The sequence below is a fragment of the Phacochoerus africanus genome, chromosome 16 (assembly GCF_016906955.1).
Source record: "Phacochoerus africanus isolate WHEZ1 chromosome 16, ROS_Pafr_v1, whole genome shotgun sequence".
Lineage (NCBI taxonomy): Eukaryota > Metazoa > Chordata > Mammalia > Artiodactyla > Suidae > Phacochoerus > Phacochoerus africanus.
The window spans coordinates 2,453,790-2,597,968 of NC_062559.1; the positions used below are offsets into that span (position 1 = coordinate 2,453,790).

Genomic DNA, 144,179 nt, shown 5'->3' on the forward strand with positions numbered 1-144,179 from the left:
ACACACCTGGGCCCACGCTCCCCACAGGTGGGGCAGGGAGGGCCCTCCTTCTCGCTGTGACCTCTGGTCCCCAGGTTCACTAAAGACCCCCCAGGGCCAAGGCAGAGAGAGGCAGGGCCTGCTGCTTCCCCTTGTAGCCCTGAAAGGTGCGACTGGGGGAGGGGGGTGACCCCAGGGGGGAGGCTGTGACCCTGGGGAGGCTGTGACCCTGGGAGGGGGGTGACCCTGGGGGAGGGGGTGACCCAGAGGCTGGGCAGCAGAGTCCCACCTCAGGTTCTTCCAAGGATGGGGGGACTCAGGCAAGCAGCCCCGAGGAAAGAGGGGTGCCCTCATCACAGACACCCTGGCACCCAGACTGTGAGGCCCAAATCCAGTCCCTTCTCCAGGCCTGCGGGCCCAGGAGATGGGGGCTGGGGACCTGCACCCCTGCTCAGGGGAGGGAGGTGCTCCAGGCCACAAGCACCAGAGCACGGCTGCCCATGTGGCCCTGCAGCCCTGGGCATGCCCCTCGGGCCCTCCCCATCCAGGCAGGGGCTTGGCGGGCTGCGGAATCTTCTCCAAACTTCTGGTCTCCTTCTCCTCTGCCCCCAGCCTCCACCCCAACCTCAGTCCCTTGTTGGGTACCTATGTGGGGGGCCCGGCCCACCCCGCCCATCACCCGGGCCATAGGAGACGAGGATTCTGTGTCCCCAGGACGGCCCCGGCCCACCTTCTCATCCTCCCGCTCCCCTTCATCACCCAGGCCTGTGCGGATGCGGGCCAGGTAAGGACCTGGGAGAAGGGTCTATGTCCCGTGTGGATCTCACCTAAACAGGAGGGAAGGGGCCCGCCTCCTGCCCAGACAACACTGCATGTGCAACAGCAAACGCTACCGTTATTTGTCTTTGGTGGAGCCTGCGGCACACAGAAGTTCCGGGGCCAGGGATTCAACCCGCGTCACCGGTGACCAGAGCCGGAGCAGGGACACTGCCAGTCCTTAATCCACTGAGCCACCAGGGAACTCCAGAACAATTATTTCTGAGCACAAAGCGGAAGGTTGCTGTGCTCCCCGCCGCCTCTTAAGTCTCAGGCTGCAGACTGGTTACTTTCTGTGCTTTGCTCTCCTCGGAGCCACGCCTCGGAAGCGCTATACTCGCCCGGAGAGGCCCTTCGCGACTTGACTAGAGATACTTTCCCTCAAGATAGGGAGCTGCACTTCTGAGGACAAGTGAGGACCCCGGGGACAGCTGCAGCCTCTCCACAGAAGCGACGGGAGCACCCAAAGTGCCACCCGCGCACCTGCTGCACCCACAGCCTTCCTGGCAGGGCGGCACCAGGCCAGGAAGACCCCACCTCCTTTCCGGGAGCCCCATTCGCGTGGAAGCTCCCAGATTCCAAGGAGCCCACGCTCTGCCTGACTCTCCCAGCGTTCGAGGCCCGTCTTTGACAGAGACCCCCTCATACAACACGGAGGCCAGGTTCTAGAAAAAGAAGGTCGTACCCCGGGGATGTGGATGAACGTGAGAGACGAACGGCGTGGCCGCAGGGGCGATTTTCGGGTTCTGACGTGGGTTTAACAACGCCATGACATCAGATCTGAGAAGCCCACCAGACACACCGACCTGCGACACATCACTTCCTTCTCAGCCTGCGGTCCCCCACCCGCCTCGCTTCCCGCCTTCCTCCGTCCTGACTCGAACCCGGACGGAGGCCGCAGCGCTCTCGGCAAAGGGAGAGCAGAGCTAAGATAAGGCCGACCTGCAAAGCCTCGTTTTGGTCCGAGAGGCTCCTCCAAGTACCACCCTCGCCCCTGGCGCCTGCCTGCTCCCCGAGGCAGGTGTCACCAGACCGGAAGTGAAGCGGCGGGGCTGCTGCGCTGCCGCCACACCCGCCTCCATCACCGCCAGTCCAGCCCCTTCTTCCAGGTAAGAGGGGGCGGCTCGGGAGGCGAAGGTGCGGTGCGGCCTGGGTGCCGTCCCCTGGACCCCAGCGGACTGCGGGCCGGGTGGGGCCAGCAGGCCTCTGCCAGGAGTGGGGGGTGGGGGGGATTTCTTTTTGAATGTTTGCACAACAGACCATGATTTCAGAGCCATCTGCAGCAACATGAAGAAGGCTTAGGAAAAGTGGACACGACAGGGTGGGTGCGTGCGTGTGGCTTCCCCCCCCCCCCCACGAGACAGAGACAGGGAGGCACAGGGCGGTGGGCGGCACGGCGACGGGTTCTCTCCACGTGCAGTGACGACCTCAGTGTTGGACTACAAGCTTCCTTGAAATCACCCTTCCAACAAAACCAGACACACGGTGACACCGTCTGCTCGGTCGCAGTGCAGACTCCTGAGACCATGGACTCTGAGGCCAGTCACCCTGACCTCCAAATACACCCATTATTAATCAGACACCTGCTCAAGGCCAAGTGCTGAGCAGAGGGGTGGATCTGGGGGGCCTGGGACAACCCTGTCCCCGGAGGGAGGTTCCCTGTCTCTGGCCAGGCGGGTGAGGGGTGAAACGGACTGGGCCGGAGTGCGAGAGAGAAAAGAAAAAGCTACAGAACACAAGTGGAAACTGTAAGGTATTTTATTCACACATCTTCCAAGTTACAACACGGTTTAAGGCACATTTTCCAGCATGGACTCACACAAATGGTACACACAAGAATACATTGTTTCCAACTATGTCACAACTGTTCTTCACACATGTTCCTGAGAAAGCATCACAGTGATCAGAGCAACGTGAAAAACGGGGTGAGACAAGGCAGCACCACTTCCCGCAAATTGAGTGGAGTGTGTTTGGCAGAAAACATGCAGCAGACCAACCCCGAGGAAAGCAATCCGGTCCTCTCTCGCTTTCTGAACCCCCAACGCGCGCCCCCCTCGCCCCCAAACCGTGACAGCTCCAGACGCCGCCTCGAGCTTACGCCTAAGGTTAGCGAGCGGTAACAAGGTCAAGGCGGCCAGCACCTCCCGGGGAAGAAGAGGTGCTACTACTAACACTGAGCTCATGCAAAAGAGGTCCTGCAAAGGAGAGGGAGAGAAACAGACAAGGGTGAGTAGCCACGGGCGCGGCGCGGCCTCCGCGAAGCCACGGGATCCTGACGCCGCTCTTGCCAACCCAAGACCTGGAGGAACAAACGTTGAGTAAGACCTGTCAAAGCAAAGGTTAGGTGTGACCACGTCGTCGGACGAAGAGCCGCCGGCGCGGAGGCGGGAGGAGAGAAGGACCCCCGGGGAAAGGCGGCGTCGGGAGGTGTGGGCCCCCCGGGGTGGGGGCGGGGGGGCAGCAGGACCCGCGGACGAGGCCCAGACCCGCAGCAGCAAGCAGCAGATGAGACTCGGAACCCAGCAAAGAGAACCAGCTCAAAAATGGGAGGAGGAAAAAAAAAAAATCAGATTCCGGGCTGTGTCGCTGGTGAACCTGAAAACCAAACAGCGGAATTAAAGCCTGAGAGTGAACATCCTCACAGAGGAAAGACAGTCGGGATCCCATGCCTGTGAAAAGCAAAGCTGAGTTATAGAGAGAAACGACCGCGCTCTTCGGCCCAGAGCACAAACACGTGTCGCTTTAAACGTGACTCCCTCGCTCTACGACAGCGCTGCAGAGGGCGCGCGGTTTAAACAGCCCTTTGAAAACGCCCCTAAAAGGAAAAGAGTTTAAAAGAAAATCATGCTAGAAGAAGGTCAGGAGGGCTGCTTTCTAGAGGCTACCAAATTACTAAACACAGGCTACGTGAGAACCGTACATCCGCGCGTCCACTCGGTGGACAATGTTAAAATGCAAGGCCGTGAGGCTTCTTTTTCAAAGGCCTGTATTTTTCCACATACCTTTCAAAATTAGTAAAACAAAACACAACGTGGAGACCTTTTTACACTCCAGTTACCTAGAAGTAAAAGGAAGAAGCAACGTCTCACCAAAAAATACCTGTCCTACCTGCCCGTGTTAACTAATTAGAAGATTTCCTACCAAACGTGGCAGAGTCAAGATTATTTCTACACATTCTCTGGAAAGGGAAGGTCACGGGTGCAAAGCCGGTGACCCTTTCCCACCAGAAGGCATACCTGGGATCCAATATGAATCAGGGGCTTTTGTCTGGTTCCGGGATACAAAACCATGGGTACTTTGAACGAGGAAAATTAAACAGGTTGCAAAAAACCTTACACGAAATCCTTAGGATTTAAGAGTAAGTCAAGGCTAACTGCCTTGGGAGAGTTCATATTTATGAATGTCCAAAACAACACGTCATTCACAAGTTTTAAAAACAGTGGAAAAGGTTCAGGGAATGCTCATTAAATACAATGAAACAGCTCAACTTTCCCTCTGATATAAACTTCCTCCATGGGGGCGCGGGGGGGGGGGTGGTCTCCTGCTCCTATTTTGTAAATCACTCACCCCCCGCCCCCGTTGATGCCCTCCTAGGATACTGTCACTTAAAAACCTGTAAAGAATCAATGGTACCCTCCAAGCGCCCTGCACCCCCAAAGAAAGAAAAAGGTGCGGGGGAGGGGGGTGCAGCGCACAGGACAGGGCGGCTCTACCTGATCAAGGGGAGGAAGGGGAGGAAGGGGAGTCGGGGGCCCTCCCACTCTGCAGTCCGGCAGAGCCAGACCGGCCTCGGCCACTGGCTGGACAGGTGGGAGGCGAGCGGGCCCAAGGGCAGTGACAGGCACAGGACCCCTACCAACCTGACTGTCCCCACAGGGTCCCTGTCAGTCAATGGTCCACAAGCACACTGAGCTTACCTTCGTTTAAACAAGCAAATTTCAAAAACAAAAAAACAACAACAAAAAAAACCAAACAGAACAAAACAAAAACCATAAGCGAAAAGAAAAACCAAAACCAAAAACCACAACCAAAACAAACCAGAGGTGACAGGTTCTCCAAACCCAGCTGGCCTCAGGCCTCATCCACCCTCCAAAGAGCCGGCCAGGCCTCCCCTGGGCCAAGAGCCAGGCGGTCCAGGAGCCCGAGGCGATGCCCTCCGCCAGGGCGTCCAGACACCTACCGAGAGCAGCGCGTGCCCGCCGGCCCGCCCGCTTCCCGACTGGACGGCTGGCCCTCTTACAGGCCGGCGTGTGAGCAGAGGCTGGCTGCTGACACGTGTCCCCACCCCCTCCTTCCTGCCTCTCGCCCCCCACGCCCCTCCTCCTGGCCCGTTACTCAACACACCCTCTCCCAGCCTCCAGTTTGCATAATGAAGCAACATGCTTTTAGAAAAAAAAGACCCCCTGGGTGCAGGACCGAAGCCCTGTCACAATGCAGAAACAGAACCAAGCACAAACAACTGTTTTTCCAGGACCTTTACAAATCGTGCGAAGACCCAAATCAGAAACGGTGGTGATGGAGCCCTCCCCACCGCCGCCCCCAGCCCCAGCCCCAGCCCCAGCCCTGGGGAGCAGGGCACAGGCACCTCCTGAGGACGCCACTTGTCCACCAAGGGAAGGGGGACCCCTCGACATTTCCTCCGGGAAGAAGAGCCGCCATTTCCCCTTCGGAAGACTGGTAGTAAGGATGTAACAACGTGGCCAGACCGACAGCAATGCGAGATTAGGCTCAGGTAAAGCATCTAAGTGAACTTCTATTACAGCATCAAGTCAGAACAAGATAATGCAAAAGAAACGCAGCTCAGCTCCACACAAGTGCCTGCCGCGCTGCCTCGGTGAGAAACGCTGCTATTTCCTGGCTTCTTGAACTTGTGGACAAATAATACACAGATCAGGATAAATGTATTGACTTACTACCATCTTTATAAAAATCGAATATACACACAAACACATCAACAATTATGGAACTGTATCCATTAAACTTTGATAAGACAACACAAAAGAACTAACAAATAGCTAAGATGTTGTTGAATTGAAAGCATTTCCAATAACATTTTAATTTTCCAAGGTCCGTATTTACATAGTATGTTGAATGCTTCTGCATCTCATTTTAAATGCATGATAAATAAGAACAAAGATAATGGTTGCAACAGATCTTCCAAGAGGGTTCAGCTTACGGTGGCCGGATTTCCCGCGAGAAGCGCACCGAAAATAGAAGTAACACTACTTTCTAATTCTGCTTCTTTCCTTGTCCAGTTTCTCTCAAGGAAACTAAGCCTTCGTTCCCGGCTGGCTGGCACCGAGTGTGCCCGTGCCCAGAGCCGTGTGCACTAGGGGTGACTGTGGGGGCCTTTCTAACCGGGGCCTCACACAAAGGGCTCAGCTCGACTCCACCTGACCTATGGCCTCTCGAGAACATTCCATCCGGAAAAGCTGGCTGTGCATGCACGCAGACATCACACACACACACAAACACACATACGCACGCACGCGCGCCCTGGGCTCCCACGCCAACAGCAGGCCCTCAAGGAGCCTCGAGGGCTGCCTTGAACACTGGGCCCAAACGGGATGCGTTTCTTATCACTGACTCGAGAACCGTGCACCTAAGTGGCTACTTTTCAGAGACAACCTGCAGGTGTGTGGTTTCAAGGCCACAGCACACTCCGACGACTTCAGAAACTGCTAAACACTGGTGAGACTCACTGCGCTGCATCACCAAGTCCTGGGGCTACGACAAGCCCAGCTCGGGGAAGCGGCCTGGGTTTCCCCTCGCCCAGCTTGCCATACCCCAGCTCGGCGTTTCAACGCAGCTCACTGGGGACTGAGCCAAAGACACTGCACTCCGAACTCTGTAAACGCACCAGTACCTACGGGTGAAGACGCCCGGGCCGGGCTGGCCACACCACCACCTCCCGAGGGTCAGGCGGGGGTGGGGGGCGTTCTGGAACACGGTGGCCAGGCCCCGCGGTGGGAGGGGTTCTATCGCGTTCTATGAGCGCCTAGTGGTCCTCGGAACCGACAGCTTCTAAAGAGCAGCCGCCATAACTGCCGTCACCTCCCAGACTTAGCCTTGCTCACGGGCCCCTCTGGGCTCAACACTACACAGTCTCAGGGTCTGAAATCCTCTCCTCTGGTTCCTGTAACTCAGTCTGAAAAAAACAACAGAAAATGGCAACTGTGAACATAACACACAGGCGCCCGTGACGCGGGTCCCAGCTCCCACTAGAAGCCGCGACAGAGAGCGCCCTGCTTCAGGGCCTTGCTGCTCCTGCCTGGGCCCGGCTGGGCCGCCAGAGGCAGGGTGTGGGCCAGACTTCCCTGCCCCTTAGTTGCAGGAAGAAAGCCGACAGGAAGTCTCAGGTATAAAAGACAGCTAAAAAATCTGCGTACGCCCAGCAGCATTGGTTCAAATAGCTCAGGCCGTTAGAATAAATCCAAGAAAATGAAACTCCATCATGAGCAGAAATACAGTAAGGCACTTTTGTCAACGTTTGCAGAACGGATCTGACCACAGACGACTGCATGGGGAGGGAGCGTCTCACCTGAGGGTGGGCAGAGCCCCCGGGGCAGGCTCCCCGCCGCCCTGACATCACACGCCGTGTGAGCGACCAGGGCCCGCGTCCCCCTGCTCTCGGGGTCCAGTGAAGGACGGTGCAGCCTCTGCTCAAAAGGCCTTCAAAAGAGGAAGTTAATCACAGCAACAACAGCCAGGTTCGCAAGAATGGGACAGACGTGACAGAGCCGAGGACACCAATATGCCACTTGGGGCTGCATTTAAAAAGAGGAAATACCAAATGGGTCTGTTACACTTGGCGCTGTCCCTGCGCCTCGCCCAGGACGTGCCGTGGGGAGGGCCCCGCGCGAGGGTGTGACCCCTGCTCTGCCTGGGGGCGCCCCGGAGCCCACCGGCCCTGGCCTTCCTCGGGAGAGCGGGACGGGGCGGTCCCTTTGCACCTAGAAGTACACAGTTGGCGCTTTAGACTACTTACAAGAAGCAGAATCTGCCACACAACTGGCACCGCTCCCAACCACCCTCAACCCTGCTCTCCAGGATACGCGACTGTCCGTCATAAGCCCCGCATTTTCATCTACGTTTTGGCAAGAGCCTTTTGAGGGCTTCCTGAGAAGACAACGCAAGTGGGGCTGGTTGAGAGGATGCTTGCCTAGCCAGCACTGAAGATAAGTGCAACCATTATCAAATGTTCTCTGCGTGGGAACACTGAGAGCGTGGGACGTCCCTGTCCTCTCCTCAATCTAAGTCACTGTAGTCGGTCACACAGTAAGGTCACGAAGAACAGTGTCTACATGCATCGTAAGCACTTGGAAAACAAAAGGAGCGGAAACTGTAGTTCTTGGTGGTGACACAGCATGTGGAGCGTCTAACACCTGCTCCGGTCGGCCCGGCCCTGAGTCCAGCTCTTCTGGAACCAACACTGGGCCGTCGGCTGCTCCGGACAACAGCCACGCAGGACTGTGGACGGAGCCTGAGCTCGCGGGGACTCTGCGCCCGCAGCCCCCGCGAGGAAATCCCACAGCACGTGCAGCGTCGCGGTCAGCCTCTCCTGCTGGAAGTCACTCAACGATCAAGGCCACGTTTATGTGGGACAAGTCTATCATGTGCCTGCAGAAACGCAAACAGATGGGAGGTTACGGCAACCGTGCGCGTCCGCAGAAGCAACCCACAGAAGGGCGGGCCCTGGCCAGCGCCAACTCCCCTCCGCAGACACGCAGCCAACAGAGAAGGTGGCCTTGACGCCGAGGGCGACCGCCGGAGTCGCAGGGAGGGGACGTCCCCTCTCTGCACTGGTGCGTCTCCATAATGACAGGCAAAGCCCAGCACGTGGTCCCAGAGGCCGCCCGCCTCCCCCCTCCGCCCTGTAACACCAGGAATCCCCAGCTACCTGTGGAACTTCTGCTGGAACGCTAACGCATGGGCTGGTTCCTTGAACTTGGCTATGGCTTTCCGCTGCTGGGGGAGCATCTGTAAACTCTAGAGGAAGACAACAGAGAAATCCGTTAGTGTCCTGTGACCGTGTGCATCAGCGCCCATTCACACATCAGACTGAATACGAAACGGAGCCCAGGCCGATCCTCAGACTCTAAACAGACAAGTTCTGTCTCCCTGGCGATTTTTCTTACCTACCAATCAAGACAATCCATCCCAAAGCAACACTTCAACAGTCACTGCCCAGCAGCACTGACCTCCACCGAGCCCGGTGGTAAGCCCTCCCCTTACCCGGCCCTCAGCCGGCTACCTGCTCTGGGAGGCTCGGCGGCAGGCCCCCTCCGAGAGCTCCCTTCTGGTCGGGGGTCTTCCTGTCAGGCGATTTTCCACAGGCCCTCGCTACACTTTTAAAAAGAGCAGAACTCATCATACAGGGGGAGACCGCCCGCCGTTCAGGGCCGGGCCAATCTCCTAACTGCCACCGGGGCAGATGAAGATGTCCACACATGTCGCTGGGCAGGGTGAGGGGCAGCGGTGCCCATGGCAGCCGTTGGCACACGCTGGTCCCATTTTATGAGTACTAAGTGGCACCTTGAATCTTCAGGAGCTGAGACAAGCCCATCAAGACAGACCCGTCCAGGGAAGGCCTCAGGCAGGACGGCGCTCACACCAGCCTCGCGTGGCCCTGAGGAGGAGGAGGGCGGCTCGTGCTGCCCCAGGGCCGGGGGCTGCAGGACCCTCGGAGCGAGGAGGGGAGGCTTGGGGGAGAGCTCGGCATTCCCAGCCCCTCTCACTTCTCCAGACCCTGGCCCTTCTCAGGCACTCTGGAGACGCACCAAGGGGGCCAGGGGGGGTCTCCTGGCCTCGGGGGCATGGCCTGAGGCGGCAGCACAGGACAGGGTGGTGGGGACCGCTTCCCGCACCCGGGCTCCCGTCCAGTAAAGTGTGACAGCCAGAAAAGGTAACTCCTGGGACCATGCGACCCTATCAAAGGGTTTATACATGTGGCTCTTCCACTTTACAGCACGCGGAGGCTCCCCGGGCCAGGGGTCAAGTCAGATCCCTAAACGCCGGCCTACACCACAGCCACAGCAACGCCGGATCCGAGCCACGTCTGCAACCTACACCACAGCCCTCATCAACGCCAGGTCCTTAACGCGCTGAGCGAGACCAGGGATCGAACCTGTGTCCTCATGGATACTAGTCGGGTTCATTACAGCCGAGCCACGACTCCCAAGTGCTCCCCATTTTAATAAACCAAACTTCAATGAGGACATATGAGTAGGAGAGATCTAAAAAAAATACCCACTTTCTAAAATCTCGCTTTTCAGTGTTTACGGAGAAATAAGCAGTTTCATGTCTCTAGACCCCACAGCGCTGTTTACACAGACCGCCCCCCCCCCCCCCCCGAGGGGCAGTGGCAGAGTGTTGGGTGCCTCACCAACCGGGCCAGGCCCGGGCCCGGGCCCGCAGGCGGCACCTGGCAGCAGTGAGCCCTGGCCTCCCGGTTTCCTGAAACCAGTTTACCAGATTTAGCCTCTCTTCTCGGACTGAAAACCGGAACCAGAGGGTCTTCCTGATGCTCTCGCTTCTCACTAGGTTATCGGACAAGTGAAGCTCAGCAACTTGGTGGTGAACTCACCCCTCCTGGCTACCCTGCCGACACCCGGCTGTTCTGGCCCTGAAACCGCACCGCTGCTCCTGGACGGAGACCTGCTTTCCCTTCTGAGCTGCCAGCCCAGCTCACGCGACCACTCGGGGCCTTCGTCCTGGAGGGTCTCCGGTTGTTCGGGCAGGAAACGCCTGCCCTCCTGTTTGCAGGCGAGGCCAGAGGAGACGTGGAGGAGAGCCGGCATCCCAGCCCGGGCACAGCCGGTGCACGGCGGCAGGGCGCCCCCTCGCGGCCCGCTCTCCTCGGACGTGCTTTTCTTCCTCTGCTGTGCTTAAGGGCCCAGGGCGCGGGCAAGGCACCCAACAAGCCTGCGACGGTCTCAGGCCGACTGCTGCCAGCACGGTGGCAGCCCTCAGGGCAAGAATCAGAAGAACTTACCCAAACTGACTGCTCAACCGGAACAGACAAGAAAAATGCATCTATGAGGGCATCACCACCCTCAGGGCTTGGCGGCTTAAGGATCTGGCTTGGTCGCTGCTGTGGCACAAGTTCGATCCCGGCCTGGGAACTTTCTCATGCCATGGGCACAGCCAAAGAAAACAAAGCAGAACCAAATAATTCCCCACATTCCTCAATTCGCAGATGGAATCTGGATTTTGAAAATGGTACACTCTTCCTTTGAGAAAAAGCACGTCTAGACGTTATCTCCTCTGGCTGATCTCACAATGAGGAAGGAGGGCCCTCTGAGGCCTCCTATCAGTGCTGCCAGCAACATGCAGACACAGGCTAAGGTGCCCTTGCCCAGGGCCCAGACGTCTCGCTTCTCAGAGACAAGACATCTGCAGACAACTTCTGAGAGTGCCGCGCGACTCTAAGCAGCAAATAGGAGCTAAAACACTCCTGCAGGTGGCAGCTCCCTGCGTTTCTATTCCACGACCGCATTCAGGACCACCTGACCCGGCTGCCACAGACACCGCGTTCACAGGAGAAGGGCTGGGACAGCCCACAACTGCGGGCGGACGGCCGTGCTGCCGAGAAGCTCGGTCTCGTCTCCCTCCTTCGAAAAGTGCCTCCTCTTCCCACAAAGAAAAGGAGCATGTGTGAGCGTCCGTGCACACACGCGTAAGAGTGTGTTACGGGGAGTCTGAAATAACGCTGCAGTCCTGAAAAATCACTCGAACCCCATCCCACCCCCACCAGGTGCTCCCAACACCTTCAGGAATCAACCTAAAGCCAAGATGTCTAAACACGCGGGAGAGTGCTCAGAGCCCCTTTCTACATCATCAGAATGCACTGTCCCAGACCCTGCCCAGACCCGAGCAGATCCCGGGGGCAGGTGCAGGCTGGGAGCCACGGAAGCACCCACACGAGGTGCCCCCCGTCAGGCGAGGGCCCGTGGGCCCCTGGGCAGCAGCCAGACTTCCCCCACCAACCTCTTCTCTCTGGCCTTGCCGTTGCTGCTCGGGAACCGCACGGGGCCCTCCCTCTGGAGGCGGAGCAGCAACGCCAGCACTCCTCCCGCACCTGCTCACGTTTATACCCATCCGCGCAGCGCATGTGTCTTTGGGGACAGCAATTCTGCGTTTTCCTGAACCGCGGGGCTGGGCTGCCTCGCGCCCACGGCGTAGGCGTAAGCGTGGCTCTCTCTGCTCTGAGGGCCTGCCTCTCCCAGGCTGCATCGGTGTCTCGTACAGACCTCCTGCAGACAGACAGACAGACAGACAGACACACACACACACACACACACACACGCTTCAAAGACCGCCTGTGTTACCACACGGTCCCCCTGGAATCCTTTTTTCTTTGGGGCTTATTTACAACAGTGTTTTCCGAACTTTGTGTGGAGCCTCCAATGAACAGTTTTCCCCTTTACGGTTTCAGATCCCGTGGCCAGGCCTGCGTTTTCTTCAAGTTGCTGGCATCAGCTGTAGGAAAGCCTACGTCTGACTGCGCCTCGTGTTTTCCTTCCTGAACGTCCTGAACTTGAAGGTGACTGAAGGGCTTTCACTGACACCCCAGTCAGCAAGGACCAGGCGCAAGGAAAACAAAGCTTCTCATCAGTCTACCTGACCTTCACAGAAGGTCAGACGCTCTCACGAGACCCGACCCTACACACCTGCTCAAAGGGGCTCCCCCCTTCCCTGGGCCACCCAGGAAGCCCCCGGGATGATGGCTTGCAAGTGCCCGGTCCCTGCCAGAACTTCAGCTCTGGGAAGCTGGCAGACTGGGTGGGTCCCAGAGGACCTCCTAGGCCCCCCGCAGCCCTCCCAAGGGACCCCTGTTTGCCTCAACTGCAGGCCGAGGCCTTGGCGTTTCTTTCCCAGCCCCTTCCTTCCAGGTGAGGCCAGGGAACACGAGAACTACCCTTCAGCGGGTCCTGAGAGGCGAATAGAACGCCAGACTCGCCTGCCCACAAGGCGCAGCACACTCACACTCACGCCAGAGCCTCCTCTCAAAGCCTGGCTCCCGCTGCTGCACCCCTGCGTCCCTTCCAGAAGGAGCCTTGGGCCACTCCCTTCACTGGGGCTCGTGCGGCGAACCCGGGCATCAGTGGTCACTGCTGCCCATGGCCGGCGCCCGCCTCTGCATTCGAGGGACAGTTACAACACGGAAACCACTCCTTGTTAAGCCATGGCCTTTCATTTCTTTATAGGGTAACAATTCCTTCTTCACAACAGCTTCAGGCAAAAGCCCACCAACAGGGCCATCAAGATCACTAAGCAAAGGGGTTCAGAAGATGTAACTACCTCACTAGCTAACCCTGAGAGTTAACTGGGCTTCGGTCTTTCAGAAGGCGCAGGAGGCCAGGGCCGCTCCCAGGACAGCACCAGGAGAGCCGCAGCAGAAGTCAGCCTCCCCTTCCCTGAGAGCAGGACCCCTCCGTCCTGGGGGAAACCGTCTTTCCACCCCCCTCCAGGCGACTGGGCGCGAGTGCCTGGTGGGCCAGTCCTCCTGCGCCCTCTCACCTGAAACCCCACCACGCTGGGATGCTTCCTGGGTCCCTTCTGGCTAGACCTCGGTTACACTTCCTACAAAATCCTGCCATTCCTCCTTATTCTGTCAATGAATCTACAGAGCAAAGTCTTTAACAGGCACCCTGCGGAGAGGCTTCGGAGCTGGAGGGGCCAGCACAGCCACCTGGGAGCGAGCGGTGCTGCCATGGCTGACAGCGCAGGGACGGGGCCTTCCTCACCTGGACAGCACCACCTGCTATTACACAGAGTGAACACAAGGTGGTGCCACAGCCCGGCCCACACAGAGGCTCAAACCAGCAGCCCAGCCCTTTCAAGTGTATTTATAGTGAAACCATAATGAACTCTTGCTATAATATAAACAGCTTCTTTAAATGCACACTTATCAATTTCGTTCTTCAGCTATCTAATGCTAGCAGAAGCTTATCCTGTCAGTTTGTTTCAATTAAATGTTTAAATATAGAAACAGCATTTTGTGAATACAGTATTTGAAAATCTGTAGCCTTCCCTCCAAACCATCCCATGGGACAAGGACTGGCAGGAAACGAGCCCACTCTGCTCCTAAGGTGGACAACCGGTCCTACTAAGTGCTAATAAATTCACCCTCCGGGACTTTTTACAGGCGGCACTGGGACCTCACACTCCTCCGTTTTAAGGACACCTAACGTAACGCCAAACACACTACTCTCATTTTTCTCTTTCTAATTAAAACAAGCCCGTAAAAATCCAAGACTGAGAGTTCCCGTTGTGGCTCAGTGGTAATGAACCCGACTAGGATCCATGAAGGTGGGTTAGATCCCTGGCTTTGCTCAGTGGGTTAAGGATCCCACATGGCTGTGGCGTAGGCCAGCGGCTGTAGCTCCGATTCGACCTGTAGCCTGGGAACCTCCACAGGCCGCAGGTGAGCCCCTAAAAAGACCAAAAAATAAAAAACCCCACCCAGCATTTTGTTCAACTTTAACACAATCATCTAATCCTTGGTGGGGGGACGGGGGAGGGGGGGGTGGGCGCGGGGGATGAAGGGCAAGATGGCTCTCAAAACGCAGAAGCCCAAACTTCATTTTTAAGATGGATAAAACCAAGGTGAAGAGGCTCTAGCAAGTGGCTCCAAGCTAACTTCTGCAGCGTCGGCCTGAATCCCACCTGGTGCTGCACAAGGCAAGTGCTCGGCCATTCGCACTCGGGTCTTGAAAATGGAATCACACTCAATGGTGCGCAGGGGGACACAACGCCCAGACACCAGCAGGTCACACGTGGGACGCACAGCGCGACCGCTTCCCGCCCCGACAGACGCCCCGGGCTCCAGGCCTCCAACTCCAGACTCACGGCGGAGCTGTGACGTGGCCCCCACATCCTCAACCACCATTTGTTTGAGAGTCTTACCCTTGGCTCAGGATCCCCAATATTGTCCCATGTTCTCTCGTGCCGGCTCTGTCCGCGCATTCATCCGCACTAGGACTGACTGTCCGAGACCCCTCTGCCTGGACGTAAGCTTCACGCCTCAGACGACCGACAAGCTGCTCCTACTGCGGGGCGACCCGCTCCACTACAAACAGGAGCCTCGCGTTACGGCAGCTGGGCGAAGACTAACCCTGACCAACTCCCTGGGAATGAGCCCAGGAGGAGGGTCGGAGGAGTGGAACCTCCACGAAGAAACCGCCTGGGAAGGGCCTTCGTCTACACCTTCCTCTGGTCAACACGCAACAGGAGATGAAGACGCCACACACGCTGAAAATTACGGCTATCCACTTCCCTTCCTCCTGAAGCCGGAAGAGAGGCTTAAGAGAAAGCACTCTGTCCGCGTGATCCTCAGAAACCCCACACGCGGCGTCAACCGGGCTGCCAAAGAGCTCCTGCTTCAGGCACGGCCCCAGTGGGACAGAAGTGCACTGCTGCCGGCTGCGACTGGGCGCCAGCTGGCAGGAGAGGCGGGAGGTGGGGATGAGAGACACGCTGCTCCAGGGGCCCAGGCCACCCACTCCTCTGCTGGTTGGCCTCCAGAGTTCTGGAAGCCGGAGCGACCCGGGACTCCGGGGAAATTTTTGTTCACCACAGAACAGGAGACCCATCTGCAGTCAGCTCAGCAGAGGTCTTTACGCATTTAGAATGAGCCAGTTCTAAAACGAAGAGACCAAGATACAGCCCAAGTTATTTCGCATTTGTAAAGGCTAAAGCACGTTCCACAGGTGGGGAACATGTGAGGCTGTTCCTAGAAATTAAGGTCCAAAGGCGAAATACTTCAGTATTTCTCAACTGTCATACACGCGTGTGGTAGGACAAAAACACGGTATGTACAGATGCTTGTGAGAACCTTCGGATAATCTGAGGATTTCCAAGGATAGTTTGCTCAGCCGGAATAAACACCTCGAAAAGTTTCTGAGCTCCTGAAAATGTCCCAAGAATCTTAACTCTAAGACAAAAAAGCTCTGGTGTGACGTGTGCACAGAACCCAAGCTGTCCACCTTTCCTCTCACGCGTACGAAGACCGCCACGTGGCCCACCTGGATGGGTCCCACCGACACGAGCAGGCTCTTCAGCTGGGCGTCCGTCGTGGATGAAGAAAGCCCTTCGACAGACACGACGCAGGGCTGAGGCTTGCACTCCACCACCCGCAAGTTCTGCTTGTTGGGCATCAGGCGTCCCCGGCCCACGGCGCCCGCCATTCCTCGGCCTCTCCCGTGCATGATGACCTGGCAACAACAAAAGCGGCCATTTAAGTTTTAAGCTCTAGGCTTTTGTCACAGCTGCCAAGATACAAACGTAAGCCGAGAAGTTAGAATCCATTACAAGAGACATGAGCTACAGGGCTTTTCCGTGGGTTTTATCCACCGTCAGAAAAGGATGTGCTGCCTAACCGAGACCCAGCAAACTGCCGTGGAAGAAAAGGAGGGGAGAGGACGCATCGTGGAGCCAAGCACCGTACCAGGGACACGCTCTGTGCCACCGTCACGCTGGAGACGAGCAGCAGGATCACGGGTTCAGAAACATGTTCCGAAACACGGCGACCTGGGGCCAGGCCCCTTCAATCCCAGACCCCAACGTGCTCCCACGTTCTCAGGCCAGCACAGCCTGGCTTGGCAGGTTGTGGACAGTGCCACCCACGGCCCCTGCCCAGGCGCTGCCAGCCCCGGCACGGTGCGCCCCTCATCGTGAGCGTGTGCCCTTGCCAGCCCGGGAACCTCAACGACAGCTGTGCAGCAAGGGTCTCCCCGAGGTGGCCACTTCTCCGCAGGGCTTTCCAAACAAAACCGACGCTACGACCACTGAGTGCCCCCATCCCCCACCGACATGGCATCACGGGCCTCAGGTAGGGCCTGGACCTTGACAGCTTTTAAAGCTGTCCAGGCTTCAACAACACTGTTCTGGGATCCTTTAAACAAGAGGAAACAGCTGATCGTTCTGGTCTTTTTAAATCAGGTAGTTATAAGGCACCAGGGCCTCCCGGATCAGGACAGCGGTAAAGCACAGACGCAGGAGGGCCCGGGCTCACCACGTCGTCCAGACGTCCTGCCAGAATCCTGCCCCAAAGGACAAAAATGACCCCCTGCTCCATCACAGAAAAGGGCGAGAGGAAGGCAGACAGGAATCAGAACGGAACCTCAGCACAGGAATGGCTGCCACGCAAAGGGAAAGAGAGAAAGCCGCAGCCCTTGGCAAAGTTCCGCAGCGGGTGACACGACTGCCCCTGGGAGGTGAGCTCTCCAAGTGGAAAAGGACGTTTCAAGAGAAGTCACACAGGAGGACACAGGGCAGAAGCTGCAAGGGACACAGGCTGGAAACTTGCAGTAAACAGCTGTGCTGAGGTTCTGACCCTCGCAAGTCAGAACATCAGTAACACCCGCTACCAAAGGCCGGCCTGCACGCCAGGCACCTGCATCTTCCTGGAAAACTCACGAGAGCCCCATGTCAGGAGAGGCCACTGTCCTCACTGCACAGGTAAAAATGAACAACCTCAAGGGCTTAACTCACGCCTACAGCCCCGCAGCACAACGCAACGCTTCTCCTTGCCCCGTGTCCTGAAGCACTGATGAGGTCACACACACCAAGACCCCCATCGACAGCACCCCTGAAGGCCAGCAGCCAGACGAGCAGACAGGACGGACGAGCGCACGACAGAGCTTTCTAGAAACCCTCACGTCATCTCACCAGACAAAAGGCAGCTGGCTTCTGCAGCAAGAGGGGCCCTTTCTGTCTGTGGAAAGGCGGAGGCTTCGGGAAAGCTACAGAGAAGCCCTGTGCTAGCAGCTGGGGGGGGCAGGGGGCAGGGGCAGCTCCAGGACATAACAGGACGAGGCGGACACGCCGGGGAAGGTTGGCTTCAGCAGGGGCACAGACTGGACTCAGAGAGGGATCCAAGGAGGACGAAGGAGGGAGGAGGCCGGGCGGGGACGGCCCTCTTGGGCCGGGTAAACCTGGCCCCGACGGCTTCGCGTCTGCACACTGGGGCTCCGAGGAGGAAGCGGGGGCCCAGGCCCCGTCCTCCAGCCGCGAGTCTCTAGAGAGCAGCAGGCAGAGGAGGAAGGAATGCGGGGCTGGGCTTCTGCAGGGTGGTCCCAGGGCCCTGCTCGGCACTGCAGCAAACTGCACCCTCGGTTGGAGGCAACTCCCAGAATCATGACATCAAAAGCATCAGAAGAAAAGCGCTTGGGAGCTTTCAAAGCCGGGCAAGGACGGGGGCTCAGGACGGGAGCCCCTGTACTGTGCGCCCAGCACTGGGCGGACGGCCCGCAGGCTCCACGTTCCCAGGGGCCCGGGGAACAGGAGGTACCTTCTTGGGCGGGTGAATCCCTTGGATGCTCTTGATGGCTGGAGGGCCGGCCGAGTGCACGTGGGCCGCCACCGGCGGGTGCTGGGGCTGCGGAAGGGCCCCCTTGGTCAGCGTCACCTTGCGGGCAGGCTGCGGTCTCACTTCTGGGGATGGAGGGAGCCGCTGAGGCTGGCCCTCTGGGTGGTAACAGCCATCGCTCTCCCCTCCCTGCTGAAAGCAACAAGGCAGCACACTGGTGAGTCTCTGCACAAGCAGGCGTTCCTCCCCCTGCAGCGGGGCCACCCAGGTTAGTGTGCAACCGAGAAGCAAAGCCACCAAACCTGCCATTTCACCAGAGCCGCCAAGGAAGCGCCTCGTGTGGCAGGCATTTGGGTTTTGGTAATATTTTTGAAATGGGAAACTAAGATCTTTAATTACTTCACCCACTCAAGACGCCTAAAATTACTAAAGTACTGCTTAGTTCAGCGAAGCACTGCTTCCCTTCAACGCCACTGCGGACTCGCATGACACGCCTTGTCCACCTCGTGAGCCTCTCAGTAAAATCTGACAGTCTGCACAAGCAGTGGTGCTAAACTTCTGACTCCCACTCGAACCCGCTGGAAGGGCGTCGTCGCCCCGACCCCTCCCGCTGTCCCACTGGGGCTGGGGTGAAGCCTCGGTGCCTCCCTCCCCGCGGACACAGCCCTGGTCACCCCGCCTCCCGCCCAGCCGCAAGCGCCCACACACACACGGGCCTCTGGGCTCAGGCCTGTCTGGAACGAGGGCGGCCCAGCCAGAGCTCTGGGAAACTCAGTGAGGAAATTCCAGAGACAGAAGTTACCGCAGGCCCAGGCAGGTCCTGCTCGTGCGGCTGACGGGGACGGTGGGCGACCACGGGGAGGAGGAGCTGGGGCTGGGAGGGCTCGGCACCCAGGTGCCACCCCTTCCCAAATGGCTGGCAGACAGACCACTAAGCTCTGCAGCGACGGGGTTGCCTCCCTAAGCAATCAGGTGATGAAAGAAAAATAAGAAGGAAAGCTGAAAAACACTTTGAATGAAAGTGAAAACACAACACATCAAAACCAAGGGGGTGTAACTGAAGTTCTACGGAAAGGAAAAGAGATCTGAAATCAGTCATTTGAACTGTTATCTCAAGAGGCTTTTTAAAAAAAGGGCGGGGGGAGATCAAACCCAAACCACAAGGCAGGAAAGAAGATCACAGTGAAAGGCAATGAAATGGGAAACAGAAAACAGTGGGGGGGGGGGATCAATCCAACCAAAAGCTGGATTTCTGAGACCAACAAAATTGATAACCCTTTAACTGAACTGACCAAGGAAAAAGAGAACACAAATCACTAAAATCAGAAGTAAAAGAGGGATTTATCAAAATTGGCACCAAAGAAATCTAAACGGGTATTATGCTCAACATTTTATACTAGTAAGTCAGACAACTTAGATGAGATGGACAAATTTCATAAACGATGCAAGATCCCAAAACCGAATCAAGAAGAAAGAGAAAACCTGGGAATCTGAGAAGACACTGAATGGACACTGAAAACCTTGCACAAAGAAAAACCCAGACCCAGACTGATTCTCCCAATCATTAAAACAGACAAACCACTCATCTTACACAATCTTGCTCAGAAAACAGAGGCAGAGCCACAATCCACCCCATTCATTCTCCGAGGCTTATGTTACCTGACAGAAAAGGACATCCAAAGAAAACAAAGCCAGAGCTCCCGTTGTGGCACAGCAGAAATGAACCTGACTAGCATCCATGTGGATGCAGGTTCGATCCCTGGCCTCCATCAGTGGGTTAAGAATACAGCGTTGCCGTGAGCTGTAGTGTAGGTCACAGAGTCGGCTCCGATCTGACATTGCTGTGAGCTGTGGTGTAGGTTGCAGACTTGGCTCGGATCCTGAGTTGCTGTGGCTGTGGTGTAGGCCAGCGGCTACAGCTCTGATTTGACCCTAGCCTGGGAACCTCCCTATGCCACAGGAGCGGCCCTAAAAAGCAAAAGACAGCAAGCCACAAAAGAATAACCCTCATAAACATACACATGCAAAAAATCCTTACCAAAATACTGGCAAACTAAATTTAGCGACACAAGAAAAGGACCATACACAACCAAGTAAGATTCATCCCAGGAGTGCAAGGTTGGCTCAACACTCAAAAATCAACTGAAGTTATTAACAGGCCATAGAGGAAAGGACCCCATGACCACCTGTACTAATGCAGGAAAGGCATTCGCAGTAAACATTCTCAACGCTAGGAGCAGAAGGGACTTCTGTCAGCCGGATAAGAGCATCTACCAAACCCACCAGCTCACACCACTCTCCCTGTAAGACTGGTCGGGGATACTCAACCTGCACGGTAACCCCCCTGGGGGCTTTCAGAAGTGCATGAGTCTGGACTTTACTCCAGAACCACCCAGTCAGACTCCCTGGACCTGGAAACCCGGACACTCTTCCAGTGATGCTGTCCAGCCAGGGCTGGGACGGTTGAACCAAGTGGGTCCCCCCATTCTGTGACTCTGTGCCTCTCGCCTGTCAGCTGTAGTTGCCTGAAATGTTATCTTGCTGTGAGTTACGCCAGCCTGAAGGAGGAAAATTCCCCCAAAGGAAAACGGAAGCGCTCTGGAAAGGCAGGCCATTCTGCAGCACCGTGACCCACATAAACAGACTGCTTCCTACGCTTCTTCAGAGGTTCCCACGAGACCGTCTATTCCCAAAGGTGTGAGCAGGTACCCCGGGCAGGCAGGGATGGCCTATTCTCAGCACACAATCGTCGAAGTCTTTATTTTGAAAAACCATGCGAAGCCCCTAGGTTTGTATATGCTTAAAAATTTCTATACTTACTCCTGTCCTGAAGAGCCAGGAATCCATCACTATTATCTACAGTCCTACTGAAATGACACTAGTATAAGAGTCACAAATGCATGTGAGGTCGTACTGTCCTTGCAAACACTGATTTTTACACAGGCGGACACTTCACCTTGGTCCCCAGGCCCCAGGTGAAGGCTGCGTCTTAGATGCGGGTGGCACTGGGTCACCCAAATTCTCCACACAGCTCAGCTGCCTAACAGTCTCCTGACTGATTCTTCAACTTCTACCTTGCGGACAGATGCAGCCAAACGAACTGGCTGTGCAGCCAGCTCTCTGGGGAAGTCTTCCATTCCACGGACTCCGGGATGGAGATCCACTCCCTGCCCCTCGTCAGCGGGGGTCAGGGTCTGAGGACACCTAGAGCCTGTGCCATCGTGGGCGAGTGGTTTGGACTTCGGGGGGTCTGGTCTTTTGCTCACCATGCCAAAACTTCCTGTGCACACGGATGGCACGGAGATGCTTACTGAACAAAACAATAAACAGTAACGAGACACTGACACACTAAACAGCCCTGGATGTGCTCTAAAAAGTGACCAGTGTCTGGAGAGCAGGTCGCAGACCATGTCCATGAGCCCACTGTGACACTGTGACACTCAATGGCCAGCCCTCAGTTCGGCAGGCTTCTGCGCAGCAGAAACCCTTCTGCCATGCTGCCGAAATCGCTAACCAGCTCGTCCGCGTGCCCCACGAGGACGTCGCTTCCGTCCACATATGTGGGGCGCAGCGTGGTGAGGATGGGTGCTGGTTTTTTCTCCAGCAGTTCAATGCTAAAAACGAAATGACCTGGGCAGCAACCTCTTACCAGGAGGAGGAGATCTGCCTCCTCTAAGGCACATCCTCTGATAACTCCATTTGAGGGATGAATACACAACACTGTGGGGATCTCATTTTTAAACTGGGGGTGCAGAACAGACTTTTAGCTGATAAACACCTCCAATAATGAAAATTCTCTTTCTTGCCATGCTGAGTAAGCAACTGGTAATAACTTTTGTCTGACAATATTAGTGTCAGATCAAAACCCTGAAAAACAAAGTCCTAACCTTTATTTTCCTTCCAAGAAAAGTGGCTTTTTTAAAGTAGGCTTGATCTTCATGTCCCGTTCAGAAACACAGGTACAGGTGTCAGACAAAGCGTCTCCACCGAGAACTTTCTAAGAGCTCTCCTGAGAGACACAGGAAAAGGACGTCTCTGACTGGAGTTTCTGCAGTCTGGGGCTCTCCTTGCCCCCCTACATCCCTGCCCGGGGAGCTTCACCAGCTGGGAGCCTCACCAGCCAGCAGCCTGACCTGCTCGCTCGAGGGGCCCCTGGACCCGCACTCGCCAATCCCGAGGCTGCCCTTTCCTTCCCTCCGCTCGGAGTCTGTCCTGCTCCCTAGAATGGAGCCCTGGGCACTGGTCAGCACAGCGCAGGGTGAGAGGACACGGCGCAGGGCAGGGGGGTGCCTGGCACCTGTCGAGCCAACGATGAACAAGAAAGAGGGATCAGATCACAACAATGGCCGACTTGCAGCAAAAACTGCTACCGACCGCTTACTGACAAGTGGGGAGAGGCCTCTGGTCACTCACACGCAGGGCGTCTGACACCTTCCACAGCAGCAAATGATTAACAAACTTTTATTCTTTGCTTTTTTTTTTAAAGGCCGCGCATGCAGCATTTGGAGGTTCCCAGGCTACGGGCTGAATCAGAGCTGCAGCCGCCTGCCTACACCACAACCATAGCACCTCGGGATCGGAGCCAAGTCTGCGACCTACATACCCTACAGCTCACGGGAAGGCCAGATCCTTAACCTACTGAGCGAGGTCAGGGATCGAACCTACGTCCTCATGGATCCTAGTCAGGCCCGTTACCACTGAGCCACAACGAACTGCTACAGAGCCTTCCAAGGCGCTCTAGGCTCTCAAGCACCAGAGTTTGGGTATCGTGCAACGCAGTCCACTCATGGGAGGATGGATGGAGCTGCTCGTTGGATGTGTTCAATCTGACAAGAACAGCGGGGGTCTGGACAAACTCTGTTTTCCTTCCATCCTCCCTCAAGGTAAATACTAGTATTCGCACTTTGCAAATGAAAAACCCAAGGCCCTGGTCCCACAGGAAGTGCTACTGGGCTTTCCGTCGCTGTGGTTCCAAGCGGTTCCAAGCGGTTCCAAGCGCGGACTCCAGCACCACCTCCCAGGGAAGGAGCTCACCGTCACTGGCATCCTACTTTTAGCAAAGGTGGAAACAAAGGGACTATCACTCGATGAAATCATTTTCATTTAAGGAAGGATTAAAATCACATTCTGCCCTTACAGTTTTCTAAAAACCACGCTGAGGATTCAGGGCTTAAATATATCTAACATTTTATTGCATTTGTTTTTGGGTTTTTTTGGTCTTTTTTTTTTTTTAAGGGGCACACCCGTTGCATACGGAGGTTCCCAGGCTAGGGGTCGAATCGGAGCTGCAGCTGCCCGCCTACACCACAGCCAGAGCAACATCAGATCCAAGCCATGTCAGTGACCTACACCACAGCTCACGGCAACGGCAGATCCTTAACCCACCGAGTGAGACCAGGGATCGAACCTGCGTCCTCATGGATGCTAGTCAGATTCGTTTCTGCTGAGCCACAAGAGGAACTCCCTGTCATTGTATTTTTTAAGAAAAAACCAACTTTTTCTTTTTAATTGAGAGAACAATTATTTTCCTTCAAATTAGCACAATGAAAAGCTAATTCTTGGGAGAAACTATAAAGCCCATTGTTACTCCGGTTACCACTAGGAAACAGTCTAGCTATTAATTTCTGGGCTTGGCCGGAAGCATGTTTTGTTCCCCTGCACACACACACAGACACAGACACAGACACAAGGCGAACGCGAATCGAGCCAAAGAGAACCCACTCCTGTTTCTTCAGGAGTCCTCTTCCACGTGCACATGCAGTTACAGCACAGACAGTGGTCCCCAGATCGGCAGCCCTCAGCTATGTAAATTTCAAACACTGTCGATTCTAACTAAGACTTTCACAAACCTACTACCTTAACGTAAGGAAATAACTAGTCATCTGTGGATGGCAGATTACGTTCCACTTCAAGAAAGGAAATTCACTCTGAAAGTGAATTTCTCTAGGCTGCGTCCTTTGGATGCGGCAGTGGACGTGGACGTGATTTTAAGCATCTTTTACTTCCTCCAAAACAGATGAGGAGAAAGAAGTCTGGCCTGTCCTAGGCCAAACTTTAAATATTTTGGTGGGTTATTTCAGAAATGATTATCTCTTAATTAATACTATAAAAATGTCTTTTGAGAATAGTTTTTCTTAACTATAAGAGGCACTTCCTGAATTAAGTACGCCTAGGGAATACTTTTTATCAGCTTAATCTTTACAAAAAATGAGGTCTATAGCCACCAACATTAGCAGGACAAATTTATTTATTACAAATAGTTTAACTGTGTAGATAAAAACGCCTATTGATACTGTCAGGGCGTCCTGCAATTTGACAGATCAAATCTTATTTTCATTCTTAACCCCACGAAGAAGTGACATCAGAGACTCGCACTCGCTAGTGAGCAAACTGATTAATCCCTCTCTGTAGAAATCTCCACTCTTGATTACACCTATCAGACGTTAAGCGGCATTATTCTAGAGTGACAACACTTGACAAATTCCCCAATCATTTTTCCCAGCCTTTGTGGCCCTGCTAGCTTGTATTAACCCTGATGAAAAATTAATTTTCCTTATCTTCTTCTAAACCCCAAAATCCAAATCCGCCAAACTGGCAACTCTTTCTGTAAAGGTATTATGAAAGCCTCTGAAAGATTAATTGCATGTCTTCAGGTGACATTAAATTAATTTCTGCACTCATGACAGACATCTGATCCTGCGCACTGAGAGGACAGATAACATTGTCGGGATCACAGAAGGACAGCGGCTAGGGTCCCGGGGCAGCCTCTGAGGAATTCTCCTTCGATAAGGGCTACCTCGCTGTCACGCCGCTGCTGCCCATCTTCCGGCCCCCAGACCGCACCGAACAGGTTTCTATTAAGCACAACAATGCTGGGCCCAGCCCTGGGATCTTTAGAAAGCTCACTCCGAATCTGGGCAACAAATGATATGCATGCTGTATGACGTTCCTGAAGACACACACTGAAGGCTCTATTCTGTCTTTGAGACTACCATTTAAAGGAAAAAAGGCGAAAGAACAAACTGGTTAACAGCATTCTTATCCAGGCTCCTAGGTCAGGTCCTGAATTAAACTGCTGCAACATGACACGAGGCAAGAACATTCCACACTCGCCATGTGCATCTATTTCCTGCAGTAATTACCCTTACACACGGCAACATGCAAACCATGTAAGCAGGCCCTCGGATCTAAAATGTTTCCTGTAAAACTCCAGCAATGGGGCCACATGGGTTGAAATGAAACAAAATCTAAGGTTAAAGGGACCTTGTAAATGGGCTTCCTGGGAGGGAAAAAAGGGATTCAACTGGCAGGTCCATTTGGTTTTTGCCTGATGGTTGTAACACGGTACCGTTACTCAGGTGTGCTCTCTTACCATGCTACCTTTCAGAGATGAGCGAGGTTTGGGGAAATCTTTTTTTTTTTTTTTTCTTTAAAGGCTGCACCCGTGGCCTAGAGAAGTTCCCGGGGCCAGGAATCTGAGCTGCAGCTGCAAACTGCACTGTAGCTGCAGCAGTCCCAGGATAGAACCTGTGCTTCTGCAGCACCCAAGCTGCTGCAGTCGGATTTCTAACCCACTGCACCACAGCAGGAACTCTCTCCAGGGAAAAAAAAAAGGGGGGGGGGGGGGCAAGGCCTGTGCCCACGGCCTATGGAAAGTCCTGGGCCAGAAACTGAACCTGTGCCACAGCAGTGACCCGAGCCACAGCAGCAAACACGCTGGACCCTTAACCTGTTGAGCCATCAGGAAACTCTTGGGGAAATCTTTTAAAAGCCAAATGACTCAGCCTTTGGAAAAACAAACCGAAGCCCCCTGGCTCTGAGGGGATCTGATACCCCAGGATTCTCCAACCTCTACAGCACAGACCTACCCAGCTAGAAAGGAAAGGACTGCTACAAGTGAGACTGTGGCTCACCAGGCCAGAGCCCCCATGCAGGGCTGAAGCCCCCGGTTCTGGACAGCAGGAAGCCAGCCCTGGATGAGCAGCTCAGAAGAGCTGACTTTGCAGCACTGAGCGACAAGGCTCCAGCTCTTGGGAGGGGTCCTTGAGAGATGCCTCCAGGCCCACCTGTGCTGGGCCCCTCCGGGCGCCCCCCCCCCTGCATCAACACTATTTTTTTTTCTTTTTCTTTTTTTTTGTCTTCTTAGGGCAGCGCTTGCAGCATGTGGAGGTCCCCAGGCTAGGGGTTGATTAGGAGCTGTAGCCGTTGGCCTACGCCACAGCCATAGCAACTCCAGATCTGAGTCTCATCTGCGACCTACACCACCACTCATGGCAACGCCGGATCCTTATTAACCCACCGAACGAGGCCAGGGATCGAACCTGTGTCCTCTTGGATGCCAGTCAGATTTGTTTCCAATGAACCACGACAGGAGCTCCAAGGCCATTTCATTCAGAGGCAGCTCCCCCCACCGTCTGGTCTCCCCAGAGAGCTTCTCTATCATGAGCCCGCCGTAGTTCTGTCCCTCACAAGCTCACTTCCGACTCGCTAGCGCCTGACTCGCTTTTTCGAGGCCCTCTGGCAGAGCCTCAGGTTTGGGGACCGCCCAGAACCCCTGCATCACGTCAGCTTCCACCAGAAACCAAGTGGCCCAGGACAGCTGAGTGCCCCAGCCCTGCCAGGCGGCTGGGTGAGGGTCACAGGGTGACATCCACAGTGGGAGACATGCCTGCCTTGGCCTGGGTCTCCTGAGGACCAGTCATCACTGCAGACCCACCCAAGGCAGCTACATGAGACACAGGAGACAACCGGTGTGGTCACCTGAGTAGGGGAGAAGCCTCGGAGGAGAGCACAAATTTTGGCCGGCACAATGTAGAAGGATGACTGCTGCTCTGGTGTGTCCAAATTCTGCTTACTTGTGTCGTCTGAATACCTACAACCTACACCTATTACTTTTATAATCAGAAGTACAGGGGGAGAAAACACCGGGCTAACTCCTCCTTCACTGTTTTTGTAAAGAACTATAAACAATGCCTATATTTTTAAAGGAAGAAGCTACTTATTGTCTCAATTATTTCAACAAATGATTCTCAAATATTCACAATGTACCTGAAACTGTCCTGAATTAAGTCCAGAAACAGAAAATGAACTGAAGAGGAAACCCCGCCTCAGGCAGCAGCAGTGTCTGGCAGACAGAGCTCAGGCCATGTCCCCGAAGGGGCGGGCGGGCGAGCGGCGTGCAGGGCCGAGGAAGGGAGCAGTGTGTGACCAAGTGCCCCCACGCCCACCCCGCGACTCTTTCTCAGACTGGAATCTCCAAGGAGCGGCACCTGCAGCATCTCTCAAACCGATACATCCAATCAAACCACAAAAACGGGTGGGTGTGCGCTCGCTCGCTCCCTCGTGCACCGCCCCTCCAGAGAAAATCGAGGCGAACTTCTGAGGAAGAGAGGAAACGTGCAAATGCAGACCAACTCCCCACGCAAGTTCGCACAGACAAACGGGGACCTTCTGCGTGAAGCATTTGACAGCTTTTTAAAAATAAAATACACGACTATCACGAGCGGACAGCTGGCTTTCCTGCTGAGGCGTTCTGTGCTTCTCCCATTTCTCTGTGTGGCCAGCAGAACAAAGGACTGTTGACTTAATTTGCTGCCAAATGCTTAAAATTTTCATTACCTCGACTAGGAGAAAGCAGTTGAATTCAGAAACTGCTTTCATTTTCTTAGGGAACACATTCTCCTTCCTTAACCCAAAAGGAAAGGGTAGTAACACCTACTGCCCCACCAGCACGTGCCAGGCACTGTGCCACTCACCTCGCCTGTGGGCGGACAACTTCACCCTGCAGCCACCCTGGGCTGGGGGGGGGGGGGGCTCAGCCTCCCCGTCCTGAGGCTCAGGTCACCTGATGCAAACACTGCAGACGGACCCCGTTTTCCCCTAAACCGGAAGACGGAGCTGCAGGCCTAGTTAAATCCCTTCACAAACAAATGTCCTGGGGCGCGTACTTGGTCCAATCCCATTCTCTGGTGTTTAACCACAAAGAATGGCTGAGGGTGACCGTAAATTTACAACAGGTAAACGGTTCACATTTTCATGTATGCTCTGCTATTACTTGAGTCTTTTTTTGGATTACGTATTGTTTGTGAACAAAATTATGACTTAACAAGGTTGCTCTTTCGGTGTCTGAAAATTAAATACTTAGAAATAGCTTTCTGAGAAATGAGCAAAGGGTATTTCCATATTTTAAGTAATAAAAAGAGAACCGCTCCATCAAAAACTTTTAAGGAGGCTACTTACATAAATAATGCTCAGGGAGGCACGTGCAAGTTCAGGGCAGCACATGCCAGTACCTGGCGCTCTTCAGAGGGGCACTCACTTGTTCCTTTTACATCTCACCTGACAAATTCAGACGGTAAAACATAAGTCGGCTGAGACTAAAGTTTACCCAGACACTGATCGGCCTTCTAACAAACGGCCTCTCTAAATTTCCAGTCCCTCAGGACGTCACCTCAATGGTTTTCTGCTGCTGTTGTTACTGTTTTAATCTTTTTAGGGCCACACCCCCGGCATGCGGAGGTTCCCAGGCTAGGGGTCTAACTGGAGCTCTAGCCGCCGGCCTGCGCCAGAGCCACAGCAACACAGGATCCGAGCCACGTCTGCCACCTACACCACAGCTCACCGCAATGCCGGATCCTTAACCCACTGAGCGAGGCCAGGGATCGAACCTGCGTCCTCACGGATTCGTTTCTACTGAGATTCGTGTCTACTGAGCCAGGACGGGAACGCCTCAACCCAATGTTTTAAATACCAAGTCTGGCCTATTCTGATTTATACAGAAAAGTTCAAAGATACACTTATAGCACATGGCAGGTCAAGGCCACACCAGGATCCGGCTCTGCTGACTTTAACTCCACCAGGCTAGCGGCCACAGGGTGACTGTGACCAGGCCATTCCACGCAGGTTCTAGAGCAGGAACGACGACAGTCGGCCACTCTCCCACCCTGACGCCAGAGCTGATGCTCACCAGTCAGGATACTTTTTCGTACCTCTACATCTTTCTCAGCATCTTCTCCAGTCGGTCACTACCACCCGGCTTGAAGGGCAAAATGAAACCTAATCATCACCCTTATTCCAGAAGCCCCACTAAAAACTTCCTGAATCAACTCCAACTACCACATACTCACTGGAGACAGCAGACCATCACCCCTAATCTAGAACTAAGTAACGTTTGGAAAACAGGGGCAGCAAAAATAACTATTATAAACAATGGTAAAACCCACAGGGTTCAGAAGGCTCACTCTGAGTGTGTAGCTGAGTGGCCCCGGGCTACTAAGAGAGCCTCTCCGTGACGCCAACGCCTCACCTATAAAATGGAATAGATCCCATTCAAAGGGTGTGGATAAACGGTAGCTACTACTCACGACAGGGCATCGAATCAGGGAATCTGTTTCTAGAAGGGGTCTCAGGCACACTCCAAAAAGAAAGTGGACGTTTATGAAGTACCTTCTATGTGTTAGAAGGTTTCATTTATTCACAGCAACCTTACTAATAACTGCGTTTACAGACTGAAGACTGAGGCTCGGAGAAAGGAAATGACGGCTCGGGGCCCCACAGACAGTAAGGCAGAGCGGCGCGTCGGGCCTCGGGCCCTCGCCACACCACGGCGGACGCAAAGGAAACTCAGACCAGCCAACAACAAATACGTGAGGCCAACAGCCAGCCTGCGAAGAAGGAGGGCCCTGGGCACAGGGCTGAGTGGGAACCGACAGCAAGGAAGACGTCCCGTGAGGCTCGCTGTGAAAATGCTTCCTGTGTCCCTACCGCACCTCGGCTGTAAGGAAGAGCAGCTGTGGTAGGAAAAGACTGGAAACGCTCCTAGGCGGTGCTGGGGCCTAAAACCACTGCAAAGGAATGCGATGATGAGGGCAGATGACGAAGGGCTTGTCTTCAGACTGAAGCTCTCTCACCTTCCAGAAGACCCAGGTGAGTGAAACCCAAAGAGAAATGATCTGGTTACAGCAACCAAACATGGACAATGACAGAGAAGCCCTCCGTGACTCACGGGTGTCCACAGGTAAAAAGTTCACCTAGAGAAACCTAATTCAAGCGTACCACTTCCAATCTGCACACTGGAAGAAGGCAGCAAAGAAACTTCCGCTCGCCTGACAATCCTGGAGATGAGTATTTTTACTGTGACCGCCACCAGGGCCCGATCTCTAGACCAGCACTGGGCGCCACGACCGTCCCATATCCTGTCTGGAGACAAACGTCTGGAACGAGGGGATTACTAAATGCAAAAAACAATTTCCGCAACATAGCAGGTGCCAGTCTAGGTGAGAGAAAAGTGAAGGAGACAGAACGGACTCTCTGAAGAGAAATTTTCCCTAGAAAGCTTTATAGAAAGAATACCGTGTTTCTGTACTGAGAGAACATGAGGGCGTCCAGGGCTCGTAGCAAAATAGAAGACCATGAGCTGACAATGGACTCCTTCATTAAACAAGTAATTATAAACCTGCAATGCACAGACAAGGTTCAGCACAGGTACTATACCCAAGTCCATCCCCCCCAAATGCTAAGCCCCTGCCAGGGGTAGCCAGTCAGCTCCGGGGGCACAGCACAGCCCTTGGGCATTAACGCCACAGTTCTGACCAGCACGGACAGAAATAAAGTCGGGGGAATGAGCGCATACTTGGCACTTACAAGAACTGTCTCCTCTGCACGTTCTTTCAAATACTATTACCTACCAAAAAATCCACCCCCCCCCCCCAAATCCTTGGGGAAACACTCTGGCCTAGTTTGGAGATATGTAAACAAAAGACATTTATCCTCTGCCAAGTTGAAAACTGCCAACACGCTACTGGAGGAATTACTGGAATAAATCCTAAGACGCAGACTACGTTAGTCGGTTAACACTTAAAAATTAAAAGGGAGCTAAAAAAAATTCCAGTTTGCCAGGTTGCTGTTTTCAGGTAAAATTCCTCTGTTGTTTTCCTAAGTACTGTAATATGACACAGCATGACTTTGGAAGACGGTGTGATTTAAAAAAGACATTGTTTCCACCACAGAAAAGGACAGCAAACACTGAAGTATGTAAATTCTTCGCCTGCACCTTCTGGCGGCCAGTGCGCCTGCCCTCACATCAGCCACATGAGCACAGAGCACCACGTGGCTGCCCAGGGAAGAGGCTGGTTCCCAACCACGGCCCAGGGCCACCCTCAAGTTTATGACTCAAGTAAAAGAGACACCAACAAAGCACAACTAAAACAAAGTCAAAAGCAACAAGCCACACAGACACTGGAAACTGATGACCGCTTGGGTCTACACTGAAAGACAAATTCACACACTATTAAGACAATGTGATAGAAGACCGGCCATCCACTTCTCAGCATCCTGAATCACAACGAACAGAGGTGAGAGGAAACAGATGCAGTCTATCAAAAGCGTCTTCACGGCATGTGGAAAACCTCCCATCGACCGTGTACACACCTAGAAACTTTGAAAGCAATTAAAACTCACGAACTGATAAGCAGCCAACCGTCCTTAAGCCAGTAAAAACAGCTCGGGGCTCCTCGCGGCTCCCAGGGGCACTGGTCTCCCTGCGTGGCCTGAGAGCTGGAGGTCCTCTGCCCTGGACCGTGAGCTCTGCGCTTCTGAGGTCACCCCCAGTAGCTGCTCTGGTCTCAGAGCCTGTGTCTCAGGTTGTCCCCTTCCTCCCCGGTTGGTCACAAACGACTTGTGGCAGGGAGAGCAGGACAGAGCGGCTGCTGCCGAATCCAGTGTAATTCATAAAGCAAGAGGGGTGTCACCTCCCACGTAAGTGACGGCAGGGCAGGACTAAGGAGGCAAGTGGCCTACAGACACTGACAGAGACGCTGCTGCAACTCTGCTTTGCTTTCATACTGAACTCATGCAAACTGAGTGGAAACCTGCAGTTACAGTGCTTTGCTGAAAATGCTCTAGAACAGGCCCTGGTCAGAGGTAAAGACGTGCTCCACTTGTGAAAGCACGTGGTAGAATCACACCTGATTTCACTTCAGATTCTGTGGCTCCTCCTTTCCTCGAATGGGGAATGAGTAGAAAAGCGGACAGGAAACTGTCTTTGGACCAACGCTGCTGAAAAGCCAGACGCCCACGGCCCCGGCCCTGCCCATAGTTCTCCACTCAACCTAAAGCTACACACAACAAATTACTTGCTTTGTGGCAAAGGAAATTTTATTTTGAAAACAAACTTGACGGGCCTGTCATAAAGATCTACTACAAGAAGCTAAAACTGAGCGAGTCGCGCGGGGTTTTCCTCAAGCCTCCAAGGAGACGCGCGCACCGGGCCGGAGGCAGAATTTGCCCACAGCCCTGGCCGGCCGGCTGGCCGGCCTGCGAGGCAAGGCGCCCGCCCGCCCGCCCGCAGGGACGGCCCCCCCTCCCGCGCTCTGGGAACCGGACGCACGCACCCGGGACGGGACGCGCGGACTGTAGGAGGGGCTGGTAACCTCGTCAACTTACCCCGCCTGACAACTTAATCACCCTGACCTTGGAGCCGACGTGCGGCCCGTCTCCGCCGCCGCTGCTGGCCCGGTGCATGACAGTCCTCTTGGCGCCAGGCTTGGCCTCCGGGGGCCGGCCCTGGAGGGAGGCCACGCGGGCCGTCTGCGAGGGCGGGGGCAGGCCCTCCCCGTCGGCAGGCTTCACCTGCAGGACTTTGTGCTGAGCCGGACACGGAGGTATGCTTCTGGCCTGTCTCAGAGGCTTCAGTGACTTCATCTGCTGTCCTTGATACTGCGTGGGAGCACCAGATGGCACGAAATTTGACGTCTTGGGTGGAGCGGTGGAAAGAGTGACATCTTGGCTCTTCACAAGAAGTCTGTTTTTCACATTCTGTCTGACCTGTGCCCCCGGGAAGGGTAACAGCGGGTTACCATTGGCGGGCGCTGGGGAGGACGCCCGCTCTTCCTGCTCGGCCGGGGCAGGGGGGGCGCCGAGCTGCTGCTGCTGCTGCTGCTGCTGCTGCTGCTGCTGCTGCTGCTGCTGGGCCAGCCTCTCCAGCAGCTCCTTCTTCCTGGCACCCGCCTGCTGCTGGCGCCGCAGCTCCTTCTGCTTCAGGATTTCTTCCCGGAGGCGCTTCTGTTCCTCTATCTTTAAGCGGTACAACCTCGTTTCTTCATCTTCATCAGGAAACTGCAACAGAAAACACGCGAGGCTTGCTTACTGTGGCACACAAGCCAGGTGACCACCCCCGTCCACTTCGACAAACTCAGAAAAGGCACTTTCTAAAACCCCTTTAACTCCGATTTGAAAGAAGCCATTCAAAATCTGCTTATAGACTTTAAGTCTAACTCCTCCCTCTGGGGAGGGAAAAAAAATTACTCAGCTAAAGCTAATTTGGAAAATCTTATCAGAATATTAAAAATGAAATAATGTAAATTTCCACCCATTTACAACTTTGAAACCAATTAAACTATTCATTGAAGATATCAAAACATGTTTGAAATGGAAACTGCAACAGTAGGAAGGCCTCGCTGTCACAGAGGTTTTATCTGGCTCTTCTCTGACAAACCAACAAAAGGTGGGCTGTAAATGACCTGAAAGGGCCTGATTAGAACTATTGATTTTTCGTACAGAATTTTCAGCCTGATCTCAAACTCATTTGTCACAGAATAATTGCTTATAATGAACAGCACTAGTCAATCTCCCTGACCTTGAACTCATGCACTCTCCTCAGAATCAAAATGCTGCCAATTGCAGTATTGGAATATTAATGGTATATAAGGAATGCTTTTAATAGGCCAGGCCCAAACCATTCTGAAAGTCTATCAAAAGCATCTCTGTAAAAAGTCCAGTATTTTTCAAAAAAGCAAAGCATCCAAAGAAGAAAGTTTCAAGTTGAGCATTTGTTTAAAATTGTAGTATTTTTCATTTAAAAAGTCATAGACATTCTCATGCACAGATTCTTTATATAATAGGATTTAGCCTATCCAGAATTCAGCTGGTAACAAACAAACCTTCTAAGTTAGGAATTATAAGGCCAGGATGCAGCTAAAGAGCTGGCTGGTGCCCCAAGCCTGTGCACTGACCTACAAGACCCCGAGCCAAGCTCTCACCCAGGCCTGCTCATCATTTTAGAAGCAGTTCTGATCAACTCAGTCATCGAATTTCAAAGTCAAGAGCAGACTCCAAACCGCAAATGTGAAGCTGGATGAGCACTACACAGGTAGGTGCACAGAGCTCGAGGTGACATGAAGGGGAAGACAAAAAAACAGAAGTCCAAAAGGCACAGGGGCCAGGGCATCCTGGGGAACAGTAACAGGGCCAGAGGGTCCACCATATCAAACACAGAAATAATTAATATTCACTAGAATTTTTCCCCAAGTAATCAAAAAAGTTAAAATATATTTAAGAATCTAGGTAGAAATACTGGCCCTTTATTGTATCATTATCAATTGGGTGAAAATAAAATAAACCACATTTACCTAAGCAAAAGATTTTAAAAAGTAAAAGTTTAAAAAAAAAAAAAAAACTTACTCCTGGTTCCATTCTATGTGCACAGAAAATTAAAAGCAAACAAATTAAGACCCTCTAGTTAGGCTATGGCCACCTGCCAAGTTCCACTTCATGCACAAAGCATCTGTCTGATTCTACAGAAGCCTGCTTCAATCAACTGTCATGAAAGGGACCATCAGACTTGGCTAGTGGTATTCCTAGGGAAAAAGCCACTTTTCTCATTTCAGCCACTCGTATTAGAAAAGTGTATGTGGCTTCATTTTTCTGAGCCAAGTCTGTTTACTCCTATGCGTTAGGAGCCGGCTAGTAAAGTAAAAGGATACCATTTTAGCGGATTTCTTTTTATAAACTATCCCAATCCAGTTTGGAAATCTACATTACTTTTTCATATATTACTTTTAAAACTAGAATGTCATCCTTCTAATAAGATGTTATTCCATGTTAACTCAGTATTTTCTCTTTATACTTTTTTGATTTGGAAACATTACCCTGCAGCTGCTACAATAATTGCAAGAAAATCTGACACCCACCCACAATTTAGCTGATTGAAAGGTAAACACCAGCGTTAACTGGTTTTCACTCTGATTAAGAAAAACCAAAAACATGGACTCGCTTCGATCCTTCTCTAAGGAAACTCTTGGTGCCACTATTCTTTAAGACATTAACACATGGTGCTTATTACACCCCATATACATTTTATCAGCACGAGCCTAACTTCCACATACTGATCCTCTTCCATGTCCCAGGCACACACACCCAACAGGTAAGGACACGGAGGCGGGTGACACGTGAAGGGACCTGCCGAGGGCCACAGTGCTGGTGCCAGCGAGTCACTCCAAGGGCACGGTTCTAAGCGACGCTACGCTAGATGCCTGTGCTTTATCAACCTACACGATACAGATAATGCCCAGCTTTCACATCTGCCATTCTAGGAACAGCCCAGAAGTGAATCTCGACTGCAGGGAAGCAGTAAACAGGCATGCTCGTTTCTTTCACAGGACACCAATGGCCTCAAGGGGTTGTCCCAGGCATAAATTTTACTAATGTAAAAAGATACTCTTTTTAAATCACGCAGCTCGCGACGAATACTGCACCAAGACCGATCGGCCGCCAAGCAAAACATGACCAAGCAGCCAAAACGAAATCAAGGTGCAAAATAACATCTCAGGTGGAAACCATGCGGAATACTGATCTGCATTTATTATTTATTCTTACGACATTTATACCTATTTAGAAATCAGCAATAATATAAACAATGCAAAACAACCCCCCCCCCCCGCCGCCAGTCTTATTTAAAGGCCAGAAGTAAAAGCGGTCCCAAGCAAAAATGGTCACAGCGTAAAACCAGAGAAGGTCACAGGAACATGGCAGTGTATGTCAGGGTCCATGAGCCACATCTGGCCCCAACTTGACTTTGTCATAAAGTTCTACCAGAGCACAGCTGATGGAAGGTCCACCTGTAACCGTTTCTGTGCGAAAACAGCAGCGCTGAGTAATTATGAGAGGCAATCTAGACTATAAACCCTAAAATATTTATTACCTGGGCCCTTTAGAAAAACAGTTTGCTACGATCCCTGATACCTACAGATTCTGTAACACACAACTGCAAGTGTACAAACACGTAAGCACAACCAAACACTGCGACCAGTGGGAATGAAAGTGGATTTTGTATGAATACGGCGGTTGGGTTAAAAGGAGGACCCAGTCCTGTAAACCTGGGGGGACCTTGTGAGGGACTCAGTGGACGAGAGTAAAGAGCACAGGCTGACGACCAGGCTCTCCGTCTGAGACCAAGGGCCACTTTTAGCAAAACTGCGCCCTACCTCCGGTCCCGTTTCCGCTCCTTCTTGAGGCTGAACCACCGGGCTAACAGGCTTGGGCCTCGCCTCTGTCCTCCCCTGCGCGGTCCTGGACGCGGCCCCCGGCCTGGCGGGGGGTGACGTGCTGACGGCAGGTCTCAGTGGAGCCGCAGGGGTGGAGGAGCAGCGAGCGCTGCTCATTTCCATCACATGGGACGGGGCTATGGGCAGCTCACGCAGATTACTGTTTCGCGGCGCCGTCGGGGGCATCTGCTGCATGGGCCGTTTGGTTACATTCTGAGAAGCCGTGTTCTACCACAAGAAGAAGCAAAGTCGAATTACAACTGGACATTTGGAAGAAGCAACATAAAAAGGCACACTAGATTAAAAAAAAGTTTTCGCTGTCACTGGGTCCCCTAAACTCAGGCAGAACAGCAAATACAATGCATGCAGGTGTCCCAAGAAAAACTCCTCCCTGGAGGAAGACCCCTGAGGGTGTCGCTGGAGAGGAAGTTCTCAGGCACGTTCATCCTCGGGTTCTGAACAGAGACGCAGCCCCGGAGGGGCTGCCGGTGCGAGAGGCGGCCGGGGGCGCAGTCTGGCAGGGTCCTCACGGAGTGACTCCCGTCACAAGGCGCTCCCTTCCCTCCCCAGGCCTGGAACCCCGTTCTTACTTCACATCGTTGCCGTCTCAATGGTACTTTACGAAAGAGGCAGACATGACAACGGAGACTCCAGGTAGCTATTAAGTGACACGCTTGAGGCTCAAGGTCGGAACGAACAGAACTGAAGGGAAACCGAACGGCCTCACCTTAGAGCCTAGACCTCCAACCACAAGCCTCTCCACAGGGTGAGTAACTTACTGGAGGACAAGCCAGTGGTAACGACTCGTCTTTACTGTCTCGACGACAGGCATTCATCTCCCAGTTTCTTTCACTGCCTAACAAGCCACACATCTGCTAACGGTGCTTGAGAGCGTCACCGCGGGACTAAACGCAGCTCACCTCCCAGGACCAGCTGTAAGCGCCACGGAGGCAGGAAATCCATCTCTTTTGTTCCCTGCTGATTCCCCAGGAACTGGGGTGGCGCCTGGCAACAAAGGCCACTCAAGAAACTCTTCCTGAATTTGCTTACTTATGCACGCGCGCCCAAGGAGACAGAGATCGTCTAGGCAGCAAACAACAAGCCACTGGCAAAGGCAGAATCACCACCACCCAAGACCCCTTCCTAAACACACAGTACCATCTACCACTGCGGGAACAGCCAGGCACATGGCAGCCCTGGGACATCCAAGGTGTCCAGGCAGAGCGCTGAGGATATGGCGTGCACTTACATGCCTGAGCCCCTGGCGCTGGGGGCACTGCATCCGACTGCTGCTGGGCTGAGGCTGAGCCGCCGGCAGGTGAGGCCTGAACTGGGGCTGTGCCATGGGCAGCAGGGGCGGGGGAGGAACCGAGAGGTGGTGGTGGTGGTGGTGCTGCGGCTGGTGAGGAGGCTGGTGCTGCGGCTGCGGAGGCGGCTGGTGCTGCGGGGGCGGCTGGAGCGGGGGCTGCTGCTGGGGCTGGAGCGGGGGCTGCTGCTGGGGCTGCGGCTGCGGCTGGTGTGGGGGAGGCAGGGGGGGGTGCAGGGGCCCCTGCCATGCCAGAAAAGACAGAAGAAACACTTTAGAATCTCCATCGATGTTTCAATTCAGCCACTCCCTTCAAAACCTCAATGCCAGAAAGAATTCCACTTGGCGCTAAAATTTCATTTTGTATTTGCTGATGAAGGTAGTATTATCTCAAATGCAGAAAGAAGCTAAAAGCTACTCTCTCACATTTTGCATTTGCCCTACGTCCTTCAAACCCTGAAACATCAGGACCTGACCCTGAGGAAGTAACTAAGGTGCAAGCAAACCCGGCCTCAAGGGCGCTGCCTGCAGCTCTGTTGCTAATTCCAAAGTACCGAAACCAGGACCATTGACAACAACAGTGGCAACTGCAGAACGTCAACCTATGCGGTAGTTTTTAGTTACCGATAATTCACTGTCACAAGAAGGTCACAAACAACACTTTAACTAGGAAAAAGAAAGCATGGCGGGGGTTCCCGCCATGGCTCGGAGCCGTAATGAACCTGACTAGCAGGTCACGGGTTCGACCCCTGGCCTTCTCAGTGGGTTAAGGATCCAGCATTGCCGTGAACGGTGGTGTGGGTCGCAGATGAGGCTTGGATCCGGTGTTGCTGTGGCTGTGGTGTAGGCCAGTGGCTACAGCTCCGACGCGACCCCTGGCCTGGTAACTTCCATGTGCTGCAGGTGCAGCCATTAAAAAAAAGCAAACAGATAAATAAATAGTAGGTCAAGCATCTCATCATTATATGCTTAAGAGTAAACATCAAATACGAGAAGCAGCACACTGGGTGAGCAATATAGACCCAAGGCAGCTGGTGAAACACAACCCATCAGCAGAGGGCACTCAAACCTCTCCAACGAGGAGTGAGCTACGACACTTTCCCCACCACGACACACGGCAGGGACACAGTCTAACCCAGAACCGCGCTTCCCAGTACACCTCATATCAGTGCTACAGTGACAAACAAAAACGACAGTCACTTTCCCCATTTTCCCTGTGATTAAGGAGGTAAACAATACTGTTAAGTAAGAGAGTCTTTATGGAGTTCCTGCTGTGGCTCAGGTTACGAACCTGACTAGGATCCATGAGGATGCAGGGTCAACCCCTGACCCCGCTCAGTGGGATAAGGCTCTGGCACTGCCATGAGCTGTGGTGCAGGTCGCAGTCTCGGCTCGGATCTGGCGTTGCTGTGGCTGTGGTGCAGGCCGGCAGCTGCAGCTCTTGATTCGACCCCTGGCCTGGGACCCCCATGTGCCGCGGGTGTGAAGGAAGGAGGGAGGGAGGGAGAGTCTTTAATAAAGAGGACGCTGGAGTTTAATACCCTTGTTCTTTAAATAATCTCCACGTCAGAGTCGACCAGAGTCAAAACGTGAAACTTTCTTATGCGCACCGAGACACCAAGGCCCACAGCCCCGGGAACACGGGGGCAGGCAGCCAGCGATGCTTACCTGGAGACTAGGCTGGGTGTGCGTGGGCAGAAACGGCTGTCCCGGGCCCGGCAGGAAGGGCTGTCGCGGAGGCATGAAGGGCCGTGCGGCTGTGGACCCTGGCTGGCTAAAGTGAAGAAGGCCCACCGGCCCCGGCGGCTGGAGGGCTGGCCTGGCAGGCCTCTCCCTGGGGAACACAGGCTGCTGTCCTTGCTGATTAAACGCTGGCCCAGGCTGGGTGAAGGGCAAGGGGCTGGGCGTGGGCACAGGGTGACCACTGCTAAGAAGCGTGGGAGGAGGAGGTGGTGGAGGGGGACTTCGCTGTTCCAGGAAGAGATGGCTCGGAAATCTTGGTTCTCCTGAAACTGAACGGTGTTGCAACACTGTTAGCCTCTGATTACCCAGGACACACGCTTCACAGAAATCACTTTTATGCACGGCCTCACAACGGACAAAAGTCGCAAGTGGTGGCTGGGCGCGAATGGAAAGAATTCAAGACTTTGCTCCTTATGTCTTGATTTTCTCTATAGATGATTCCCCCCTTTGCATGAGATTCTTACACTTTAGATGCCGACTGCATCCAGCTCTAGCTCTGGAAGGACAGACCGAGGGCTACGGAACACGCTGACAGTCTCCACAGCATCTCCCCGGGGAGCTAAACGCCATCTGAACCGGCCGGGTGGCCCGACGCAGCTCGCTCCACCAGCCCCCTTACCTCCTAGGAAGAAAGGGTCTCGCTCCTGCGGAGGGGGTGGGGTCCTCCACGGGTCCTGCAGGGGAAGCCGCGGGGGCTGGCTGAAACTGTTAGGAACGGGGCCAGGCGTGTGCTGCGGGAACTCTGGAGGGCCCTAAAGAGCAGCAGGAAAACAGGACGAAAGGCAGGAAAATAAAAGGCAGTTCTCAGAAAGGCAGGCATGCTTCTAAGTTCTCCTCTGAAAGCATCAAGTAACTTCCACACACACACACAGATATGCATATACATATATATATATATATATATATATACGTAAAACTTCATGTTTCAAATAGGTGACTCAGCCGTAATGAAACATACCAAACGAAACATAAAAATACCAAAATGAAACATAAACATTCAATGTTTTAATGGCACTACTGAACAAAAACCATTATTATTTTTCAGCTTTATTGAAATCCACGCACTCAATGACCCTGCCCATTAATCCAAGACTGAGTGTCTGCTCTGGACATTACTGACATTTATCTTCTCGAACGTGCTCTTCTTTGTGCCTTTTTAACTCAACCATAAGCCACAGCTATGAAGCTGCTTTACTTCAAAAGAAGAAAAAGAAAGGGTGCACCATCACAAAAATCAGCATCTCTGATGAAACAGGAAAATATGAAATGTTTAAGGAACGCCTTACTATAAAAGATAATACAGGTGCCACTGGATAAAAAATTTTGAACCCTTATAGATTACGATTTTTCAATAACTGCATGTTACTAGAGCTCTACACATTAAAAGCACTTCATTTTTCAGGCAATATTTTATAATAACTTTAAATGGGGTATAACCTATAAAAATTCTGAATCACTATGTTGGACACTTGAAACCAATGTAATATTGTAAATCAACCATTCCTCAATTTTTTCAAAAATTACCTCATTTTTCAGTTGGCCTTTCAAGTATCTGTGGAAATTTTCCAAATGCATTTACCTAAGAATGCTTCACAATTTTTTTCATTTCTTTATCAAGAATTAATTACACATACTGTATCATCAAAATAATTTTCATTTAATATCTCATTCTTTGAAATATTTCTCAACTTTAAAAGTAATCACACTTTCTCATAATCTTAATCTTCTAATGACTTTGCTGTCACTTAATTACTGTAATACAATCGGCTGTTCTCTCTAAACATGACGTCACATTATAACATTGAAAATGCTTTTGCAAACTACATTTATCTTCCTTCTCTCTTTAAAGGTCTGCTCTGTCCACAGCATTATAAAAATAATGCAAAACGAACACTAGGATAAACACTACAAACTCATAAGACCACTGGATGCACGACCCCAATGAAACGGAATTTAATCACAGATACGGCCATCTTCATAAAACACCCACGGTACTGAAACGAGTGGAACACAAAGTTCCAAGGCTTAAATTCTTAGAGCCTTTGTCTATTAGTTTAGGTGAAATCATGGATAGTCTCACCTCATCCAGGTTTGACCTTTGACATTAGGCAATGTCACGTCTCCCTCTAGATGAAGGCATCAATTAAGATATAGCTAAAGTATTCCCATCATGGCGCAGGGGAAATGAAGTCAACTACTATCCATGAGGATGCAGGTTTGATCGTGGGTCGGGGATCCGGTGTTGCTGTGAACTGTGGTACAGGTCGCAGACACAGCTTGGATCCTGAGCTGCTGTGGCTCTGGTGTATGTAGGCCGGCAGCTGTAGCTCCAATTCGATCCCTAGCCTGGGAACTTCCATATGCTGCAGCCCTAAAAAGACCAAAAAAAAAAAAAAAGTTTAAACCCATTTTCTTAGAGTGGCCCAGAAAATAAAATTTAAGATTGTCTGCCCTCTGGTTTGTGGCAAGGTCTGACTGGTCACGCTGCCTCCAATCCCATGCCGTTTACCCAAGTCAGCAGCGCTTACCTAGGTAAAACCCATCCCAGTCATACAGTGGCTTCCTTATGCTGTTCTGATGCATACCTGACTGTCCCTCTACCTGACTGTCCCTCTTCTGGAGGAGGGAGTATCAAGAAAGAGTTTCGAATAGACAAATACAGAAGGAAAACGTTAAGATTCATCAACAACCTCCGAGCCTCAACCAAGCTACCGGACGTAAATGGTAAAAGACGTTACTGAAATGCAGAATCTCTTAAAAATGAAACGTATGTATTTTTCATGAGGTTTTAACTTACAAAGAGCAAAGTCGTATTATATTAACACCCACCTGAAGACAAGTAAAAAACATTTTCAACCATTAAAGTTATCACAGCAAACGGCGGCTCCCTTCACATACCACTTGTGAGCAGATGGCCTGCCTCAGGTTACTGGGGCAGGGTCTGCCTCAACACGGGTCTGTTGACCTAGATCCCAGCCTCGGAATGACACCATGAGAAGCCCCAGAGAGCGGGAGGAATGCCACACCGGGAAGGGACTCAGGTCTGTCCGTGTTCTGAGAATCATGCAGCAAGTGGGAAGAGGTGCGAGCCCAGACCAGCACTTAAGCAGCTTGCAGCCTACAGGTCCGGCTGCTGCTTGGGGCGTGGGGTGGCATCAGGACAGGTCCAGGGCAGGGACAACTGGGGTGGGGCATGTTTGGGAGAACACAGGGGCTGGGACTCGGTGCTTACTTGGTATAGTCACCTGGATTCAGTGTTGGTTCTCTGGCTTCTCTGGCTCGGCTGACAGCCCAGCAGGAGTTAGGTGGGAGACTTGGGGACCAAGTTGGGGAGGGCCCACTGGGAACCAAGGCTCAGGTCTGGGCTGTAATTCTTTGAACGTACCAGGGATTCTCAGCCTGTGTGTGTGTAAGCCAACGCTCCTGACACACTCCCACCATACAAGTGCCTAAGGACTGCAGCGATTTACACAGATTCAAGTAAATAAGCTTGATGAAGCCAACAACCATCTACTCCCGAATAAGACGAATGAGGACCAAAGCAGGACAGCAATGGCTGCAGCGCCTGGGCTCACGCCCCGCACACAGAGCCCTGTGCAAAGCCCTTGACCTCCAGGCTCACGAAGGCACACAGGATGGTGACAGCGCGGGTATGTGTCCTATTTCACAGCCAAGGAAACTCAAGCTCAGGACATGAAATAATTTGCCCAAGGCAGCACCATTCTTTTTTTTTTTTAATCACGGATTTTAATACCCAAGAAAAGTTGAAATGTAGCGGGGGACGTTCAATCATATGATATAAATCTGATCAAAATTACTAAATTTGGGATTTTTCAAACCAAATTTTCCCAACTTAGACATGAAAATGATAGTCTAGAGCCAACACAGAATGTGAATACTGGAAACCACCACGTCACACACAAACTCCCATATTCTACTGATTTCTTTGGGAAACGTTCACTCTGTGCTTCTGTTTCAGCCAAAATCCCTCGGCATGGAAACTTCATTTCCTCCTGCCTCTGCTTCACCCTCATGCCAACAGCGTTTCAGGAAACCCTCAGAGCACCATCTACAGGCAGACCCCAGCGTCCTGCTTCTCTACAGACTGCAGCGTGCTGCTCGGTGAAAAACCTCCATATACTGACTGCAGCAGAATCACTAAATGTCTCCTTTAATCCCAACTGGCCCAGCATCGTCAGTCAGAGTTTTTACCTCTTCCCGGCCAGCTCTTCCTGCTGGCCAGGACACTTTCCAGCCCTGGGGCATCTCTGTTCCCAACCCCCACGGCCCGCCCTCTCCAACCCTGCTAGAGGGTAAGACGCCTCTACCCAGTCCCCCAGGTGACCCCAACAGTGCTCTCCGAGTTCTCACTTCCTTTCTGTCCTCTCCACTTGCACGTACCTGTCTACACAGAATTCTCCGGCACGAACCATGTGCCTGTTGCTAATTACTAGCAGCCATCTATATGGGGCTATTCCATTGAGTCCTTAAGGGCTGTGTTGTATGGACAGACAGCAGAGCGCTCCCCGGGGAAACTTCCCACTAACTCAAGTGTCTCACCAGCTCCAACAAAGGGTAAAGCAAAGCTGCTGCTCGGCTGCTGGGAGCCGCGGCCACACCCCCCCCCCCAGCACAGTGTGGCCCGCTGCCAGCTCCACCCCCCTCCCCTTCTGTCCCGCGTGAGTCCCTGCAGCACCCGCGCGGCTTTCTCGCGTCGACATCTGCAGCGCCGGTGCTAGGAGCAGAGCTGGGCCCACACCGCGGTCCTCCAGAACCGCTGCCTGCACCCGCTCCACGGAGACCAGGCAGCGGCAGACTCTCCGTTCTGCTTCCCTCATTTTGTTCCCATTAAGAAGCTCAGATGAGGCCTTTAACTTGTCTGTCTTGACAAAGACACATGGCTCTCTTCATCGTTTAACACGCGAAGCCTGGTACTCCTGGCCACTCCTGCTCCCAGGCGCACCCCAGCACGCTGGGAGGCCTGTCGTTACTATCAGTTCCGCGACTGCACTGCGGGGCCCCAAGTCTCACCCCACTGAGCGGCTCTGAACAGCAGCGGTCATGTGGCTGCTGCAACAGGGCTCTTGATAACCCTCCAGGAGACAGTTAATTTCAAGTCCTTCCAAAGACAGGTTTCTCATTACAGATAAGGCAAAATCTAAGTGGAAACGCAGACTGGCTTCCCCTCCACGCTAAGTAGAAGGTCTGCTAAATTTTGATTTTTACTTTGCCACAGGCAGAGATGAGGGAAAGCATTCTCTCCTCCACCCCTTCACCCATTTCTAGAAGGACGCAGTTTCTGGGTTGTGAGAATGAACTCAGAGAGAGACTGAAGTGGTTAGTTTTCCAGCTGCCTGATTACTGGGCATATTACTTCTTGGGTCTTAAAGCACTTTCAGATTTCCTGGGAGATCATTTTGAGTATTCCTAACTCCTAAAATATTTGTTGGTATTAAACACTTCGCCTCTTCCCCAAGCCTGCCTTCCTTCTACAAACCATCCGCGTGCTGCTCGGCTGCAGCGGCACCTGCACTGACAGCACAGAAGCCCCGGGAGCGCGTCCTCCTCAGGAACGTCTACCTAGAACTTTACGCCAGAGTCCAGACGACCGTCCATCCTGCTCCAGCGCCGGACCAGACTGCTGGGCGCAGCCAGCGAACCTCTGCGGCCTGGGCCTCCTCCTCTCTAGCAGGAACAGCAGACAGCACCCACCGCATGGGAGAAGCCGTACCCCGGGCACGGTCCTCAGGACGGGGCCCAGCAAAGAGCAAAGCTCGCAGCGCCCGTGGCATCGCTCTGACACGACGCTCCTGCAGACAGCACCCCACACCATACATAGGACACACAGCATCTGACGAGCATGCGAGGGGCGTCTCCTTCCTGTGCCTCACTCCGCGCTCCCACCGGAAGGCCTTCCCGGATCCGGGGCTCCCCAGCCCTGGGCGTTTCCCCGCCTCGGTCTCCCTGAGAGCCTCTCCCACCTCCCCCTGCCCAGCACAGACCCTGATGAACACGTAGGGGCGCGGGAACGGCCTGCAAGCCCGGCCCCGCACCGCATCCAGGACACAGCACAGCAGGCTGAGCACCGGCCGCCGGGGAGCACGCAGACCACAGCGACCGAAAGCGTCAGGAAGGTGGGAAAGGCAGGGGGCTGGGAGGGTCCCGGCTGGGCCATCGACTCCCGGGGCTCCTGAGCGGCACGCGCTCGGAGCCCAGCCAGTGCAGCGGGACCAAACGGAAGCTAATCCTCTCACTGAGCGGCAGGGGAGGAAGTGAACCTCTAGGCCAACGATGCAGCAGCGCTGGAGCAGGGCGATTCTGGTGGGCAGCTGGCAGGGCCTCCCCCAGCATGTCTTGGCTGCAGACCTGACTGGAGAAGCAGGCACTTGGAAGGCGTGACAATCGTGAAACCACAAGGAGAGCTGCCAGCCGATATGGCCAAGTTCTGGCAAACAGCATGTGAGCAGCAGCCTAGACCTGGTCGAGGAAAGACAACCTCCCCACCTGCCAGTGGACAGAGGCCCCTGAGGGCCAGAAGAAGGTGCCCAGAGGCGGATGTGAGTGAGAAATGAACTTCGCGGTGCTGAGCCACAGGCTGAGGGCTGTCAGTCAGTCCACTGCAGCCAACGCCCCCATGCTGGAGGCCCTGGGGCATCGCCGGGTCCTCGTCATTGCAACACATGCCCCAGAAGCTACAAATGCCATCCTGGCAGATGGCAGCTGCTTGGCCAAGGACTGTGCGACATGGCCACACCGTCTGCCCTCCACCCCAGGATGGACAAGCCTAAGTAGGACTTAAGCTCCAGAGCCCTACCCCCAGGGACCAGGCCAGGGCCTCTCAGCCCTGCTCCACCACCCTCTTCCTCCACCCTCTGCCCTTACCTAGGCCCCGGGCACCTCAAATGCCCCTCTCCCGCTCTGCGGCCACCAACCTAAGGCTCAGCCCACACGACTGCTGCTGTGAACACTGCAGAGAGCTCCTCCACTGTCTCGCTCCACCCGGGAAGCAACCCTACAAGGCAGGTGCTCTGCTCACAAAAGCCCTTTTGAGCATTTAAACAGCCTGCACAATATATGAGGAGAGAAAGCCCCAGAGCCCGGGCACCACCCCAGGTCACTATGTCGGGAGCACGGATACCTATCCACTTCGCCATCCGCTGCTTGCTACCAACAGTAAGTGGTAAAGACTTACCTGACACCCCTCTTCTCTTTGTTTCATAATCACGCCAGTATGTGTAACCGTGTGAGTGTGGGTACTTCAATCTCACGAAAAACAGCAAGTACTAAAACAGGTCCAAAGTCAGACATCCACGGAAATTCCATGGCTGGCTTGAATGGGTAAAGAAATTAGCAGTTCTTATCTGATCAAGCTCTGCGATTGATAAAGCAAGTAGGACTAGAGATGGGATCCACAGCTGGGAAAGAAAGAGCTGACTCAAGCTGAGTAAACAAGGACATTTCTGCCTTTAGAAGTTGGCTCAATAGACTAAAGAATGGAAAAAGTGGGGTTTTGTGGGCTTCACCTTGAAACAAAGTGACACTGGCAAGGTGTGGTATCCTGTGATAGCCAGGTGCAGGACAGCAGGGGCCAGGTAAGACCAAAGCAGATCACATGCAGGCCCCAAAGAGGCTGAAAGCCACCCCGAGGTGTGAAGATGAGGAAGCCCAACTGGGAAAGAGACAGCATTATTGATAAGTGCATCCAATCAAACCAGGAAGAAGCCCGCTTCCAAGACGCCAAATGCCTGCCTAAGAGCCAGGTGGCAGAAGGGTAGAAAAAGGGAGCAGCTGATACAAGGTACTGCTCAGGAAGTACGACACAGCTAATGCATGAACCAAACGCTGTCACAACAGTTCTCTGGAGATGCCAGACCATGCTGACATAAGGGAGAAGCCATCTGGGAAAACATGCAGGCCCCTAACTGCCTCCATGTGCCTCGGCGGATAGCAGAACTTGAGAGCCTGGACACGTGAGCAAAAGTAAACATTCTCATCTTTAAGGTCCGAAATAAAAGCTGCTCGCTGCCCACTATTGGTATGGCTCATGAAACAAAAAGCTAACACGTAGCAGGTTCCACTGAGCTCACAACACCACTTTTCCTCGCTGTTTTCTGTTCTGTTTTGAAGACAGATTCACTTTCTCAGGAGTTACACAACTTAAATTCTGCCCATAAGTTTTAGCCACGTGGAAAAGACTACTAACTGCTTACCCAGTATAAATTCTCACGTATTCCTTCGTAATAGAAGGACACCGCCACTGTGCCCAGCTCAAAGACTTGATGAGGCGGGTGGCCAGGGGACTACAAGACCAGCTGGCGCTGCGGGATGGGGCCTCAAGGAGGCTCATCAGGGGCTGCCTCTCGGGGTGGCCCCACTCGTCTTTCAGCCCGGAGCTTGGAAAGGAGAAGAGAGAAGATCTCTGGTAACGTCACAGAACTGCCCACCCACCCAGAAGAACTTTCTCCTTGTGCAAACAATGCAACACTTGTTTTTTAACGTCACTACTCACCGAGTTTTCTGTTACACGCAGCCTCATTCATATCCTGACAAACCAAGTACAAACCCTATCTTTCACACATACAGCACCAAGAAACTGGTATAACCAGTAACTTTTCCTTTAAAGGAAAAGAATTTCCTTTAAAGGGTAAAGAATCTCAAGTTTCGGGGTTCCTGCTGTGGCTCGACGAGATCCGCAGCATCTCTGCAGCCCCGGATACAGGTTCGACCCCAGGTTCCACACCGTGGGTTAAGGATCCGGTGTTGCCGCAGCTGCAGCACAGGTCACAAGTACAGCTCGGATCTGATCCCTGACCTGGGAACTCCACACACCACAGAGTGGCCAAAAAAGAAAGAAAGAAAGAAAGAAGCTCAGGTTTACGAAGTTTAAATGACTCATCCAAAGTCACACTGTCGCTAAGTAACTCAAACAGGAACCCACATTTTCAGACTCCGGCATTATAAAGTGCTCCTCTGCCCTCACACACCGCTTCCGCTGTGGCCGATGTGTGCCCGAGTGACGCCAAGGAAACGACGGTTCCCAAGGCTGGTGCTGACCACCTAAGAAGTTCTCCTGATGTGATCATTCATTTAATAACATCTATCATTTCATGAATAGAAAGGATAATAAATGACCAATTTCTCCAGCAGATGCAGAATTATTTTAAGACTGTTAGTGAGTTGTAAAGACTTCACTTAAGAGAATTTTTAGTACTAATGTAATTTTATCTTTTGAAAGAAAAGACGACCTTAATCCTTTCAAACAATTGCTCCATTTTGCTCTTCTTTGTATCCCTTAAAAGTCCAAGGTAAGAAATTATCATTTTCCCTCATATAATTCTTAAACAAATTGCACTTTCACTTTTCTGCATCTCTTGTTAATTACATGATGTTATCTACCTTAATCCTATTCAGGAAGAACTGATAACTTCAGTTACAAAAAAAAAAAAAAAAGACGAAACTTTGCATAAATTGCTTAGCACAAAGTTAATCGTATAATGCGAAGAAGAAAGAGGCTCTAACAGCTATTATGTGACTTATCAGCTTCCCTGAAAGGGTCAGTTGGTATATTTTAATAAGACTAATTGAATACCTTAACAATGTCATTGAAACTTCATGAATCTTTCAATAAATTACTGCCTTCTGCGACAACATGTTTTCATTTATTAATCTTACTTAAAATGCAAAGAACTACATAAGAAACCAAAAGCAATAAAGAATGCCTCTGACTTAATTCTGATTAAATGAGTTAAATGCAAAGAATTAAGAACACTAGTGACCCCTTGACATAATTAAAATTATAGCCCTCTGTCACCATGTTAATCCTCTTATTTCAGTATCTTCCACAGACTTCTTTCAGGCTATGCCTTGTTTAAATACCTACATTCGTCTTCCTAGAAGGTGCTGTACATTGAGAGACGCGTACTGAACGTTCCCAAGCACCACATACCCAGCAGCAGGCATGAGGTTTCACCTGGGGGCGGGGTGGGGGGGGGCGAGGGGTGATACCACATAAACTTAAATACTGGGCACTCCCAGTTACAATACTGTTATTTTAGTACAAAATACTGCTTCTGATGAACCGACTCAAGAGTGTTCATTTACATTTTTTCATAAAATGAAAAGCCCCTTTTATTCCGACACCTCCCCCCTCAACAACCCCCCCCCTCATGACTGGCCCTGCGAGAGTAAACATCTCCACCCCAGAACTACTGGCAGCACAATCTCACGCAGCCACGACTCGGCTTCTACCGGATCCCTCATTTCTACCCAGTCTACTGAGGGGGTTTCACTATTGAGAGAGAGGGGGAGAAGGTTCAGCATGTTTAGGAGACTCAGAGTGCGTGGTTCCAATCCTACCTCCGACACCCACTCATGTGCTCTTGAGCCACTGAATCTGTGCAAGACTCGGTTTCCCTGTTCAGAAAGTGGAGAAAAGGATACCTCCGTAGGGCTGCTGAACACAAGCTCTGAGCAAAATCGGGAATGCTGTAATCACTCAATAATCTTCATTTCCCACTGATCATCAAGAGTCTATGCTCTAGGAAGACTGTGTTTCCTCATTGGAAAAGGGCAAGGCAGCAGCATCGGCTCCACGGACCAAAAGCACAGTCTGTTTAGAAACTCACACCTGCATGCATCTACCACAGGACCCACAATCCCCCTCCCAACTGTGTCCACACAAAAACCTACACACAACTGTTTACAGCAACTTCACTCACAACAGTCAAAGACTAGAAAGAATCCAAATGTCCAAATGGTGCTGGTGGAGAAAGCGCACAATGGAGGAATGCTGACCAATAAGCAAGGCCAAACTACTGACAGGTGCAACAAAAGGGGTGATTGAGTATCAACTGCACTGCACCGAGCAAGAGGCCAGACTCAAAAGAAAGCAGGTCACGTGATTCCCTTTACGCGCCACCATTTTAGGAAAGAAAACAGATCAGTCGTTGCCAGGCGCTGGGGTGGGGTGAGGGGCTGCCTACAAAGGGTACCCATGAAGAAGCACTACTTTTGGGGAGATAGAACTGTTCTTTATCTTAATTGTGGCAATTACGCAACTGTATGCATTTGTTAAAACTCAAGAGACTTGTTAAAAGGACTAAATTTTAAAAATTAAAAGAATTCCAATCTTTTGGAAGAAGTACTTCCAGGTACATTAAAAGTGGCACAGGGCCCCTTTCAAAGTTTATCTAAAGAGAACTATGGGTCGTCAAAGACTTCTGGAAAACTCAGCATTCTAAAAAAAATTTTGGTGGGCTTTGCAGGACACATCAATAGAAACAGAAGAGAAAAAAAAAAAAAAAGGAAAAGAAATAGAAGAGAGATTTTCCTAGCATAGGAGTTCTAAGACCTGGAAACTTAGTGTTATTGCCAACATTTCAATGGCTGAATTATTAAACTGCATATTTTACAATGTGATTTAATGGCTCGATTTTCTGACTTCAGTGTGTACTCCCTGGCCTCGGAGACACGGATGTGGGCTCCAACCCACCCGACCCCCCGCCCAGCACACAACGTGTGCTGACAGGACGTAAAGTCAAGTCAACAGGGCACTGAATTTCATAACCACCATATTTAATAGCTGTTACCACAGTGCTTAGCTGCTCCTGCTCCTGCTGCAGATGGGAATTCACTGATATGATTAAATTTGATGGTATGATAATGTATGGTAATCATGATTAATCAAAACCCACTAGCAAATGGAGGATGTTGGGGATTATGTCACCTGCATTTTAAACTGCATTCTCTTCCCGCAAGCCTGACAATATCTGACAGCGGGAAGAATCTCCTCCCTGCTACTACTCATAGATCTGATAAGAAAAAATGTCCATCATTCCTGTACTATCGTAAGTGCTAATAATTACAAGGCAAGCTGTAAGAACAGTAAGGGTTCAAAAGAAAGACTCCATTTTCCTAGATGGAATAAAGTCTGGATTCACATCTGCAAGGGCTATAATCAGAAAGAAAATGTAATTTGATGCAGCAGTCTCATCAAACATGATTTGCATGAAATGCCGTATAAAATACATCCAGGAAGTGTCAATCACCACCACCTGATACCGTGCACCCCTTACGCGGAAACCGAACGCAGTGAGACCTACCTGTGAGATGCGCGAACTACACAGTCAACACAATGGAAATCTCATGTATTAGATCTGCCTAGTAACGTAATCACTAGGAAGACAAATTTAAACCTAAGTACCATAGTCTTTTCTTAACATGATTTTTTAGTTTTAATTTAAACAAAGATCACTAGGAAGTTATTCAGCAGCCAAATTAATATTCAGCTGGCTACCCTGAAATACCAGCATTTGTCAGACACATCAATGCAAAATAAATGACTAAATAGGTTGTAAAACACCCTAACCCTAAGCTGAGAAGCTTTATAACGTGAGTCACCTGGAATTGATCTGTACGCTTCCCTGAAGACAAATTTGGGGAGCAAAACCTCAAAGTAACACTTTTCTCTTTTTTTGCTTTTTAGAGCCATACGTGTGGCACATGGAAGTTCGCAGACTAGGGGTCGAATCAGAGCTCAGCTGCTGGCCTACACCACAGCAACATGGGATCTGAGCCACATCTGCAACCTACACCACAGCACATGGCAACACTGGATACTTAACCCTCTGAGCAAGGCCAGGGATCAAAACCGAATCCTCGTGGTTACCAATCAGGTTCGTTAACCACTGAGCCACAACGGGAACTCCTAAAATACTACTGATCAACATTTCAGTGTTACTTTTTAAAGTGGGCAAACTTTAAAAACAACAAACATCTCTTTAAGAACAAATACGTAACTGGAAAAAATACTTATGGATAAGGAAAGGCCTTAAAACGTCATGTTAATGACAAAGCATCAGGAACAGCCTGTGTGGGCAGAGAAACCCATCAGACTAATGTGTAAAACAAAGAACACGGAACTGAAGACAGAATCCAGACAGACACAAAAACAGATGCTTACATGCAGAAAGGTAAACCACTCTCCCCACCCCGACTCCCTTGCAAAAAGAAAACAAGAAAGAACACCGCAATTGGCCTGTGAAGCCACATGCAAAGGCCTGACGTGAACAGAGAGGCTGCCCAAGTGGACTGGGGGACAGCAGGTGGCTAGATGGCAGATGGACAGAATACAAGGAGCAGAAACGCAGGAGGCATGGACAGTCACTCAGATGCTACCCTGAACTCTTAGGTCACATTTTTAACCCTTCCGTGACACTCCGCTCTCCAGTACTCACTACTTCTAAGATACAGCTTACATTTAGCAGATTAATAATCTGATAAGTATGAAAAAGATTCCTTCTCTAATATGCTACCCATTGAGATACATTTGTATTTTGGGGGAAAAAAAAAAAAGATTCATAACTCTGATTTGAAAAAATAAAGTAGTCCTGGAAATAAAAGTTTATGTGAGAAGAAAGCACTTATTTGGCTGTATTTGTAACTAAAATTAAATACATGAATCTAATTTTTAGACAGAAACCTAAATTATAAAGCACTTCACTAAATTCCATAAATGAAGGAATAAAGGGAAAAATCCCATCTGGATGCAAAAGACTAACATGACAAGAGAAGTGCCAGCTGAATGCTAAGAGCTTAAGCAGTATTTTCTAAAACCATCAAAAATATGGAATTCTTCTCTTATGATAATTATTACTTTGACATTCAAATCTTTGTTTTGGAAGCTATTCAATTCTCTAGATAAGATTCACTAACAGGAAATACAAATATTAGTATTGTTACATTAAGCACAGCCTGGAATACCACATTTTGGCCTAAGATTTGAATTTTAAGGTTTCCCACTATTGGGATAGGAAGGACTATCTTAGCATTAATACCCACTTATCTTAATTCTTTAAAATTTGGAAATCTAATGGTATTTCTGTCTCATGTCTGCCTTTTTTCTCTTTATTCAGCTGAATTCTTGTACAATTAAATGTGGATGATGCAGTCCTACTATGCAAATTCAAGTATGTGTCCTTGAAAACAACAAAAAGTAACAAATTAAAGAATATGCACCCCTTCTCTCCACTTAACTTTATGTAGGTGCCACTGGATAGAGGATGGCTGGGCCTCTGAACAGACATGCACAGGCCCTACACAACGCGAGGAAGCAGTGTGAAGCTGCCAACAAGAGCACCACCCATCCCAGAAGCAATGGGAACTCATTAAAGGGGCTCAGGCTGGGGAAAGACGGGGTCAAAATGAACCTCAATTTGCTCAACAGATTTCTGTAATTCAATTCTTTCTGTGTGCCAAGGAAGCACACAGATTTGAAGAGACCCTATGATGAAACTGAAGTTAGGTTTCCTAACAAATAGTGTGCGTGTGTGTGCGTGTGTGTGTGTGTGCGCGCGCGCGCGCGCATGCACGCAGTGATTTTTGCAAAGCATGGAGTTCCCATCGTGACGCAGTGGAAACGAATCCGACTACAAACTACGAGGTTGCGGGTTCAATCCCTGGCCTTGCTCAGTGGGTTAAGGATCCGGCATTGCCGTGAGCTGGGTGTAAGTCGTAGACGTGGCTCGGATCCCGCATTGCTGTGGCTGTGATGCAGGTGGGCAGCTGTACCTCCAATTCGACCCCTAGCCTGGGAACCTCCATATGCCGCAGCTGCAGCCCTAAAAAGCAAAAAAGAAAAAACAAAAAAACCCCTGACTTAACTCCCCCATTGAAACGTCCCAAGAAAGAGCCTGCTCCTTAGCCTGGGAACTTCCGTATGCCGCAGGTGTGGCCCTAAAAAGACAAAAATAAATAAATAAATAAATAAATAAGTGTGTGTGTGTGTGTGTACATATAAATACATATAGATATAGCATAAATAAAACAAGAGATGGCCTAGAGTTGTCTCCCCAACAATATTTTGATGAACCGTTAAAAACCTAACACCTCTACTGTAGTTTTTAGAAAACAGACTCCACATCTGACTGTTCTCTCCAAGGGAGACTGATCACAGCAAGCAGAGCTCCACGTTTTCAAGACCACACGTTCACTGCAACTTCAGCTCTTAAGCACTTGGGGCTTAATGAAAGATACATACTAAACAGCAGTAAATATTGCTCAAATTTTATCATATACATGAGTAATTTCCTGCCCAACTGTGTCCCATCACCCACACACACATATGCTTGTCCTAGTATCAGTTATAATCATACTTGTACAACTGAAAATCAGTAGATGAAAATGATTATTCCAACTTTACATTTACATACAACATTGCTATATGATTTTCTTCAACTACAACTGTCTTTCCACATCAAAATTTACCCCTACATTGCAAATAAAACATAAAAACAGGTCCAGTAATGATTCTAACACAGAAGCTCACACTCCTGAATATAGCAAAAAATGCTTAAAATGTCAATGCTTTCAATAACTAGAAATTCAACTACTTTAATAAAAGGAATATATTTAATGACTAAAAACATAATTGCTTATTCTTAGGTAATGCAATTAATAAATCTTAGCTATTTAGACAAGTGCTTTAAATAGGGAATTGTACTCAAAAAATATCACCTAATTTTTAAAAATAACTAGTTTTTACAAGTTAGCTAATATAAAGGCATGAAACCAGTTAAGAATGACTTTTAGAAACCATCTCATAATCCATAAATAATGGCTACAAATCAAGGAAGCTTCTAAAAAAGTCTGAACTTTAAATCCAATATTGAAGCTATTTCTGTATGGCCATCTGACTACCCAGCTAAGATGCCACACATGAATAGGTTACCTACTAATGCATCAAAGCTGCAGTCAAAGAGGTCATTTAGATATTTCCTGGACATCAGATCGTTCAGGCTCAAGCAAACGGCATCTGTTTTACAAACTATATAAAAATATTATGGTCTGGTCCTTTTCCTCTCAACTCATTCTTCAAAAGAATATGCTCTCACTGATTTAATAAAACTATAAACTACGAATCGACCCAAAAACTGAAATAAAATAAAATTATTTAAATAGATACAACTATTTAATGGACATTTTTCTTCTGGCTAAAACATGTTAGAAGAATGGATAAAATTACAGAAAGTGCAGGAAAAGAGTTGTTGTTTTCTTTTAAGGATTTATTTTTTAAAAACCCTCCATTTTGAAATCAAAACCAATGGCTCATGAAGGCTGGTAAGGATTTTTTTTAAAAAAACAAGTAGACATCTCACTATTATTCCCCAAAATTTCACACATACCCACACATACGAAAAACGCACATGTACACCCGAAACATACACACAATACAGCAAAGCTCTTTCTCACTTAACATACGGCAATAAAAAAATCAAAATTCATATTCTTTAAGACGAAAGGCATTCTACTGTTGATCCTGATTCAACAACTTTACAGTAAACAAAATTAATTCCATTCTCAAAAATCCATTGACCTTAAGCTTTTCACAAACATCTTCCACTGCAAAAATTACTGTCAATATTTACAAATCCTTAAACTTCTATTTGGCCGGCCCCCCGTATTTGCTGTATTACTATCTCCTGCTCAATGTATGCTCTTCCCATTGTGCAGAAGGAGCAGCTGCTACTCACGGGGAATCTCTGGGGCCCCACGGCAGGTCTCGGCTGACTCGGGACGGGCAGCAAGGGCACTGCAAAGAAAACACCTCCATTACAAACACGTTTTACCCCACGGCTCAGCCCACCAGGAGGGGAATACAATATATGAGGCTGCGTATCAACGACGCATTATGTGTACAGCACACTTAAGAGTCTGGTGCACTTAAGCTATGTGCTGAATATTGTCCCAATCCCATAAGGGAACGAGGGAAGAACGTCTGTCTTCAGGAGACAGCAGCACAAGCAGAAGCTTCCATTTCAACAGTGAATTCGTACTCAGAATTGAAATCCTGTGCCACGGAAGAAGGCACTGTTCCTCTACCCAAAAGCCCACTTCGTGCCCCATGTCCGTGTCTAGGTTCCCAGGCCCTCTAATCCCAGGGCTACTCCCCAACTCCAGTCAAGAACAAATTTAAACGGGAGCCCTCTCACACCACGGCAGAGAGAGAAGGAAGGAGGAAGCGAGGGCAGAGAGGAGAACAGGCCGCCCAGGTGCCGTGACAAAGACTCACCTACCCCACAGCCTGCCTCGCTGAGACGTGCTGCTTATCTTTGTTTTGTGTTTAAACTAGGAGAACTCCCACCAACGTACCAGAAAATTCACAAGGAATCAAAACAGTTCTAAAACAGACATTTCCTAACAGGGAAGAAGCCAGGTGCTAGTTTTACATCCTGGGGCCAAATCAAATATACTTAAGCTATTAAAAATGTGTGCCTTGGAGTTCCCGTCGTGGCGCAGTGGTTAATGAATCTGACTGGGAACCATGAGGGTGCGGGTTCGGTCCCTGCCCTTGCTCACTGGGTTAACGATCCGGCGTTGCCGTGAGCTGCGGTGTAGGTTGCAGACGCGGCTCGGATCCCACGTTGCTGTGGCTCTGGCGTAGGCCGGTGGCTACAGCTCCGATTCAACCCCTAGCCTGGGAACCTCCACATGCCGAGGGAGCGGCCCAAGAAATAGCAACAACAACAACAACAACAACAAAAAAGACAAAAAAAAAAAAAAACTGTGTGCCTTATACTGAGTTTGATTTGGGGGTGAAAAAAACAAATCACCACTTAAGCGGTGACCACTACACGGCAGTAGGCTCTTTCATTAAAATGTTCTGCTGATGCATCCAGTAAGAGCTCAGATGGTCAGGTTATGGTATGGCACATTTCTCATCTTAAAAGTTTCTGGTAAATGAGAAATACAGAAGGAGCCTCTTGTGGTGCAGAAGGTTAAAGATCTGCATTGTCACTACAGTGGCTTGAGCTGCTGCCGTGGCATGGGTAATCCCTGGTCCGGGAACTTCTGCAGGCCTCGGACATGGCCCCCCCCCAAAAAAAAATTGGTAATATGGCTTGAAAGTCAATTAAAATTACTTTAAGAGAAGAGTAATGAGAGCTCCCGCCACGGCACAGTGGGTTAAGAATCGGACTGCAGCCACTTGGGTTGCTGCAGAGGTGTGGGGTTGATCCCCAGCCCAGTGCAGTGGGTTAACAGCTCGGATCCCCCGTTGCTATGGCTCTGGTGTAGGCCAGTGGCTACAGCTCCGATTAGACGCCTAGCCTGGGAACTGCCATATGCCGCAGGAATGGCCCTAGAAAAGGCAAAAAGACTATCTATCTATATATACACACACACATATACATAAAGACTTTTTAGAAATACCTAGATATTCAAGAATATGCACCACTTTTGTGTGTGTGTGTGTGTTTTGTTTTTTTTGTTTTTTTTTTTTTGTCTTTTCTAGGGCCACACCTGCAGCCCATGGAGCTTCCCAGGCTAGGGGTCTAATCAGAGCTGCAACGCCAGATCCAAGCTGAATCTGCGACCTACGCCTCAGCTCACGGCAACGCCGGATCCTTAAGCCACTGAGCAAGGCCAGGGATGGAACCTGCAACCTCATGGCTCCTAGTCTGACTCGTTAACCACGGAGCCACGACGGGAACTCCGTGGCTTTCTGTCTTACTGCACTCATTCACTCAGTGCTGAGTAAGTAAGTGCTCCAAGAGAGAGCGTATACCCAGCAGAGACCCAGCCCACCCCCAGGTCAGTGGTCTCAAGATCCAAAGTGCCTTACAGAGAAGGACCATGGGGCACTAAGGCACCTGGCTTCACGGAGAGAAAACTCAACACCTGGTTCTAAGAGTTTAAATCAAAACTTGTCAGAAATAGGCTGGCAGCTGCAGCTCCGATTCAACCCCTAGCCTGAGAACCTCCTTATGCCACAAGTGCGGCCCTAAAAAGCAAAAAACAAAACAAAACAACAACAACAAAACAAACGAACAAACAAAACCGGTTGTCAGAAAGCTGAGCCTGTAGTTACTGAATCATGCGTGAGTGTCAGGGTGCAAGCGCTGCATTCTGCACCATTTGGCTACTGATTTCAGCAAGGTGCACCGTTTTCATGCCTGGAGGACATCTGGGGTTTCCTTGCAGCATTCCCACTGTGTGCTTCTAACACTGTTTATTTTTATTAAGCTAAAGAAATCTGTGCACCCTATCAACTGCCAGTTTTCTAATCAATTTTAGAAGGAAATACACAATAACAGATGCTGACATCAGTACAATTATTTTGACAAACTGGATTTGCAGGTGCAACCTTGGGAAGCCACTGTGGAAAGGGCTACTTTCAATGAGTTACCCGTCCCCTTCACGCAGTGAGCACTGGTTCATTCATCAAACAGCTGCTGAAGGAGACAGACGCCACCCCGTGCTCCCTGCCAGGGCTGCAGAGATGAGCACAGCAGCCACACTGCCTGCCCTCGTGCGCTCAGAGCCCCGGAACAGGGTGAAGCCAGCAAGGGACTCTAATACGGGGTGGGGACAAGCCAAGAGGCCAGCCAAGGAGGGTCAGCGCCCCACGGGGACCACGCCCACTCTGACCCTGCTGGGGGTGGGAGGCAAGACCCATCTCCTGTATCACCACCAGGACAATGACCCCCGTGGCCAGCCTGCCGCCCTCACTGCCCTCTGCTCCAAGGCCTCAGCACAGAGACGCCAGGCCCTGGCCTTCTCTCCGCCTCCCAAGTCCTTGGTCAGGCCTCTCCCCAGCTTCTGGAACTTCCTAACTGCACCCTGTAGAATTCCAAGTTCACCAGCAGCAGAACCCTGGCCTCAGCCCTTCCCCTTCCTGCTCTCAGGGAAACCGAGTTCTCCCACGCAAAGAAGGCAGCTGTTTCTCACTCAGCCTTCTTACTGCTGGCTCTGGAGGCAGGGTGGGATCCTTCTTGGTCCTCACTGCCATTTCCAACCCCAGATATGGATCTCGTGTCAGCAGACAGCACGGCACAGTGCCCCTGCAGCTGTCTACCTGCTTACTGGTCACATCGCTGCTCAGTCCCAAGCTCCCCGCCACCATCTTCAACACCAGCCCTGTCTCCAGCCTTGGTGAAGACAATGCTGCCCGTGCCTGGCTGCCAGCCTCCCTCCCGTCTCACCCACATCCAAGCCCGTGACTGCAGGCAGTCTCCATTGCACCCTTCTTAGCACAGCCTCGTCACCTCCCAGGCCCAGCGACTACTGGGCTCTACTAACCTCTGCTGGCCCTTATCACACCCACCCTGCCTCTTGTCGTGAGCAAGGCCACCGCCTCTGCTGCTTTGTGAACACCTTGACTCCGGCAAACCCACTGTCTGGGCCACACCGGACAAAGAAAGGAAAGGCCAGTGTGGCTGGAGAAAACGGTCCAACCCTAAGACTATGACCCACAGCCCGAGTGGCTGCCGTGCTGCCCAGCATTCCTGGCAGGGGCAGAGCCTCCCCAACCCCCCAGCCTCTCTTTTAGCAAAACACCTTCAACAACTTCAATGCAACGATCCCCCACTCCTGGGCCCGCCCTCTCAGACCCGCCTCCGTGAGACATACACCTGGAGCCAGCACTTCACCAAAGCCACTCTGTCTGAATCCCAAAGGCCCTGCTGTTGCTCAGCCTGCACTGCCAACCGCCCGCCCTCAGTGGTCACCTTCTTCCTCTGCCCCTCATGCCCTGCCCTCGCTCAGTTTCCAGCTCTCGTGTCGAGTGCCAGGCTCCCGGCTGGAACCACATCCCAGCCCTACACCCCTGCCCTGGACAAAGTCTGGGAGTCTACCAGGTGCAGGCTCTGCGTGCCAACAAACCCCCTTCAAACAAACTCCTCTGAGCCCAGAGCCCTGGTCTGAACGCTTACAACCCTCACACCTGTCACTTCCACCTGCAGGTCCAGGTGGTGTCTCGAAATATCAGACCAGAACTTCCAGTCTTCCCCTCAAAACCTGCTCTCCCCCAAGTGCTCTCAGGTGACGGCAATGCCAGCCCTCAACTGCTCAGGCCCCTCTGGCACCATTCTGCCTCTCCTTTCCCCGTCACACTCATCTGACAGATGGAGGGTCCCAGGCTAGGGGTTGCGTCGGAGTTGCAGCTGCCAACCTATGTCACAGCCACAGCAACGCGGGATCTGAGCAACGTCTGCAACCTACACCAGAGCTCACGGCCACACCGGATCCTTAACCCACTGATCGAGGCCAGGGACCGAACCCGCATCCTCATGGATACTAGCTGGGATCGTTGCTGCTGAGCCACGGTGGGAACTTCCTCGCTGACTCCATCTCGGTCTCATATCCAGATCTGACCCCTTATCACTGCCACCGCCCAGATCTGAGCCACTATCACGTGTTACCTGCTCCCCTCCTACCTGATGCCCAGCTTCCGCCCTCAACACCCTGACAAGCCCACTCCCAACACAGCAGCAAGAACAGTCCTCTTAAAACGTAAACCAGATCATGTTCTTCCTCCTCTCAAACTCCTCCAGTCACAACCCATTTCATTCAGAACAAAAGCCAAAGCTCTCAGGACGGCCTGACAGTCATACATGACCCAGCTTCAGCATTTCCTTCTGCCCTTCTCACCCGGCAAACGTCACGCGGTCTCTCTCTGGTCGCCTGAACACAAAGACAGAGTCTCACGGGAATAAGAGTCTCTGTCCTCGCTGACCCCTCTGCCTGGAACACCCTCCCCGAGTCAGGCCACTGGCTCCCAGACCCTCACCTCCCACCGTGCCACGAAGCCCGCCCCACTGCCCTGGCAGCTGCAGCCCACCCCGCGGCCCTTCCCCTGTACTCTTTCTGTCACTGCGCTTGCAGTTCAGCCCCCAAATGTCTGCTAGAAAACTGGACCCTAACTGTAGAGCTTCGCTTTGTTCACCAGCAAACCCATCTCAAAGGTCAGAGGGAGACCAGGGTCTCAGTCGAGCGGACGCACAAAGACTCGTTCCCTGTCAGCTGCTCCAAACGAGCCGCCTCCGAGCCCCAGGAGCGTGTGTCTGGAATCCTAAGAGGTCGCTCAGGGAGAATTCAGGCCTGGAGGGTGGGCGGGACTTGTGGGACTCAAAGGAAGCACACCAGGTGGGACCTGAGGGGACGCTGCCCCAACAGCCCCGGGATTTGGGGAAAGTACCAGGCAGGCGTTCCCCAGGTTCTCTGATGCCCTTAAGCTGAGCGTTTTCTCAGCACTGTCCACACCCTGGAGCAGACGAGCCTGGCCCGTGGAGCCAGCGTGTGCCTGGGGGGCGGGGACGGAGTCTAGGAAGCCAGGGCGTCCTTACAGGCCTGAACGCGGAACAGGAACCAGCAAAGCGGACACGTACCTTGGACGGGCGTCACCACTGCCCCTTTGAAGTGGGGGTTTATGTGTATGTTCTTGGGCTGCTGTGGGGTCACGGGCGGCGGTGTCATCATCACCCTGGGGGCCTCCATCTGCGGGGGCATGTGCACGCCCTGAGGGGGCGAGGGGTGGTGAGGGTGCTGCAGGGGGAGCAGAGGCTGGAGCTGCTGCTGCTGGAACAGACTTCTGATCGGCTGCTGCTGAGGCGGTGGCGGCGGCGGAGGGGGAGGCTGGGGCTGAGGCGGAGGAATCAGCCTCGGAGAGTGCGTCTAAAACCAAAGACAGGGGGAGATAGGCACAGACATCAACCCCGGGAGCCAAGAAGCAACGAATGCCAGTGCCCTACGGACTTAGGCTTACACTGCAAAAGTTGAGGCAGAACTAAGTTTCTGTAACAACCTGTACCAGACCGCGCGACTGTCTGACAGCCAGAGTCAACCTCGAAGGAGGCAAAAACAGCAGCCCCAAGACAACACGCCTGGTTCCACGAGGAAAAACCACAGTTCAATCTGCATCAAGACTGCCCGCAGGGAGCCATGCGCTGTGCTGGGGACAGAACACGGGCCACCCTCAGCCACCCTACATGGCCGGTCTGGCTGCTCCCCCAGAGTCCTGCCAGAAACGGGGCCTGAGAGCAGGGCAGAGGCCCAGGACCCGTGGGGAAGGCGGGGCTGACCCGGGAGGAGGGAGCGCAGCAAGGCCACATCAGGCCCGCCAGGCACTCCCTGCAAGAGGGTGTGGCCGCAGCCTGGGCAGCGACAGAGGACGGCCAGGCTGGGAAAGCACCCGCTCGAAGCAGGCAAGGGGCTCCAGCTGGAACACAGTCGCCAGGAGGAGGAAATCACCCACGACAGCCACGCTGCCGCGCACGGGGCCCGCCAGTGTGTCAAGGGCAGGACACGAAGTAGGTGACTCTCCGCCCACAACCCTACGAGGTGGGCCCTTAGGATCACCCTCCTTTCCCAAGCCCACGTGGCTGGGAACCAGAAGAGCAGGGCATCCGAGCCAGAGGTCCTGCCTGTAACCACTAATCCACTGGCCACACACGGCGGAGGAGGCAGCAGGCTCCTCCCGACAGAGCTGTCTCCGCGGACGAGCTGCTCCAAACGGTGGAGGCTTCCGCCGCAGGTCGTCCGACGAGAAAGCTGATGAGGACTAATCGCGTGTGAGACGGGCCAGGGGAGAGAGGTCGAAGCAGACGGGCCCTCTGACACGTCATGGTCTGAGGAAGAGCCTGGAAGGAGGCGCTTCACCGGAACGAAGTGTGTCCGTGACCTTGTCCCACCCGCCTTCCTCAGGGAGGACCTCGCCAAAGGCTCCGGGACAAGCGTAAATCCGCACGGATAGGCTCCCAGAAGCGAGTATGCTCCCCCTACCATCTGCACGGGGCGAGGCAGGAGTCTAGTCGCTCTTATTCACCGCTGGACCCACACGGACAGCACAGGGACAGCGGGACAGCTAAGGACACCTGAACTGAACTGAGAACGAGATCAGGCAGGGCCGTTCCATCCAGAGCGTGAAGGCATTTGAGGGAACCTCGTGTGGAAAGCTGGCCTGTGGGACCTCCACGTGGAGAGGTCCCCGGGGCAGCAGGGGACGAACTGAGCTGGAAAGCAGATGCGCATGCAGACGGCAGGTGGCAGCAGGGACAATGCTGCCGAGCCAGCTCCGACTAAAAAGAGGACCAAGAACCACAAGCCTGAGAGGCAGGACAGAGAGCGGGGGCGCTGCAGGAAGAGAAGAGCGTACACCGCACATCTCTCAAGGCCCCAGAGCGCAGGCCAGCAGGCCGGACCGCCAAGAGCACACCCGGAGAGAGCAAGGGAGCAGCCACAGGGGAGATGGACACAAGCAAAGACAGGGCGCAGGTGACTCTTTCCTCAACTCTGGGGCAAGGGTCCAAGCACAGCTCTGGGGTGGGGAGTGGCCAGGTTCAAGGGCACGCACATCCTATGCTTTGAGAGGGGACGCAGGGACGGGGGTGGGGGGTTAAGGTCATTTCAGACAGCTTTGGCCATTTCAGTGAACTGCAACCTCACAGATGGATACAAGTCAGGTTCATTACCGCTGATCCACACCGGGACCTCCTCAACTGCAACCTTAAACCAGCCCTGGCAGCGAGAAGAGCGGAGGGCTTCCAGCCCATGGGGCCGCGGGGCACAGCCGGCCGGCCAGGGGTCTAGCCCCCGTTCACTGGGAGCTCTGGCATCACTGTGGGACGGACCTGGACAATTCACACCCGGCAGCATCTTCACAGCTCACAGCTCCTCCCAGGTGAGCCTCTCTGAAGGAGGCAGGCCAGGCACATACCTCCCTCTTTGTAGGTAAGAAAACAGGCAGTTCGGCGTTCCCGTCATGGCTCAGTGGTTCACGAGCCCAACTAGGAACCATGAGGTTGCAGGTTCGATCCCTGGCCTTGCTCTGTGGGTGAAGGATCCGGTGGGTTAAGCTGTGGTGTAGGCTGCAGACACGGCTGGGATCTGGCGTTGCTGTGGCTCTGGCGTAGGCTGGCAGCTACAGCTCCAATGAGACCCCTGGCCTGGGAACCTCCATATGACATGGGTGCGGCCCTAAAAAGACAAAAGACAAAAAAAAAAAAAGAAAAAAGAAAGAAAGAAAGAAATCAGGCAGTTCAGCTACTTTTCCAGGATCACGGAGACACAGTTACACAAAACGGGTCTCCTGTGTGGCTGTTTCCCGCAGGAGGCCAAAATGACGGAGCTGGCTGTTCAGCACACAGCAAACAGAGGTGAGAAGATGAAAGGGGAACGAAAAAGAAAAAACCGAAGGGCCAGGCTTTCTGCTATCAGAGAACAAAACAGTTGTGCGAGCAAACAGTGGTTATTACTATCACCAACTTCCTCAGGCTGGTAATCTGCTCACCGTCCTCTCCTCCCTTTACACCAAAATCAGAATTCTCAGGCCAAGACACCTTCTCTACTTTGTTATCTTGCAAGTAAATGCCTCCTAAAATATGACATTTCTCCCAGAGGTGAAGTGTGGTTTTTCCCTTAATTCAAATGTAGGGGTAGGTAAGAGTGGACATGTATTAAATAATTTGTCCTTGAAAATTGACTTCTGAAGGAAAAAGCTCTAAAATCCTAAGCCTAACTAGAAGAACAGCAAACAGCAACAACAAATCACTACAATTCCCATCTTTGTTTCTGGAATGTCTCATCTGCGAAATAGAAGAAATTCAAAAAAAGTTGACATGACAAGCGTAGGATTTATGGATATGACAATCCCCATTTGTATGGAGAGGATACGACAGCTACTGTAAGAGAAACCGCTACACTTTGGGAAAAACCTATGGTAAACAAGACAGAAAAAACATTTTCTGGAGTTCCCGTCGTGGCGCAGTGGTTCACGAATCCGACTAGGAACCATGAGGGTGCGGGTTCGGGCCCTGCCCTTGCTCAGTGGGTTAACGATCCGGCGTTGCCGTGAGCTGTGGTGTAGGTTGCAGACGCGGCTCGGATCCCGCGTTGCTATGGCTCTGGCGTAGGCCGGTGGCTACAGCTCCGATTCAACCCCTAGCCTGGGAACCTCCATATGCCGAGGGAGCAGCCCAAGAAATAGCAACAACAACAACAAAAGACAAAAAAAAAAAAGAAAAAGAAAAAACATTTTCTAAACTACACCATCACGGCTAGATCCTAAATGGGACGACGTCAGTATTTTCAGACCACTGAGCTCAGGAGCAGCCCCTCTCTACAAGCAGAAGAAAAGGCCAGGCTCCTCCGCGGGTCCTGCCGTTTGAGGACCTCAGGACCCGTGCTGTTTCCTTCTTCAGCAATAGTGTGCGCAGAATTTTTACTACCTGGATACCAGAGGACTGAATGTCTAAGAGCATATATGGAATCATATTATATACTACAGATCATAAAAAAAAAAAAAAAAGGTGAGCCATTATTCCTCACACCCAAGTTCCATTTCAGACTAAGATAAACGCAGAACATGATGCCCACCAAAGTGTCTTTCCACTTGTTCCGAGGTGCAGGTGCCCACGAGGGAACTGTAAGACTTACCAGCACAGGGGGCTGTGTGGGCAGCAGGGCAGGCCTGGGCTCTTTCCCTCGCGCCCTGTCACTGTTCTCTCTCCTCTGGTCGCCCACTCCACGACACAGGGAAGAGCCTCCTCTCCTTCCGCCCCGCCTTGAGCCATAGCGTCCCTGTTTATGCTGTCGCTCTCTTTCTTCAAATTCAAGCAACGCGGCTTTGGCTTCTGCTGAAAGCTCTATTTGAAAAGATGCACATGTGTTAGATACCTTCAAGTAGCCTCAACTGGGTTTACAGGGAGAAAACAGGAAAGAAACACATGACAATGACACTCTGAACAGAAAGCGCTTCACCCACAACAAATAACTGGACCAGCAGCAGCAAGCAGGATGCAATCTCCTTCGTCACAGAACACAAGGCTCTCCTTACAGTCTCTCCATCTCGGACACCAAAATGTGCCGAGGGAAGCTAAAAAGGAGCTGGAGCGAACTCAGGCCCCAGGCTGGGCACTCTGACACTGGTCAAGACCTGGCTCCACCAGCCCTGTGAGCAGTTCACTTTTCTAAGTGAAACCAGTAGAAGTATTACCAATCCACAGGGGCAGAGAGTCTCCGAAATGACACACTCCCGACTGTTCTGACTGAAATGCACATAAGAGCACTCTGAAGTCAAATAATTCATTTCCCAAAGAACTAGAAACTCATTTCATACTACTACTTCAGATTTATTTTTTAAAAACAACTTCACTCTGTGAGGACAGACTTACATCCACGCCACCTGACAGGACAGCTACAGCAAGGGAGAACGAAGTCACCAAAGACGAAACCCGTGAATGCAGACACCTCGGGGACACCCGCAGGTGCTCACCTCTCTGAGCAACGCGTTAGGGACACAGAACACATGGACTCCGGCCCTACGAAACTCCAGTTGGCACATCACTTGGCATTCCGAGAAGAAAAAGGCTGACTTATTCAAATATGTTTCCTTTATTTCATCGAGGTCATGATACCATATCTTCCATTAAAGAATGAATACCTTCTAGAGATTTCACTGAATTCTACTAAGAAGCCTGCTGATGCCTTCCTCTGTAGAAAAGGGGAAGTGCTAACGCCACCAGTTTATCTCCTACCCTCGCCTCCATAATCACCTCCAAACTCTTCCAAAATCTCTAAGCCACACTTCATTTGCCTGAAATTGTTTCTACGGAATTCCCCTCCCCTTCAAATGAATCTAGACTCCATTTGAAAAAAATTTAATCTCTTAACAAGCACAGACTTTTATTCTGATCTTGACTACGTGATTGGTTCACATATACATTTTATGCGGTGAATCAGCAATTATTTTTCTAGTCGTTCTAAGTGTCAAGATTAATTTCACTATCCCCAGTAATAAAATGGTTTCAAATGACATCTTTAATCAGCAAGTAAAAATGCTTTCCTGCAATTGAGACAAGCTGTCACAAAAGGTCACCAAAATATGACAGGATGGAAATTACATTTGTAACTTCAACTGAAATGTTAATTTCCCTTTAAGTGTTTTCTGAACTATGTCCATATTCTAAGGTAAAGACGCACCGCTCGATGCAACAAAGTTTTAAACTGTACTGTCCCTTTCAAAAATATGCTTAAGAAAACCATATTTACATACAAATACTTTTATAAAAGAACTAACATACAATGAGTATCTATAAAATACACAGTTTATTTGGCAAAATAAAAACAAATGACCATCTGAGTTTTACAAGATAACTGGATCAAGAAATCTATAAAAACCTTGCAAACACAAAGACCACTGCATAAACTTAAGGCAGTATCCTGTTGCTGGTACTAGTGATCTTAAACTATTTATTTCCAGATGAAAATATTTTTCAAACAGATCCTACGCCTGAAGCAAAATTAACCAAGGATATTACTTCAAGAGAACCTTACATGAGCATGAGAACAATGTTCTTCAGACGAAAGCAATAAAACACAATGTAACACATTTCATGTCTCAGTATCACAAAATCTAGATGCCTTCTCATAGATAACGAAATTTTCAAAGCCTACCTAAAACAGACATAGCCTTTCAGTTACTGCTTGCACTACTTCCAAAGAGAAATCTGAGGTCCACCTCCCAGGAAGAAAGAAATTGCAGCTCTAAACGTCAAGGAAACTGGTCAATGACACATTTTAGAGATGGCTTTTGACACTTCCATTCAAAATGGATCATTCCCTCACGCATGTATGTTCTAGAAACCCATCTCATTCTCCGCATTCTGTGAGAGCATGAAGCCCTTATACCCAATGGCATCGTTTGCATGTAATGAAAGAATTTATCTCCTAAGTATGCCGCCTTGCACTGTCCTTGGGAAAGGCCACCGTTTTTGTAAGGTATTAATTTCCAGAATCCTGGTGGAGCAAAACAGCTCACTATGTAAGATTATAAATTAGGTAAAAGCCCAAAATTCTACTTCTAATCCAATTGGAATTCAAAGCGTAGACTAACAACTGTGTACTCAGCTTTACGATGGGCAAGAGTGTCCCAGACAGGAATTAGTCCTCTTCCTACTTGAGGAGGACATCATGTACTTGAATGTGAAAAGACTGCAAGTGACCAAATGCCCTTCTAGATTTGGAAGAGAACTCACTACCCGCATGCAACCCAAGGGTCAGCAGTGGGCGGAGCCAGAGCACAACCTCAGTCTTCTGTTTAAAGAGCGGAGTGTTCTCAACATTATCACGACTACCGACTACCAACTACGGCAAAACAACTGCTTTTGTGTGCAGAAGGCTGAAAGACTTCATTTGTCGGGAAGTACGTACCACCAGAGTTGACATGTGTACTGTGATAGCAAAGTATTTTAATCCCATTACAAAGAGCAGGTAAACAGCTTTACAGAAGCAAATAAGTACAAGTATCTCTACACAGAACCTGAAACTGGTATTTCTACCATCAGGAGTACATAAATAAACTCATGAGTTAAAATGTATGCAAATTTCTAGTGTACCAATTACTACAGTAGCTTTCTTTCTCACTGAACATTTTTCTTCCATATAAAATTAACCTATTGCTTGGAGTTCTCGTCATGGCTCAGTGCAAATGAGTCTAACCAGTATCCATGAGGATGCAGGTTTGATCCCTGGCCTTGCTCAGTGGGTTAAGGATCTGGCGTTGCTGTGAGCTGTGGTGAAGGCCAGCAGCTAGAGCTCCGATCTGCCCCCTAGCCTGGGAACCTCCATATGCCATGGGTGTGGTCCTGAAAAGACAAAAAAAAAAAAAAAGAGAGAGAAAGAGAGAAATAAAATTAACCTGTTGGGGGGAGAAGTGTTAAGGAACTAAGGGCGCTCAGCGTTTTAAAATTTAGGACAGAAATCACCTTTGGAGTGGGAATAATCCTTACTTTTCATTTACTGTAACTCGTGTTTCCAAACACGAAGCTTCAAGTGAGGGCTTACAAATACGCGACAGAGAAGATCCCTTCAAGCACCATTTTTACTTACTCTACTATCAAGCCAAACAGCCGCGTTCTATACAAATACATTTAAAGGCTTTTTTCTTCATGTTTAAAAGAATGGTAAGTGGTCAACTGCTTACACTTACAGCCACTCTGCCTCTGAGAACCCCAACCCTGCCCACCACTAACCCCTCCCAGCCCCCTGACTCTTGAGGAGTCAGTCTTGATGACATGACTATGGAACCAGCAAATGCCTTGAAAAGAAAAGGAAAAAAGGTTCGACACAAATTCTTTAATAAAGGAAGGCCAAATGACCCTGAAAAGAACAAAACGAGATAAAGATCCTGAAAAGAAAGAAGTGCAGGAACGCAACACACACAAAGTATGAACACAGGCAAGGTGGACATTTCAGAAGACGTCAGCGCTTGGGTCACTGCACTGCACACAGCCAAGATGCCCCAGCTGAGGACAGGACTGCACAAGCGGGGCACCGAGGACGCGGGCCCCGTAAGGAGCTGGCTTGCAGACAGGGGAGCCCGCCATTCATAACGGTGTCTATGAAGTGGGTTCCCACCCTTAGAACTTGCAGCCATCCCAGTTTTTAGGACGTGACACATGAGGCCACCCAATGTACAGACCAAGCCGCAGCCCAACTGCAAAGACGCAGGAAAGTGATGGTACGTGCCCCCGCCCCAGACGCCCTCTGACAAGCTGCTGCCCGCTGCCCTCGGGTGTTCAGCCGGGGCGCCATCTTCCTCTGCTCAGCCCAGCGCAGCCCAAGACGGAGGCGCCTGTTCCGGGAAGCTTGCTCTCCCACAGTATCGCTCACACCTGCTGAAGGGGCCTTTCGGTTTCTCCCATCTCCCTGCTTTGAGACCTTTGCTTCATCTCCTTTTACCCAAGGCCAACTGCGCAGACCTGCTTTCTTAGAAACCTACGCTCTACTAGTTCAGACCAACTGGCAACTTTATACCATAACCTGAGAAAAGTCTGGGGACATCCTGAGCCAACAGGTGGAGAAGGAAGAAAGGGGAGGGGAGGAAATGGAGACTCCAGATCCATCGCTCCATAACCTCAGTTAGCACAGCAGCACGCTAAGACCGGCCCACTGCTGTTAACCTGGGCATCTTGGCAGCTTAGTGCCCTCACAGAGATTTCATAATCTGCCGCCTAAATATGCAGGTTCATGTTTTCAACTGAAAACAGCCACAAATAACGGTTTTCATAAAGGTAGTAACTAATGAAGAAAAGAATCTTTAAAAAAAGAAATGTTTTCTTGATTTTTTTATTTAGACCAAGACCAGAGAACAGGTACAACCCTCCGTCCTTGTACCTTCCACCCTCCCCCCGGAATATGGAACATCCTAGTGGCCCTCCAAGTATGGGTTCCACAGGAGCAGGAACAGCGTCACCTGGGAACTCATCAGACACGCAACTTTCTTGAGCCCCACCCTAAACCCACTCCATCAGAGGAGCCGAGGGTGGGTCCAGCAATATGTTTTAACAAGCCTTCTGGGTGATTCTGCTGCTCAAATTTGAGAGCCACCGCTTCCTTCTCTGCAACAGGCACCAGAGAGACCCGCAGAAGAGCGGGAAGTGGGGTCAATACTGCGAAAGGCTCACTGACTAGCAACAGCCTGCTGTCCATCTTTAAAAGGAATGATGTGCCGCTGATCATGTCTACAAACAAGTCACCTTGTCTCAGTAAACCCTGAGGAGAATGGCACATGGAAAAAGAATACACAGAAGAGAAGGTTATAATGACCCTAAGAGGTCCAAAATAGGCCCAGGCAACCTGGAGAGTCTTGGGAAGGGTAAAATGGCCCTGCCCTACCCCACACCCCCTTCCAGAGCCAGCAGGAACCACTGGGTATGCATGATAGCAGGTCTAGGCCACAGGCTCCAATGGAAAAACTATTTTTAAAAAAATCAGCTATTTTATTCAAACATCTTTTAACCCAGAAGGAAGCCATTTTAATAGAATGGTTTTTACAGCACCACAACACAGCTCCAACCTCACAGGACCATCCACTCTCTGGACGCCACAAACAATACCCCGTAAGTCAGCTTTTTTTTAAGTATTTGATTAACTGTAACAGTACTATGGAGGAAGGTGAAATGCGAATGAACGTGAATGGGAGGAAGCTGAAATGGGATGGGAGACAGGCAAAAGAAGTTACCCAAAGTTTCTGGAATGTTCCTTCTCTCTCTAGTTACATCTGAGAGCCTAATAATTGTTCCTTCTTTCCTTTCAGTTTTGAAACGTAATCGTCCCGATTCTTCATCATCCTCGTCTTCTTCATCGGACTCTTCTTTTACGTCCTTCTGCAGCTCCAAAGTTTCCATGCTTCCCTAAATTGCAGACACACAAAAAACAAAGGGAGAGTGAGTTCACTTCAATACTGAAGAATGGTTGCATATACAGACATAAAAACTCTTTCTATTTAAAATGTAAAAGTGCTGCAAAATGTCCTGTTTATAAAGCCGTGTGAAACAGTACACTGATTCCAGGAGAAAATCAAACATTAACAATTAACACTGTTCCAGGAGTTCCCTGGTATTCCAGGGGGACGCTTCCACATGGTGATGAGGGGTCAAGCCCTGGTCTGGGAACTGGGATCCCACATTAAGCCGCTCCACTCCACAGTCAGAATAAACAAATAAATAAAAGTTGTTTGTTTAAAAAAAAAAAAAAAAGGAAATGTTAGAAAAAATTCAAAGTCCTACTCCTAGTTTGACCAAGTCTTATACCTTATTGCTACTTACACTTCTAAGAGAACAAATGTGAGTTCCAAAAATCCCTGCTGGCCTCAAATCTACCCCAGATCTAGCAAAGTTCAATGTATTAACTGAACTAACACTAGAGCTGCATGAGCTTAGTAGCACATAACCTGCCTTGAAACTAACACCAGATGACAACCCTCCTCCCGTTTCAGAGGCGCTGCATTTCCTCTACTTCCTGACCCCGCCTACGTGGATTCCAGTGCCGGGCAAGCACTCATCTGCTCTTGGGTTGACAGAGTTTCTTTTCAGCCTCCAAAATCTTCCCTGTATCAGACCTCATCCCTTTCTACTTCATCCCACTGACTAGTGTTCACTCACTACCACTTCGAGCTCAGATTATTACGACTGCAAAACTATGTTTTTTCTCCGTTCACTTCACACTAAACCAGATTTATTTTCTATTTCATCGTAGCAGGATTCCTATAAGAATTTTGCCTAATCTAGACCCAAACTGAAAGTAATTTTTTCAACAATTGCATGTTTCTTTTTAAAAAAAATTTTATTGGAGTACAGACGACTTACGATATTGTATTACTTTCACTCATGTTCCTTTTAACACTAACTTCCACCTCACAGAAGGTTTTGCTGAGCTGTTAGGTAATAAATAGGTACCTACTGACTGCTAGGTTCATTAAATACTTTTTGTAAACTTAAAAAAAAAAAAAAAATGGGAGTTTCCATTGTGGCACAGCAAAAAACCGACTAGCATCCAGGAGGATGCAGGTTCGATCCTTGGCCTCACTCAGTGGGTTAAGGATCTAACCCTGCCATGAGCTGTGGTGAAGGTCACAGATGCAGCTCGGATCTGGCATTGCTGTGACGTAGGCCAGCAGCTGTAGCTCCGATTCCACCCCTAGCCTGGGAACCTCCATATGCCTCAGCTGCAGCCCCTCCAAAAAAACAGAAATGGCTCCTTTATTCTCTTCATTCGTAATTTTTAAATATCCTTTACTCTTAAGAGAAACATGAGTTTCTAACTTCATTAGAAAATGTGCAAGAAAAAAATTAAAATAAGCTGATACAATCATTTTGTATTCTTCACCATTTTCTGTGTAAAAAATGCACACACGCATTGCTAGAAATCCTAAAGCAGAGACATATCTTCAGGAGGTCGAATGCCTGAAAATCAAACAATAAATGTAAACTGCAACTTTTAGCAATTGACTGCAAAAACACCCTTCAGCATTCTGACATGCAGCATACTTAAGAATTTTAAAATGCCAAAATACTGGCATTTTGTTGGTTCAATACCGTTATTTCAGTCATACTGAATATCTGAAACCAAGAACAAGTGACATGTGAGACAGACTCAGCTCTGTTTGTACTGCACTCCACTCCAACTGAGCAAAAGTAAAGTTTACTTTTTGTAAATTAAAAAAAAAAAAATGGGAGTTTCCATTGTGGCGCAGCAGAAAAAAATCCGACTAGCACCCATGAGGATGCGGGTTCGATCCCTGGCCTCACTCAGTGGGTTAAGGATCCAACTCTGCCGTGAGCTGTGGTGTAATGGCATTTTGTTGGTTCGATACCGTTATTTCAGTCATACTGAATATGAAAATATCATATTCATTTAGAAAATATCCTTCTCCACTTCCATTAAGGCTCCAGAGCAGTGCTTCTCAAATTCAAGGTGGGGCCAATCACTATGAATCCTGCTGAGATGCAGATTCTGATTCTGCAGGTCAGGGTGGGGCCTGACCTTCTGCAGTTCTAATAAGCTCCAGGTTAAGCCAACAGGCAGGTCCACAGACACTTTAAGCAGCAAGGCCACAGAGAAGGAAAAGAAATGACAGCCAATAAAGCAAAGATTCTATTACAATAGTCATTTCCAATTCAACCGTTCATACTAATTATAGTTCCAACACTTTCCAAGCCAAGCTTAACATAAAACATGACAGTACTGAAATTAATGCAGTCTATTCTACACCCGAATCTCCATCTAAGAAATCTAAATACAACAAAGATAAGGTAAAAATTGTTTCTTTGAAAGAAATACTACAGGTTACCAGAAACAAACCAACAAACCATTCCAGCCTATGATCCAACAATCCCACTGCTAGGTATTCACCCAAAAGAAGTGAAAATGTATGTTCAAAAGTATAGGGGGGAAAGAGAAAGAAAACTTATGTTCATGTAAAAACCTGGAGGGAAATGTTTACAACTCTCTTCTGGATCACCAAAAACAGACACAACAGTGAACGGAGAGACAAACTGCAGTCCATCCAAACCCGGGAATGCAACCTTTCCGCCGCAAACAGGATCACGACTGATGCGATGACTGGGAAGAAAGCAGAGGCGTCATGCTGAGTCAACAGGTGACATCCTGCAGCCACCCCACTTACGTGACTCTCTCCAAGAGACACATGCCACTTGGTCAGGACCGGAAGGAAGGACTGACTACAAAGAAGGGTCGCACAAGGTTTAAAAAAAAAAAAAAATTTTTTTTTTTGGAGAGATGCACTGTCCCAGAATGCAAACTCGTGGTCCAAGTCTCAGGGTCCAGTTTAGCCCTGAACCACATCAAGGATTTTGCAAGCCCCGAGCTGAAACTGAAGCACTGGCCTCAGTTGCCTTAGGTGTAGACCACTTGGCAATATTCACTTAAGCTAGACGCACTCTTTTAGCCACTGATCTCTCTCTCTTATCCTAAAAACAACTGGGCTTAAATTTAAAAAAAAAAAAAAGGCACCTTCTTTGGCCATATGGCTTATAGGATTAACTAACCAAGCTGCCAAAATGTTGACTTTCTCCATAGTTTTTAACAAACATTAGTATTCCATTCACAAGTAAAATTCCACTGCACGGAGGGTGCTGGATAACAATATAAAAATTAAATTATCCTAAGATTATATTTTTGTAAGATATGCAAATCTGATTTCATTATAGACACTGCCAAAAATATTCAAAGGTTTGATCTTTTAGCTATTTAATTATCTTGAAAACCCCAAAGACGCACTTGTAATGCGTAACAGAGGTAGAAAAAGTCGACCAAAGCCTTCTCATATGTACATAAATAATTAGAATTTCTAAGGCGGTGGGGGGAGGCAAGTCCCAGAGTTGTATTTTTTTTTTTACATTCTCCAGCTACTTCTGAAGTGAATCTGTAGTCTCAGTGTTTTGAAAGAAAATTCAATATCCCATCCCAAATCGGAGGAAAAAAAAAAATCGGATCGGGTAGTTCTCTGAAAAAGAGGGGGAAGCAAACAAAACTACAGAGAACACTGCTTCAGAAAAACTCCCCACAAGTTTTCAGTGCTTACCAAGTACTTGAGAGAATAATTCTTTATTACACCAGAAAATACAAAGCAAAGAATCTAATTCTACCAACAGTTACAATTTGCAAACTGGAAAGACTGAGCGATTGTGTAGAAATTACAAGAGAAGAAAATGACAGACCAACGTCCTTCATGAATACAGACACAAAATTCCTTAAGAACATAAACGCATAAGGAATCTGGCAAAACATAAAAGGGAAAACAGATCCTGACCAAGCAAGGGTGAGCCAGAAGCATCAGGTTGGTTTAACATTCAAACACCAGTCAATTTAACAAATCTTACTTTGGGAAGAATTCCAAATATATGCACATCCTCTCTCCTCCTCCCGCGGAGCTAAGTACTTCCCCCTGGCCTAGGCGCAAACTAGACCAGCAACTTGCTTCCAAAGAAAAAGGCAGAGAAAGCGGAAGATGGTAACCGGACAGAAATACTGTCTGTAACTGGCAAAGGTCACGCAGGGCACAGTCAAGGCTGACACTGCCAGGGAGCTCTGTACCCAGTGGCTCATCCCACGGGATGAGAAGAACGCCTAACCTCTGCGGTATTCTTTCTGAAACCGTAAGCCGGTCTAATCACGAGAGAAACACTGGTCAAGCTCAGGTTAGAAGACATTCCACAGGACGCCTGGCCAGTACTTCTTCAGACTGTCAAGGTGGTGAAATTCAAGGAAAGACCAACCATCACAGAGCAGAGGGGACATGACAGCAATGGGGTGCCCAGGATTAGATACCAGAATACAAAGAGGATACTAACGGAAAAACCTCCAAAAGGAAGATTAAGTTGAGAATATAGGTAATTGTTTTTAAAATCGATTTAATTCACATTAATAAAATAAGGGATAAAGGTCACAAGATCATCTCAATAGATGCAGAAAAGGCACTGACAAAATTCAACATTCTGATTTTTTAAAAATCTCAGCAAACGAGACATAGAAGAGAACTTCTCAATCTGAGTGAAAAACCTCCAGGTAGCTTACAGTACTCGCTTGATGAAATACTGAGTATTTTACCCCTAATACCAAGAACCAGGCAAAAACAAATGCTCTGTTTCTTTTTCTTTTTTTTTTTTTGTCTTTTTGCTATTTCTTGGGCCGCTCCGCGGCATATGGAGATTCCCAGGCTAGGGGTCAAATCGGAGCTGTAGCCACCGGCCTACGCCAGAGCCACAGCAACTCGGGATCCGAGCCGCGTCTGCAACCTACACCACAGCTCACGGCAACGCCGGATCGTTAACCCACTGAGCAAGGGCAGGGACCGAACCCGCCACCTCATGGTTCCTAGTTGAATTCGTTAACCACTGCGCCACGACGGGAACTCCAAATGCTCTGTTTCTATTCTACACAGCATTGGAGGTCCATAAGGCAAAAGAGAGAAATAAAAAGACAAAGACGAAATGAAGAATTAAACTGTGTTTATTAACAGGCAACTTGATTATGAAGATGTTAGTTTTCCCCCAATTTGATCTAAAGATACAGTGCAATTTTCATTAAAATCTCAGCCAGATTAATAGATATTGACAAGTCAATTACAGAGTTTATATGCAAAATTCAAAGGACTTGGAATAGCCAAACCAATCTTGAAAAGGAGAACAAAACTGGTGGATTTATACTACCTCACTGCATGCCACAGTAACCAATTCAGTATCAGCAATGGAACAAAGAGGAGATTCCAGAAAGAAACCCAAACTTAAACGTTCAACTGATTCTCAACATAAGCACTAAGGCCATCCAATGGGAAAGGAAGTCTTTACAATAATGATACAAAAACCAGATAAACAGGAGCTCCCGTAGTGACACAGTGGTTAACGGGTCCGACTAGGAACCATGAGGTTGCGGGTTTGATCCCTGGCCTCACTCAGTGGGTTGGGGATCCAGCATTGCCGTGGGCTGTGGTGTGGGTCGCAGACGCTGCTCGGATCCCATGTTGCTGTGGCTCTGGGGTGGGCCAGCAGCTACGGCTCTGATTGGACCCCTGGCCTGGGAACCTCCATATGCTGCAGGCATGGCCCTAGAAAAGACAAAATAAATAAATAAATAAATAACTAGGAAGAAAGAACAATTATTGCTTAAAAAAAAAAAAAACAGATAAACAGAAGAAGAAGAAAAAGACTCTCACACCACAAACACATATACTATAAAGCTTCCAAAAGAAACAGAATTATTATCCTTGTACTTTTGGGGTAGGCAAAGATTTCTTGGGTCACAAAATTACTTGGACTTCATCAAAATTAAATTTTTCTGTTTATGAAAAGATATCTTTAAGAAAATTAAAAACCCAAGCCACGAGCTCAGAAAAAATATCATGTTATATAAAATCCAGACTATCTATACAGACATCTATCCAGAAGATACACACAGTACATACAGATACATACAGTCTACACAGAGAATAGAGAGGCAACGTATGTACATACAGACATATTTTCTGTGTAGAATATATAAATTATGTATAGCATATAGAGACAAAAAATTTAAAGACAATTCATTTTCAAAGAAGGACACAAAGAACATATATATACGTCGAAAAAGCGCATGGAATGAAGCTCAATATCCTGTTATCAGAGAAATGCAAACGAAAACCATGATGAGATAATCACTGGAAGAATTAAACGGAAAAGATTAACAGTACCAAACAGAGGGGACCTGAGACTCTCACACACAACTTACATAAAATGGTACAAACACTTTGGAAAACAAATAGCTATTATCAGGAGGAAACCAGTAAGATACATCCCTAAAATGGAATGAACTGTTGACTCCTGCCACACAGGACCACTTGGATGAAGCTCAGAAAGACCACGGGGCACCAAGGCAGACCCAGCACCACAGCAGCACTTTCCACAGGATTCCAGCTACAGGAAGGTCTAGACTGGGAAAGACTAATCTGAGTCAAAAAGAGAACACTGCCTGCTCTGCAAGGGGTCAGTACTGACCAGGAAGAAACACAGGGGAGTTTTCTGGATGACGTAACTGTTTCTCACAAACAGAAGGACGTTAACTTGGACGGACACATCTCAAGCACTGACCTGTGTCCCTCAGATCCGCACCTATCACTGGACGTAAATGAATGTAAACATCATCACAATGTTTATTTTAAACAGTGCAAAGGTTTTTAAAGCCTCATTTTTTCCTCTGTACAAGCCAAAACTACCTACAATAGCTTTTAACCATGTCTGGCGACGACAGCTCAAGTGGCACTGATGCAGATGCATAATGAGGCAGGCCTGAGAGTCAGTCTTCCTAATTAGGTCTTTCCAGTGGTTCCCAGTACAGGGATTTCTCTGCACGAACCAAGCAAAAACACTAACTAAAAGGAGCCACTGAAAATACTTCCACTTCGAATTACCTTTTAGTTCCATGACGCAGGTTCTAATGTGTACTTAAAATGCACCTATCTCTGAACACAGCTTAGATGAACTCTTTTGGATAATTTCTTCAAAGTGGAATTATTGAGCCAAATGATGTTCAGGCTTTTGATACTGTCATCAACAGCGAAGGGTCTGCAACTGACCCTTCCTGCAGGCCAATAAGGTAGCCTGCCACTGTTTCATAGAGGCTGAGGGATGGCCTGAGACTCCTGGTCACTGACATGGACAGTTTATTACTTTTGACAACAGCAGTGGCCTTGTGAGGTCAGCTCTGAGCCCCAATTCCCACTGGGCCTTCGGAAGAAGCGGCCCGAGGGAACTATATGCTGGGGGGCCCTGAGGTGAGGGAACCCGAGCCAGGAATAATGAGCAGAAAGCACACCTGCCCCTTGCTCCAGAGAAGGCTCTGCGTGTCCCCTAGCATGCTGTCACTACAAAACATCCTTGAGAAGACAGCCAGGAACAAACGGCCCCCAGCGCTTCGCTCCCCCAAAACATGCAGACATGGCAGACCTGTGGAAACGGTCTCTTGGTGGTTGGTATTTCCAAAACAGTCCTCCAATGGAACAGACTACACCTGACCAATTATGTTGATCTTTGCCAGTATGTTTTTAATTTTTCTTTTTTTGACTGTATTTTATATACTTGTTCAGTTGCTATCTTATTTTTGGATTGCTTTCTTACATTTGGCCTTCTTTTTCTAGGAGTGCTCTCCAGTATATTCTGAACCTACCAAGTAATAAGTATGCTAACTTTACCAAATATATTCATTCTTATAGACTCTCATGTAAATATTTCCCCCTATTGTCACTTCTCTGGACTTGTTTATAGTGTTTTGGGGTATTTATATGTAATCAAATCATTCTTCTCCTTTAAAAAGTCCTAATACCAAGAGCAGTAAGAGGAGTAAAACCAAGACCGTTTGGCGTGCGTTTCTAATGAGCTTACTGATCTCCCACTTTCAGCTGAACAGGTGGTCACCTAATGAAACTACATTCACCAGTTACCCTGCTGCAAGGAACAGCCGCCAGATGACAGCGAAATTCACGAGCTCTTTACAAAGTCTTGTTTGAGAACACGGAGACTTGTCTTCAAAGGGCGGGCAGAGTCCCTTTCAGTCTTCCTGCAACCCGCCGCTCGGATGCGGGCCAGGGCAAGAGCCGCAGCCCTGGAACTGGACCACAGGAGTCTGAGAGAGGCCTGCGTACCTGTGTTTACCTAGTTAGGCCAATACCAGAGCTGAAATTCCTTGTGGAGAGGAACTAAATTTGTGCTATCTGTTGAGTTATCTGTTTGTAGGCAAGCCTGGGGCTAGCATACCATCATTAAAACATTTTCTCCTGGAGCTCCTGGGGTGGTGCAACGGGGTTGGTGGCATCTCTGCAGTGCCAGGACTCAGGCTGGACCCCTGGCCAGGGCACGGTGGCTTAAATGATCCAGCTGTGGCTCAGAACTGATCCCTGGCCCAGGAACTCCACACGCCAAGGGGCAGCCAAAAGAAAAAGAAAAAGAAATAAATGAAACATTTTCTTCCAACACATTTACAGGTTGGCGTTGGTGTGAATTAATCTGAGATCAATACTGGCACAGGGTATGGGAGGGATCTAACTTTTCCCAAATGATGAAGCCTTCCTAACTGAGACACTGTCACACTCCCTGAGAAGGTGTTATGAGTTCAGTTAAGGCTGGCTCTGAGCGTTAATGTCCCTCCAAAGATCTCTCCCCCTCAGTCTCTCTCTTCAGAAGATACTGAAAATAGAAGGCATGCTTACCCTTTTTTTTTTTTTGTCTTTTTAGGGCCACACCCACGGCATATGGAAGTTCCCAAGCTAGGGGTCGAACTGGAGCTACAGCTGCCAGCCTACACCACAGACACAGCTACACAGGATCCTTAACCACTGAGCGAGGTCAGGGATTGAACCCGCATCTTCATGGATCCTACTCAGGTTCGTTAACCGTTAAGCCACAAAGGGAACTCCACAGGTACCATTTTTGAAGTGGGTTTTACCAAATAATCCACTTTTGTGCCGACATTTTAATGACTACAGTTGAGCAACAGCGCCTATTAGCATTCTCATTCTTTAACTGTTTTACAATAAAGTAGTTTATATCTCCAGAGGTCATTTAAAGATTAAAATCTACAAAAACTTCTCTCATTCTAAAATATGCTACAAACACAATACATTATCAGAGGAAGGAGAATTATCACCTAAAATACTGAAAGAATAAATTACAGGAAAAAAATCAATGAAATTAATCTTCCAACTATGAAACACTACAAACTAGTAAACGGCACATGAACTGGTGAACGGGAACTGGAGTCCCAGGTCCCCCCTCAACTGCTCACCCCGGGCTGAAGGCCGCAGCCACCTGGGTCGACCCCTCCCCATCCACATGTCCTCCTTTAAGGGCCTAAGATTCCTTCTGCTAAGGTCACTTGTCCACAGGTCTCATCTACTGCGGGCCTGCATGGCTCCGCCCTGGACAGAGGCCCAGGACGGCCACACAGCCCTGTCCCCGAACGTCGACCTCGGGAGCTGGCTCATCAGTCTCAACAGCGCCCTCACCAGGAGGAGGTCCATCTCGTCCCTCACGTCGTCCTCAGCTCCGTCCTGCCCTGGCTCCTTGGGCCAAATATGTGTGTCTACAACGGGAGAATCTGGGCAAAGAGGTCTTTCTACTATTCTGCTACCTTTTCTCCAAGTTTCAAATTATTTTAAGCAGCAAGACAGACAGAGAGAAAGCACAAAATGAAAAATCAAATTCAGCTTGCTGGGGAAGAACAAGTGTTGGCACATGTCCGCACGCTCTGCCACAGCACTGCCAGGGAAGAAAGGGTAAAGTCAAATGCTCTGCACACTGAGTTTCTAAGCATTAGTGCAAGACATGAGTAAATGACCTGAGCCAGTGAAGTATCACTTCTCATGATCTCTTGGGGAGAACAGGAGGCAAAGTATTAAGGAAAACAGCTGAGGAAAAAAACATTAATAAGAAAAAAAATTTTAAACCGAGTCCTAAGGCTAGAGAATGATTTTGTGGCTTCATGTTTGATCCACGGGACAAGTTCTAAGGCTGAAAAACAGACTCTGTAAGCCTCATCTCATATCACACCTCTATTCATCCAAATGACATCTATTTTTCCAGACCTACTTCATAACTTCCCTCTTCCATAAAGCCTCAACACCTCCCACCCCGTTCCCCAACCCACACATCCAACCGAGAGGTCCCTCTCTGAGCTCCTAAAGCGGGTGTCTGAGCCTCCCTTCCAGGAGGTTTTACTTCACCACTGCAATCTGACCGCGTCTCCTCTCCCTTGTCTTAGGCTGTAAGTTCCTTGAGCACAAGAACCAAGCTTCTCAATCACCCTTGTTTCTCCAACAGCTAACACAGCACCTGGATTTACCAGGAACTCTGCAGTATTTTTTGAATAATGGTCAGAATTAACTACTGCTAACCAATTTAACATAATGACAGCACTCCTTTCAAAGCACGAGCATGCACACTGCATGTTAGGGAAGATTTCTGCCCACACCCCAGAGAACATTTACACCGTTCTAACGTTCAAAGGGCAAAGAGCTAACTGGGAATCAGCTCACCACAACTCACGGACCAAAGATTCTAGAAAGCTCAGGGTTTTCTTTTAACTACACTCGTGCTTCAAAGACATGTATCAACTTTTCACTAATACTAAAAAGATGCTCGTTTTAAATCTGGGGGAAAAAAAATAGCACGCTTCTGGATTCTTTTTAAAAGATGAACAAATACCTCTTCCGTGTCAGGAGCAACCTGGGAATCAGAAATCTCATCTAATTCCTCTTCAGCAACACAGTCTTCCTGCTCTTTCATCCCTTGTTGCCCACAAGCCTGCAAGTATTCTTCATCCTAACAGCCATTAAAGAGAAAGTAAGTTTTTCTCATATAGCTTTGGGGGTTTTAAGCACTTTTCATCTTCACAACTCATGCTTAGTTGTGTTAGCAAATTCTACCACGGCAATTACCAGACTGAGCAGAAAGCAGTAAGCACAAAACCAGACTGGGACCACCCCTGAGTGTTAACGAGCAGAGCACAGCGTGCCAACCCAATGCTACAGTGAGTGACAAGGACTCTGCTTTCAACTCCCAGGGCTCTGACAAACAGCTCTTCTTAAAATCAACCTAAGGAGAGGCAAGCATGCGTGGGCACAGAGCATGTCCAGAGCAGTAAGGCGGCAGAGTCACCCCCAACTCAAACCCTCTGCAGTGACCAGCGAGTGTGGCCATTCAATGCACCCTGAGAGCTAGAATTCTCCATCATTGCTCCCTTGAATTAGAAGGATGATTTGAGGTTTGTACAAAATCTAAGGGGCCCGTCGGCAGGCAGGCAGGCAGGCATCCTGAGGGTATGTGTAACGAAGCAGGCAGGCTGCCTAGAAACAACAGCTCCAAGAGAAAGAAGGACTCCTACAGGCACTTCTAACAAGGAACAAGAACTGAGCATTTCCAGAGGAGCTTAACTTCCCTGGCCACTGGCTAAAACGAACAGTAAGTGGTTACAAGGCAGGAGGAACAGAGGATAAGCCGCAGAAGCCGAACAAGCGGCCCTACCACACAGCACACAACAGGCTCTACAAAGGAAGGCAGGTGTCCTCACGGTGACGGGCGCCTTAGCTCCCACACCGTCTCTCAAGACTACCCCCACACACTGCATCTTACTTTCCAAAAGGAACTGTTACCATCCTCTCAAAAAGGGCAACCCATGACTCACTGAGAGCAGAGCCATCAGATTTCAAATAAGGCCGGGCAATGCCAATCAAAATTTTCAGCCAATACACAATGAAGAATTGTCTTCACCACCAAATGCTCACTGGAAACAAAACTCTGCTCTCCATTACATAAATTACCAATCTGAAATTGTTTTTATCAATGTTTTAAGACACCTCAATCTACGGTTAACTTCAAAGGCACTCAGTAATTTTCTGCTCCAAACTATGAATCACCTGACAAATACCGTCCTAATATCCTGTTGGATAATAAACAATACGCATCTCTTCCTAATACGAGAATACAAGTTTTTCTGTCTACTCTCAATTCACTCTCAAAATGAGGACAGCAAAAAAACTTTTTTGGCTTTTTAGGGATGCACTTGCAGCATACGGAGGGGTTCCCAAGCGAGGGGTCGAATGGCAGCTGCAGCTGCCACCCTACACCACAGCCAGCACAACGCGGGACCCAGGCCGTGTTCGCAATCTACATCACAGCTCCGGGCGACACCAGATCCTTAGCCCACTGAGGCCAGGGACTGAACCCGGGATTGAACCCACATCCTCAGGAATACTAGTCAGGTTCGTTTACGCTGTGCCACTACAGGAACTCCCAAGACAGCGAAATTTTTTTCTTGGGATTCTGATAGAAAAGAAAACCAGTTTATGACACACTCTTTCTGGGGACCTCAGTTTCTTCGCATGTAAAAGTGCCCCTCTGACTGTCACATTCTGCCCTCCTATGACTCCACCCACAGGTGCGCACAAGAGCCCCCACGTGACCTCAGGAGCCAGCTCAGAGGGACAGAACACGCGCGTGATCAGCACAGATTCAACTCCAGCTTCAGCGTGTGCGTTAACAAGTGCTACCTAGGGCAGTGAGGTAAATCGTCTCTAAACTAAAATGTCGTCGGGACACCCAGAGGTGCAATCTACTCACAAGCGTGTTAGTCTAACGTGAACAACGACTTGTGTCCCAGTGACAGACAGCCTGAGAGGACAGTAAGAAGCCTGCCCTGCAAAGCGGAAGGGAGGTGCTGCACAGCTCAAGTCCGTTCATCTATCTCATGCAACGAGGAGGCGGTGCCAGATGCCACCCCTGCGGTGACTGTACAGCGGACCACAACCTTGAAGAGGGAACAAAGGAACAAGTGTGGCTACAAAGCTGGACACGCGGGGGTGAGCGAACTCAGCTCACAGAGGGGCATTTCACTCGGCCTCAACTTCAAAGTGTCCAGCTCTGTGAAAACGTGAGGACACTTGCAGAATTTCTAAGTAAATGTTTCCACTTTAAGATTTTTTTTTAATTCTGAAAAAAAATTACTTTAACGTGGGAAAGTACTGCACATATATTGCATTTTTTTTTCAATGCCTGAATCACAGAGCACAAGATGTCAGATAATTAAGCTGGCATTTACACAACCAGGGCTTAAATGTAACCTCGTCTGGAATACAAGAGAGGAAAATCCCTCGCCTAACCAGAAAGTCTCTTTAGAATAAACCCTGCAAGATCCCCGCGTGAGAGGAACCTCTTAGATGACCGTGTGTGAGACTCTCAAGCCCTCTTCACCCTGTGACTGGTTCAACCAAGTTCCAAGCTCACAGAAGCCAAGGGGCCAGGCCTCGGGGTTCACGCTGCAGCAGCACTTGCGTGCTCATGCTTAGACACGGGTAAAGACTGCTGAACTGCTGAATTGATAAGGGATATGACCGACCAAACATATTTTAAGATGAGAAGTAGAAATAATAAAACGCTCTAACTCGGGAATAACTATGCACATTTCAAGACCTTGGCTTAATTTTTAAGAAGCACTTTAAACTACGGTGTTCCACTCGGACACAGTAAACAGACACTTAAACCAGAGAACACCTGTCCATACACGGAAGTATCTATTACCAATACGAACCATTACAGAGCTGTCGAGAGGACAAGTGCTCATGAGACCTTCTACATGATTTGTTTCACCACAACGACAATCGTTTTTTCATTACTATAAAGAGCACTAAAGAGGAAGCATTCAAAGACAATCAGACTTAAAAACAACTACTGGGCTATATAAACACAACTGTGTCTGCAACTAAATATTCTATTTCTTCTTTTTTATAATTTCTTTATTTTGCATTTTAGGGCCGCACCTGCAGCACATGGAGGTTCCCAGGCTAGGGGTCCAATCGGAGCTACAGCTGCCGGCCTACGCCACAGCCACAGCAACGCCAGGTCCGAGCAGAGTCTGTGACCTACACCACAGCTCACGGCCAGGGATCAAACCGGCAACCTCATGGTTCCTAGACTGATTTGTTTCCACTGCGCCACAAAAGGAACTCCTACAACTAAATATTCTAAGGCTCCACGTAAACAATTAATTCCTTGCAAAATTATACACACACATTTTTTCTTAAATGAAAAAGCACTTACTCTGAAGGAAAACAGAGATGAAGCCAGAGCTCTGCCCCAGCCCTACAAGCCTCCACTCCATCCCAGCAGCCCCAAAGACAGTGCACCTCAGTGGAACCCAGTGTCCTGAAAACCCTAAGATTCTACTGCACCTATGGAGCGCTCATCCCCTTCCAACATAAATTTCATTCCATGCTTATTTTATTTCATTTTATTTTTTTATTATTTTTTAATTTTTTGTCTTTTTGCCATTTTCTTGGGCCACTCCTGCAGCATATGGAGGTTCCCAGGATAGGGTTCGAATCGGAGCTGCAGCCGCCCGCCTACACCACAGCCACAGCAACTCGGGATCCGAGCCATGTCTGCAACCTACACCACAGCTCACAGCAACGCTGGATCCCCAACCCACTGAGCGAGGCCAGGGATCGAACCCGCAACCTCATGGTTCCTAGTCAGATTCGTCAACCACTGGGCCACGATGGGAACTCCCCGTGCTTATTTTAAAAATAAATTTATTTCGGAAGTGCCCGTCATGGCTCAGCAGTTAACAAACCCAACTGGTATCCATGAGGACGCCAATTCGATTCCTGGCCTTGCTCAGTGGGTTAAGGATCTGGCGGTGCCGTGAGGTGTGGTGTAGGTCACAGACATGGCTCCGATGGGACCCCTAGCCTGGGAACCTCCATATGCCTCGAGTGCAGCCCTAAAAAGACAAAAAAAATAAGATAAAAATAAAATAAACCTCTTTTAATAGTGAACCCTTAAGAAAGATGAGCAATCTTTTATTAATACCTTCTTCCTTGACAATTCAACTTTTAAAAAAACACCTTTCTGAAATAAACATCAGCACAATCTTTGTTTCCTGATTACAGATAACAAATTGTGCGACATTTCCTAAATTAACCTCCAATCTCTTTATTCATGTTTAGACAGTTCTCAGTTACAAAAAAGGATGAATGAACAGGACATCAATCACTGTGGAATATTAGCACCTTAAAGATGTCTTTAGCAGGTCAATAATCTTTTCACCTTAGAAGGACTTTATCAGATCTTGTCTAAAGCCTGGATAAAAGCTCTGCATTAAGTACTTCTAACAATTGACAGTGTTTCTCCACCACACAAAGCCGTTTTCTTCCTTAGGGTGCACTCCTCAAGGTCACGATTCTGTGCAGCCTTCCAGAATGACAAAAGAGCATCACCTCCGGCCAAACAAGCTGTCAACACAAACTTTGTCATAGCTCAGATAAAGAAACTGGCAGACAGTGATAATAAGGTCTAATTTCCCTGCCTCCCAAGAGAGGGAAATAGATTTCGAATCGGCTGAAACCCAGGCCCAGGCAGCCGTGTTACCTCCGGCCATACAAAGGAGAAGGACTCACTGTGAATTCATCCAAGGGCTCATTGATCTCGATGTCTAACACCTCGTCGTTGTACAGCTGCCCCTCCTCCGGCTCCTCCACATACTCCATGTGGTCTTCCGTCAGCTCAGCATCAGGGCCTTCGTACTGCCCTTCCTCCGGGTACTCGTGAGCATACAGTTCAGAGCCATCGGATTTGTGGTACACGAGCTCGTCCTCTCCTTGTTCATATTCAGATTCCTGTTCTCCGGACTGGTCATTAGTGTTGTCAGACAGCTCAAATGATGTGACCATGCCAGAGGTGGTGTTCAGACTAATTGTGACACCCTGAGAACTAGAGAGGACAAAGATACAAGGAAAGGTATGCAACTGGAGTGGAGCTCAAAACTACACCATCACATGAGTTAACTGTTACAAAGTTACTCCAGGGATTGACCAGTGCACAGGGACTACAACAAGGACTGAAAACTGAGCACCACAGACCCCCCGCTGCACACAGAGCCCCCGCTGTCATCAGCCACAGGTGACTGCATCCGGAGAACCAGACCAACCACACAGAAACAGGTCCACCTGGCCAAGACCCGGTGCTGGAAGTAAATGGACTATAGTTCATTCCAACTTCCGGAATGAAAAGAGCGCTATCTGTTTTCTAAGATATCCAAGTAAAAACAAAAGTATTACTCTATATACACAGAAAATCATAGATGGAATTTTAAGAACAATTTTTCTTTTTTAAATCTATGAATGTAAATGTTGCTGTGGTGTAGGCTGGTAGCTACAGCTCTGATTCGACCCCTAACCTAGGAACTACCATACGCCAGAGGGGCGGCCCTAACAAGCAAAATAAAAAAAAAATTTTTTTTTACTTTAAAAATTTAAAAATCCTGGAGTTCCCGTCATGGCGCAGTGGTTAACGAATCCGACTAGGAACCATGAGGTGGCGGGTTCAATCCCTGCCCTTGCTCAGTGGGTTAACGATCCGGCGTTGCCGTGAGCTGTGGTGTAGGTTGCAGACGTGGCTCGGATCCCGCATTGCTGTGGCTCTGGTGTAGGCCGGTGGCTACAGCTCCGATTAGACCCCTAGCCTGGGAACCTCCATATGCCGCGGGAGCGGCCCAAGAAATAGCAACAACAACAAAAAGACAAAAGACAAAAAAAAAAAAAGAATGGAATTGGGAAACTCAAATAACTTGCAGAATAAATGAATTTAAAATGTATTGTTACCCACAAAAATTACTTTGTTAGAAAACCTATTACAGGAGTTCCCCTTGTGGTGCAGTGGTTAATGAATCCGACTAGGAACCATGAGGTTGCGGGTTCGATCCCTGGCCTTGCTCAGTGGGTTAAGGACCCGGTGTTGCCATGAGTTGTGGTGAAGGTCGCAGATGTGGCTTGGATCCTGCATTGCTGTGGCTGTGGAGTAGGCCGGCGGCTACAGCTCCGATTAGAACCCTATCCTGGGAACCTCCATACGCCCAGGGAGCGACCCTAGAAAAGGCAAAAAGACAAAAAAGACAAAAAAAAAAAACCTATTACAAATCTACAGCTCAATAACAAATGTCATGTATTTGTTAATTACATTTATAAGCAAGAACTATTTCTCCATACTTTCACAATAAGTGTCAATAAACGTTTCCTTGTAACAGTGAAAGAAATACCCCACCTGGCAGATGTACCAAATACCTCTTCCTCTTAGGGTGGAGCTGACTGTCAAGGACAGAAGCATACTCACTCACGACTGCTATGCACTGAATCCCTGTGTCCCCCTAAAATGCACGTGCTGAACCTTGACACTGAAGGGATGGTGTGGAGGGCAACCTCTGGGAGATGCCAGGGTCACGAGGGTGGAACCTCACGATTGGGATCACTGCTCTACAAAAGGGACCCAAGAGACTTCCCTCACACCTTCCCCCACGTGAGCACACAGGGGCAGAGCTGGGGGTCCTCCCTGGAAGCCAGTCAGGCCAGCACTTTGACCCTGGACTTCCCGGGCCCCAGAGCTACGAGAAATAAATCTCTGCTGTTTATACACTAGCTCCCCAGTTTAAGATATTCGTGATGGCAGCCCGAACAGACTGAAACAATCATATGCAGATGGTCAACTAGTTCCATACTTAAGATGGTAAATTTTATATGTTATACTTTCTTACCACAATAAAATTAAAATAATGTAAAAAAAAAAGTCAACTAGAGCCTAAAGTACCGTCCAGGAGTTCTCGCTGCGACACAGCAGAAACGATCCAACTAGTATGCATGAGGACGTGGGGTGGATCCTCGGCCTCGCTCAGTGGGAGAGGACCTGCCGTGAGCTGTGGCGTAGGTCGCAGACGCGGCTCAGATCCCGCGTTGCTGCGGCTGTGGCTCAGGCCAGCGGGTGCAGCTCCGATGGGACCCCTAGCCTGGGAACTTCCATGTGCCACGGACGTGGCCCTAAAAATACAAATAACAAAAATAAACAATTACAGTCCAAAGGAATTTCCAAAACAGCAATTCAGTTAACAGATATGTATAAACAAGAACTGTCTAAAATGAAAGCAAGAGCAGTAATAGCAAACTGCAACCAGCAGTATTAATATTTAAATAAAGGAGTCCTTTAAAGAGGAGACCATACCTGTCCTCGACTTTCATAATCTGCGCTCAAGAGAACTCAGAGGCCATCGCCTGCAAGACTAACCCTGACTTTAAACCACTGCCCTATTTAGAGAAAAACAGAGAGGGCTCTCTCACCACAGAGGCATGGTAATCTCCTGTTTAGAATATAATCATGTTACGGATGTAGTACATGATCAATTAGATCCCGCTGTAATTGTCACTTAGTTAGTACCAACTGAAACAAAGAACACCTCTCAGGAGCTCACACTGCGTACCTGAAGTTTTCTTCGTCTTCGTTGTCACTCTGTAGAAGATCGTCATTCAGCTCTTCATCGGACAAATCCGACTGATTCTAATTAAAGGAAGAACTCGAATTAATACATACCACGGCCACCAGAAGACGTGTTACAAAAGTGCGCAACTGTGTTGAATGGACTGTTTCTAACCTTGTTATTTAAACCACCGTCATTCAGAACGTTTTCTCAGTTTGAAACAGATGCCACATGGGCACTGTAACTACTCCAGGCCCATTTTCAGAAGCACAAATGAGGACACAGCAGCAAGCATAATGATAGTTATTATAACTCCCACAAAAGCAAAAAAAAAAAAACAGTATTCAAATAAATTGAACATTGTTAAGTGTCCAAAATCTAAAGACTTTTTAAACAGAAAGAAAAACAGGGGAATTCCAGAACAAAACAGACTTTCGGTAACTAGGCTGCCCAACTGGAGTGGTAAGGGACTAAAATAAAACTCTGGTTTGTCCAGTACAGACAACACAGGAAAATGAATACAACTAACTGAGACCTCTCCAGTTCTTGACAGGCCTGTCTACTCACCATAGAGGCAGCCTAGAGATTTTTGCCAACTGGTCAAATTTCTACAGTTCCAGGTTTTGTTAAGGTATCATAGATTTGGGGTGGGGGGAGATGTCTCACTTTCCTACCATATTAATACTATTTCCATGGTATATGTAAACTACTACTCCCCTGCCAACAGGCACACAAGGAAAAAGAAGGGAAAAAACTTGATTTTCTACACAAACATGAAAGAAGCAATCGGCAGTCTTTTCCCGGCATTTTATAGATTACACACCTAGGTTTCTCAAGCAAGTCTCTATACTCTTCATTACAATAGTTTTGATATAAGCCAAAAACTATTCATGTCATTAGCAACTTTTTGCTTTCTTTTTTCCACTTCAGCTTCAGCAGTTCGTATTCATTGCCCACAGAGTCTCTCAACCATTACCAGGGATAAGTCAGGCCTGCTGTGGGAGAACCTGAACTGTTTGCCCAATTCGCTAAGTCAAACCACAAGAAATCTTTAAAAAATTAACAATTCGGTAAAAGCCAAATTCCACTCAGTAAGAGGCTTCTTTCCTGAGTTTTAAGGTAAACTTTTAAATATCCGTCAAACGTCAGTCAACCCATAAGTAACACACCAAGCAGAAAGAGAGTACATGTAACGTACACTGTGGTGGGCCCTGGCGGCACATCAGAAATTTTTTGGAGTTCGAGTTCTGAGGACTCCAATTTCTTGGTCAGTTCTGAACCTAACGAGCAGCAAACACAGAAGGCACAGAATAATGACCAAAATGACCAAAGGCTCACTTCACTGATAAAGCTGGAAGGGAAAGTCAGACTAAATCCCTGAGGCCAAAACTGATTTCCAGCTACTACAAGGCAAGGACTAGGAGTGGAGTGTGTCCCCAGCAAGGAGGGAGAGCGAGGGCCGACTCGGCGGGTGGCGGACAGGAAAGTGGGCAGAAAGCGGGGGACAAAGGGCCCAGGGGTGTCTGCGAAATCTTTAGGGCCAAGGGGGCTCCCTGATGAAACCCCACAGGGCCAACTAGGATACATGAGGCTTGCCCAAGGGTAGAACTCCAACTTCACGTGAAAATGTTTTACTGCGTTTAAACATGTTAACATCTCGCTGGCGCTGCTCATGACAGCGTTTTCAACCACCACAAAGGGAAAACAAGGCGCCTACATCAGGTGGGGCTCCCAGGTGCACTGCATGTACTTCAGGGATGTGCCAGCGAACCGCCTGAGCATGAAGACAGACAGTCATCCTTTCCCTGCTGTGACCATGACACAGCAAGGCCTGAATCACACCACACATGGGGCATCCTGAGGCTGGAGCCCGAGCCCGAGATGGCTTTTCACTTTCAGTTGCTCTGCCATGTCCTCATTTACCAAGATGAGGAACCCACTTGGGGGTGTACAGGTAACTGAACTCATCCTTATTTAGAGTCACAGGTGACCAGAGAGCCACTTCAAGGGAAAGGACACGGGTAGGCCCATGGTGCAATAAGAAACAAGACACAGAAAGGAAAGCAGGGAGCGCCCGTTGTGGCGCGTCGGAAATAAATCTGACTAGCATCCGGGAGGATACAGATTCGACCCCTGGCCTCCCTCAGTGGGCTAAGGATCCGGCGTTGCCCTGAGCTGTGGTGCAGGCCAGCAGCTGCAGCTTCTATTCGGCCCCTAGCCTGGGAACCTCCATATGCCGAGAATTCAGCCCTAAAAAGACAAGGAAAAAAAAGAAGGGCGAGCAGCTACAACAAATCCATGCATCCCAGAACATGCTAATGTAGCAAACTAAGTTACAGGAAAAGGGCAGAGCTGGTCTTCTCCTAGTACTGGATCTTCACCACCAGATTTAGAGGAGATCAAAATGCAAACTGATATTAAAGCAGACAACCGACGTGACCCAAGCACCTCACCGTATAATGAGCTTGAGCACAATAAACTGTGGACAGTAAGAAGCCATCACAATCTGAAGACTTTAAAAAACTATGGGTTAAAAAACCATCTTGATATGTAGTGAGAATGACAAGTGTCTTTAAACTGTTAATAAATACAATAAAAATTTGGTATTTCACTTTATCTCGGTTTTTTATTTCTATTTTTAACGTATGCTTTATAATGTTCAAAATACATCCGTAGAGTGATATGTATATACATACTCACACGGTATGTAAGTAGATATACACAGAGAGATGACCGCTTTAAAGTTTTTACTTGATCAAAAAAGCTTAGAAAAACCTAGATCGGGTTCTAGATTTTTACTATTATTTATGTGAGTATGTGTTAGATTTGAGTATTTTTAGGCTTATCTCCGAATACTCCCAAAAAGTGAACTGCAGATCCAATACGCAAAATGTTAAACTCCTCCAGGCCAAGCGGCAGTTTTGTCCCTGCTTTCATACCTGCTAGAACGTCTTCGATTAGTGGGAACTAAAATATCTGCATAGAAGGATTTATTGCTTCAAGTTATCAGAACATATACTAAAAAGTCAACTCTCTGTGCATTTAAAAAGTAACTCAATTCACAGAATTTTAATGTACACCCAACTTTCCTGCAACGAAATAATTTAAGCACAGTTACGTGATTATCACTTAATTTCAGTGAGACCTCTGTTTCTTACCTTTTTGCCAGTGAGTAAATCTTCTCCAAGTAAGTCGTCTTCAAGTTCACTGCGGAAAAAAGAGACATGACGGTGTATCATTCCTGTTACACTGGAAAGTGCGTGGATCCCTGGGAAACTGACCAGGACTTTAGATTTGCGCACTTGCGTGTTAAGTTTGCTTTATTTTCCCTCATCTTTATTAATAACGAAAACATATTTTCAAATACAGAGGGAACATCTGGTCCTTTACGTCTAGGAGGCTTTGCTCTATATAGGAGGTGGGTCTCGCCAGACCTCTAGTCGTAGCTTTTCACCTCAACATGAGACCTCATTTTCTTTGGACTTGTTCGTTAATCAGCAGAAGAAGAAACCGTAATAAAGTGATTATTTATGCTTTTTCTCCTATCTTTCAAGACCGAGGATGAGACAGAAAAGGAAAGATGACCAACATCATTGACCAGGAAAAAGTCCAAAACCATTTGATGCTCATCAAGCAGCAAAAAATGAAAAGTCACAGAGTTCCCTTCGTGGCTCAGCGGTTAACAAACCCAACTAGCATCCAGGAGGACACAGGTTCGATCCCTGGCCTCACTCAGTGGGTTAGGGATCCAGTGTTGCTGTGAGCTGTGGTGTAGGTTGCAGACATGGCTCGGATCCTGTGTTGCTGTGGCTGTGGTATAGGCCAGCGGCTACAGCTCCGACTGGACCCCTAGCCTGGGAACCTCCATATACCGGGGTGCAGCCCTAAAAAGACAAAAAGACCAAAAAGAAAAAAGAAAGAAAAATCAGGGCTAATGAGGACATTCAAGTAAATCACTATAACTAAGGAATTATCTTTGGATAACATGAAGTTACGTCCACTGAGTGCAATTTCTTGTCAGCATGTTTATCTTCTGAAGTGACCATACAATTTTCTCACAATTAAAACAGAAACTCTTAACAGATAAGAAACCTGAAGACATTTCCCATTGTGTGTTTTCTTGATTGATGAATATGGCTACCAATAAATTATGTCATTTAAAAGTGTATGTCTTTAAGTACCAACATCTAGAAGGAGGAAACACAATTAGATGATGATTCTAGCTACATATTCCAGTGGAGATTTCAGTGCACCAATATTCTTAAGACCATTACTTTTCCAAAAGAGCTCAAGTTACAAATTTCTATAGGTCCTACAGCTTTTGAGCACTATTTCACTCAAAACCCATGTTACTTTAGTGTGCTACTTTGCAGAATGCCAGGATATCCTGGAATGCACAAATGAAGTTGTAAGAGAAATTCACATTTCTATATACTACTTTCTACAATGAGAAACAACTGAATACATCATTCCATCCATGCACTGAAATACCTCTTCCATTATTTCAAGTACCCTACATAAATCCTGTACCTTCATTTTACAGAGAGAGAAAAGGAGATTAAATGATGTGCCCAAGGCCACAGAGTGGATTCAGGACAAGAAACTTGGCTCATGAAAACCACCTTTCACAGACCTGTGTAAGGAAAACAGTTATCAGAGAATACCGTGTGACTCCAACATTTTCACCCCACATATCATCGAATCATCTTTCAGATACAGTTATTGTATCTTCAGTGTTATAATCACTCTCCATGGATGAAGAAAAGATGCTTTCTAGTCACAATATTTATACCCACCACATTTGGGAATTTGATTCTAGCTGACCGGAAAATACAAGCATTCCTCTGGAGACAAGCGCCCCTCTGGACCATCGCTCTGAATCAATGAAAACGGAAGGTCAGGATACTAACTGAGAACAACTCTCCAAACCGTCATATGAACAGCTGTTGGTAATTACACACGGAAACATCTGGAAAGTACTTGTACCTTTTGCTGACAAAAGTATATGAAAATAAGAAATCAGTCTTTGGAGTTCCTACTGTGGCTCAGTGGGTTAAGAACCCAGCAAGTATTCATGAACACGCAGGTTCACTCCCTGGCCTTGCTCAGTGGGTTAAGGATCCGGCACTGCCGTGAGCTGTGGTGTAGGTCACAGCCGCGGCTCGGATCCAGAGTTGCTGTGGCTGTGGTGTAGGCCAGCAGCTACACCTCTGATTCCACCTCTAGCCTGGGAACGTCCATATGCCACAGGTGCAGCCCTAAAAAGCAAAAAAAGAAAGAAAAGAAGGAAGGACGGAGAGAAAAGAAGGAAAAGAGAGAAAGTAATAAAGAACCCAACTTTACGATGACAATTGAGAAGTATATTTAATCTTTGTAAGGTGTGTGTACAGTAGTTAGGATTTGGACTCTGGAGCCAGACTGTCTCAGCTCACCTACTGGTTTCTGATTTGGTAGCCAGGTAACCTTGGGCCAATTACTGAACATCTCGGCATCTTTATTTTCACATTTAAAAACTAAGAGATGGTGTAAGGCACTCGGCTCTTTGAGAATGAGTACACTTTTACTACCGAAAAGAATCACACCAAAGACTCTTCCAGGGAACAGGTTATTCTGCAGTCAGCAGCAGGCTGCCCCTTTCAAATTCAGAAATGTAAGTGACAACGAGCACTGCACCTGAGGTCATCATCCCTGTGGGCCTGCCCACTCCAGGCCGCCCTCTCCCGGTGGCTGGTCCCCGCTGGCTCCAGGCCCTGGGAGGTGTCTCAAGGAACGGCTCCTCTCCCACTCCTGTGCTCCCAGCCTTTGCTTCCAGAAGGAATGTCACGAAACAGGAGGAGAGGCTGTCCCTCCTTTCCAGTGCACAGCTGCAGTCACCCCCACCCTCACCCCCACCCCCACCATGGCGGCTCTCAAGGGAGACACCCCTTCTTCCCCTTCGGGCCTGCTGATACTCGCTGGACGCCTCACCGACTCTTACTGCTTCTTAACTCTAGCTCCTTCTTCAAGTGACCTTCCATTAAAACCTCCTGAATGTGCTGTGTCTTCCCTACCTAGATAGAGTCTCGTGCTTCTCCTCAACTGTCAAACTTCTCCCCCTGTTATTCAACACAAGAGACTGTTTTATGCTTTAAAAATAGCAGAAAAATAAATACACGATACAGAATCTTCGTATGTGAACATGCACTGAAGATGACTGAAGAAAGGCGGCTGTTCACAAACAGCACTGGGAAGAATACGGAAGATCAGAGCCGGGCTCACACTGCAACCCAAACCCAAACCATCCCAGCAGAAAGCCAGCTGACGTCAGGACGACCAGAAGAAAAGAAACTCCCACTGAACAAGTACCGGGGCAAGTCAGACATGACTAAGAATACCAACACTGCGTACAATGGATGAAAAAACACAAGCGCCGGATTTAAATCTACAAAATCTAAATGATGCAAAAGTAAAAGGCACCTCTGGAGGATGCTAAGGAACTGACCTGACCCCTTATTTTGAAAACTGGTAAATAAAAGTAGAGAAATCAAGCACTTATTCTGCACCTGAAAGAAACCAAGTCATTTACAGACGTAGTTCAGCTTAAGAGAAAAAGAAGAAATGACAGACAGGATGAGAATATCACCACTCAGATCATCTGATAACATCACCAAAAAAAAAAAAAAAAGAAAGAAAGAAAAAGTTAACTAGGTGTTGTGTAGTCCCTGATGGAGGAACAATACCACCAACTACGACACTGCCGAAGCCCCTGCTTGCGCCCAAATCCAAACCTGAATCTAATCAACCTCCAGATCTAACGTTTAATTTACAGAAAATGAAAGAGATAAAGGAACATACTAAAAAGTTCCAAGAGATGCAATCAGCAAAAACAGAAATTCTCCAAGATAAACCCCTTGTTTCTTCAACAAAAACGTCAGGGAACTAAAAGAAATTGTGGGGAGAACTTGTAGATGAAACAATACTTAAAAGACATACCAATCGATAATGATATATTATATATATTATGATACACATGTCTTATGTGGACTCCAAGTCAAACTAAAAAAGAGCACCCAGACACACATCCACACCACACGTCGCCGTACGTGACTTTCACATTAAGGGACTTTTTTAGATAGAACTCTATTATGACTGTATTTGTAAATCCTTTATTTTTTAGAGCTACATGATCTGAAATATTTTTAGATGAATTATCTAAGTGAGTTAAGGAGAGCGACAGAGATCATAGATAAACAAGACTGCTGAAGCTGAAGGATGGTACATGACCTGGACTTTTTGCTTTTAAGGGCTGCACCTGGGGCATATGGAGATTCCCAGGCCGGGGTCAAATCGGAGCTGCAGCTGCCAGCCTCCGCCAGAGCCATTGCAATGCAGGATCAAGCCATGTCTGCGACCTATACCACAGCTCACGGCAACGCCGGATCCTTGACCCATTGAGCAAGGCCAGGGGAAGAACCTGCAACCTCATGGTTCCTAGTCGGATTTGTTTCCGCCGTGCCACAACAAGAACTCCCACCTGCACTCTTCTATATTATTTCATATAGGCTTGAAATTCTCAACAAGTTTAAAACTAAATAAATAAATTTCAGGCTGATTATACATTTAACTGTAGAAAGAGAGAAAAGAGACAGAGAGAGAGAGAGAAAGAAAGAAAAGGAAAGAAAAAAAGGAAAGAAAGAGAAAAACCAAGAAACGCTTTAAAACTTCCCCAGGAACTCACAGGACAAAGCAGAATGCAGGGCAGGGAAGACTTTTCTTAAGGACAAAAGCAGAAGTCAGCCTGACTATCACGTGCCTCCTGAAGGGATGCTTCTGGCCACAAGTCACCAAAGAGCACTCCTGACCAAACCCAGAACCTGAATCTAGCCCTGAGGAGACATACCAAGGGTTGGTCTACAAAATAACTGGCATGTCCTCCGCAAAAATTTCACAAAGTCATAAAAGACAAAGACTACAGGGAGTTCCCACTGTGGCACAATGAGACTGGCGGTGTCTTGGGAGTGCTGGGATGCAGGTTGGATCCCAGGCCCGGCACAGTGGGTTAAGGATCCAGTGTTCCCACAGCTGTGGCAACTGCAGCTCCGATCAGATCCCTGGCGCAGGAACTCCATATGTCATGGGGTGGCCAAAAAAAAGAAAGAGAGAGAGAGACAAAGAGCAGAATTCTTCCACATGAAGAAAGTGTATGATCCTGAGTTCAATCCTGAACCAGAAAAAAAGAAACTCGTTTTTGGCTATAAAGGATATTGTTGGGACAACTGACAAAACTTGGATAGCCATGGGAGATTCAGAAGTAGGGTGGCGTCATACCTGCAAACTACCATCAAACGGTGCAGGAAGAAAACCCTTACGTGTGTGTGTGTGTGAGTGTGTAAAGAGCGAGAGAGTGATAGCATGAAGATCACAAAAGCCTGTGGGCCTGAGAGAAGGGCTTGTAGGAGTTTTGGTTATTCTTCCAGCCTCCTTATAGGTCTGGAAATGATTTCCAAATACATTTTTTCATATTTTAATAAAAAGAGAGTAAGAGTTCCCGCTGTGGTGCAGCAAGCTAAGAATCCGGTGGCTGTGGAGGTGCGGGTTCAATCTCTAGCCCAGCATAGTGGGTTAAAGGATGCGTCACTACCACAGCTGCAGCTTGGATTCAATCCTTGGCCTGGGAACTTCCATATGCTGTGGCTACAGCCACACACACACAAATAAGTAAGTAAATATAAAAAAAACAAATAAAAGCCATACAGGAAAAGGTTATAAACAATATTATTTATAAAAATCCACTCGAAGACTATTATTAAAGGAACACATGAGAGGATCTATCTCTAAGAACAAAAAATAAATCTCAAGAAGTATAAAGAATCCCTAAAATCATAAGGAAAAGATAGACAACACAAAAGAAAAGTGGACATAAATACAAACAGATAATGACAGAAGAGAAAATGCAGGTGGTGAGTAAACTAGAAAAATACAGGAGATGTTATTCGGCTCCCCATCAGGCTCTTACACACAGCTAGGCACCAGTTATTCGGCTCCCATCAGGCTCTTACACACAGCTAGGCACCAGTTATTCAGCTCCCATCAGGCTCTTACACACAGCTATAGGCACCAATACTTGCCAACAGGGCTATTTCTTTTATAGGAGACAGTTCTACGCTCCCATTTTTTTATGGACTGCCTAAGAGTCGCTGAAGAGCAATCAACCTTACACAGGCTGTAAGAATTACACAGTTCGTAATGTAACGTTTCAGTAAACCATGTGAGACGTCACAGTTTGCAATGGCAAGCAGGTGTGCCCCTGTGCACTTTTCCCAGGGCACAGCCCTCTAACCTCTACAAGAACTCCTCGCGAGAAGCCATCATTACCCCAATAAACTGACACCTGTCATCACTGTGGACACTGTTTATACTGCGTGTGTGTTCCTAAAAAGCTACCTTCACCTTCACTAGTAATCAGAGAAATAGGAACTGAAGTTACAAGATACCATTTTACACATGTTACAACAGCAGAAATGTTAGAAAGCCTAACCACGCACCGTGTAGGATGTGGAGAAACTCTCTTGCTGTGGCCGTCGCAGGCACACAACCACTCCATCAACAGCTCTGGGTGCTACCCAGTCCATACCACCACTGTGTGAGCACAGCCAACGCCCCACTGGCAGCCCTGGGACGACACGCGCCTGGAGCAGGAGCCCACGGAAAGCTGTCCACCTGGAGCAGCCCCGCCCTGCTTCGGCCCCGAGGGGACGGTCCCACACAGCCAGGAACAAGGGCAGCCCACACACCGCCTTCCGTCCAGATCGATCGCTGCCAGGCCAAGCGGCAGAAGGAGCTAAATCAGCTTGGCCGCGACACGTCGCCAGGGGTTTCCGTACCTGTCCCAGTCCTCGTCAGCAGCTCTCCTCCTCCACGAGCGCTCGGCACCCGGCTTATCGAACTGGTCGAAATCGTCATCTGGGAGGAAAGGCCGTGAAAGTCAGTCTTACGAATCACAGCAGACTCCTACTCAAACACTGACACAATCTGTTTAAGAATTCCTGGCATGACATTTTAAACTACTCAAAGTTCCATACTCAACAATTATAAACGCTTTCACCATTTTTAATGATTAAAATGTCAAGTATGTATCTACCTAAATAAAACTGATTTACTGAACACTATTAAGCATGAAAACTCATAGAAGGCTTTTTCGAAAATCACAAATTTAAATAAAATATTTTTATAAACGAACGGGTTTTGAGTTTATAAAAGGGGAAAATTGCTGATTTGCTAAAAATTAAAGAGACTTTTATAATACTTTTTGTAATCTTTACATTTTTCCAAATTAATCATGAAAAATAAAAAACCTACTTAAGGGCATTAGAGATAACGTAGAGAAGTAACAACAGAAATACAACACACGCCACATACGTAATTTCAAATTTTTTAGTGTCTTTTTAAAAAAAAATAAAAACAAATAGATGAAATAAACCAGAAACAGACTCACAGACATAAAAAACAAACTTAGGGTTACCAAAGGGGAAAGGGATGAGGGAAAAGAGGAACAAATTAGGAGTAAAGGATTAACAGATACAAACTACGAAATATAAAATAAATAAGCAACAAGGATTTATTGTATCACACATAGAATTATATTCAATATTTTGTAATAACCTGCAATGGAATGTAATCTGAAAAAACAAATAACTGAATCATTTTGTTGTACACCTGAAACAGAGTATTATAAAACAACTATACTTCAATTTTAAAAATGTTTCTTTTAAAAAATAAACAAATGAATTTTAATAGGTTAAATTTTAACATTTTAATGTAATCGATACAGAAAATATTAATAAGCATTTTACATTTTTCCCATACTAAGTGTATATTTTGCATACACACCATATCTAATTCATTTTCTTTGCTTTTTGCTTTTTAGGGCCACACCCAAGGATATGAAAGTTCCCAGCCAAGGGGTCGAAGGCCACAAGCCTATGCCACAGCCACAACAACGCGGGATCCAAGCTGCGTCTTCCACCAACACCACAGCTCACAGCAATGCCGGATCCTTAACCCACTGAGCGATACCAGAGATCGAACCCACAACCTCATGGTTACAAGTCGGATTCATTTTCATTGCACCACGACGGAAACTCCTCCTAATTCATTTTCAAATTTATTCTTACTATTAGGAAAATCAAAAAACTGGAATTAAAGTTTTTCATCTTAGAACACATGCAAGCAGACATGAGAAGCAGCAGCATATGCCTCCCCAGAGTCTACCTAGAGGAGCCTAATGATATATAAACTTCATAAAAACCCAGGAACTGTTCCGGCCTGAGGCCAGAAATTAACCAGTAAAGTTCTGACAACTTAATACATCAATTCCTACCATACACTACCAAATAGAACAAGTGCTTTTAAAAAAAAAAACCAAAAAACAAAAAACAGAGATTAAAGAATTAGTAGGCTTGGGGAAATTCTACTTCCAGTATGACAGCAGGAGGAGCTCCACCAACCCACTCGCTCCCTGTGAAACTGACGAAAATTATTCTTAATGAAATGACTAATATCTCTGGAACTGATTCCACAGGCATACATTAAATGGAAAACACTTAAGAAATCTACTCAAATGTGTTAAGAGCAGCCGCATGAGTCTGCAGTTTTTTCTGAACCAGGATCCACTCTCTCCTCCACCCCAGCTCAGGGAGTCATCAACTCCACTCCAAGAACACAGGCCTCTGCCCAACCTGCCTGGTGCTGAGGCTAACTTCTGGCTAAGTGTGAGCGAGAGGTGGGGGCTCCTTCCAGCCAGGCCCCACGTGTGGTACATACACAACTGCAGCCCAGGCCATCCCTGCCCCAAGTCGTGGGGTGGGGGTTCTGTACCAAGAGAAGTCAGACAAAGAGGTCTAGGGCTTCTGCCAGCATGCCCCCATCCCCCACCACCACCTGCTGCCACCCAGGCACTCAGCTCCAAAAGCAAGAGTGTCACTCAAATGTGACAAGCACAACACAAGAACTGGGGCTCAGAGTTGGCCCAAGGGGAGATAAACACTGAACTGAGAGTTCCCGCTGTGGCTCAGTGGGTTAAGAACCCAACAAGTATCCATGAGGATGTAGGTTCAATCCCTGGCCTCGCTCAGTGGGTTATGGATCCAGCACTGCCCCAGGCTGCTGCACAGGTCACAGATGTGGCTCAGATCTGGCATTCCTGTGGTGAAGGTCACAGCTGCCACCTCCAATTCGACCTCTAGCTCCGGAACTTCCATATGCCGCAGGTGCGTCCCTGAGAAAAGGGGTGGAGGGGGAGACTGAACTGTAGGATGCCTAGTGTGCCAGAGAGAAACTGGGAAACATGGGCAAAGGTCCTCGCTTAGAACAGACCTCAAACGCTGACCTCAGACACCATGCAGTCAAAGGAGCCTGAATCTGACTGTTCAGCCAGTAAAGCAAATTATGTCCCAGGGCACTGCCAAAAGTGTGATGAGAGAAAGGGACAGTCAGAAAGAGGTCCAGCCAAACCACCACCCTCCCAAGGTGACTGGGGCATGCCCAAGGCCGTGGCCCCTGAGGAGTGACATCAGGTGCTTCTGAGAAGTTGCCCAGAGTAGGGTGGAAGGTGGAACAGACAGCACTTAAAACCTAGCCACCACACAGGTAAACACACAAGTGCCAACAGGCCTGGGGGGGGGGAAGGGGGGCGACAAGCACCAGGACTGACACATTATACGTATTATCTACCAAATGTTCAGTTCTCAACAAGAAATTATAAAACATACAAAGAAACAGGTAAGCACAACCCATAACTTATCAGAAAAGAGGCAGGCAACAGAAACTGCCTGTGAGAAGACCGAATGTCAGATTCAACAGAAAAAGACGAATGGGCCACTGTAAGCATGCTCAAAGAACTGAACAAAATGATGACTAAAGAACTAAAGGGAGATATGATGACAAAGAGGCACCAAATAAATAATACGAATAAACAGAAGTCATTTAAAAAGAACCAAAAAGAAATTCTGTCATTGAAAAATATCTGAAATGAAAAATTCACTAAAAGGGCTCAATGACAGATTTAAACTGGCAGAAAAATTGGTAAATTTGAAACTAGATCAATAGAGATGATCCAATGCAAAGAACAGAAAAAAACGAAGAGAAGCGTGCGGTAACATTAAGCACACCAGTATGTGTAACAGGAGGAAAAGAGAGGAGCAGGGAGAGATACCTGAGGAAATAATAGCTGAAAACTTTCCAAATGTGTAGGTAAATACTAATCTACACATCCAAAAAGTTCAACAAACGCAAAACAGAACAAACACGGAGATCCACAAACACACACATCACAGCCCAAGTATCTTAGAGACAAGGAGAGAACCTTAGAAGCAGCAAGAGAAAAACCATCATCACTCACAACTGCAGTAAGAGTAACAGCTAATTCTCATCCAAAACAAGGGAAATCGAGACATATACAAAATGCTCAAATAAAGAAACCTCTATCCAGCCAAACCACCAAAATAAAGTACATTCACAGAAAAACTAAGGCAAAAGGAATCTGCTGCTGGCAGACTCTCTGTAGTTGAACTGTGTGCCCCAAAATGACACATTTAGGTCCTACAGCCCATTCCCACCTGTGAATATCACCTTATTTGGAAACAGGGTCTTTGTAGATGTAATCAAATTAAGATAAGATTATATTTAAGTTAAATAGAAACAAGACATGGTAAAGCTTTGTAAAACTCGTTTTAAAAATAAATAGTATAATACTACTATCATTAAAAAAAAAAAGGTGAGAATATACTGGATATTAAACCTAACAGATAAATTCAAAACACTCAGCAAAATTTACACTCTTCTCAGGTGTACCTGGAACATTTTCTGGGATATATGCTGGGCCATAAAACAATTCTTAATAATTTAAAACGGCCAAAATCATACAAAGCATAGTCTCTGACTAAAAAAAAGGTTGACCCTTTTCCAACACTGGAATGAACTGCACAGGTTCCACTTACATGTGTATTTTTTTTTCAGTAACTACATACTACAGTACTCCACAATCCACAGTTGGTTGAATACACAGACGTGGAACCTCGGACATGGAGAGCCAACTGCAAAGTTATATGTGGACTTTCAACTGCATGGGGGTTGGCTCCCCAAACCCCTGCACCGTTCAAGAGTCAACTGTATAATAAAACTAGAAATCAGTTATGGAAGAGAAAGTTAAAAATGCACAAATGCATGGAAATTAAACAACACATTTCTTCAACCAATGGGGCAAAGAAGAAATAACTAGGGAAATAAGAAGTACTTTGAAACCTATAAACATAGAAACACAACATACTCAAGTTTATGGGGTGCAGCAAAAGCAGTTCTTGGAGGAAAATTTACGGCTGTAATGCCTACACCAACAAGAAAGATTTCAAATCAAAAGCCTCACTTTAAATCTTGAGGAACTAGAGAAAAAAAGAGGAAGTTTAACCAAAAGATAGCAAAAGGAAATAAATAAAAAGATTAAAGCAGAGATACATGAAACAGACTAGAAAAAACACTTTCAAACTCATTCTATGAGGCCATTATAAAACCAGACAAAGATTTAAAAGAAAAAAAAAAAAAACTAAACCATTATTCTCTGTGAACACACATGCAAAAATCCTCTTTAAAAAATCAGTATATAGAACTCAACAATACTTTAAAAGGGTAATATATATCTCTACATCATGATCTCATAGGTGTATCCCAGGAATGGCTGGTTTCACCTAACATTCTAGATTGAAGATTTTTTTTTAGAAAATCAATTTGATACAGCATATTAAACTAAAAGTAGGAAACCAGATTATCATCTCAATATAAGTAGAAAAAACATTAACCAAAACCAATATCCATTCCTTATAAAAACTCTCACTAAATTAAGAAGAGAATTTTCGTAACCTGACCAAAGGGCATAGAAAAACCTATGAGTTCCCGTCATGGCTCAGCAGTAACAAACTCAACTAGGATCCAGGAGGATGTGGGTTTGATCCCTGGCCTCACTCAGTGAGCTAAGGATCTGGCATTGCCATGAGCTGTGGTGCAGGTGGCAGATGCCGTTCAGATCCCATGTTGCAGTGGCTGTGGTGTGGGCCAGCAGCCCGACTGGACCCTAGCCTGGGAACTTCCACATGAGGAGGGTACAGCCTTAAAAAGGGAGAGAAGGGAGGGAGGAAGGAAGGGAAACCCACAGCAAACATCACCTGTAAAGACTCAGTGCCGGAGTTCCCGTCGTGGCTCAGTGGCACAGTGGTTCACCAATCCGACTAGGAACCATGAGGTTGCAGGTTCAATCCCTGGCCTCGCTCAGTGGGTTAGGGATCCAGCGTTGCTGTGAGCTGTGGTGTAGGTCGCAGACGCAGCTCGGATCCAGCGTTGCTGTGGCTCTGGCGTAGGCCAGCGGCTACAGCTCCAATTCAACCCCTAGCCTGGGAACCTCCATATGCCGCCGGAGCAGCCCAAGAAAGGGCAAAAAGACCAAAAAAAAAAAAAAAAAGACTCAGTGCCTTCAGCTAGGATCAGGGACAAGACTGGGATTGTCATTTCTGCTCCTGCAACAAAGTTCTACCTAGTGCAACCAGACAAGAAAATGAAATAGAAGAAATTCAGATTGAAAAGAAGTAAAACTGTCATTATTCACAGCAAACATGATCAGCTATATAGAAAAGCATACAGAATCTATGAAAAAAAGGCTCTGAAACTAATAAGAGAACAAAGTTGCAAAACATAAGGTCAATATTAAAAAATCAATAGTTTTTCTACACACAAGGAATGAACAACTGGAAATTAAGTTAAAAAACAAATCTTTGCAATAACATAAAAATATGAAATCCAAACTAGGGATAATCACAGTAAAAGATATGAAAGACCTATAAATGAAGAACTATGAAAACACTGAGGAGAGAAACCAAACACCTAAAGGAAGTGGAAAACAACTAGAATCCCCAGGAGACAAGAACGGCTGTAAATGCGGGTAACTTTGTACCTGGACAAAAACACATTAAGCAAAGGGGGAAAAAAACACATCTAATAAAGCAGAAACAAAAACATACTTTCTTTCCACCTGGAATATGGAAAATAAAGACATAAAAAGAATAATTCTACTCAGCCATACAAAAGAACAAAATAATGCCATTTGCAGCAACATGGATGGAACTAGAGACTCTCATACTGAGTGGAGTAAGTCAGAGAGAGAAAGACAAATACCGTATGATATCACTTATATCTGGAATCTAATATACGCCACAAATGAACCTTTCCACAGAAAAGAGAATCATGCACTTGGAGAAGAGACTTGTGGTTGCCAAGGGGGAGAGGGAGGGAGTGGGATGGATTGGGAGCTTGGGGTTAACAGATGCAAACTATGGCCTTTGGAAAGGAGAAGCAATGAGATCCTGCTGTGTAGCCCTGGGAACTATGGCTAGTCGCTTATGGTGGACATGATACTGAGAGGAAAAAAGAATGTATACATGTACGTGTGACTGGGTCACCTTGCTGTACAGCAGAAAACTGAGAGAACACTGTAAACCAGCTACAATGGAAAAAACAAAAATCACTACAAAAAAAAAAGAACCATAACTCAAAATCCTAAGAAACAAACTAAAACAAGAACTCTGTGTGCTTATTTTTGTTCTTTGATTTTCTGTAGTCATTTCCCTTCTGTTCTCCTTCAGAATATAGTCAAATTCTTTTTTTTTTTTTAAGTTCCAGTTTACCTGCCATACTGAGCAGAACCAAGAGAATAAAATGAGTCCGCAGTAGTCCAGAGTTTTAAAGCAAGAAAAAAACACCTCTGAACACCAAGGAGAAGATGAACTCAGCAGCACAAGAGTGATCAATGCCTTTATCTAGAAACTCTCCTTCTAAAGCTAAACATTATCCTAAACATGCCGTTTTACTAAGAAGTCAATTTTCCACATCAACAAAACTAAAAACAACTATTGGAATTTTTACAGTTTTCAATTACACAGTAATTAGAAATCTACAGTTAACACAACTCTTTTACTCAGCATTCTTATTGTTTCCTCAGCTTTTCCAGGAACCTGTAATTTAGAAACGACAGAATATTAGTTTGGAATAAGGTTCTAGCCATCGTCTGGTCCAAGGGTCAGGTCAGTAAACTACAGTTCACAGGTCACTAAGGGCTGCCACCTGCTTTTGACTTATGTAAATAAACTTTTACTGGAACACTGTATGCTAATTCAAGTATGTACAGTCTATAGCTGCTTTCAAGCTACAGGGGCAGAGAGCACTCTGTGTGATCTGCAAAGCCTAAACTATTTATTGTTTACAAAGTTTGCCAATCTTTCCTCTAATCTAAAGGTTCTCAACCTCTTTTGCCTCAATGCCGTTCTCACACATACTTGCTCATGTTTTCTTTCAATCACTAACAAGTCAAAATTCCACATTTCACAGGTGAGGAAATCTGGACCTTTATTTAAACAGTAACTAGGAAAAAAGAATCAAGCTAACATTCAAGAACTTTGAAAGTGAACATACTTGCTCCTACAGTATAACCATCAAATTCTGAGCAACCAAGCAAAATTTTCAGAAAGAACCCCTACATCGCGTTGCTCAAAAAATAATCTGTAGTCCTGTTTTAAATACTTCTTACTTATGTGGGACCATGGACAGGTTTCCCTAAAATGAACTTTGTATTTTGTTTTTAAAGCTGAGCGCACAGTGACCATCCGTTTGCCTGTCTTAGGGAAGGTGCTCGTCCTGTGTTTGGAAATCAATCCAGTACGAGTCCTGAAAAAAGACAGGGCTCTGCCTCCCAATACGGAAGCCCTAAAAGCTAGATCCTTGAGTTCTGTCAGCCCAGGCAGCCTGAAAGAGGACAAGTGGGCTAAGTTCAGCCAACTCAATATTCTCATCGTGACTTAGAACCTAGAGAAAATGACAATTTCTCTTCCCAAGAATCTAGACCTGCTCATTTAAAACGTGAAACCTTCTAAATTGCTAAAGGTTCGTTGCTAACTGGGTGATGTCTAAGGGAAGAAATGTCAGAGGGAGAGAAAGCCCTTCCGCCCACCTACTTCTCCTTCCACGGACAGAGGGAACCTGCGGGGCCTCCGGGCCCCATCCTCTACACAGGGTGCAGAGAAGGAACACCGGTTCCCAGAGCACCTTCCCTGTGTGGTTTTGAGTGAGAGCATGCAGGCAAGGCAGTCACAGGTCTGAAGCACAATTCTCATCAGTTATTCTCAGAGACAGGACACACACGCACACCAGATACGGAGCTCTCAGACGTCAGAATGAGCTCTTGAAAACCATGAGCGGCAGCTGTGCTGGAAAGAGCTAGTCACTGGGGCTTCTTGAGACTCAATTCCATCAAAAGTCAACCCCCACTGTGCTGCAGACGGAGAAGGCCCACTGGAGCTTCTGCAGTAGTCTTCAGAGCTACAACAGCTTACAATAGGCTCCCCCTTAGAGGCAGGCTCAGATTATCAGAAAAAGTTTTCCTGATAGTTGCACCTCGAGCCTTCCCAAGGGTTGTATAAACCTGTAACTCCCGTGTTAAAACCCTTCAAACTTGGAATGCAAAGCATGGCTTCTGTCCTAACTAAAATAAAAATGATAAAATTCAAATAAACCCAGCACTACTTTAGAGCTGAAGCGATGCTTTATTTAACTTCAACAAGCTAATATTTTTACATCCATTTCCTCATTTAATCCATCCCCAAATTCTCCTTTTACGGACATGAACAAAAGACTAACCAAAGCTAGCAAAGAGCAAAACCAGATTTAAACTCAGGTCTACCAAACAGTAAGTAAAACGCTCTTGAATTTAGTTAGGAAGTAACTGTAGCAACAAACTCTCTGATCTCCTATGTAAAAGCATGAAAGGGTAACCATGACTCCCTCCATGTCTAGGCAGGAAGATCACAAATTCACGGAACTTACTAAATCGTGAAGGCAGAATCACCCTATAAAGTACAGGTTGCAATCCGGTGACCTATATGACACATGCTCTCTTTGAATTGTGTTGTCTTTTTTTAATCAAGTTGGTCGCCAATTTTTAAAAAATGGAATTATATATTAAGTACCAGAGTTTCATCTTCTCTCAAAAAACAGGAGAGTATCAAGAGATCTAAAACAGTGGACCCATATTTATCAGCTGAAGATGAACAGCGCCTGGCCAAACAGAACAGAGTCCCTGTATCTGATACTTCAAGAAAAATACTCGAAAAGGAAATGACAGCCAAGAGCCTGGCGAGAACAAGACCCAGCAGCAGGTGCGAGCCTGCCCAAGGCCCAGAACCGCCCTGACTTCTGCCTTTCTGCAGTCTTTAATTTGACTCTGTGAACCATCTAAGTACTTACCCTTCCAAAATAATCTTCATGAACTGCCTCATTACGCCTACATTTTACATATAAATGAAGCATCGAAATCCAGTAAGAATTTTAGAAAGTGAGAATAACATTAAAAATTTTTCCAGAACTGAAGGAATCATATTTCCAGACTAAGGTATCCACCAAACACACAACACAAAAAATATAAAAAACAGGGAACCATATTCAATATACTGTGATTAAACCATAATGGAACACAACATAAAACACAATGTATATACGTGTATAACTGAGTCACTTTACTGTACAGTAGAAATTAACACAACATTGTAAATCAACTATATTTCAATTTAAAAATGAGTTTAATTTAAAAAAAAGAAAAAAACCCATGCTAATGAAATTTTAGAACAATGAGTGTGCATGTGGTTAAAACCTTCCAAGGAGAGAAAAAAAAGGTCACATACAAATGATAAGGAATCAGACTGTCATCAGATTTGACAGAACTGAAAGCCAGAAGACAACACAGCAATACAACCAAAAGTCTATAAAGAAAAGGAATTCAACAAATCTAGACTTTTAAGACCTTATCAAATCAATTAAGTATGAAGATAAAAATTTATTCAGAGATGCACAGGTCTCAAAAAACTTACCTTCAACACACCTATCCTCAGAAAGCGAGACCTTTAACTCTGTATTTGCTAATTTGAAAACAAAGAATAATTTTTCCAGAAAAAATTATCAAAATTGACTCACGGATTTAAAAAAGCTAAACCGGAGTTCCCGTCGTGGCTCAGTGGTTAACAAATCTGACTAGGAACCACGAGCTTGTGGGTTCGATCCCTGCCCTTGCTCAGTGGGTTAAGGATCCCTTGTTGCCATGAGCTGTGGTGTAGGTCGAAGACGCAGCTCGGGTCCCGCGTTGCTATGGCTCTGGCATAAGCTGGCAGCTGCAGCTCCAATGAGACCCCTAGCCTCGGAATCTCCATATGCTGTGAGTGCGGCCCTAGAAAATTCAAAAAAAAAAAAAAAGCTAAACCAAGCAATAATAACAGAAGAAACCGAAAAACAAACAAGAAATAGACCCAAATGGCTTGGCAGACAAGAATTCACTCACATCTAACAAAGAGATTTCTACAACACCCCAGAAAATTTCACAACTCATTCTAGGAAACAAGCCTACCTTACAAAACAGCACATGAACATGCACAAATACAAAGGGAGAAAACTATCTTTTCTATGTTTTCTTAAGTATTTAGCTGTGATCTCTTTATGATCACAGACAAATCCTAAAATGAAGAGCAACAAAACATTAAAAAGAAGAAAACCTGCAGAACCAGAAGGTTCTGAAGCAAATAACACACGGCTGATTTCGGCACTGGAAATCCAGCGAGACAATACATGACAGGGAGAGATGAAAGAAGGACCCCATGAGCATCTCAACAACGCAGAAAAAGCATTTGATAAAATTAACCCCCACTCCAAAACATACTTTCTTAGCTATACAAACAACAGCTACTAGAAATCTACAGCAAATCCCATACTCAAGGGTAAAATATTAAAAGAACACTCAAACTCAGAACAAGATGACAAGATAAAGATGCCAGCCAGCATCACCCCTACTACCCAGCATTATACTGGAGGACTTGGCAATGAATGTTGCTAGAACAAGAAGCACAAGAAAAAGTAAGAGATATCACACTGTAATGGAAGAGACCGCAGATACGAATATCTGACTAGAAAATCTAAAGCACTAAACTACTAAGAAAAAAAAGGTTTTTCTATAGTAGATCGGAAACAAATTTCAGAAAGTAATATGACCAAAAAAAAAAAAAAAAAACCATACCACCCGCAACAACAACAACAAAACGTCTAAGAATAAAACTAACAAGAAATGTGAGAAAACCATAAAGAGACAATTTTACTGGTAAGTTCCACAAAGAAGGGATCTGTCTGCCATACTCACTCTGCATCCCAACCTCTCCAATCAGCCCAGCACAGAGCAGGTGCTGAAACATGTGGCAGGTGACTGATGGACAAAAAAGAACTTGACTTTAAGACATTCTTGTTGCTGGATAAAAGAACCCATATTATAAAAACAGCCATCATCCCCAAGTTATATTAATAAACTCAATATGATCCCAATACGAATTAAAGCAGAATTCTTAAGACTGTGATTGATGATTCTAAAGCTCATTTTTTAAAAATGCACAGATCAAGAAATTTCTGAAAAACATACCATGATACATACACATACACAAACTGTGAAGCAATAGTTTTTAAAAACTATGAACGAGAATTTAATATATTATAACGATAGAAAAGATGAGAATTCAATAAATTGTATCAGAACCATTAGAAGCCCCAAATTCATACCACACCCAAAATAAAATTCCATATGGAATAAAAGCTAAATATAAAAAAAGCACAGAAGCATACAATGTTAAAAGCATAAAAGAACTCTTGGCAAGGAGACACCAGTATGAAAAAAGATGCATAAAAACAAGTGACAGGAGAAGAATCTGAAAAAGAACATAAATACGTATAAATGAATCACTTTGCTAGTCACCTGAAATTAACACAATTTTATAAGTCAACTATACGTCAAAAGAAAATTTTTTAAGTGGCAAGATATTTCATAAGGTAAAACTTTAAAACTTTCAGTGAAAAGTTTAAAAAAACAAGGTTAATGAGCAAGCACAATAAAGGGTTTATAATCCTAACATAACAAAGTATTTTAAAATAATAACGAAGAGATCAACCACCCAATTAAAAAAAGACAAATGATACAAACAGGCAAGTCACAGAAAAATAAATAGATATAATGCATGAAAAGATGTTTAATTTCAGTAGCAATCAGGAAAATATAAATCACAATATTGAGGCTATTTTCCTGCCTCAGGAGATTATCAAAAAGATTCTTAGAAGACTATGGGAAATGGAGTACATTCATACACTACTGATGGAGTGGGTAAAATGGTACCAACTTGAAGACAACTTGACAACAGCCACCACAACTTTAAATACATATAGCTTTCACCACCTTATTTCCACTTCTAGAGGAATCACGCCTTCAGAAATATTGGTTTAAGCACACCAAGAGGCGTCTGTAGTAAAAAAGAAGATATAAGCCAAATGCCCATCAATACAAAGACAGCTAATCAATAAATGGTGGACCCATATTAACTCTCACCTATTACCACAGAAGAGACTGCCAGGACCTACTCTTCTTTTTTTCTTTTTTTGTCTTTTTAGGGCTGCACCCATGGCATATATGGAAGTTCCTGGGCTAGGGGCTGAATCAGAGCTGCAGCTGCTGGCCTACACCACAACCACAGCCAACTCTGGATCCGAGCCGTGTCTGCGACCTACACCACAGCTCACGTCAACGACGGATCCTTAACCCACCGAGTGAGGCCTGGGATCGAACCTGCATCCTCACGGATGTTAGTCAGATTCGTTTCCGCTGCACAACAGGAACTCCATGCCAGGACCTAATCTTACGTGAACAAAGCCGACTAAGGAATACGTGATTCCACCTTAAGCCGTAAAAGGCCACACAGCTGTAAATGTGCAACTTACGTTTGCTAACAGGGTGCAAAGGGATTCAGAGAGAAAAGTTTTCACTCTTTCATTCACTCCTCAAATATTTGTTGAACATGCCAGGAACTTGGAATACAAGGAAGGTAAAACATTCAGCATTCCTGTCCTCAAAGGGCTTACAGACTACATAGTCTTGTTAAGAAGAGACGTTTTAAAAAAGGAAATAACCAAATAAAATTACAAACTGCCATAAATGTTCTGAAGAAACTAGGGTGCCACCGAACCAAGGAGAGGGAGGCACGTAAGGAAGAGACAGACACACGTGGGACAGAAGGTCGGCCTGGCAAGGAGCTTGAAGGAGACCTGGGGGCTGAGGAACCAGAGGGAGGGCAGGCTGACCAACAGCCTGGGGAGGCGGGGGGCCGAGCCTGCAGAACTCACGCGCCTCGGTGCCTCGAGTCTGCCTTTAGACTAAGAGCGATGGAAACCAGGCGCCAGGGAAAAATCACAAAGGATCAAGCCTACCTAACCCCCTAAAATAGCAAGTCCCAAACTTTCTGGACTCAGATTTATTGAAGCCACCAAAAAGCTTCTGTTTCTGTGGATTGCATTCACTGACATTTGCTTCCTTCGAAAGTAAAAATGAGAAACATGAAAACATAAGAACACATTCCCTCATCCGTCTACAAGACAAAGCGTTCACGTGTCACACAGCCTCGGGAAAACTCGATGCTCAGAGGGGTGAAACATGCAAATAACCTTAGCATTAATGAAACCAGTCCTGACCCAGGAGTTTCCAGACTACACTGTGACAAGGATACAAAACCCTGACTCTGACCGCCAGAAAGCAACCAACTAAGAAAAGCACACATCTTTTCAAACTTTAACTGGAAAGCCTCAGCTCTAACACGCAAAGTCATCTGATCAAAAAATAAACAAATAAATAAAAAGTCTACACCAAATCATACTGCCAGGAGCGACACTGCTGCGTTTGGTCTCATTTTGCCAAAGCAGCGTCTCAAAGTCCTAGGCAGGACTGTGGCAACGTGCTTATAAGCAAGCATCACTAAAAAAAAATACACAAAAGGATGGTTACACCTCTCAATAACGAAAACAACCTCAAATGCTGTCGCGGTTCATACTTTCATCATCTAAGGGGCTCCTTCATCAAAGTTTTCGAACAGTCGTAGAAGTCACTTTCAAGTGGGTTTTTTTCCCCATTATTAAAAAAAAAAAAAAAAAACCCTCCATCCGTAAAATAGGGTTCCAACCAAAAAGTGATTTTACCCGAAATTTGTTTTCACTAAGTACCCTCTCGAACTCATCTACGCTTGAACAACGAAGGAAACACCCCAAAAACACTGCGCCAGTATCTAAACCTCTTCGGTCCGGTTCCCACGTCTGCAAGGTGCTGATAACCAAGCACTAGTGGGCTCCTACCCCACGACTGAGGAGCTCCCGCAGCACGAGAGCAGCTCGCGGAGACCGCTCTCTCAGAACCCGTCCTCGGTCTGGCCCGGTTGCGGCACCGGCCTGGAAACCTCCCGGAACCGTCGGGACCACCCTCCCGGGGCCACAGCCGCCCCCCACCCAGGCCGGCGCCCCGCCTCCGGTGGGCCTGGCGCTTGGCGACGCCAGGGCGGCGGGCACGCCGAGGCCCGGCCCCCGCCAGCCTCTCAGGGGACCAGACCCCCGACGGCCAGGAGCGGCCCCCGGAACCCCCACCGCCACAGCCGCCTCCCGCGCGGCGCCGCCTCACTTACCTCCGGCGCCGGCTCCTCCGCCCGCTCCCAGGGCGGTCGCCATGGTGTGCACTGGGCCCGGCCTTCAGCCTCGCCCCACCAAGCCAGCCGGGGCCCGGGGACGCGCAGGGAGGACGGGGGGCGGCGGGCCGGGGCGGCGGGCCGGGCCGGGGGCGCGGGGGGCGGCGCGGCCGGCGGGTCGCGGGCCCCTCCGGCCTGCTCCTCCGCAGGAAGAAAACAACAAACTATCGCAACATGGCCGCCGGCTCGGCCCGCCGCCGAGGTGCACGCCGGGATGATGGCGGCCGGGAGGCACCGGCGCGGGGCCTCCCCTGCAGGCCGCGGCGGCTCCGAGCCGCCTCCGAGGGACGCAGGCCGAGGGCGGAAGGCAAACACACCCGCGGCCGCCTCGTTCCGCTCCAGAAACCCCAATGTTTGAAGGGGGGCGGGGGCGGCGGCCCGCCGTAGTTCGGCCCCGGGCTCTGTCGTGAGTCGCTTTGCAGCAGTTGGCGCCGAGCTTTACGGCTGGCGGAGGTCCCGTTGGAAGAGTGAGGGAGGAGATCCCGCGCCCGGTAATGGGGCCGGAGCTTGCTTTCTGTGTCCCGACTGTGCGGCGCGCGGCGGGGGGCGGAGTAAACTGCGCTGCGGGCTGACAGCGGGGACGAGCACGCCGTGGGGGTGGTGCCGGGCATGCGCACTGGGGGGTCTGCGGCGGAGGCAGGTGCGCTGAGCGGGTGCGGCCGGAACGGCCGCCGTAGCGACATGTGCGCGAGAGGTAGCGTTTGAGCGGCAAGACTTGTCGGACAGCGGGATGCTAATAAGTGACGTTAAGGAAAGGGTCCTGGGAGATAAGAGTTGGAGAAGGCTGAGGGATGCTTGGGATCAGGCATCCGAAGGCGACTTCTGACTTGTTGGCAGTTGGGGACGGGGAAGACCGGTATGGATGTAATGAGGCCTTTAAGAACACGCAAGCTGCAAAGGTTGCTTCAGTAACAATGAATGTAGGGCTTATGGGGAAAGGAAAGGGTCGTCTTGGGTGGAAAGAGAAGGCTGAGCAAAGACCTTGGCTCGGAGGTGTCAAAGGACTTCTTAGGATTCCAGAATTGCAAGTGGCACGGGGGAGCGCTGCACTGTTAGTGGAAAAGAATAATTTCAGGTGGAAAAGCCTCTGAAACACCTTAACTGAAGGAAGTAAAAATTTTCAGGAATGGGGTAAATCTGAATTGTGTGCCACCGGAAAGGATGCAGTAAGAAGAAACAGCATCGCTTCTGTGATAAAATCCTGTCACAGATACCTCACTGAATCTAATCTTGAAAAAGTAAGGACCAAAAAATGGGCAACATACCACAAAACAGTTGGCCTTTAATCTTCAAGAGTGTCAAAATTATGAAAGCCAAAGCCAGAGGACGTGTTTCAGACTGAAGAAAAAAAGGCATGACCGGAGTTCCCGTCGTGGGGCAGCGCAAAGGAATCTGACTAGGAACCATGAGGTAGGTTTTGGGTTCGATCCCTGGCCGGATTAAGGATCCGGTGTTGCCATGAGCTGTGGTATAGGTCGCAGATGCAGCTTGGATCTGGCGTTGCTGTGGCTCTGGTGTAGGCTAGCAGCTACAGCTCCAATTAGACCCCTAGCCTGGGAACCTCCCTATGCTGTGGGTGCAGCCCTAAAAAGACAAAAAAAAAAAAAAAGACATGACCACTGAATCCAATACATGATTCTGAACTGGATCCTTTCACTGTAATGAATGTTATTGAAACAACTTGCAAAAATCCAGAGTCTGAAGATAAGATGGGAGTAATACAGCAAAATTAACTTCCTTATTTTGATGATTGTAAGTGGTATGTCTTTGTAGAGAGTGCAGGCCACTTTCCCATGCCAGGCCAGTAAACGGAGAGACAAGTCGTTGTATTCACCAAGCCAGCAGACCAAGAAGATCACGTCACAAAGAACCGCCTTCTTTTATACTAAAAGAGGAACGGTTGTGGTTGCTTGTTGCAAACTTCTTGGTACCAGAATCCTTTGTTCTTGAAGCTGTCCCCTGGGTCTGGTCACAGTCTTCCTATAAACCTCCACCAAGACAAACGCTACTCTCTATTCTGCAGCTTTTTTTTCTGCTACACGGATGGAGAAGTGTTAGACCTTTAAAGATCAGATCCTTGAGAATGGGCTGTCCTGCATATTTCAGGTTATAGGCAACATTCTTTCAGTGATTAACGTACAGTAAACGCAATAGAGTACAAAGGTTAAAGTAAAAAAAAAAAAAAATCCAATATGGAGTCAGATTGGTTCTTTCCTTTTACAAAAGTACTTGGGGTGACAGGGCATAAGTCGTGAACTTATTCTCAAGTGGTTCAGAATAAAAGTGTTTTAATTTTACTGTCTGTTGAACTTTGTAAGTTTTTATTGCTTCAAAACAAAGGAGCAAAGAGAAAATTGTTTAAAAATGTCATTGTTGGAGTTCCCGCCATGGCACAGTGGGTTAAGGATCTGGTGTTGCTGCAGCTGTGGCACAACTGTAGGTTGAAGCTATGGCTTGGATTTGATCCCTGCCCCAGAAACTTCTATATATTGTGGTTGCAATCAAAAAGAAAGGAGGAAGGAAGGAATTTGGGAGAGTGGAACGAGAATATCAGATTTATGACAAATTGGAGTTCCAAAATGTAGAGAATATAGAGAATGGAAAAGAAACATTAAAAAGATGATTCCTTTTAAGAACAGATGAAAGATATAAACCCACAAATACGGGAGGCATAAAAACATCAAGCAGGAAAAATAAATCCACATCTAGGCACATGTGGGGAAACTGAACAGCATCCACAAAGGAGACCTTAAAACAACCAGGACGCAACTGCCACTTCTGGTCATGACAGAGGCACTGGGACAGACTTCCTTCACATGGTACCTTGAAAACTGAACCAATTGGGGGGAAAAAAATGATTTTCCAACATTGGGCCACAGGCAGCACAGACCTGTGGTCACGGAGCTGAGAAAAAGGAAACCAGTGAACTGGCCCATACAGTCACCCAGGTTTCTGGCTGGAAACACTTGCTGGCCCATAAGAAACTCGAGTGAAACAGGAGGTTTGAGGAGACAGACCAGAATTTAGAGGGGCCGACATGAGGCATCTCGGAGTGCCGCAGTGGAGATGACGGAGCCGTATGAGAAGGACGCCTTGAGTGCTGCTGCAGCGTGAAACCCCGTGAGCACGCACACAGTGCATGGACAACCAGAAAGCTGTACATGGAACAGTTCCCAGAGCTGAGGGCCCAGGAGACGTCAGGACCTCAGGGACCCCGTGTGGACAGTCCCGGCTGAACCCCCAGCCCCTTCGGGAGCAATCTAAGAGGAGCCAAGACATTAGTCCTAGGACAAACAGGCGCTCACATCTCCCAACAAAGCTTTAAAACAACCATTGAAGTGATTATGCTAATCAGCAAGTGATTTAATGGCCTTTCAGAACAAACTTCGATATTCTATAAAGAAAAAAATTTGAAAAAAAAAAAAAAAACCCTCAGTACTCAATAATGTTCAATTCACAAATTCCAGCATTTAATTTAAAAAAATTAGGAGTTGCCATTGTGGTGTAGCAGACAAATCTGACTCTTATCCATGAGGATGCAGGTTCGATCCCTGGCCTCGCTCAGTGGGTTAAGGATCAGTGTTGCCATGAGCTGGGGTGTGGGTCACAGACATGGCTCTGATCGCGTGTTGCTGTGGCTGTGGTGTAGGATGCCAGCTGTAGCTCCGATTAGACCCCTAGCCTGGGAACCTCCACATGCCATGAGTGCGGCACTAAAAAAAAAACGAAAGAAAAATTACTAGTGAAGGGAAGAACAGGAATATGACCAATACCAGGAGGAAAATTAATAGGTAGAAGCAGACATGCCAGAGATGACAAAATTAGCAGGTAGGGGATTTCAGACAGTTGTTATACACATGTTCAAGGATTTAAGGAAAAACGGGACCACAATGAGAAAGGAAATAGAAGATGTAAAGTGGAACTTTTAGAGTTGAAAAATGCAATATTTGGGAATTCCTGCTGTGGCACAGGAGGTTAAGGATCTGTTGCCGCAGCTGTAGTGTAGGTCACAGCTGTGGCTGGAATTCGGTCCCTGGTCCAGGAAATTTCATGTGTCACAGGTGCAAGAAAAAAAAAAAGCAATATTTGAGATAAAATATTCCGAAGATAGGACTTAAAGCAGATTAGAAATTTCCCGTTTCATCTCAGAGAGGCAGAGAGCTAAAAAGAGCCTCACTCCCAAGCTTACACCAAGAAAACGCTACAACCAACTGCCGTTTTTTGAGCCCACCAGAGAACTTGGGTTTCAGAGCAACCAAGTGGAATTTGAGGGAGAGACAGACATCTGCAAAGAAAAGCAGGACCTGAGCCTCTGCTTTACCTGCAGTGGACGTGGCTGGACACCATATAAGCTGGAGATTTAGATTCGGCTAAAAATGTCTCATGGTGTCTAAAGGCCGCGTGTGGGCAGCCTGAGAGCATGAAGCCCCCGGAACAGCAGAGGTGGAGAGACCTGCCCCCGCCTGCCAGCTGCTTCTGCATGACCTCCACCAAGTACTGGCCCGAAAGATGGGCAGAGTCCTGAGCCCATCCTCATTGTGTGTGCTGAAGAGGGGTACAGGGACCCCCCCACCCGAGAAAATACACACTCATCTTCCCCCTGAAAATGAGCTGCAGTCTTTAGGGAGAAAAGCAACAAAACCGGGGCCTCAGAGCAATGCGGACACCCATGGCCCCTGTGGGAAGTGGACAGAGAAACAAAAAGCCCCAGCAGGTCCTGGAGTCCACACCCCAAGACCCAGGGCAGGGCGCCATGCCAGCCCCAGAAGAGGCTGACACCCAGCATCAGTCCCCCTCTCCCATCTCCTGCCACCAGGCCGACAGATGGCAAGTAACACCCACAGTGGAATGGTCGGGAGAGCCGCAAAGACCGATTCTCTCAGGGGCGCAGGGTGGAGGGAAGACCCCCACCCGAGGAAAGACACCTCCCGGCCCCCCAGCTGAGGGTGGGAGCTTTGGGTGCAAAGGCAGCTGTGTGACCTTGGAGGCCTGCGTTGCTCTCACCTGCAAAGACAGAAGCTTCATGCTGACCCTTTCATCCCGTTGTTCACTTCTCTGTTATTACTTTCGGTCATAATTAATTCTCTTGTGGGGTTTTTTCTTAGCCTATTTTTCTCTCTTTATTAAAAATATTCCGGAAGTTCCCTGCGCAGCTCAGTGGTTAACGAACCTGACTAGGAACCATGAGGTTGCAGGTTCAATCCCTGACCTCCCTCAGTGGGTTAAGGATCTGGCGTCGCTGTGAGCTGTGGTATAGGTCGCAGACATGGCTCAGTTCCTGCATTGCAGCCCTAAAAAGCAAAAAAAAATAAATTGAAAAAAATTTAAAGATTAAAAATGAATATTCCAGAGTTCCCATTGTGGCTCAGTGGTAACTAACCTAACTAGTGTCCATGAGGATGCAGGTTCATTCCCTGGCCTTGCCCAGTGGACTTAAGATCTGGTGTGGGAGTTCCCGTCGTGGCGCAGTGGTTAGCGAATCCGACTAGGAACCATGAGGTTGCGGGTTCGATCCCTGCCCTTGCTCAGTGGGTTAACGATCCGGCGTGGCCGTGAGCTGTGGTGTAGGTTGCAGACACGGTTCGGATCCTGCGTTGCTGTGCTTCTGGCATAGGCTGGTGGCTACAGCTCCGATTAGACCCCTAGCCTGGGAACCTCCATATGCCGTGGGAGCGGCCCAAGAAATGCCAAAAAAAAAAAAAAAAAAAGATCTGGTGTGGCTGTCGCTGTGGTGTAGGTCAGCAGTGGCAGCTCCCATTCAACCCCGAGCCTGGGAACGTCCATATGCCACAGGTGCAGCCCTAAAAAGACAAAAAATAAATAAATAGCATTTTTAGTAATGGCACTGGCATACGCCTCTGAGCAAGCAGCTGGACGGTCGTGTACAAATCCAAGCTCTCAGGTCTCATTGTTTCCTTGAATTTCAGTGGCGTTTAAGTATAAGCCGAAAATAGTAACTGATAATTGATTACAGAGCAGCAGTAAGCCTGATTTTTATTTTTAGCATAAAACCAGAGCTCCTCACCCAAGAGAGTCCCCTTCTTAAGTTTAAATATGATGGTTTCTTTGTTTGTTTGTTTGTTTTTGTCTTTTCTAGGGCCGCTCCCCCAGCATATGGAGGTACCCGGGCTAGGGGTCCAATTGGAGCTGCAGCCTCTGGCCTACACCACAGCCACAGCAACGCGGGATCCGAGCCACGTCTGCGAGCTACACCACAGCTTACGGCAATGCAGGATCCTTAACCTACTGAGCGAGGCCAGGGATTGAACCCACAATCTCATGGTTCCTAGTCGGATTCGTTAACCACTGAGCCACAACAGGAACTCCTACATATGATGGCTTCTGAAACAAGACTTCATCCTGTTTGTTCATGGTGACTTACTGTGTTTTCAGTGGTGTTTCAGAAGCAGGTTTAAAGCCTTAACCTGGACGGTGCTCGTGGGCGAGGCAGGTGGCGCTGGCTGCCCCCCGCCCCCCGGCCTTGTTACCTTCTTCCCCTGGGGTTGTACAGATGGAAGCAGGGAGAGGACACAGCACAGCAGCGTGTGTGCAGAGGACGGAGAATGAGACCACGCTCCCACGACGTCCTCACTACCTGAGCGGACGACCCGGGAGGTGGCTCCCGTCTGGTCCTGCCCCGGGTTGTGGAGAATGGCATGGACTCACTGCCTGGTGTGAGCGATGACAACGGGAGCTGTGTAAAAGCAAAAAGAAGACAAGTAAAGGTAAAAAGACAAAAAAAAAAAAAAGAAAGAAAAAGAAAGTGTTCCTGAGAGTGGGAAGGTTCACTTTCTCAATTAAGCCTCCTGTCCACTTATGGCTGTAACTCATCTTTCACCCCTGGCCCGTGTTACACGTTTGCTTCCAATGGGAGGTAAGGCTCCCGTCTTTGTCTTGCCAACACTGTGCAAAGGATATGTGTTGTCCAAATACTCCTTATGCTTACATTCATCTCTCACTATGCCAGCCGACAGGGAGTTACCTGGGCGTGCCCTCCTCAGCTTCAGAGTTATCTTCCAGAGCTAGAAGGACCTGCATGTCTGGCTTATTCACTGCCATTAAAACATGCGCTACCCGTCCAGCCAGCACGTGCAGAGGTGAGCCAGGCGGGGCTGGGCAGTGGAGGCAAAAAATGACCAGGGATGCTGCCCTGTCCCCAGAGGCCTCCGTCTGACATCAGCCCACAGCTCTTCGTGGTCGACACAGGAACAGCCCAGTCCTGGACCAGATCTGCAGGACCCAATCGCTAAAACAGCCTCTTCGTGAAGGACATTAGAGCTCTCCAGAATAAATAGGCCACGTTCCAAAGCTGGCACTGTCACTCTCCTACCCATAAATTTAGTTCCTAAAGGGCTGACTGCTGATTGGATAAAGAAGTACGGTGATGGATGATTGCAATTTAAAAAATTAAACCGCCGTTTAGCATTTTGACAAGCGATAAATCTCATGAAGCCACGCCTCTGTGGGAGCCCTGAGCATTTGGGATGACTTTTATGCTGTCTAACCTGACGGCAGCCGCTCCCGCGTCTGGTCCTTAGTTGCCTCGTTTATGCGTGAAGGGAAGACTTAATGTTTTGAGTCACTTGATGCTGCACAGAAACCGCACTGTGAAGTTCTCGTAGCTTCTACAACTTGAGAAAGGGTCAGTGTCCTGCAAAGACTTTAAAAAATGGGAGAAACTCTTTGCCTCGTTCCTTCTAGAACAGTAAGATCAGGAAAGAGAAGTCACCCCACTCCCTCCACCTCCCATTGCCACGGAGGCTGCCCGCAGGGTGGGCATGTATCCCAAGCCTGGGGCCCCCAGGACGCTGCACACAGCCGCTGGAGGGGGTCCTTTCACATGAGGCTGGGAGAGTGGCCTGAAAGATGCCAGCGGCCATGTCCTTCCCAGGGGTGAACCCTGTGCTCAGAAGACAGGAAGGAAGAGGCAGGAATGAGAGAGTCCAAAAAGGATTTCTTGGAGTTCCCATCGTGGCTCAGTGGTTAACAAATCCGACTGGGAACCATGAGGTTGCAGGTTCAATCTCTGGCCTTGCTCAGTGGGTTAAGGATCCTGCATTGCGGTGACCTGTGGTGTAGGTCGCAGATATGGCTCAGATCCCGCATTGCTGTGGCTGTGGTGTAGGCTGGCGGCTACAGCTCCGATTGGACCCCTAGCCTGGGAACCTCCATATGCCACAGGAGCAGCCCTAGAAAAGGCAAAAAGGAAAAAAAAATAAGAAAAGATTTCTTGTGACTTCAAAGTCAGGCTGATACATTGTGCAACCCAAAGGATGGAATTTTCACCAGCAGGAAATGGAAGGAATGTGGGTTGCTGGTTTCTGAGCACTAGATATTTACCAGCTGCATGTGGTCTAAACAGTCCTGTCCAAGTGCCGTTTACCAAAGGTTTTGTTCAGTCTTTCATTTCCCACCTGCCATTTATAAGCTCCGCTAAGTGCTGGGAGTGAAAACAGCAGTTTAAGCTCTGTCTCTGGCCAGAGGGAGAAAAAACTGTGAAGCAACAGCAGGCAATGCAGAGAGCTGGAGAGGGGGAGGTGTTTAGGGAAAAGCAGCGTGAGCAGCTCCAGGGGCCAGGTCTGGGTTCAGGGTGTAATCACTGTCCAAGAGTGTAGACTAAGCCATCCTTGATCTTCAAGTCCTCAGCATTGAATTCGACACCTGAGCACTCCAAAGATCTTTTTTAAAAAGTTCACTTACGTGGAGTTCCCTGGTAGCTCAGTGGGTTAAGGATCCGGCATTGTCCCTGTTGTGGTGTGGGTTCCCTCGCTGGCCCAGGAACTTCTGCATGCTGTGGGTGTGACCAAAAAAAAAAAAAAAAGACATCACCTACATATATCTTGTTTGAAATGAAAAACAGTTCCAATTGTGGCCCAGCGTGATGAACCCAACTAGTACCCATGAGGATGAGGGTTCGATCCCCAGCCTTGTTCTGTGGGTTGAGGATCTGGCATTGCTGTGGCCATGGCTGTGGGGTAGGCTGGCCACTACAGCTCCGATTCAACCCCCCACCACATTCACCACCAATCCCCTCACCACCACCACCACCACCTCCTGTGATCTGTCAGGGGCGCCTGCCTCCTCCTTGAGCGGATGATGGCCTGGGTTCTGCTCCTTTTTTTTTGTCTTTTTGTCTTTTTGCCATTTCTTGGGCCGCTCCCATGGCATATGGAGGTTCCCAGGCTAGGGGTCAAATCGGAGCTGTAGCCGCCGGCCTACACCAGAGCCACAGCAACGCAGGATCTGAGCCACGTCTGCGAGCTACACCACAGCTCACGGCCACGCCGGATCCCTAACCCACTGAGCAAGGCCAGGGATTGAACCTGCAACCTCGTGGTTCCTAGTCGGATTCGTTAAGCACTGAGCCATGACGAGAACTCTGGGGCTCTGCTCCTTGAGCTGTTTTCATTGGAAACTGACCTCTACGTTTGCTGCTGTAGCTCATGTTGGGAGCACGGAGAACTCTCACGATGTGAAAGCTTAGCAGGCAAGTCCCTGGCTGGACCATTTCTATACCGACTCTCCAAATGGGGCATCCACCCCAGAATAAATCCCATTATCTTGGAGGCGCTCCTGCAAAAAGATAGAACCAGATGGTTACTAGGCAGTGCCAGGGATGTGCTCATGCTCAGCTCGATCTGGACACACATTTGCACAATTCCACGCTGTGAACCCGGCACTGAGCCCACAGGCCCTGTGCCCCATTTAAACAGAAAACCTCGGGCGGGTAGGAAGCCTTCTAAGGGGAGTTGAAAGGCGGTGGTTCCTGCCATCGTCACAAGCACACTTATGTCCTTCCGCCAAGTCCAAGGCCCCGAGGAGGTGTCTGGGGAGCTGAGGGAGGCCGGAAGCCTGCGCCACAGCAGGAGTGCTCCTTTGGCACCCCAGATGGACAGCTTGCACATGGGGAGTTTAAGTAGCTGCTCCTGAGGGGCTCCCAGGTGATCCAGGTGTGGGGACAAGCCAAGGGTCCTGGTAGGGTCTGTTCAGGCTTGAAGCCCAGGCGTCACCTCTCGTAGTGGCGGGGGAGCTGAAGCGACCTGCAGTCTCCTCAAAGGCACGGACGGCCTGGCTGCAGGGCCCCTCCCAGACCCCGGGCCCAGCAGGCCCGAGAGGGGGAGCACCCTTCCTGCCCTCCTGGAGCCACCGGCAGCGGGAGGAAGGGACACAGAGGAGAGCCAGGCCCCCTCCCCTGTGCTAGGTGGAAACTTTTAAAAAACGACCTTCTTTGAATAATTCCTATTGGACTATATTTGACCGAAGTATAGATATTTTTTTTTTTGTCTACTAGATGAGAAAAATGTTTTATTTTTATTAAAAAAAAAATAGCTGTTTGGGGGTTCCCGCTGTGACTCATTGGTTAACAAATCTGACTAGCATCCATGAGAATGCAGGTTCAATCCCTGGCCTCGCTCAGTAGGTTAAGGATCAGGCATTGCCGTGGTGTAGGTCGCAGATGTGGCTCAGATCCTGCGTTACTGTAGCTGTGGTGCAGGCCAGCAGCTGCAGCTCCGATTGGATCCCTCGCCTCCATATGCCGCAGGTGCGGCCCTAAAAAGCAAAAAATAAATAAATAAGAAACAGCCATTCAAGTCGCACTGTAGGCAGTGAAATAGTCCAGTCAGGAAACCAGACCAGCTGAACTGGCTTTCTTGTAACGAGCCCACGCCCTTTCACGAATCACGTGTGTCCCTCTTCTCGGCCTCCCCGTCCTTAGAATGAGGGAGCGAGACAGCGGCGCTGATCTCAGGGCCCGTGGACAGGGGTGAATGAGAAATGCACTTAGGTGGAGCTTGGCAGTGGGTAGGTATCGACCAGTGCCTGCCCCCTGGTTATTCCCATCGCCGCCACCATCACCATCACCACCTCCCCACCAGTACCAGCACCACCACCTCTGCCACCATCACCTCTGCCACCATCACCTCCACCATCACCACCACCAATACCAGCACCACCTCTGCCATCATCACCACCATCACCATCATCACCATCACCTCTGCCACCATCGCCTCCACCATCACCACCACCAATACCAGCACCACCTCTGCCATCATCACCACCATCACCATCACCTCACCACCAATACTATCACCTCTGCCACCATCACCTCACCTCTGCCACCATCGCCTCCACCATTGCCACCAATACCACCATTGCTCTACCATGACCACCACTGTCTCCACACTCGCCACCAATCCCCTCACCAACACCATCACCACCACCACCACCAACACCATCACCTCTGCCACCACCACCTCCATCACCTCCAGCATGACCACCACCATCACCACGTTCACCACCAGTACCATCACCTCTACCATGACCACCACCGTCTCCACGTTCACCCCCAGTCCCATCACCAACACCAATCCCGTCACCACCAGGCTCACCACCGCCATCACCGCCACAGCCCCCATCCCCGTCTCCTCCAGCATGACCACCCCCATCAGCAACACCATCATCACTCAGCTGTTGCTGGGAGGGGTACCCAGCCTGGATCAGTCGACGGCGTGCTGGTAAGAGCAGAGTCCCAACAGCTGGTTAGTGGGGGCGGAACTTGCTTAAAATACAAACCACTGGGCCCTGCACGCGGATATCTAAGGCGGCAGGTCCAGGCTGGGTCCGGGAATCTGACGTCCAGTGGATGAGTGTTTCTGCCGCAGGTGTCACTGAGGCCGACATTCTAAGAACGACGATGTCAGCCTGGGCCTGGGGCAGGGGGCACGGGTGAGGCCCAGAACCACGTGCCCAGCTCCTCCTCACTGGACCAGAGACAATGTAAAGCTGGCCATCCAGTCACTCCAATTTGTAGAACATACTTAAGAAGTGAACTCGGGAGTTCCCTTCGTGGCTCGGTGGTTAACGAATCTGACTAGGAACCATGGGGGTGCGGGTTCGATCCCTGGCCTTGTTCAGTAGGTTCAGGATCCGGTGTTGTTGTGAGCTGTGGTGTAGGTCGCAGATGCTGCTCGGATCTGGTGTGGCTGTGGCTGTGGCCGGCAGCTACAGTTCCGATTGGACCCCTAGCCTGGGAACCTCCATGTGCTGTACGTGCAGCCCTAAAAAGACAAAAGACAAAAAAAAAAAAAAGCAGAATCGAAACCATCAGGGCACAGTGCACCTAGATAAAGTGTTATTTCATGAAACTTTTGTTTCCTGTGTAATGGAAAATTAATGGAGTGGAGGCATTTGTTTTTTTAAAAGTGACATCTGAATCTCATTGACTCAAATCTCTGCTTGGGCTACGAATAAAGTTAATTAGGGACCTAACTGAACTTGTTCCCCAAAATCTCCACGTAGCTTCAGGAATCACCTCTGCAGTCACTTGGCAAGGGAAAAAGAAGGAACAGTTCACCGGGAGGTGAGGTAGCCAGATCTGGGCCGATAAGACGGAGGAGAAGGGCGCCACCTGCAGGCTACACAGCTTAGGTCATGGGACCCACCTCGACCCGTTTACTGATTTTTAAAAGGGTTTGGTTGGAATCACACAGGACGGTTAACATAACAGAGATGAATGGGCTTTAAATGCAATTGCTCCCCAAAGGAGTGATAGGATATTAAAAATTAACAACTGGCAATCGCGAAACTTTGTTTTATAGTGGTAAAATAGACAAAACGTAATTTTCCACTTTAACCATTTTGAAATGTGCAACTCGGTAGCATTAAACATATTTGCCCTGTTGTGCCACCATCACCCCCATCCACATCCAGAACCTTGTCATCTTCTTCTAAATGACAAACTTTTTCCATAAAAACCGTGTACACTTCTGTAAGTTCTGACAAATGCACGGAGTTATATAGCCACCACCTCCATCAGATATAGAATTGGTCCACATCTCCCCCAGATGCCTTCCTGTCCCTTCTCAGTCACCCCTTTCCCCAACCCCAGTCCTCGGCAATACCGATGAGCTCTCCCCTTTTCTAGGATGGTATCTGAGTAGCATCCTGTGAGTGGAATCGTACAATAAGCAGTCTCTTAGGTCTGGCTCTTTACATGGCATCTAGAAGCAAGGGCAAAGCTGAAGAGGTGGGTGTGGGGCGGGATTCCTCTGCAGAGTCAGATCCAGGTCTCTGTGCATCTCCTGGCTGATCTGGGTTGTTTCCCCTTGTTGGTGACTAAGAATGAAGCACGGTCAACGCTCACCAACAGGTTTTTGAGTGACCCTGTTTCATTTCCTTGGGTAAATAGGAGAGAGATTTCTGGGTAATGCAAGGAGCATGTGTTTAACTGTAAGAAATTGCCAAGCTACAGGGAGTTCCTATCGTGGCTCAGCGGTAACAAACCCCACTAGTATCCATGAGGTTGTGGGTTCGATCCCTGGTCTTGCTCAGTGGGTTAAGGATCCGGTGTTGCCGTGAGCTGGGGTGTAGGTCGCAGACACAGCTTGGCTGCTGCATTGCTGCGGCTGTGGTGTAGCCCAGCAGCTGCAGCTCTGATTCGATCCTTAGCGTGGGAAATTCCATATGCCCTGGGTACGGCCCTAAAAAAACAAAACAACACAGAAACACCCCGCCAAGCTCCCTTCCTGAACAGCTGTAGCATTTTGCATTCGCATCAGCAGGGTATGAGAGAAGCAGTTGTTTTGAATCCTCGCCAGCACTTAGCATTGCTGGGTTTTTGTTTTTGTTTTTGTTTTTTTTTTCATCTCTAACCCTTCTAGTCGAGCTGCAGCAGTATTTCGTTACAGCTTTGTTGGCACTTCCCTAACGTCTCTTATTATCGAGTTTTGAGCTTTTTTTTTTGTCTTTTTGTCTTTTTTGTTGTTGTTGTTGTTGTTGTTGCTATTTCTTGGGCCGCTCCCGAGGCATATGGAGGTTCCCAGGCTAGGGGTCGAATCAGAGCTGTAGCAACTGACCTACACCAGAACCACAGCAACGCGGGATCCGAGCCACATCTGCGACCTACACCACAGCTCACGGCAACGCCGGATCATTAACCCACGGAGCAAGGCCAGGGATCGAACCTGCAACCTCATGGTTCCTAGTCAGATTCGTTAACCACTGCGCCACGACGGGAACTCCTGAGAATTTTTTTCATTTGAAAGAAGTAAGTCTTTCACATGTGTGTTTTGCAAATATTTTCCTCCCCGTAGGTGGCTTGCCTTTTCATATCTGTTAGCATCTTGCAAAGAGCAGAAGAAGTTTTAAATTCTGATGAAGTGCAATTTATCAATTATTTTTCCTTTACAGGTTAGGGTTTTGGTGTCCTAAGTAATCTTTGCCCGGCCAAAGTTGCAAAGATTTTCGTCTATGTTTTCCTCTAGAAAGAGTTTTATGATTTGTGGTCTTCCATTTGTGTCTGTGATCCATCATGGGATTTTTTTTTTTTTTTCTTGTCTTTTGTCCTTTTAGGGCTGCACTCATGGCATATGGAGGTTCCCAGGCTAGGGGTCTAATCGGAGCTGTAGCTGCCGGCCTACACCACAGCCACAGCAACTCGGAATCCAAGCTGAGTCTGCAACCTACACCACAGCTCACGGCAACACCAGATGCTGAACCCACTGAGCAAGGCCAGGGATCGAACCTGCAACCTCATGGTTCCTAGTCAGATTCCTTTCAGCTGCGCCATGACGGGAACTCCTCATGGGATTTTTTAAATTTATTTTTATTGTGGTATAGTGGATTTACAATCTTATGTAAGTTTCCTATATACAACATATATAACCCACAAGTTTTAAAGATTATACTCCATGTATAGTTATTATAAAATATTGGCTCTATTCCCTGTGATAGACCTCCACCATAGCTCACGGCAACGCCAGGTCCCTAACCCACCGAGCAAGGCCGGGGATCGAACCTGCATCCTCATGGATACGAGTCAGGTTCATTTCCTCTGAGCCACGATGAGAACTCCACTTATTTATTTTATACGTGGTCATTTGCACCTCTTATTCTGAGGCTTATCTCTGAAAGTGTGTAGAGCTATATATTACTGACAAAATGTATATAATCATACAGCAAGTATTTTAGAATTCAGTTCACTGTTCGGTGGGAGATATCTGTGTCTTTTTATTGTTGTCGTGAACACCCTCATCCACGTATCTTTGGATGTGAGATTATTTTTCCTTGGGTTACATTCCCAGAAAGGTTGGATCCATTTCTTCTTTCTCACACGGTTCTTGGGGCGAATGCATTTTTCCTGTGTGATAATTTGATCGGTGCTTATGACATCTCCATTTGGGCTTTCGTTTGTATTTGATCGCCGTGGAACTTAAACATCTTTTCCAACTTCTCGCTCCGCCGTAATCACCTCTTTCGCCGTTTGCCTCTTCGTCCGTCCCGTTGCTTATACAGCGGCGTCTCTATTAGCAGGCGTTCGAAGGCGTGTTTACCTCTGGATTAGAAACATCACAAGGTCCTGACAAGTCTGACACCTTTTTCTACTTAGTATCATGTGCAGAAGAGACAAGGAAAATGTATTTCTATCAATCTTTGGGTTGTTGGCCTCTGGATTTCTGGAAAAATAAGAAAACCAAAGTAGCATTTTTGACCTTTGAATTTTCAATGACTGTGCCAAGCTTTTGAGACAATTAAGACATAAAATATGCTTTATACAGTAGCTTCTCCTAATCGGTGATGGCTACCTTGTGCTGACAAAAGAGTCAGCTCAGAGAACACAAAAGTTAAAAGAAGATGCGCACCAAGAAAAAAACAAGGAGGGAGCACACGTCGCCTTTCTTAGCGGTCTTTGCCGTATCACGGTAGGCACCCAACCCCATTCGGACTTCTCCGTGGCTGACTGTCCTGGGTGAGCCTTGGGGACGGCACCCGGGCTGCCGTCAGCGCTGCCCAAGGATCTGTGTTTAGAACATGGGCTGAAATCACGTTTGCAGGTTGAAGCCCATTTCCTATGCTGCAGAATATGTAATGCATTTTATAAACAGAAGCTGTCAAACATGGCCTTTTAATTAGGTGGACAATTGAGTACCTGCTCCGAAAACAGCCAGAGCCACAGGGGGATTCTCTAACTGCGTTTCTAAACATCTCGACCCTTTTGGTGATGGTGACAGTGACAAGGAGGAGGAGGTTGAGAGATCTCCCTGATGAGGGTTATTTATTTTATTTTTTATTTTTTTGGTCTTTTTAGAGCCACACCCACAGCATAGGGAGGTTCCCAGGCTAGAGTCTAGAATGAGAGCTGCAGCCGCCGGCCTACACCATAGCCACAGCCACACCAGATCCAAGCTGCATCTGTGACCTACACCACAGTTCATGGCAACGCCGGATCCTTAACCCATTGAGTGAGGCCAGGGATCGAACCTATGTCCTCATGGATACGAGTCAGAGTCGTTTCCTGTGAGCCACGACAGGAACTCCTAGAGAGAGTCCTTGAAGAGTCCTTTAGAGGATGTTGACAAAACTGAATTCCTATCGGAGCCATCGCATTAAATCCGTGTACTTTCTCTTTTCCGCTTATTCAAAGGGAAACAGGTGGGGTGTAGGTGAGTTCGAACCATGCCGTGTAGGATATTCTGCTTCAGGAAAACAAGGTTTTCAAAACCCCAAATGCAGGAGGCAGATAATTTAAAATTAGAACTTGATTGCTTGCGTTACACAGGAAATTTTCAGTTTGGCCACACTTCATCATTTATGTTTTAAGTATCAGCTCTTTTTGTTCATTTAAAATAACGGCGCGATGAAATACACCAAATATTAAGAGTAAGGACAGTGAAATAACATGAGTATCAAGCTAACGTCCTAGAGGTTTCTTCCATTCAAATGAACACCAGCCCACATCCAAAGAGCCAGGAACATATTAGCCACTGCCAACACATAAAATACATAAGCAAATGAATCTAAAAACAAAACAAAACAAAACAGAACCGAGCAGACACGTTTTCCTCCTCATTCCAAGTTTCCTGGGGCACCAACTCCAGGATCTTACAGCTACTTTGAAATGGAAAATCGTATCAACGCTGTGTTCCCTTTTATTCTCCCACGGCTTTTGCGTGGGTGCCCTGGTGAAACAGTAGAGAAAACGCAGACACACTTGGTGAATCACGTGCTGCCCAAGGTGGGATTTCTCAGATATTTACCTTTTAGTATTTGGTGAAACATACACATTTTTCTTTTCTTCTCCAGTCAGAATGATTTTTTTTTTTTGCAATAAATTTCCTGCCAGGAGAGCATCAAGGCTGATCTGGGGGAGCAGAACAAACCCGTTTAGGCCACTTAAAAAAATGCATCAGGCTTATCACAGCTGCGAACCAGCTAATAATTTGCAGTTTGGAAAGCTATGCCTGCTCGTACACACCCAGGTTCTCAGCTTAGTAGTTTTGTGTGTGTGTGTGTGTGTGTGTCTTTTTAGGGCCGCACCTGCAGCATATGGAGGTTCCCAGGCTAAGAGTCCAATCAGAGCTGCAGCTGCCGGCTGACACCACAGCTCATGGCAACGCTGGATCCTTAACCTGCTGAGCGAGGCCGGGAATCGAACCTGTGTTCTCATGAATACCAGTCGGGTTCGTTACCCACTGAGCCACAGCGGGAACTTCCTAACAGTTTATTTCATCTGAGGCTGCCGTTCTCTTTAGGAGCATCCAGGCCATCAGACGGGTGTTAAAACACAAGTGACACTTAGGGGGCAGAGTCACCGTAAGGTGGGCGTGGCCGAATTCATGCATTTTCAGCACAGGAGGAGGCTGTCGTGGGACACTGTGGCAGGACCCGGCCACTGGTTAAGTCGACAGGACCCTGAGGCCCAGGTGTTTCCTGCTCAGTGCTTTTGACACCATGGTTCTGCAGAAGCCCCAAAGCTGGACGTGCCTCTGGAACTGCTTCGAGACACATATACCTGGTTAGGGACTGAGAGTCCAAGGCCATCCAGGTGGCCTTTAAGGGACAGTTTTGCGATCGCAGAGTGTTGATGACAGAGGAAGCCATCTCAGGAATCTTTCTCTTTTTTTTTGCTTTTTAGGGCTAGGCTAAGGGTCAAATCAGGGCATCCCAGAGTTCCCGGGCCAGGGATCAAACCCAAGCCACAGCAGTGAGCCAAGCCACAGCAGTGATAATGACAGATCCTTAACCCTTCGAGCCACCAGGGAATTCCTGTAACCTTTGTTTGAATGTATGTAATTTATTTCCAGTAACTGTCTCTCCTGTCTCGGGATCTACGCAGTTTGGGATCTAGGCACTGGTTGCTCTAAGGGTCCCAGCCTCCTTGCCGTCGAGGAAGGAGATTGTGGGGGCGACCAGGGCAGAGGAGGCAGAGGGCCAAGTGGTGGGGAGCAGGGCAACAGAGAGGCGAGCACAGAGGGGCTCCCGCTGCAGGAAGGGAACCAGGAGCTGGTGGCAATAGTGACCAGGCAAATCCAGCTGCCACCCACCCTCCTCCAGGCCCTCCTGACTGCCGTCCCCTTTGAGGCCATCCAGGTGTTAATTAACCTGATGTCACCTATTTAGCTCTTTTTTTTTTTTTTTGCTTTTGTCAAATTGTCATTCTTGCCGTTTTATTTTTTATAGAATTTGAAAAATGGCAAACATCTCAGATATCATGCATTCTACATACTTGCTTTTTATTTTTTTTCTTCTTTTTGGCCATGGTGTGCAGCGGCTTGACGTGGGATCGCAGTTCCCAGAGCAGGGATTGAACCCGGGCCTCTGCGGTAAAAGGGTTGGGTCCTCAGCCCTAGACCACCAGGGAACTCCCACACTTGCCTCTTGTGTGTGAAAGTCAGCCACGTGGCTTGTGAAAAGCCAGAGAAGTCTTTGGTGGTGAGACTGCATGGACATACAGACAATGACCGTGTATAAACACAGAACCCCAGCTGCACCTGCAGCAGCCAGCCCTGGACACCCGCTCCTTCTCCACCCGACAGCCCGGGAAGCAAGGCCAGCTTCCAGGAGGTCAGACCTCTGTCCCTAGCCACCAGCTCAGCAAGAGTGGGAGCCCGAGGGCCAGGATTCGGTCGCTACCTAGCATCTTCCCCAAGTTCTGCCCCTACTTTTAACCTAGAACCAACAAGGGGAGGCCTAATACGTTGCCTGAAAGCAGTTATTTCTCATTGTACACGGTCTCAAAAAGTGTCTCTAAAGTCCCCTCTCTTGGAAGCTACTGGAGTGTGTGTGACACCTAGAGTGGGAGGTAGCCCGGGGCCTTAACCCTAACCCTAACCCAGGGAAGGTAGCCCGGGGCCCAGGACCCCACAGACAGTTTCCCTGTGCTGTGACCCCACCCAGGGGCAAGGACATCTCTGTGTTCCGGCCGGTGTAGACAACTCAGTGAATGGAAAGCCACCCACCACTAACAGGGTAGAGAAGCTGTAGAGGACCGGAAACGGGATGTCACAGCGGAGGCTCAGCCGTGGAACTGTCTCCACAGTCCTGACCCGGGCATGGGACACAGATGGAACGCACGTGCCATCAGCCGCCGGGAAGAGCAGGGAGGGCTGTGCGGTGTGTGTGTGTGTGTGTTGGAGTCGGGGGGGGGCTGGGTCCCCCCCCCAGCCTGAGAGCATCTCACGCAGACACTTGAAGCAAGAGTGGTACCAGCTCTTCTGTAGAAACACGGCATCAGTTTCAACTCTACATGCGCTGCTTTGATCAACATTAAAAGAATATGTCACACCCCATAGGGGAAGGCAGGCCCTTGCGGGGGGGATGCGGGGGGCCCTGTGGAGGGAGGCTGCCCCCCAACCCCTTCTCCCGCTCCCCCCCCACCCAGGGCCTGGGCGTAAATGTCAGCGCTGCTCAGATCAGCACCCCCGCTGTCATCCCCGGTGCTCTAGGTGACACTGTGCTTGTGTGAAGGGGGACTCCGAGGTGCCCCTTCCAGAGGAAGCGGGGAGAACACGCAAAATGCAAACCCAGTGTTGTTTCCGATGGGTTCGCGCGTTATTTCCCTGGTGTGAGGCAGTTACATGCGCGGGGTGCCTCAGGCCACGGGGCACAGATGGTCCCCGAGCCTGTTCCAGCTGAGACCAGAGCAGAGGTCTGAGCAGCAGCACCTGCTGAGGGGCAGGGAAGGGGGCAGCGCAAGGGTGACGAGATGCCTAGTGGGTCACTGGTTCGGCCAGCCCTTCTTCCCCGGGTCACAGGTCCCGCGGTCCCGTGGCACATGGGATGTGGCAAGGCGCGTCGGTTGATGAATGCTGAGACCGACCAGCTGTCCGTGGAAAAGCGACCTCTCATGTCAAGCCTTATTTTCGTGGCTTTTCGTTCCAGGACGATCGATGGAATGTTAGAACTGGAAATGCTGAGACCATTTACTCATATCCACTCCGTCGGTGGCAAGGAAGTCGAGTCCTGCAGACACCAGAGCCTCTCTGGCCAGGCACTTATATGTTCAGAGACCCTCCTTCCTGCATATCTGCTCAGTGCTGACACAGGCAGACAGGCAGCCTGGCCCCGCGGTCGGGGGGCAGTGGTGGTTCCAGGGACCTCCCGTAGAGAGGAAGCGGTTACTGCCCTGGGGGCCCCAGAGCTGGGCTCAGACTCGGACCAGACAGCAGGCGAGTACTCAAGGAAGGCTTCCAGGAGGAGGTGACGCTTGACTCAAGCCTGGAGCAGTTGGGGAGTAAAGAAGGGCCTGGGAAGAAGGCTCAGCTTCTCTGACCGGTGCAGACAGGTGCATGGGTCTGAAGCAGCACAATGCATTTGGGAAACTGGAGGTGGGGGCACCTGGATGAAACGGCACAGAGAGAGACAGGTGGGTCCCATCCCTTAGAAGTCTGGGCTTTATCCTCGGGGACATGCCAGCACCGTGGGTGAGACTGGGGTATTTGGTCTGTGAGTCATTGTTAGTGGGTATTGTTAATTAAAAAAACCACATGACGTGAGAGCCGTGGGTTCAGTTTTGCTTGGGGGCTTCCTGAGGACTAGAGCCTGGGAGACAGGCTCTCGGGGGCTCTGAGGACCTGCTCTGAGAAGGTGGGGGAAGGTGAGGACACGGGTGATTTTGCAGAAGGGGAATTGCACACAAGTCGGGACGAGGTTACCTGCAGTCGTAGGAGCAGACATCTCGGTTATGATTTTAAAGTTTTGCTTTTCTGAGTGTGGGAAGATGCAAGAATCTTGGTTCACAGATCTCCTGAAAACATCTAAGTGTCTGAGGGCTGGTTCTGCCGTTCTTCCCAGAGCACAGCGGGCCCCATCCTGGCCTCCCCTTGAATTCCTTTGGGGGTGTTTGGTGGGTGGGCCACTGCCGTGGCCAGTGACACGGTTTTTGTGGAACTGGATGGTGGGCAACCTTCTTGATTTTGAAAGATGGAGCAGGAGCACCTTGCCATGGGAGCCTGGAAGAGGCGGCAGTGACAGAGGGGAGGAATAAGGACCGGGAGAAGAGGGGACGGGGGACAGAAGGACTGTTTAGAGGGGTCCAGGAAGGGAGTGGCCTGTGTCCCCCGAGGGGCACATCTCATCCCCTCCCCAGCCCCTCCCTCCATCCTGCTGCCCTGGAGGCTCCATGTCCTCCAGGGCCGGTGAGGGCGGAGGGCAGGGGGCGCAGGATGGCTGTTTTTCTGGTGCCCTCCTCGTGGGCTGGTACAGGTGGCAAACCTCTCTCTGCTAAAGGTCACTGTCAACAGCTGAGTCCCCTGCCACTGTCCTCCCCAGGTTCCAGCCCCTGCTTTGGGCTCAGGGCCGGTCACCGCCCAGAGGCTGCATGGCCCCCCTGCTTTGCGAAAGCCCTGCCCAGTGCCCAGCCTTTCAGGAAAGTCTCCTTGACTCGCCCAGTTTGCACCTGCTGTTTGTTTGCTGTGGGCACCCTGAGGACCCTGGTCCAGCTCTGGGGCCAGGAGACAGGAGCTCAGACTTTGTGTACCCCCCACCACTGCCCCTGCTCCCTCGGTCCCCCTCCGCCACCTCCTGGCTCTCCCGCGGGCACTGCCCCCGTGAGGCCCAAGTCTCCAGCTGCATCTCCAGTTTCGAGCCCACCTGCCTCTCCAGGCCCTGTGTGACAAGCTCCAGAGTCGACAGGATTTCTCCCAGAAAATCAGCCTCTGAGTTTCAGTCTCTCTGGCGAATGGATTTTTTTTTCCTTTTGGCCACACTTGCAGCATGTGCAAGTTCCCGGGCCAGGGGTCAAACCTGCACCCCTGCAGCAACCCGAGCCGCAAGAGAAGGCCTTCAGTCGAATATATTTAAGAAAGAAAAGAGAAGGGAGGCGGAGGCTCCTGGGCTCCGTCGCTCCCCTTCCAGAGGCCGGGCTGGAGAAGAGCCCTCATCCGTCTCTCCTGCCCCAAAGCGAAAGCTCAGTTCTTGGCTTCTCGGCCAAGTTCATTTTCCAGGACTGTTGCTCCACAGGGTTCTGCTAAAGTGAAGGACGGTGCTTCTTAGAAGCAAAGCTGGGGCGGGTGCAGGTGCAGAGGAGAGGGGTCCCCAGGACACCCCAGGGGGCTCCCATCCCGTCTGCACAGGGAGGGGTCCAGCAGGGGGCAGGTGGGCTGTCTTGCCGTCTTCTGCTCCCATCATCCCCAGGGCCCCTCTGCTCAGCGAGTCCCTTTAAAGCCATCGAGTATTATTTTTGCTCTGCCTGGGGGCAGGGGCCACGCTGGCCCAGGAGGTTTCCAGGCTGAGTAAAAGAGACAAAACAATTCCGAGAAAGAGAAATATCTGTCCCAGGAAATGAGGTGGTGCCTTCAACCTCAGAGAGGCTTTTTCCTCCAACACGATCTCTTTTGCCTTGGAGGTCAACCCTCAGCTCTATCTTGCCACAAAAACCCTTTCCACGTGAAGCGCTGCCTTGATACAAGATGACGGGGTCCAGGGAAAATGGAATACACTGGTTTTGAGTGGAGATGGCCACTTGGCACTGACGTTGGTTTGGACGCAGAATCATAGGTTCACACAGCTTTTGGGGCAGCAAGGAGGGAGGCAGCTTGCACCTGCCGGCTTCTCTGGCATCAGCCACTACCGCTGCGGCCCAGAGCTGCGAGAGGCCAGTGGAGGCTGAGGCCTCACACGCTGTGCCTTGGAAAATTCCAGGGCTCCTTCTGTGTTGCTTCTTCCAGCAGCGCCTACACAGACAGAGTGACGGATGGGTTTTATCCCCAGCAAAAGCGACACCTGCAGGGTAAGGCCTCTTCCTGGCAGGTGGCAGCCAAGAGGGCAGCCTCTCCAGCTCCAGACGTGTCCAGGCAGCTTAAGCACGTCCCCGGCCCGCACACCTCCCAGCCCAGGGTAACGAGGGGCCTTCTCTTCCTGCGACCTGTTCACCTTGAGATCAGCGTAAGCACCCTTTGCTCGCTCAGCAGGTGACAAGGGACAAGGCGAGGATTCATGACTCAAGGAGAGGCTGGTGGATGGGCAGCGAGCGAGCTGTCCTCTCCTCTGGGGTTCCCGGGACCCAGCACGCAGGAGGGGTCTGTCACTTCCGGCAAAGAGCTGTGGCCACCTTGGGTACGCACCCCCCCCCCCACAGGACGCTGTTCTGAAGGCTCCAGGGAACACCTTGGGGTCCTTGATCGCCGCTTATCAAGTTCAGAGGAGGGACTCACCTCACATCGAACTCGAATACTCTGATGCTATTTAAGCACAACCAGGACCCTTCAGCCTCGCAGCCGCCAGGGCAGCAGGTCCAGGACAGGACTCGGGCTCTTCTAGCTGATGGGAGGGTATGGGGGGACCAGACAGTGTTTCTCCCAGGGCTCAGGCCCCACCCAGCCCCCCAAACTAAGTCCTGAGGCCCTTCCAGGAGGAACCAGAAGTGGCAATGGCTACGGAAATGCTAGGGTGTCCCTGGCAAAATCGAGGCTCTGATGCCCAGGTAAGTGGTGTGAGATGAAGAAGAGGAGGAGGAGAGGGCGTCGGGTCTCTCCTCTGCGCCCAGAGCTGTCCCTCGGCCCGGACGGGAGGGGGCGGTGGCAATACCCGGAGGAGGGGTGGTTCTGGTGAGGCTGGGATGTGGAGGCCGCCCGGGACTCCTGCTGCTCCGGGAACTTGCCAGGACAGGGGAGTCAGGATGTGACCAGAGGGGACTCTGCACAGGACAGAGGGTGGGCCTCTCTGTGGACACCCGACCAGGGCTGGGGGGGTAGTGGGGGGACCACAGAGGGCAGAGATGCCTCAGCAGGTGGGCCACGTCCGCCACGTGTCTCACCCGCAGGAAAGGACGACTATGATGCCCACCTGACACAGGTAACTACCTCGGAGAACGCGCCCAGGTTAACCCGGTGAGTCAGAAACTGAAACACACACCCAGCCCGGCATGATCACACCACATGGCTCTGGCCGTCTCCCAGCTCTGCCCAGCTTTGGGCCCCATGATTCCCCGTGGCCTGGGGAAAACGACCAGCTAAGCACTTTCCTTCTCTTTGTCTGTTTTGTGCAGCAAGAAAAGGAGACGCAAGGGTGCAAAAAGGAGAAAAACGCTGGAGAGCGGAAGGATGGGGGTGCTGCTGGGCCAGGCGGGGAGGGTTTGCTGAAGGGCCGGCTGCCCCCGCCCCCCTGTGCCCCTGCTTCTCCAGCTCCTGTGCTGCTTTGGACAAGGCTTTCCTCTCCGTGGTGGTGACATCCAACACGCCCCAGGCTGGCGTCTCCAGGCTGGGGACCAGCTTCTGAGAAGTGGGAATCCCTTTCCCGCCTGCACAGCTCTGCCTGGACAGGTGCATCTCGCCAGGCGGCTGCAGCATGTCTGACTTGGAGGGGACCAGCGGTCTGTGTGCTCCAGGCTCAGCGAAATCAGACAGAGGATGAAAGCAGAAAGCTGCCAAGGATACACAATGCAGTGACGTGTTCACCTCTCACCCCTCCACGGGGACCGTCCCACCACGAATCAACAGAGAAAAGTCTTTTTTCTTAAGGTCCATTCGCTGCTCAAAATTCTGCTTCATTCTCGTTTGCTTCGGGTTTTGACCACGCCTTCATGGACAGCCATTTGTTTCTTGCCTAGAGTTCAAAATACCTTTCTTTCAATTTTATGTATTTTAGTTGTAAATAGGAAATATTCTTTTAAAAAAAGTACAAATTGGAGTTCCCGTCCTGGCTCAGTGGTTAACCAATCCAACTAGGAACCATGAGGTTGCGGGTTCCATCCCTGGCCTTGCTCAGTGGGTTAAGGATCTAGCGTTGCCGTGAGCTGTGGTGTAGGTCGCAGACATGGCTCAGACCCCACGAGGCTGTGGCTGTGGCGTAGGCCGGCAGCTATAGCTCCAATTCGACCCCTAGCCTGGGAACCTCCATATGCCACAGGAGCAGCTCAAGAAATGGCAAAAAGACCAAAAAAAAAAAAAAGTACAAATAGTTACAGCAAAAACTCATCCTCCTCCAAGAGACAGCCTCTACAGACACCAGCCACCCATGGGGTCCCCAGGCCACCCAGAATTCTGACAAACTATCTACCGATCTCCGGGTGCCCACGACTCCCTTCAGGTTTGATAATTCACTAGAATGCTCCATAGAACTCTGGCAAGTGCTGTGCTTATGATTCAGTTTTATCATAAAGGACACCACACAGGACCAGCCACATGGAGAGACACACAGGGCAAGATCTGGGAGGGTCCCAAACCCAGAGCCTCCCACCTTTCTGGGTGGAGCTGGGGTGCAGTGCCTTCCTTGCGTGCCAGTGTGTATCAGCTCAGAAACAGCCCTGAGCTCCAGTGTCCAGAGTGGTTATGGGTGTTTCTTTATGTAGCAGGAGTGCTGGCTCTCCACCTGCAACACCGAGCTCCCTCTCCAGCCCCCTCCCCTCCCCGGGGAGGGGGGAGTCAGAGGAGGGGCTGAGAGCACCTGACTCAAAACCCTCACCCTCTAACCAGTCTAAATTTTTTTTTAAGGATTTCTATTTTTTCCATCCTAGCTGGTTTACAGTGGTCTGTCAATTTTCTGCTAGACAGCAAGGTGACCCAGTCACACACACATTCTTTTTCTCATATTATCACGCTCCACCATAAGTCACTAGATATAGTTCCCAGTGCTATACAGCAGGATCTCACCAGTCTAATAGTTGGTCCTCTAGTGACCAACCCCTTCCTGAAAGTCTGGGTTCCCCGACTGGCATAAACTCTCAGGGCCACCTTGAGTCCCACACCCACTCCTGTCACCTGGGGAGTTCCAAGGCTGCAGCGGCTACATCCTTTCTTATTTGAGTCTCCAGCTACCAATTTTCCTATCCAGATAGATGGATATTAAGACTCTCTTAGGGAATTCCTATCGTGGTTCAGCAGTTATCCAACCCAACTAGCATCCATGAGGTTGCAGGTTTGATCCCTGGCCTCGTTCAGTGGGTTAAGGATCTGGCATTGCCATGAGCTGTGATGGAGGTTGCAGACGCGGCTTGGATCTGGTGTTGCTGTGGCTGTGGTGTAGGCCAGCAGCTACAGCTCTGATTGGACCCCTAGCCTGGGAACCTCCATATGCCGCAGGTGTGGCCCTAAAAAGACAAAAAGACCAAACAAAAGAGTATCTTAGTATCCTTCCAATCTTAGTATCCTTCCAGAAACACTGTATTTTTCCATAGGGTAGCATACTACGTTATAACAATGGTTTGTAACTTTTTTAAAGATTTAAACATCTATTTTGAGGATTATTCCATCATTATTCATGAGATTTCTGTCTTTCCTGACATAACAGTTCATTGCACCTGTGCGGTAACCACTTCCTAATCATGGGTAGTTGCTTCCAGTCGTGGCTGCTCCAATAACGCTGCAACGGATGACTTTCTACACGTGTCATTTTGCACCTGTGCATGTGTGTGTGTGGCCTGTTTGGGTCTGGGCCGCAGACACACGTGCACAGGTGCAAAATGGAATCAGTGTGGACTTGTTATTTAAGTGACTATTCAGCTGTGAGCAGATGCCTTCTGCTGAGTCCAATCTGCTTCCACTCCCACCAGTGTTTCATTTCATCCTTTTTTTTTTTTTTTTTTTTGCTTTTTAGGGCTGCACCCACAGCATAGGGAGGTTCCCAGGCTAGGGGTCAAATTGGAGCTGTAGCTGCCGGCCTACACCACAGGTACAGCAATGCGGGATCCAAGCCATGTCTGCGACCCACACCACGGTTCACGTCAACACCAGATCCTTAACCCACTGAACGAGGCCAGGGATCGAATCTCCGTCCTCATGGATGCTAGTCAGATTCGTGAATGGCTGAGCCATGACAGGAGCTCCTCCCCCATCTTTTCTGATTCAGCTTTTTAAATTTTGCGAGTCTTTTTATTCAAATCCCTACTCGGTTTTCAATTAGCTTGCGAGATTTTATTTTGTTTTGTTTTATTTTATTTTATTATTTTATTTTCCCTGCTTTTGGCTGCCCCACAGCACATGGAGTCTGGGTCTAGGGACCAGATCCGAGCCATAGTCACAACCAAAGCTGCAGCTGTGGCAACAGCACATCCTTAACCGACTGTGCTGGGCTGGGGATCGAACCTGCATCCCAGTGCTCCCAAGACGCCACCAATCCCCTTGTGCCGCAGCAGGAACTCCTACTTTTTTGTTTTTTAATAGGCTTCATTTGGGGGGCAATTTTAGGTTCACAGCAATACTGAGCAGAATTGCAAGGATTTCCCATGTCCCCCCTGCCCCCACAAATGCACAGTCTCACCCCCATTAGCATCCCCACATGTGTGTAATTGGTTTATTTGTTCCAACTGATGCACTCGCATTCACACGTCATCATCACTGGAAGTCCACGGTTTTTATCCAGCTTCACTCCTAGAGCTGTACCTTCTGTGGGTCTGGAGAAAGGCATAATGTCAGTATTGTCCAGAGGGTTTTATGGCCCCAAATCCTCTGCTTCCAGCCAAATGATTTGTTGTTGTTGTTGTCCTTTTAGGGCTGCAACCTGCGACATATGGAAATTCCCAGGCTAGGGGTTGAATTGGAGCTGCAGTTGCCGGCCTAGGCCAGAGCAATGCAGGATCTGAGCTGCATCTGCGACCTACGCCACAGCTCGCTGGATCCTTAGCCCACTGGGCAAGGCCAGGGATCGAACCCTGGTTCTCATGGATACTAGTCAGGTCTGTTACTGCTGAGCCACAAAGGGAACTCCCTGTTTTTTTAAAATGGGGTACTTTCTCTCTTGTTTTGGGGGGTTTTCTTTTGGTAATTATTAGAAAGGCCTGTTCCATTCTTCAGCTGTATAAAAAAATTATTCTATAACTTCTATTATTTGTCTAATTTTGTTTCCAGATCCATCTGGAACCTTTCCCGGATTGCCGTGTATCCTGAGACCATTTATTGAATATTCTTCTGGAAACACCTCCTTCATCATAGCCTAAGGCTTGTTTGCGGAAAGCTCTCTCTGGCCACGCACAGGGAGAGGTCAGGTGGTCCAGGGGCTGTAGGCACACCAGCCAGGATTCCTGGAGCTGCGGGCCGGAAGGATGCTGCTTGGAGAGGTGGTGGTGGTGGAGCTGGAGGGGAGACCTGTTCTAGGAATGTTCAGGACACAAAATCAGGAGGACTGGTAATGAATCAGATACGGGGTCTCAGGGAGAGGTAGGGGCTAGGGACAGCTTGCTGGTTTTTAGGCTGCGTGGCAGGTGGATGGTGGGCCTGCTGATAAAAGGAAACTGGATGTTTGTTATGGGTCCAGAGAGCCCTGGTGCTGAGGAAGGGAAGCCAGGCCGGGTGGGGTTTAGAAGGCTCTCGCACCTGGGGTGGCGTGGGACCTGGCCCCCTGCTCCATTCTCCTCTCTTCCTCCCGGCTCCCCAGCAAGGCCCTTGGCTCTTGCTCCTGCAAACTGCACTGGCCCAGCCCGGCTTGCTGACCAGTTCCTCTGAAACTGGGTGTCCCCCCGTTTCCAATCAGCTGGACCAAGGGGCGGGGGACCTTGGGCTCTCCACTTCTGCACTATGGCCTTAGTAGACTCTCAAACGGAGGTGGCGGGGATTGCTTTGCTCTGCTTTGGTTGGGAATTTCATTCAGCTTCTAGCCACATGTACTAAAACTAACAACGGCTTAGCCCTCGGTGAAAATGAACTTCTGTGTTAAAAGAAGGTCAAAGTCAGCCGTCACAGGCTGGTCTGGAAGCTGCCTGAAGGCATCAAGATCGGGGGCTCTGGCTCTGGCCCTGCATCTGCTCCAGCCTCAAGGCTGCCTCAGGGCCCAGGAGGCCTGCGGGAGGCCTGCAGCCATTGCATCCACATCCCAGAGAAAGGCAAGGAGAACAGAGGAGAGGTAGGAAGGGCCCCGGGCAGCCGTCCTGCTTTGAGTGAGTTTTTCCCTCCCAACTCCTGCCACGTCCCACTGGCCACAGCTTAGCCCGGTGGCCATGCCTGGGAGCAAGGGGACTCAAAACTGGAATCCTATGGCTGGGCACACCGCTGCCCCAATTACAAAGAAAATCCTGGTCCCCGGCAGGCAAACGCATGCACGCAGGCAAATGACCAAGCCTCCCTTAGGCTCCTTTGCCGTCTGTGGAATGCAGACTCTGCCGAGAGGATGAGTGTAACAGGAGGCTAGCATTCCTCAAAACCAAGACCTGTTCTTTAAGCCCTGACCGCATGACACAGCTGGGGACCAAGGGGTGGGCAGCAGGGCCACGAGGGTGACCGGACGCTCAGGGACATCTGCAGCAGAGACATTAGGAGGCAAATAGGAGCCCGGTTCCCGGCTGTCAGAGACGAGACCTACGTACCAGCAAGGGAGGGCGGTAGGAGGAGCCTGAGGGCGGGATCGTGCTGCTGGCACGAGTGGAGACTCTTCCATCTAGACACTGCTGTGCCGAGGGGCGCGCGCATGTGTGTGTGTGTGTGTGTGTGTGTGTGTGTGTGTGTGTG

General features: G+C 49.0%; 1 protein-coding gene across 7 annotated transcripts; it reads right to left on the reverse strand.

Moving 5' to 3' along the window:
• Positions 1–2,537: 2,537 nt before the first annotated feature.
• On the reverse strand, positions 2,538–115,064 carry RBM33 (RNA binding motif protein 33). 7 transcript variants are annotated; one of them, XM_047763494.1, is made up of 19 exons: positions 114,466–115,064; positions 99,739–99,817; positions 93,034–93,082; positions 89,879–89,955; positions 87,033–87,345; positions 82,285–82,401; positions 71,274–71,445; positions 65,687–65,895; positions 61,642–61,927; positions 56,008–56,066; positions 40,098–40,230; positions 39,404–39,747; positions 37,679–37,978; positions 36,370–36,657; positions 32,552–33,223; positions 18,092–18,298; positions 15,825–16,013; positions 8,696–8,784; positions 2,538–8,415 (listed from the first exon to the last, which is right to left on the reverse strand). In XM_047763494.1, the coding sequence occupies exons 1-19, from the start codon at positions 114,506–114,508 to the stop codon at positions 8,367–8,369; spliced, it is 3,675 nt and encodes a 1,224-aa protein (XP_047619450.1). In that variant the 5' UTR covers positions 114,509–115,064; the 3' UTR covers positions 2,538–8,366. The 7 variants fall into 7 exon arrangements, with proteins under 7 accessions (XP_047619450.1, XP_047619448.1, XP_047619455.1 ...); XM_047763492.1 differs by having other exon boundaries at positions 18,092–18,301; XM_047763499.1 differs by lacking the exon at positions 82,285–82,401.
• Between the last annotated feature and the right edge of the window lie 29,115 nt (positions 115,065–144,179).

What these genes read in the sequence shown, in the direction of transcription:
- RBM33 (XM_047763492.1), bottom strand. Translation starts at nt 114,508, where the DNA reads ATGGCGACCGCCCTGGGAGCGGGCGGAGGAGCCGGCGCCGGAG. An exon ending in ATTTACTCACTGGCAAAAAG is followed by an intron (nt 89,956 to 93,033) that starts GTAAGAAACAGA and finishes TCCTTTAATTAG; the next exon opens with AATCAGTCGGATTTGTCCGA. An exon ending in GAGCGGAAACGGGACCGGAG is followed by an intron (nt 33,224 to 36,369) that starts GTAGGGCGCAGT and finishes TTTCTGTTGCAG; the next exon opens with TTTCCTGATGAAGATGAAGA.